The sequence below is a fragment of the Podarcis erhardii genome (genome assembly GCF_964252035.2).
Source record: "Podarcis erhardii genome assembly, chromosome: 9".
In the NCBI taxonomy this organism is placed as follows: Eukaryota; Metazoa; Chordata; class Lepidosauria; order Squamata; family Lacertidae; genus Podarcis; species Podarcis erhardii.
The window spans coordinates 39,706,183-39,843,566 of record NC_138512.1 but is presented as its reverse complement, the minus strand read 5'-3'; the positions used below and the strand labels follow the sequence as shown (position 1 = coordinate 39,843,566).

General features: G+C 41.6%; 5 protein-coding genes and 1 long non-coding RNA gene across 16 annotated transcripts; 3 read left to right on the top strand and 3 right to left on the bottom strand.

Moving 5' to 3' along the window:
- Positions 1-7,862: 7,862 nt before the first annotated feature.
- FGA (fibrinogen alpha chain) lies at positions 7,863-18,492 on the bottom strand. The gene is made up of 6 exons (XM_081875324.1): positions 18,339-18,492; positions 16,449-16,577; positions 15,571-15,754; positions 10,771-10,916; positions 9,111-10,110; positions 7,863-8,714 (listed from the first exon to the last, which is right to left on the bottom strand). Exons 1-6 carry the CDS (start codon positions 18,387-18,389, stop codon positions 8,011-8,013), a joined length of 2,214 nt encoding a protein of 737 aa, XP_081731450.1. The 5' UTR covers positions 18,390-18,492; the 3' UTR covers positions 7,863-8,010.
- A 5,727-nt stretch (positions 18,493-24,219) lies between these two features.
- FGG (fibrinogen gamma chain) lies at positions 24,220-31,974 on the bottom strand. Its single transcript, XM_081875403.1, has 10 exons — positions 31,805-31,974; positions 31,660-31,710; positions 31,165-31,348; positions 30,966-31,059; positions 30,165-30,295; positions 28,672-28,805; positions 28,370-28,554; positions 26,803-27,080; positions 25,611-25,777; positions 24,220-24,646 (listed from the first exon to the last, which is right to left on the bottom strand). The coding sequence occupies exons 1-10, from the start codon at positions 31,865-31,867 to the stop codon at positions 24,632-24,634; spliced, it is 1,302 nt and encodes a 433-aa protein (XP_081731529.1). The 5' UTR covers positions 31,868-31,974; the 3' UTR covers positions 24,220-24,631.
- An 8,044-nt stretch (positions 31,975-40,018) lies between these two features.
- On the top strand, positions 40,019-79,815 carry LOC309349400 (uncharacterized protein). The gene is made up of 20 exons (XM_081875336.1): positions 40,019-40,202; positions 42,281-42,381; positions 42,463-42,532; positions 42,930-43,060; positions 45,541-45,626; positions 47,152-47,251; positions 48,415-48,458; positions 49,476-49,553; positions 51,508-51,704; positions 58,184-58,248; positions 59,344-59,450; positions 61,194-61,305; positions 62,957-63,056; positions 65,714-65,753; positions 66,307-66,358; positions 68,902-69,013; positions 70,165-70,248; positions 71,876-71,999; positions 78,461-78,551; positions 79,437-79,815. Exons 1-20 carry the CDS (start codon positions 40,034-40,036, stop codon positions 79,509-79,511), a joined length of 1,938 nt encoding a protein of 645 aa, XP_081731462.1. The 5' UTR covers positions 40,019-40,033; the 3' UTR covers positions 79,512-79,815.
- A 5,380-nt stretch (positions 79,816-85,195) lies between these two features.
- On the top strand, positions 85,196-95,766 carry LRAT (lecithin retinol acyltransferase). 3 transcript variants are annotated; one of them, XM_081875493.1, is made up of 3 exons: positions 85,196-85,474; positions 90,890-91,579; positions 95,097-95,766. In XM_081875493.1, the coding sequence occupies exons 2-3, from the start codon at positions 90,983-90,985 to the stop codon at positions 95,247-95,249; spliced, it is 750 nt and encodes a 249-aa protein (XP_081731619.1). In that variant the 5' UTR covers positions 85,196-85,474; positions 90,890-90,982; the 3' UTR covers positions 95,250-95,766. The 3 variants fall into 3 exon arrangements, with proteins under 3 accessions (XP_081731619.1, XP_081731618.1, XP_081731620.1); XM_081875492.1 differs by lacking the exon at positions 85,196-85,474 and adding an exon at positions 88,767-89,102; XM_081875494.1 differs by lacking the exon at positions 85,196-85,474 and adding an exon at positions 89,244-89,464.
- Positions 95,767-99,641: 3,875 nt separating this feature from the next.
- LOC309349487 lies at positions 99,642-104,114 on the bottom strand. Of its 2 annotated transcripts, none has more exons than XR_014159955.1 (3): positions 103,982-104,114; positions 100,394-100,542; positions 99,642-99,768 (listed from the first exon to the last, which is right to left on the bottom strand). It is a non-coding gene; the product is annotated as an uncharacterized lncRNA (long non-coding RNA). The 2 variants fall into 2 exon arrangements; XR_014159956.1 differs by having other exon boundaries at positions 103,864-103,998.
- RBM46 (RNA binding motif protein 46) lies at positions 101,285-120,295 on the top strand. 8 transcript variants are annotated; one of them, XM_081875366.1, is made up of 6 exons: positions 101,285-101,871; positions 106,841-107,012; positions 107,527-107,994; positions 108,620-109,402; positions 115,664-115,723; positions 119,636-119,868. In XM_081875366.1, the coding sequence occupies exons 1-5, from the start codon at positions 101,830-101,832 to the stop codon at positions 115,717-115,719; spliced, it is 1,521 nt and encodes a 506-aa protein (XP_081731492.1). In that variant the 5' UTR covers positions 101,285-101,829; the 3' UTR covers positions 115,720-115,723; positions 119,636-119,868. The 8 variants fall into 8 exon arrangements, with proteins under 8 accessions (XP_081731492.1, XP_081731487.1, XP_081731485.1 ...); XM_081875361.1 differs by lacking the exon at positions 115,664-115,723 and having other exon boundaries at positions 101,298-101,847; positions 119,636-120,295; XM_081875359.1 differs by lacking the exon at positions 115,664-115,723 and having other exon boundaries at positions 101,298-101,871; positions 119,636-120,295.
- The last annotated feature ends 17,089 nt before the right edge of the window (positions 120,296-137,384 follow it).

Below are 137,384 nucleotides of genomic sequence, written 5' to 3'. Positions count from 1 at the left end.
TGGCTTGGATTAACCTCATTGAAATAGTTTGCAAACATCATGTGATACATTTGTGAGAGATAGGCAACACAAAAACCTTTTGAATACCTCATACTTCCTCTATAGTATTGACATTTTCTGCTCCAATAACTTCATTTCTTTATTACAGGATTTCTTACACATACCCTTGACCTTAAGGTCCCAGGGCAAGTTGCAAGACCGTCACACGGTTTAAAATAAGATAAAAGAATTTACATGAAAATCTAATACAATTTTAAGTATTATATAATTTAAATCACACCTCACAGCTGTCAAAGGCCAGGGTAATGAGCTGCGAAAAAAGCTGTACTGTAAAGAAGCCAGCTGCATCTTTCTGTGGAGGGAATTCCACAACTTCTCCATTCAAAAGTAGATTCAAAGTAGATTCAAAGTGAGGAAATGAGTTCTTGTCTCAAATTATGTGGGAAAAGCTTCACAACATAAGAGGTCCTGCTGGATTTGTTCAGTGTTCCATTGAGTCCAGCATTCTTTTCCCAGAAGTCAGCCAGAGGCTTCTGGGAAGCAAACTGAGCTGCTGTGTTAATTAAATAAATAAATGGGTGCTTAACTCACCTTAATGCTTCTTCAGCTGGGTCTCCCTGCTTGCAGACATCTGATAGGCACCTGATGGCCACTCTGATAACAGGATAAGGGGCTAGATGGGCCACTGGCCTGATCCAGCAGAGATCCTATTATGTTTCTGTGTTTGGCGACAGAGGTATACTGTCTCTGAATACGGGTGTGTAAACTGCCCTGTGGTTTCTTGATGACGTGCAGTATATAAATTTAATAAATGATAGTAATAAAAATAATTCCAATAAGTGATTTTTCTATAATTTTATTCAAGCTACTTTTTACCCAACTTCCTTTTAATCACCTGAGACCAGAATCGCCCTTGCACAGTTTGCACTAAAAACGTCTAATGCACATCAGGACATTTTGAATGTGACCTCACTGAAGTGTATTGTCACCAAACAGTTAACATTTGTCCGGTTAGACATTTCCCTGTAGAAGTCTGCCTTTCCTGACAAAACAGGGCTGTGACTATAATTATGCAATGCAGCTAACAAGAAACAATTGATACTGGGATATCAATGCTTTCTCTGGTTGACTACAAAACAAGAGTCCTTTTAGTTCACAGCCCCTGTTCAGTATGTCCTTGCCCTCTAGCTATGTGGTGCCCTCCAAATAGCCAATGGTCAGGGATGTTGGGAATTGTTGTCAAACAACACCTGAAGGGCGCCACATTGGCTACCCCAGGCTAAGAACTTGCAGACATGTTTATCCTTGTCACCAGTAGTTGTACTAAGAGAGAGGTCACCAGCTTTTTTGGTCCAGCAGCACATTTTGAATATTGAGCAAGTGCTATGAATGTCAATCACAAAATAACTGCCATGTTGTTGATAAGCAGTAGTCCCGTGCACAGCGGAAGGATGAGGAGTACGTGCTACATACTGTATATTGCTTTATTTACACTTCAAAGCTGGTATGTTACAGAAAAAACATCTTGCCTCTGCCGGAGCAGAGAAAAGCATCCTCTCTCCTCTAAAGCACACACTGAACTGCAAAGGACAGTGAAAAACAGGAAACCAGTGTACGTCACATCCAGTCTCCCTTTCCCATGGGAAAAACCAACAGTAACTCTGACTGTGGAATGTAAACATTGTCTTGTGACAAGCACTTCGCTGCACAGTGAAGAGAGCAGAAACCAACATCCTCCCCCTTTCTGTGAACATCACTGGGCAGCGTGTTCGTACAATATCAGTACAAACCCAACTTCTGCACATAGGTACAGTGTTGATCCCTTGATACAATCTTGGACAATACATCAGCAGGAATTTCATTACCTGGCATATAGGACACCGTTACGAGTCCCTTCTGAATACGTTCCCTAGCATGTTGCAACTTCAATTGCAAGTGCTTCGTGCTTTGCTTACAACCTTCAGAATTCAGCAAAGCCAAACATGCTTTGTTGTCCTGGTAAACCTGGATTGGACATTTGACAGGAATTTTCATGTCTTTGCACAATTGTAACAACCATTCACAATCTTTAAGTGAATAAGACAGTGCATTCAGTTCAGCTTCACAAGTACTTAAGCTAACTGTTGTTTGCTTCTTGCATGACCAATCAAATACACCCTGATTGTACATATAGCAAACTCCAGACGTACTTTTCCTGTCTGTAGTGTCACTTCCAAAACTTGCATCTGCAAATATTTCAAGACCACCAGACTTCTGATTGTTAAATCTCAGTCTGTAATGCATAGTGCCTTTCAAATACCGCGCTATGCGTTTCAGAGCTTTCCAATCCTTAACAGTAGGATTGTTGACTTGTCTGCTTAGCAAATTACAGCTAACAGCAATGTCTGGTCTTGAACATCTGGCAATGAAGTTTAGCTTGCCTAGCACACTTCTGTACAGTGTAGTGTCAGAAAATGCTTCTTCAGTGTCATCTACCTGATAACCTGTTGTCATCGGTGTGTCTACAGGGTTAGCATCCATCAGGTTTAGTTTGCTTAACACATCAGCAATTTTCCGTGACTGGTGTACCAGAATGTTACCATCTTGATCTCTCTCTATTTCCAGAGATAGGTAGTTGTTCACCTCACCAAGATCTTTCATGTCAAAGTGCTCTTTCAGTTGAGCTAGGGCATTATTGTACATTGTGACATCCTTCCAAAAGAATAAAAGATCATCAACATAAAACAAACAATACAGTTTCTTTTGCCCCTCCTCTTTGACAAATACACATGGATCAGCTTTCCCTTGCTTAAAACCTAGAGAAAACAATACTTCAGTGAGTTTTGTGTGCCAACACCGTGCACTTTGTTTGAGACCATAAAGGGACTTCTTCAGAGCACAAACAAATCCCTGTTTTACCTGTACGCCATCAGGTGGAAGCATATAAAGTGATTCATCTAGAGATCCGTACAGAAAAGCTGTATTTACATCATGGTGACTAATGTGTAGATTCTCCTCTGCAGCTAGCTTGAGCATAAGCCTAATGCTCTCATACCTCACTGTGGGTGAGTAGGTCTCGTGATAGTCTTCACCCGGTACCTGAGCAAAACCTCTGGCTACCAATCTGGCTTTGTGTCTGACTATCTTGCCATTTTGATCAGTCTTCGCTTTGAAGACCCATTTGCTTCCAAGCAATTTCATTCCTGGAACTACTGGAACTAGGTCCCATGTTTTGTTCCTTTCCAAGGAATCAAGCTCAGCCTTCATGGCATTTAACCATGGCTCAGCTTCCTTTGAATCCAAATCCTGGATTTCTTGGAAACTTGAAGGTTCAAATACCTTCTTGGAGCTTTTAACAGCTGTTACTGCTATCTTAGCAAATTCATCAGCAAATCTCTTTGGAGGTCTGCCTTTTGTGGCTCTTTGTGACCTGCGAATTAGCCTTAGGTCTTCAACACTTTCCTCTTCCTTCTTAGGAGAAAAGTGGCCTATTGTGAACAATGGTTCCTCTAATTCTTGATCAGAGCTTTCAGAGGGTCGCATAGAGGCTTTCACACTCTCGAAATCCTCTGAATCACCCGATTCAGTTTCAGACTCAGAATCAGAACCTTCATCAGTGGGTGTGGGTTGTTGTGGTTGCTTTTGACTATCCTCAGTCTCATCACTGTCATCAGGATAACATTGGAAAATTCCCACATTCTCCCCCCACTTGGCATTGTACTCAACACTTCTTGTGAGCTTAATTGCCTTTGAGTCAGTCATCATTATTCTGTAAGACCCTTTCTGATAACCTAGAAAGATACCATGCAATCCACGCTTGTCTAACTTGGAGTTTTGTGGTGAGTGAACCCACATGTCAGAACCAAAAATTTTCATGTGTTTGATGTATGGCTTTTTGCCAAACATCTTCTCATACGGGGTACAACCAATCGCTGAAGATAACCTGCGATTATAACTGTAAGTGAAACATGAGAGAGCTTCGGCCCAATAACTCTCTGGAAGATTCGCATCATGCAGCAAGGTTTTTAACCCTTGAAGCAATGTCTGATTTGCTCGTTCCGCAAGTCCATTCTGCCATGGCGAGCGAGGACTAGACAAATCGTGTTGAATTCCTTTCTCAGTCAGAAAAGCTTCAAACTGCTGAGAAGTGAATTCTCCCCCGCGATCACTGAAAAAAATCTTTATCTTCTTACCATGCACATTTTCCAACCAAGCACAGAATTCCTTGAACCTAGGAAAAGCCTCTGATTTCTGCTTGAGATTGTACACATAAATATACCTGGAAAATGCATCAATGAGAACCATGAAGTACCTGTTTCCTCCCAAAGAGGGCGATAGTGGTCCAACCAAATCAGCATGAACAATTTGGTATGGTTCTGTAGCTTGCCTACTAGACACCTTACCTTTTGCAGCCATTTTTACCTTGTTTGCTGCGCATGCCTTGCACTTCATGTGGTACCTGCAGGGTTTAATAGTCATACCTTCAACCAAGGCAGGCATCTTAGATACTGCCTCAAAATGCAAATGACCAAGTTTCCTGTGAAAATCATGAATACATTCTGCATGCAAACTTTTGTTAGAACCTGCAATGCAACAAGTGTCATCCTGCACAACATCATCATAATACAAAACATACAAACGATCAACATATTCAGCATACAATACATAATCATTTTTCTTTGTGATGATGCACCTTTTGTTCTTAAAGGAAACGTCAATATTCCGCTCATTCAGCTGTCCAACGCTGAGCAGATTATGTTTGGCATCCGGCACATAAAGCACATTCTGTATCGATAAGTCCAAACTGTGAAGAACAACAGTTCCGTAGCCTTTACTGGGGATTGTGTGGTCATCCGCTTGGTGAATCGCACCTTCCTGCGGTGTAAAAGACACGAACAGTCGCTTATCGTTGCACATGTGGTGCGTTGCCGCTGAATCAACCACGAAGAAAGATCTAGACGTCTTCTGGACCTCTGCATCTTTTGGAGTGAAGCGTGAGACCATTGCCTTGTGCTGCGTTGTCCTGGACACCGGACCTTTGCCTTTGCTCTGGCCTTTTCCACGCGATGAGCTTCCGCTGCGCTGCTCTGTCTTGGCCCTGGGATATTTGCATTCCCTCTTCATATGGCCTAGACGTCCACACGAGTAGCATTTCACTGCCTTCAAAGCTTTGGCGCCATCTGGTGGTTCCACTGCACTATGGGATGACGTCTGTGAAGTCTCCCACTTGCCCATGCAGCTAACACCCCGCCGATCTGCTTCATTCTGAATCATGGCAGTATCACAGGCTACTGTGAGTTGAGCATTTGGCTGATCAGTGGTATCAAATTCCCCACTTGCCTCATCCAGCCTTCTGCAGCTAGCCATCATAACTCTGGCACTAGCCTTTTGCATCATCTTTGCAGCTTTAAATCATGCTGCTTTATACATGTTGCATCTATGAACAGCTGCTTCAATCCAAAGGCAAGTTCAAAAGCGAAAGTCCTCTCTGCTGTCTTAAATTCATGCTGCGACACTGCTGCAGCTTCAACAGCACTTTACTTTCGATTTCCCCCAGCATAGGAAAAATCTAGCCTCTTAGCCTTTTGCCTGTGGCACGGCAAAACCGGCTATAAAAGTTCAAAGTCCAGCCATAAAGCCATTAATTAGAAGCTGGCAGGCTGCCCGGAGCAGTAGCACATACCTCATCAATCATCTTGACGCGCAGAGCAGATTCCGTTCCGATCTGTCCCCCTGCATTCCGATCCTTTGCCGGCACTCCGATTCGACTTCTGGAGCCCATTCTTAAGATGACTGCGTTTTTCTGGGCCCGGAACCAAATGTTGTTGATAAGCAGTAGTCCCGTGCACAGCGGAAGGATGAGGAGTACGTGCTACATACTGTATATTGCTTTATTTACACTTCAAAGCTGGTATGTTACAGAAAAAACATCTTGCCTCTGCCGGAGCAGAGAAAAGCATCCTCTCTCCTCTAAAGCACACACTGAACTGCAAAGGACAGTGAAAAACAGGAAACCAGTGTACGTCACATCCAGTCTCCCTTTCCCATGGGAAAAACCAACAGTAACTCTGACTGTGGAATGTAAACATTGTCTTGTGACAAGCACTTCGCTGCACAGTGAAGAGAGCAGAAACCAACAGGGGTGTGGCACAACACAAAATGTCTGCCATGGAAGGGGTATGGCAGAATACAAAATGGCTGCCATCGGAGGATGGCATAACACAAAATTAGAGAGAGAGAGTCATCATTGCTGTTCCTATGAGATTGAAAATGGGGTGGTCTGGGTACCCTTCAAGCCCTCTGATTACTCTCTCAAAGTTGTTAGCATGGTGTAGTGGTTAAGAGCAGTAGACTCGTAATCTGGTGAACCAGGTTCGCGTCCCCGCTCCTCCACATGCAGCCGCTGGGTTACCTTGGGCTAGTCACACTTCTCTGAAGTCTCTCAGCCCCACTCACCTCACAGAGTGTTTGTTGTGGGGGAGGAAGGGAAAGGAGATTGTTAGCCACTTTGAGACTCCTTAGGGTAGTGATAAAGCGGGATATCAAATCCAAACTCCTCTTCTTCTTCCCACCACGCCACCCCGGAAACCTCATTCTTAGCCTGAGAAGTCAGCCACATCCTTCTGATGCCAACTATGGGGATCACACAATATTGATTCCACATTCATATATAACCAGATGCTGTTGCCCCAGTACCAGAAAAAATATGCAAGGTGACCACACCACACTTCCTTGCTTACACACACAGTATGCACAAGCACTCGTCACACACAGACCAGTCACCCATTTCACATAAGCATCTTTCCTCGCCCTCTCCTCAAGTGCACCTCTCTCACAGAGATCATACGTACGCAGAGACCTCCCCATTCTCTCTCACACACACTCTGCATATTTCCCCTCACATGTTAACTTTTTAAATACAGAGAGTTTCTGATGTTGGGGAGTATTGAGCTGTTTGATTCTCCCACCTTCATTTTTAACTGATAAGAGATCCCAGAGAAGCTTTTTCTATTTAAGTGTATTGGTAGATCAACATAGCAAGCATGGGATATCACTAATGGGAGCCTTTTTACTAATGCTCTTTGCAGTGCATTGGGTGATTTTTTCAGGCCTATTGCCAGGGAGGGGAGGGTTATGCTTCCCCACAATAAAAACCAGGGGCCTCCATGGCTGGTGGTAAAGAATAAAAACCAGACATGGCTCTCCAGCAACTAAGCTTGAAGAAAGCTTTGTGAGAAAGGGGGAATTTACAGATATGCCTGTGCACACACTGGTTTTGTTGATTGTTGTATTGATGAAGACACTTCGCTGCTTGAGGCAAAGGACAAGATGGTGCCCCTCCACCCCATTCCATTATCTAAAGCCAACCAGACTGGCGTCCTTCAACACTGATGATGGGACAGCATCTTCAACAACACCTGAGGGAAGCAGGCTAGCTAAGTGGGTGCAGGGCACACTCATGAGCATCTGCTGACTGAGACTGCTGCCTCAGTCTCTTGAATAATAGGGTCAGCCCTGATATGTGTGCCTACTTTGTCCTTGCTTGCTTTGACCATGCCCACTTTTGTTTTGGGCCCACCCACCACTGGCATGCTAGGACCTTGGAAAGTTGGCAGTGAGGGAATGAAATCCTCAGGCTGAAAAAAGGTTCTCCATTTCTGACTTAAATACTGTAGATTATCTTTCTTTGCTCAGCCAGCACTGGTTTTTCAAAGGAATGGTTCTGAATTTCATCTCAGTGTGTAATGTGCGTTGTTTAATACTACGTTTGTTATAGAACTTTAAAGATACAAATGGCTTAACTGAGGAAGACATCCCCAACAGACATTTTATAATATTTATTTGTGCTGTTGTTTGTAAATAACTTAAACACACCAGAAATGTATTTTTGAGTGAACCCATTTATTTTATAGGCAGTTGCATTCTGTTGTTTTGGATAATAAAAAAAAAACGCACACACAATCAGACATACACTACATAATGTTGAGGTATATATAATTTTGGAAGTTCTTGTTGTTGCTGCTTTGATATCTAGAGTGTCTCTATAGGCCGAATTTTCAATCTAACAACTTTGAGAGAGTAATCAGAGGGCTTGAAGGGCACCCAGACCACCCCATTTTCAATCTCATAGGGAGCATTGTTCCTTGGGTCATACTGACCTCCTGAGTAGTAAATCCCATTGAGATTAGCAGCTTGGCAATTATTGTACCACCAGCCACCTCCATATATCTCAGCACAGTTCTCCTCCCATTGGTCGTTGTCTCTATCAAAAGTACTAAATTTCATGTTATTGTGAGTGGTGTATTCAACCCCATCTTCCTCTGAACCCCTGATAAGAGCATCGCCTGCTGTCCCCTCATAATCAGAGACACTGAGCCTATAGCCTTCTTCTTCAGAGCTTATGTGTATGTTATATTCTGCATAACCTTTATTGCCCTCCCAGTCCTCTACTTCGACTCGAAGGACAGTGTCCCTCTGGGTCAGGAGATGGAGATTTTCATTGCCCAACCAGAACTCTCCTTTCCCATCCACGCTGCCAAAACCATTCTTGTAGTCTTCCCAGGTCCGGTTAAAATTCAGCGCCCCATCCAATCTCTGTTGGATCAGAAGCCATCCTCCCAAAGTGGTCTCTTGGTCGCAATAAACTGAAAAAACCTTAGTGGTTCCTGCTGGCTTGATTCTGAAAATGCCACTTTGGGCACCAGAAGTGTGTTTCTGGTGGATATCCTCACAGTCTAAAAAAACAAAGTTGATCTGGTTGACAGAAGTTTTCGGTTAAGCTTTATTACAAGGTCACAGGAATCCAAACAGTAATCATGCTCAAGTCAACTGGCTACACTTAATTTGGGGCTACAGTGGAACGATTCCTTGTACTTTTCCCCCACCCCAAACTGATTGCTTACATGCACATTTCCATTACCCATGACGTTAGGTACACAACTGCCTTGTTATCCAATTACTCATGGCGAGAAACCATGTCCCCCACCTTTCCAAAATGGCAACCAACAGACACATTGCTCTTATTATTTAAACGATGGCATGGACTGCACTCGTTTAACCTGTGTGTCAGTTTGGTTGCACACTTCACTGCTGCTCCCTCAATAATTATTTTCCATGCAGTGGGTGGGTACCTGTCCCGGTGTAGCTTTCTCCCTGCTTCACTCCTCCTGCACTCAAGCTGCGTGCATGAAAATCAGGTCTGTCTTCTCCACTCTCGTCATGTTGCAGCTCAACTGATGGGATTTTTATTGACTTGGTTTCGAAAGTGGAGCCCCCTTTGTTGAAGCTGCTAGAACTGCTGCTGCTGCTGCTGGACATAACCGTCCTGGAATGGGATGTGGAGCCACTTGTATGAGAATGGAAGTCGGGGGAGGGCTGGTCAAAGATGGAGAAGTCATCGGTTTCTCCCTCCCCAAGGTCAGAGAAAACGTCGCGTCCTTCAAAGGTCGATGTGTGGGTGCCAGTCCCTGTGCTATGGATTCTGCCACCAGAACCTGAGGTGAAAAACTCTTTTGCATTCAGAGGCAGGGTAGAAAAGTCAGAGGAGCCACTTCCACCGGTGCCAGTGGTCACTCTTGTGTGGGTGGTGCCTCCTGCTTCTCTGGTTAAATCTTTAGAATGGAAACAGTCCAAACCATCAGATGTTTTATACTCTTCAACAACCTCTTCTCTGGGACCTTCAGGACCTCTGATCACTTTTCTAGTGATGGTTTTGACACATGTACGGGAGAGACGAGACTCAGAAGGACCTACTATTTTCAAACTACTAGAGGTATCGCCTCTGCCAGAGGTATCCCCTCCAAAACCAGGAGTGACTAACTTGCTAGTATGTGGTTGTCCAGCAGCCTCTGAATCTTCCAATACGACTTCAACCAGTTTGATACGATTAATGATGCCTGCTTCTTGTTCTGACAGAGGAGCCGTTTTAAAATGGCTAGGGACAGTGGAATCCTTCAGGGGTCTCATTTTCAGTACCCTCAAGGGAGCAGCTTCATATGCCGGCTGCAAGTTGATGGAACTGGCCTGTAAAAGCAGCTTCTGTATCTTGTCATAGCTATCGGTGTCCACATTGTAGCTGACAGCTCGAGAGCAGGACCCTTTGCAGGAACGCACCTTAATATCAATGTCCACCTAGGCAGAGATGGAAAGGTGAAAATACAAATGTGAGAAGAAGAGAAGTGTGTCAGTCTGGTATCTGAAGAAGTGTGCATGCAGGTATCTGAAGAAGTGTGCATGCACACGAAAGCTCATACCAAGAACTGACTTAGTTGGTCTTTAAGGTGCTACTGGAAGGAATTTGTTTTGTTTTGACTATGGCAGACCAACACGGCTACCTATCTGTAGTCTGGCAAGTGTTTACAGTATTATGGTCAACCAACCTATAAGACAAAATGCAATGTATAAAATACAAAACCACAACCTCAGTATAAATGTGCATGCTTTGATTCCTAAGTCTGCCGAAGCTGTTGTATCCTTAAGTATTTATTGGGCTATTTTGTTTGTAAAGGAGGAATGCTGCTGGGCTATTGCTGATAGCAGTTTCATCACTGCTTGAAGTGACCCCAAAAGGTTTTGTTGTAAAATAAAGAAGCCAAACCCTCATCTATAGCAGTAAGGCATTGCTCAACAGAAAATAGTTAGAATTTGTCCAATTCTACCAGAAGTTGAGAAGAATGCCTCTTGTACTGTATTTCCACAGAAGATGGATGCCCTTGAGAAAGGGTGAGTGGGTGGAATTCAGCCCAGAACAAGAATTTATTTTATTTTTTTGAAAAAATGGTTGCAGCCTACCTCTAAACGCTTCATCTCTACAACTTGGTTCCGGATGGTGTTCTGCAGCACTTTAATCCGGCTAACTTGGTCAGCGACTCTCTGCTTCAGCGTCACAAGTCTCCTTCTCAGATCGTCAGATATTTGACCATAGTTATCATCAATCTCTGAAGCAAAAGAAGCCACAATAGCTTAGTCTTTCCCCACAATAGCTATTTGAAGGTACAAACTGAATTACATTGATAATAACAACACATTATACTGTATAAGGACACTAGGTAGGAGGAAATTAGCAAATGGCTCCTGTAGGGCCAAACCTTAATGACCCTTGATGATACTGTCTTTTTCTCCAGATCGGGACAGCAGTATCTGAGAGGGAGGGTTTACCTTCCCTCCTCATGCTGCTTTCCCATTGAAAAACACTCCTGAAGGCACACCTACCCCAGTCACGATCCCAGCATAGATCAAGGTGCCCTGTGGGTGCCATTTGTAGATAAAAGCACTTGGGTACTGTCAACTTTTTTGACAGGCTCAAGGACGCATGCATCCATGTATGCCTGAATTATGCATCCCTATTACTTAATCTTCCAACCTTCAGTTCTGCAATGGAACCCACAAAATTCACCTCTTAGACAGAGGTGCTGAAAAACCTTGCTGCATGAACTGGCACTCTCTTTTGTAGCCATTTGAATCCTAGCTTTTTTTATTTCCCCCTTTCTGTGTATTCCATTCATGTTAGATCTTAATTTGTTAAAGAAATGTTGGAAGAAAGTAATAATGAGCCATGAATTCTGCTCATATCTAGGCCATAAATATTCAGGAAGAATATCAGGGGCCCAACTTACTGGGAGGGCACATCCTTTACATGCAAAAGGCCCCAGTTCAACCCCTGACATCTCCAGTTAAGTTCAGCTTCAACAACACTGAACTAGGTGGACCAATGGTCTGTCTAGGAATGAAGCATTTTTGTTGTTGTTACACTGTAGATACTAAGACAATAAGTGAATATTCATCCTTGAAGAATGAAGCTTTCACTGTTGAAACAGGGTCTCTGATCTGGGGCAGGATAAATCCTCAGAATTATTTTAGAACATTATTTGAAAGTATATCACATGGTCTGCTTTTGGAAGGGAGATCTGGACCAAGCCCACATTTGCCATAATGTTTCAACTTAGAGGACTGGCCATGGGTTCATGTGGTTCTTGACGCCAAAACAGATATCCATGCCTGGTTTAAAGCAAAGTAATTAATGAAGATGATGTGATAATTGTAAATTGGGAGGCTGCTGATTAGGCTTTGGCTAAGGGTGCTTCTCTCCCAATTGTCTCAGACAGTTGTTAAAGGGGAGTAGAATTTTTAAAGAGTGGCAAAGAGCGATTTCAAGATATATCTGGCAGGGCAAAAAGCCAAGAATTCAATTTAAGTTGCTAACAGATATAAAAGAAAGAAGAGGCTTTGCCCTGCCAGATTTGAAACTGTACTATGAGGCATCATGTCTTTGCTGGTTGAAAGAGTGGATTAAACTAGAAAATAACGAATTGTTGGATTTAGAGGGGTTTGATAATAGATTTGGATGGCATGCGTACCTATGGCACGAGAAAAAGAGAGTCCATAAAGGTTTTGAGAACCACATCTTCCGGGGTCCCTTAATTGAGGTATGGGATAGGTATAAAAACCTATTAGAACCTAGAACACCACGTTGGCTATCACCTCTAGAAGTTATGAGTGTAAAGAAAACTAATATGAGAAGTAAGTGGATAACATATGGTCAATTGCTATATAAAGAAGGAGGAAAATGGAAAATAAAACCGTACGAGCAGGTTAAAGAACATGTATATGACTGGTTGCACTACTTCCAAACAAATGAGATGTTTAAGAAAGATGGTAAAGAACGAGGTTTTGCAGACAAGGAATCCAAATTTCAAAGCGAGATTATAGATAACGATGGTAAAAATCTATCCAAAATGTATAAACTTTTGTTAGAATGGAATTTGAAAGATGAAGAAGTTAAATCGGTAATGATTCGTTGGGCCAGGGATGTGGGTCATAATATACAATTTGAGGACTGGGAAAAATTATGGAAGGAGGGTCTAAAATTTACTGCTTGTATGACGTTAAAAGAGAATGTGATGAAAATGTCTTACAGATGGTATATGACACCGGCAAAATTAGCAAAAATGTATAAGACATGCAATAAGTGTTGGAAATGTAAAGATAAAGAAGGTACTTTTTATCACATGTGGTGGGAATGTAAGAAAGTGAAAGACTTCTGGGAAAAGATATACAATGAACTGAAGAAGATTTTAAAATATACATTTACAAAGAAACCAGAAGTCTTTTTGTTAGGAATAGTAGGAAATGAGATAAAAAGGAAAGACTGCAAATTTTTTCAATATGCAATTACAGCCGCAAGAGTGTTACTGGCCCAGAAATGGAAACAACAAGAAATACCGACTGTGGAAGAGTGGAGAATGAAACTGTTAGATTACGCAGAGCTAGATAAATTGACAGGGAAGATTAGATACTTAAGAGACCAAAAGTTCATCGAGGACTGGGGGAAATTTGTGGAATATCTGGAATACTTAAAACAAAACAAATTCCTTCCAGTAGCACCTTAAAGACCAACTAAGTCAGTTCTTGGTATGAGCTTTCGTGTGCATGCACACTTCTTCAGATACACTGAAACAGAAGTTTCCAGACCCTTCTATATAGTGAGAAGGTGGGGAGGGGTATTACTCAGAAGGGTGGTGGGAATGGGTGATTGGCAGATAGCTGTGATGAGCCTGTTGACGACTCTTAACGACTGCAATAGGTCTTACAGGAAAAAGCAAGGGGTGAAAAGGTGAAAAATGGCTTTGTCATGTATAATGAGATAAGAATCCAAGGTCTTTGTTCAGACCAGGTTTCTCCATGGTTTTAAGTTTGGTGATAAGTTGTAATTCAGCAGCTTCTCTTTCCAGTCTATTTCTGAAATTCCTTTGTAGTAAAACAGCTACTTTGAGATCTTGTATAGAATGTCCTGGGAGATTGAAGTGTTCTCCTACTGGTTTCTCTGTCTTGTGATTCCTGATATCCGATTTATGTCCGTTTATTCTTTGGCGTAAGGTCTGGCCTGTTTGTCCAATATAGAGAGCTGAAGGACACTGTTGGCATTTTATGGCATACACAATGTTAGACGATGAGCAATTAAATAGTCCCGAGATGGTATGTGTGATGTTGTTGGGGCCAGTAATGGTGTTGTCCGGGTGTATGTGGCAGCAAAGTTGGCATCTGGGTTTATTGCAGGCTCTGGTGCCAGTGTCCGTGTTAGGTCTGGTTGTAGTATTATTGTGGGTTAGGAGTTGTTTAAGACTGGGTGGCTGTCTGTAGGCAATGAAAGGTCTTCCTCCCAGAGCTTGAGAAAGAGAACTGTCATTGTCCAGGAGAGGTTGCAGATCTCTGATGATGCGTTGTACTGATGATGCGTTGTACTTGGGAGCTGTATGTGATGACTAGAGGTGTTCTGTTATTTTCTTTTTTGGGTCTGTCTTGCAGCAAGTTCTCTCTGGGTATCAGTCTGGCTCTGTTGATCTGTTGTCTAACTTCATCTGTTGGGTATTTTAGTTCTAAAAAGGTTTGCTGTAGATCTCTTAGGTGAGAGTCTCTGTCTGTAGAATTGGAACAGATGCGGCTGTAACGTAGTGCCTGGCTATATACAATGGACTGTTTGGTATGTTTGGGATGGTAGCTAGAGGCATGTAGATATGTTTGTCGGTCAGTTGGTTTACGGTATAAGGTGGTGTCTATGTGCCCATCCTGTATTTTTATAGTAGTGTCCAAAAAATGTATTTCTTGCATAGATTGATTCATTGTTAGGTTGATTGTGGGGTGAAAATCATTGAATTTCTGGTGGAAGGTGTTCAGGGTCTGTTGACCATGTGTCCAGATGATAAAAATATCGTCAATGTATCGCAGGTACAAGAGAGGTTTGAGTGGGTAGGAGTTTAGGAAACGTTGTTCTAAACAACGGAATACTTAAGTGAGGGACAGATGACGCTTAAGGGATTTAAAGAAGCACTGTAGAAAAGTAAGAAGTATTGTCTAAAGGGAATAGGAAAAAAGAGATAAACAATGTCAATATAAATTTGAGAAATGTGTAATTAAAATCATAACTATGGATGATTTACGGAACAGCTGAGGGAAGTCCAAAAGAGAAATAAGTTGTGAAAAATGATGTGAAATTAATGTGTTTTGTTTTGTTTTATTTATTGATGTTAATTAATAAAAATTTATATTTAAAAAAAAATAAAGGCCTTGCTGTAACTGATGTTACACTGGATATGCAGGTTGACACCGTGTGTTCAAGAATCCTATGCGTTCAGCATTTCTGATGCTACAGACCCACTAGGCACATGCACCTAGAAGTGGGTGCCCTTCTACAGAGCTTTGGCTCTGAGTGCAGGGGCCCAGGGGTGCAGCCAGCTGGTGTGATCCTGCTCCCCTCTTTGTATGATTATGCATGGAGGTAGCTTGTGAAAGGAGATTATTTTGACAGTGGAATCATACAAAGCAAGTGTGTTGTGAAAGTTTTTGTTGCTCTTGATGGGCCTTCCTTATGTGTAATTATAACACCTACAATTCTAGTCTGTCATGTATGAGCTAGTTGAGATTCTTGCACTGCAGGGGGCTGGAGAAAATGACCCTCGAGATCCCTTCTATGATACTGTGACTGTTACTTGAGTCCACTTGGTCTTATATAATAAGGATGCAACAAGCAATTGTTTGTATTTGGCAATTGTTAGGGAAGTCAGATGAAAGTTCACTTGCGTGGATGATACTCACGTTGCTCACTGGCCAAATTTCTCTCCAGATAGCCATTGATTTCCTGTTTAATAATGTTTGATGTCTTGTAGCTGTTTTGATTATCCGCAAGCAGTTTCTTAATTTTGTTTATCCTGTCAGCAAAATCCTGGTCTGTTTCATCTATCAGTCCCTGCATCCGGCATCCTGAAGGACATTTAGTGCCCTGAAATGAGGAAATAGCAAATAAAATAAAATTACAGATGAAACATCTGCCATGTCACTTCTTTGGTCCTAAAGGTTCATTATTTTATTATTACTGCTAATAGAGATTTAATTATAATCACATGTAATTTAATTATCACATGAGATTTAATTATAATCACATCCCCAGTTTCAACCATGTTTGCTTGTCATGCCATATTGCTTATGCAGGAATGCTACCCGGTGAAGCTGGTTTAATTTGACTTCCTAGCAATAATAATATTGTTCTGTATTTATAGCAACTTTGTCACATGTGAATATATTTTTAGGAAACGCAGTGCTGTGTATTTTTTCTAAGATTTGTGTGCCCAAAATCTAGCACACAGGGTGCTCAACAGCTAGACTCTGTACATGTTTGCTCCTGCTGTGATGTCTGACTGAATTCAGTGGGTTATATGTGTAGTCTGAATTGACTTTATTAATAATCAATGAAAGCTTTTTAATTACTAAACAATACATGGTTTTCATCCTTGATTTTCAGTCAATCTAGAAATCTGAAGAAACCCTTTGTAGCAATTTCTAAATTGCAGGCGTGTTGCAGTATCATTGTATATCTATGTCATTAGGGTCTATTGTGCCATGACTGTGATGTTGTATGGAGACCGTGGTACACAGCAAAAGTGTGATGAATGTGCTTCAGGCTTGTTCACTCTTACCCATTCGTCATCAGAGCATACTGGCCAACTCTTTTCAGATTTGCAGTCAGACTGGGCTTTATGCTCCACTATTCTTGGGCCACGTACTCCTCCTCCAAGCTCTGTAAAGGAGCCATCACCTTCTGCTGCCTGTCATAGGAGAGGAAAAACATCAAAATAATATTATAACTTATTTAATCTAATTTATTGTAATGTATCTCTTTCTCTTTCCTTCCCAAAGTGGCATACATGGTTCTCACCCTCTCCATATTATCATCACAACAACCCTGAGATAGGTTAGGCTGAGAATTGGCGACTGGCCCAAGGTCACCCTTCATGGCGGAATGGGAATTTGAACCCTGGTCTCCCAGGTCCTAGTCTGACATTCTAACCACTACACCACACTGTCTCTTTAATAATGATTCACTGAGTTACCAAAACAACCCAAAATGTACCCAGATGCCCCTAATAATGAAGTCTCGTAATTAGAAACTCTTGTTTCACTAGCATCACAGCAGAGAAACAATGTCATTTATTTTCAAGCTCTGCCTTTAAAGGTAAATGTTACTATATAGGTGGAGTATAATGCAAGCAAAAGTGCTGTGAGTCATGAGTGAATTTGCTGGACGTGTGTTTCTGGCACAAAGGACAACTTCATGCAATTGATATGCTGTCAAGTACCAAGCAACTGGAAAGTAATAATCCAAGTAAATCACCAAGCAAATATTAGTAAGTAACTGCTGTTACAGTTGAGGTATATGAAAGGTATAGTAACTAAAGAGGAATTTATCACTCATGTAGGCTGCAATCCTCCTCAGTTAAAATCATTATGTTTTGACACAAAGTTTTGTATGTCTCTTTCATCAATACAGCTGGCTAAAATAGCAAATGGATTGGCTCAATCATAACTTAATAGGCTATATATGGGTGTTCCGTTGACTTGGCTTCTTAGCTTAGAAGCTAGAGAGAGGCTTATCTGAATCTGTTCCATAGGAAACGTTTGGTTTTGTTAGGCTCATACATCACAAGAATCTTTGCTTCAAGCATTTTGTTTCAGTTCTGAGAGCTGCCATGCCCTGGTGTGATTCATTCAGTTTTATTGTGACTTAATTGTAGACTCAATCTTAAAAACAGAAACTCAGCAGTATAGATTGTCAGAACGATTTCTGCTTTATACAGTTACAAATTTCATGAAATGCTGAAACGCTGCTAGATTTCATATGAAGGTAATGCATTTATCCTTGGGTTTGCTTTGGTTTGGGGAGTTATCACATCATAATTTAATTAATTTTGGGGTCTTTTTTGTAATATAACTGAGAGCTCAGTTAAGTTTTTTTTGGTGTATGCAATTACAACTTTCATTGACTAGGTTTCATACGAAGAATTCAAAGATAATGCATATCAAAAAGGCTCGTATTATGAACACATGCCTATAAAGTACTCATTTGCCCCAGTCCAGCAAGGAAGATGCATGCACAGAGATAGGCTAACACTTACAGATGACAATGCAGAGACATAGCTGGATGTGCATCCACATCAAAACCCTCATCAGGGTCCCACTGAGATGCAATCTCTGGAGCTGGTTGAGAAAGCATATTCCCTTATCTGGGGCCACTTTTATATGCAACCAGTTATGCGTTACTTTTTTTCTTGTTTATATACATATAGAAACAAGTACAGATTGTATAGATGGAGATGCAGCCAGATGATGCACCCAAGAACCGCCCCTCCCGAATTCAAGCATTTGAAAGGAGAACCCCCCAGATTTCACTTCCATTTCATTGTTCATCTGGAAGTAAGAGGTTTATTTGGGCTGAAATATATTACTTTCTAAGCAAGCAGGTGACCAACAGAACAAAAAGCAACATAGCTGGTAAGCTAACAGGAGAATCAGATAAAATGAACTCATACCCAAGTGATGCTGAAGCACAGCAGGGCACAGAAGACTCTCAACTGCAACATCTTCAGAAAGCTGTGGATCTGACAGAAAGGGATATGTTCCACTTAGGTATTTTTGGTTGAATTTAAACCTTGAATTTAAACTATCCATCTCCCCCCGCAATTAATGATTAGTTTCCCTTTTGTTTGCAGAGTCACAGTGCAACATTTGAGTTTGCTGACCCAGGGGTCTGTTGCACAAATTCCTTGGTTTGTTTGCTAGAAGTCCGTTTGCACAATTCCAGCAAACACGGAACACAGACGTGGGTGGATAATCCAACCCTGTTCCAGGAAAGGAGGACCTAAAGTTTGAAATGAATCATTGATAGATAGAACACATAGGGGAGAACACAGCGCTGACAAATGTCAACGATCTAGACCTGGCATTTCTAACAGTGATGGAGTGTCACTGCTTAGTACATTACAGGAAACACATGGTTACAATGCACATTTTGTGCTGTACTATTATTGTTTGGATCCAGAAGAAAGAGCCAGCAATGGGGTAAATGCATCATTTCCAACACTAGGAATGGAGACATGGATGGATTTAAATAAAGGGCTGCAACTTCCTTTAAACAATTGGCTCCTCCAGATTACCTGTTCATTGATCATTCATCCTCATTTGCTTGTACAAAGCTTACACACACACAAATATATTATATCTGGTCTTTACTGAGCATTTGTTTTGTTTGTGGGGCAGTTATATGATAAGTATAATTTGTGCTGATTTCATCCTGATTTGCTTGTGAGGCTTTTATATGTCTTCTTTTGTTCACCCCACACTTTTCTACGAATTTCCCCATCACTTTCCAAACTGCAAAAAGTCTGATTATTTTTTAAAGTTAATTTTTTGTACTATGGTGACAAAAACTATAACTTGCTTTAATTGTGCAAAACTAAATTTAGAGAATGCACTTAAATTCCTCCCACAAAACAGAGGCTGATGAAACAGTTAATGGAATAACCTAATCTCCCACTTTCCAAAGAGGTCGGGGTGGGGTATTTGCCTCTGAGGCTAGAATGAGGATTCCTCATTCTGCTATCTACCTCCATCAGGTGACTTCACCCTAGGTCAGAGCATTAGCTATCTTTATGGCTGGTGCTGAGGAGGTTGCTGATTTACCATGAGTCCCAAAGCATCAGATTTTAGGATCAGTGAATCTTCAGTTGCCCAAGGTTGGCTCCTCTCCCTGTTTCTTTCAAGTTGGGAAGGTTTGCGGAACTGTCTTGGGTAAATGTCCCTTCACCAGGGTGATGCCTCAGAGTGCTCACCACTGGGAACATGCGCTGTCTTTACCTTCTTTTCCCCATCCACGTTATGCCTGCTGCAAGACAGAGCCAGCCTAACTTGTCATTTCTCAGCTTACCTATGACTCCAAAATGTGGACTGCAGGCCTTGCAGTAGATCCCCCCAAGGACAGATCACGCCCCTTCTGAAAGAGGTGTACCCCACCAATTACACAGTAAGAATTTGCATCAAACTGCTGCTCTTAGTTGTGACTAACATTTGTTCAATTATGCCCAATCTGTGTAGGACCGAGGGTGCATGCTTTTGATATGGGACACATTTTGAAAACACTATCAGTAAATGAATGCTAGGCTCAGTCCAAAGATAAAGCATGCTAATGGGAGAGTTGCAGAGTTACAAGACTATGGACAGATGGCTATTTGAATGAGCCACACATTCAACTATCATGGTGGTCTTAACCATCAGTGGGACTTCAGTCTTTCCCGATGATATTTTTGTCAATGTGCTTGGTGTAAAAAAGAAAAAAGAAAAGGTTACTATGAATCAGGAAGATTATTTTTCAAGGGCTTTGGTATTTTTTGTACAAGATTCCAATTTCTAACTTTTTATTGATAGAAGTTACATGCTTCTGGAAAGTGGCTTGCTTCAAAAGAGTGGCTATGGTCTGTTTCTTTTATTTCATAAAACAATTTTGTCATGCAACTGCCAATCATTGCAGTCCTTTCCACCTGAAAATTGCTGAGGGCCCTCTTATTGTAGCAATTGTAAATCTGTAGAATTCAAATTGTAATACAATAAAATACAGAAGCAATAAACATATAATTAAATGTCATAATGAATATTAAGTGTGATGGATATGCCATCTCCCATGGTCAACCACAAATCCACTGAGACCCTACAGGTCTCTGGAATGAAACTGATGGTCATGGAGCAGTTTGGGAAGCTCTGCTCTATTGGTTCAATCTTCTAGTTTCAATTTATCATGTTAGGAAGGCAATGCATATTTAAATATACATGGTAGACAGGCTATTCAAAATGTTTTAACAGGTTTTGCATGTCCTTGGAAGGTTTGAATAGGATCTTAGGAGCATGATAGAACAGACCAAAAATCCATCTAAAGTAGCATCCTATTTCCCACAGTGGAGTCACCTGATTGCTCCGAGAAGTCTACAAGCAGAAAGAACACGATGGCAATAACCATGTGTGCTGTAAAGAGTCAGTATCAAAGTAAAGGTTTATCAGTCAAATCCTGTTTTTGTTCATGTATAAGTTCAATAAGGCAGCTTTCGGGATCTAGTAATGTGTTGGTGGGTAAAATCTTGCGTATTTCACGAACCACCAGGTCCCGAAATGATTACACTTTTCAGGCACATCCACCACATTTGGCAGTAGTTGCTTCTGTCACCCCATCAACTCCAACAGAATTCTTATGAATATAAGAAAGTTTTACTGCAGTATTTTCAGCATCATTTCTTTAATACCAGCTGAAGAACACTTATAAGGGATTTTCTCTCAGATCTTAAACCAATATTCATCTTCAATTTCTATTTCCAAGTACATTTCCTACATGTGTTTTAAACTTCCTGCTGTGGCCTGTATCCCGTAGTGTTCACAGTTTGTGTATTTGGGAGACACTTTTTCCCATGCTTTCTGTTTCTACAATCATAGCTTCAAACCAGGTAAGCCCCCTAGTAGCCTGCTGTTTAATATGTAGTGATATTATGATAACAGGATCCAGTATTTTTGTATTTCACTTGTGTTTGCTACAAATTCTTCTGCAGGGGTTGGTCAAGACAAGTACCGGTATATAAGAAAAGTCTTGCTGGGCCAGATGAAAGGCCTACCTGATCTAAGATGGCCTGCTATATATTACATACAAAAAGGAAATGCATTACCCAAAAAGTGGATAGAGATTTGCATAACATTTGTGTTGCAATTAATACCTGATATTTCTGTGTAACCTTTCTTGACTATATCCCGTTCATGGGCTATCATCAGTTATCCACTTTTCTACTTCTGTCAAGGATTGAGTTAGATTTGTTCAAATCAGCACAACAGATGTATAAAGTTGTGGGACCTCCAGAATAGTGTGGGAAGTAGCACTGCTAGGAGGAGGAGGAACTGGCAAAATCACCCAACAGCACCTTCTTCCTCCAGCAAGAACCTCTTCTAGATCTCAGTGCTGTCTCTCAACATACCTTCTATTTGCAGAACGGCAGATATGGACCCAACCCATTAATTCCAACTGTCCTTATCTGGAGTGATACCTGATGTATATAGTTAATGCTATATCACAATGACCGCTCCCCACATTAAATGGGGGGCGCCCTTTGCGTGGTCGTGCGCAGCCCCCTGGACCCTATGCAGCACCATTACCACAGGCTTGGCTTCGCCTTCCCCAGGTGGGATACCTGCAGGTCTCTGCCTACCTCAGCCAGTTGCCCAATCCCGCCTGGGGAGGCGTTGCCCAGGTGATCAGGCCAGGTAGGGGGAGGGACCACCAGCCCACACAGTAGGGGGAGGATCTTACCTGGGAATCATCAGTTGGCTCCAGAGCTTCTTCCACCCTACCCACCCTCAGTTAAGACTTCCTTTGCAGGTTAACCTTTTCTCCACAGGAACGCGGTCGCTGCTACATCAAAATCGCTGTTGAAGGGCCGGAAAGGAATTCTCCTGCATTGGCAGGTTTGCCTTTCCCGTAGCAAAACGTCACAACTTTGGCAATGTCAGGCCTTGGGCAGAATCCTTTAGTCTATCTTCCCTAAGTGGGGGAGGGCGTGCAGCGGTGACCCACGCCCCCCTCCTCTTTGCGGCGGCGATACCAGGGTTCTCTGTTAAAGGGGTTGTTTGAGGGGAGGCTTTGGCCGTACGCCTAGAGGTTGTCATTGCTCTCCCCTGCAACAGCGGCGTAATGGGGGTGGCTATCTCTGCTTGAACATGTGTTCTCCAGAGCCAGCCCATCCACCCCACACACTGGATAACCCTGATGTTCCCCAGATCCCTGGTGGGGACTGGGAGGTATAAATGCCCAATGCCTGAGCCAGTGGCGTAGCGTGGGTTGTCAGCACCCGGGGCAAGGCAAGTAATTTGCGCCCCCTAAACCGTGGATTTGTGCCCCCTAACCCTAACCCCCAGATGTTGTGCCCGGTGCACCCCCCACGCTACGCCACTGGCCTGAGCCAAGGTCTACCCACATCTGAAACATAATAAAGTTGTGGCCAATTTTAATCCCATAGCACATTGTCTTGAGACATTATTCGACACGGGGGCTGCCCAGGGTTTGGGGGACTCCACCTGTTCACACTATATTCAGAGCAATGCAAACTCTTTTTATTTTAACACCATATTTCCATATAATAGATTTAGCAGCATATCTGGGAAGGTAGTATGATGTTTGTGCCAAAGCAAACTAGAAGTAACATGGATACAACTGCACAAATCAAGGTATCATAGCTGACTATCTCAATTTAATTTTGCCTTAAACAGTGGCAGCTTGAGTCTTAGCCTTATTATGTTGATGCTTCTTGAAGAATGAGCTTTAGTGAGCCAGTTCTGTGTATCTGTCAGATCTAGGGAAGTTTTTAATATTTAATGCTGTATTGTTTTTAACACTTGATTCGGAGCTGCCCAGAGTGGCTGGGGAAACTCAGCCAGATGGGCGGGGTTTAAATAATAATATGTTGTTGTTGTTGTTGTTGTTGTTGTTGTTGTTGTTGTTGTTGTTGTTTTACTAGTGGTTAATTTCAGCCACAAAGTGTTTGGTGCAAGTATATTTTATTCCTAATTAAAACAGTGTGGTTCATAAAGCACTGTTCCTATTCCCTTAAACTAAACTGAAGTAATTTCTAGAATATGAATAAATAACAAGGGAAGAATAATTTGTTTTAAATGTGAATGGATGGGGTATCATTTACTACACAAACACCTTTACCTAACAATAAGGGATTCAATGAAATGAGTTTGGATATGAAATTGCCAAATCTGGTAATTTGCTCCTTTTATTCGCAAAATCAATTTGCATCAGTGGTCCATCTCAAATAAAACTTGGTGACATTAAATAAATGGCAGTCAACTATATGTAATAGATTGGGCTTTGTATGGTATTGTTTCTTATTGAACAATATAGGGTGCTGATGAAGGGATGCGGGTGGCGCTGTGGGTTAAACCACAGAGCCTAGGGCTTGCCGATCAGGTTGGCGGTTCGAATTCCCATGACGGGGTGAGCTCCCGTTGCTCGGTCCCTGCTCCTGCCAACCTAGCAGTTCAAAAGCATGTCAAAGTGCAATTAGATAAATAGGTACCGCTCCAGCGGGAAGGTAAACGGCGTTTCCAAGCGCTGCTCTGGTTTGCCAGAAGCGGCTTAGTCATGCTGGCCACTTGACCCGGAAGCTGTACACCGGCTCCCTCGGCCAATAAAGCGAGATGAGCGCCGCAACCCCAGAGTCGGTCACGACTGGACCTAATGGTCAGGGGTCCCTTTAGGGCGCTGATGAATAAAGCTAGGAGCGCATTTACAGATTTATAAACAATGTTTTGAAGATGATTCTGAACATTTGCTGAATTCCTTTCAATTATTGTGGCAGTTAAGAAGCAAATAATAGTACATTTTCAGTTATTAATATTTATTCAAATATATACGGAGAAGAAATATTGAACAATAACTACAAATAGTGGTTCTAATCTAGAACAGTTTTTGCCTATGTTGAAGGATATTTTCTTGCATGTGGATTTTGCTATACCATTGTTGCATACAGACACAATCTGGAGAACTTCAGGATCCAGGCTTTTAAACATGTGAGCTATTCAGTTTTCCACAACCTTGTGCAAAATTGTGCAACTGTGAATATGCAGCGAAAAATGTGAGCAATGAATGTCTTTTATTGGAGGGTGGAAAAGAACATTTAATGATTTGCTTCTAGTTCCAGAGACTACATTTTGGATGCTTTGTGAACTTCAGAGCAGCATTTTATAAAAGTTTGTGAATTTGACCAGTTAAATCTTTGTTAAAAATGTTCTTTTAAACATCTCCAACCTACAAGAAAGAAAGAAAAAGGAACAACTGTCATTTTTCTCCTGAGAAAAGACTGAATGATATACATCTATAAAGAGGATTTTGTGAACACAGAAACAAAAGAGCCCTGCAATTTCCAACCAAAGACATTACTAATTAAGAATCTTTGGAAGACCATAACAGACAATAATCTCCGCTCCAGTTTGGGATTAAAAGATACACTTATTTTGAACATGGAGGTTCTGTTATCATGGCTAAATGATAGTTTCAATAGAATGATCTACCAGGAAATTTGTCTAGTCCTATTTTAAAGCCATTCTCTGCTAGAGTTCCAACACCACATCACATGGCATCAGGTATCATGTGTCCGTGATACACATCTATATGCCATTTTGATTTTCATGTGATAACACAGTATTCAGAATGAAATAGCTCTGAGAATATTTTCCATAAGATGCCAGTAAAATGCTCTTAACATTGTTCAGGTGCAATGCTTCCATTAATTCAATTTTCAATTGACTTTGTTGTCTTCCTAAATGTCTCCTCGGCCTCCTAATCCAGCCTCTCCCCAAAGAGTCTATCCCCATATAAACTTAGCTGGACCCTGCAATCATCATCTGAGGCCCTTCTTCATGTGCTTCCTCCACGAGACATCTGGAGGGTGGCAACATGAGAACGGGCCTTTTCTGTGGTGGCTCCCCACTTTTGGAATGCTCTCCCCAGGGAGGCTCCTCTGGCACCTTCATTGCATATTATCTTTAGGTGCCGGGCCATTTTTCTCTATACACAGACCTTTGGCCTTTAACAATGTATGGTTTTTATAAGTGTGTGGGATGTTTGTAAAGTACAACCACACCACCCCCACCACCCCAATTTGAATGTATTTATGTTTGTTTGTTTGTTTGTTTGTTTGTTTGGTGTTTGGTTGAAAGTCACTTTCGGTTGCTTTGGCAAGGCAAAGCAACTAAGTAATAATAATAATAACCTCTTTTACTCCTCCGGCTTGCCCTCCTGTTACTACTGAAAGCCTGGAGAATGGAATGATCTTCATAGTTGTTTTCTTCATGGAATACCACCGACTTCGCCAGGTTGCCCAAATGATGCCATTGTCATAACCACTTGGACCGGCATCTTTCTCTGTGTAAGAACCACCTAAAATACAAGCAGCAACATAATATTATGTAAGTGGATGGTAAGATTATTTTTACAGAATGAGAAGATAAGCTGCACTTAACTTTACCCTTCTCTGTGCCCTCAGCAATTCTGCAGCAAGTTTCTAAACTTGTTTATTCAGAAGTCAGTTCCACTGAGTTGAATGGGACATTTCATAATAAGAACAGTGCTTTTTTTCTGGAGGGACGCAGGGGTATGCATACCCCTAAACATTTTGTGAATCTAAGTTTGGCCTCATTGAGGGGCAGTATTTCAATATAAGTAGGAAAATGAGAGCACTTAGTTATACACACAATAAATATGTGATATATAAAAATGTCAATTGGCAAGCAAATGGTTCCTTCTCAGGCTTACTCAGAGTAAGTATCTGAAGTGAGATGAAGGGGGCATACTTTGTAATTACAATTCTTAATCACTCATGTGTGATATGTAAGGAGTCAATTGACCAGCTAATGGCACCATTTCAGTATTAAAGTTTCCTATTTCAAGATATCTCAGAATCATAAACCACAGGAAAATGCATATACCTGGCCATCCAGATCCACAGCACAGCGGATACTTGATCCTGGAAAATCTGAAGCACCTGCAGACTTGCTGTAGCCAAAGGCTAGCATATCAAAGTTGAATTGATTTCTCTCTCATTGAAATCAATGGGACAGAAAAGTGCTTAAAGGAGCAACCTATGCATGTTAACTCAGAAGTAAGTTGCCCTATATTCAGTGAGCCTGGGATTCACTTTTGTTGGATCCTACCCTGAATGTTTAGGGCTGGAGGGAGAAGAGATCAGTCCTATCAAACACCCCTTGATTGAGTCCATTTTAACTTGGATTGGCTCAGAATAAGTGGAACTATTTCCAGATTATGTGAGGAGGTGTCTATTGTTTGCCCATCTCTTTCTGAAACCTGAGATCAGATGAGTCAGGCCCCTGTTACCTGTCCACCTTCAAAAGTTTGGAGGGGAGGGGAGGGAGGACTTGGAGCATGCAAAAAGCTCATAGCGTTACCTTGATAATATTTGCCATTGAGGTGAGCAGCATGACATCTGTTCATCCACCACCCAGATTTGTCCTGTTCAGCACAGTTGCCATCAAATTTATCATTGTCGTTGTCAGCTGTGCTGAACTGCATTCCGTTGTGGGATGTGAAGAATTTGTCACTTGGATCATCTCCAAAATCAAAGCCTTCAAAGGCATCACCAGCCTCACCGCCAGAAAAGAAGGCGTAAGTCAGGCGATACTTGTCCGCTTCAGTTCCCACTTTGAAGTGGGCGTAATCTGCATAGCTGTAGAAAGGAGAAAGTTAAACGTTCCAAATTTTACTAGCATTAAGTGTCTTTTACTTTTGATTCCTCAGACATGTCTGTTAATTATATTACGTGGTGCAGGCATTTCAAGGATACAAAATGGGGGCATTTGCGCAGAAACTGTCTAAAACAACTGCCTGCCGAGTACTTCATCTTAGCAGGTCTATAAACGTAGAGGACTTGATCGCACTCCTCTGCTCTGGGCACCATAGTAAAGCAGTTTTCTGCTATTACAGTTACTGTGGGAGTAAATTAGAGCTTGTTTGAGAGATGAGGTGCAAACCATCCCTGGGTCATAACATTGTACACTAACTTTACCTGCTTCTATAATTTAAAAATTGCTATTTTAAACAAATATGATCGTGCTTTTTATGCTCTTCAGTGGAATATTGTCAGGTAAAAAAACACTGGGGACAGCCCAGTGGTCTTTCATTAGTGCTGTGGACTAATGGCCAGAACACATATCAATGTCACATTGGCTGCTGGGAAGGAGCCTGGATCACATGTTGCAGGAAGCAGTAGAACCCAGAGAAACCAGCAATAGCCTTAAGACTTATATTGGCTGGTAGCAAACGGGCAGAACGATGATGGCACAGCATAACAGGCTTGCCAGGTGTTGACAAAGCAAGCGCTCTCTTTGCAGACTTTGGCCCACAGACCTGGAGTGGGGGCATGGATGGGTGAAGAGGACAGCAGAATGATCTAGTTTATACCTTAGAATTTGGCAGCTGTACAGTGCAAACTTTGGATAGCCAGAGTTCCAAAGTCTAAGAGCAATGATGTCCTGCGACAAAGAACCAGGTAGAACATAGTCCTTTCTGCTGCATTTAACAGCCCCCAACATGTCACAATACCCCAAGCCTTTGCTGTTACAGTTCCTCTACCCCAGCAATGCTCATACACAGATCCTGTATCTACCTCTTCTTCCTTCCCCTGCTTCCACTGGCATCATTGTACCTCTCTCCAGACAACCATTGCTTCACTTTCCCCTTCTGGCCTCTGGTCAGACCCCACACACTCATCTTTTACTCCCTGGGAAGCCCTTTTGTGGGGAGGCCTCATGTGTGTTCCTGCTTTTATTGCACTATTTCCTCTTAACCTTCTGAGCCAAATGCAGTGTTACCAGCAGGTACAAAGTTCTCATGGGAAGAAAATGTGAAGTTTGGGAAGGGGAAATCCCCATTGTCCCTCCTGGTTAATAAGCCAATGTTTGACCACCAGGAGCATAAGAGTCATGAACTACTGAAGAAATCTTCCTGGAGGAATACCTTTTTTGGCCACTCCAGTCCTCCAGCTCTATTCGCAAGGCATATGGAATAGCAGACTGAGTGGTTATCAGATGAATCTTCTCATTTCCTAGCCAGAATTCTGTCTGGTCGTTTGGTGACAGGTGTCCAAAGCCTTCTTTGTACTGAATCCAGTTTTTATTAAAATCTTCACTCCCATCAAGCCTCTGATAAGGAATTGGAAAGGTAGGAAAGGGAAATGAACAGGATTAGTATTCATTTTATACGACGGATCTTCTCTTATATGTTATGCATGCCACGCATTCGCTTTGCAGATCACATACCCTCTGGAAAACCGTCCACCCGTTTCCTAGTGTATCCATTTCACAATAGACCAGGAACTGCTCCTTGGCTTTGAGAGGTTTGATGAAGTAGAGACCACTCTGCCTGGCACCTTTGTTTGCAATGTCTTGACAATCTATAATGAAGAAACAGGAGCAACATACATTAGTGAAACTGCTGTCTATGGTATTCACATTTTAACTAAACAAGACTAAATACACCACATACCTCAATCGTTATAATTTGCATTCTTCTCCAGTGCTTTACCCAAAGAACTCAGGGCAATATACACAGTTTAATCTCTCAAGAATCACATGAAGTAACTTAGGCTGAACAGAGATTTGAACCCAAGTCTCCCTGGCCTAAGACTAACCCCACACCCCTCAAACCACTGGTTCTGCTCTACGTGGAAACTGTTCTGGAGTACATAATTTAAAGACTGTTAACAAAACGCTTTGGACACTGAGATGTACCTACATTATTCATCGCAAGTCTGCAGAAGTTAACGTGATACATTCCTATTTGTCTGCACCAAAATGTGGTTTTCTTGGAACTGTATTAACCTACAACTGAGCTATGGGCCTCCTCCTCTTTACTTATATAGATAGAGATTTTGATAATTTTATAGGTCAAGCAAAGCTTTTGAAACTTCAGAAAATACCACAAGTTGTCTCTCTCCACTCATTGGTCCAGCTGGGACGTCCACTAATGGGAAGGAGATGAGGCCTCTTGCAACTGCTCCAAATGTTATGTTGGGGTGAGGGTGTGCATTTTGGAACAGTTTGGTAGGTGAAGTGGGGAACTTCAGGTGAAAATGAAGTTTTGCAAAAACTACCTTAAGCTGATGGAAGCCTATGCTGCATTCAAAAAGGATTCCATCAGTGGAAGGACACAAGTAGATATAATGCAGTAAACATGTAGACCTCAAGGCTCCACTTTTAAATATACTTATTTGTGAGCATATGCCGCAGACATCAGTGGAAACTATGAATAATTGTGCTTAGACTTGAGGTGAGAACAGAATGACAGCCCATAGATGTTAGCCTGGACTTATGCCCATCTGGATCTTTAGAACTAAGTCACTAGAACTAAGTTGTTTGTTTCCATGCTTTAGTGATGAAACCATTTTATAGTGATAACTGTCAAATGAAGAGTTATTTCTATTGATCTCAATCCCACAGTCTTTGTACCCACATCCAGTTCTTTCAGATTTAAAAATGTGCTTTCAAATGGCTGGGCTTCATGCTCAAGAATGAAATAAGTTTATAAAATGGCCAATTAGCCAAATGCATTGCCTTTCCATAAAATGTTAGTACGCAATAAACTGGCATTATCCTGTCACTGCGACTTCCCATTAATTTCTGTATATATTTGAATTGAGTGGACTTCATGATCAGAAACAGATTAATTTTTTTAAAAGAGCTATTAGCCACCTCAATAAGATGGGAGTGATGGCACACAATTCATCAAACAGGTACTAGGCTCTCACTCTTACCTCTTCCAGTTAATTCTTGTATCTGGACGGTGTCTTTGCACGGCTGTTGGCATTGTGCCTCAAGCTGAGCAGTCTTCTGCTTCAAATGTTGAATATTGTTATTGTTCGAAATCAGCAAGTCTGTCAGTTGCCTAGCAATTGAAAAACCCAATACAGGACAGGTTTATTGGAACAATAGTTGAAGCTGAATCCATTTAGACTGTGAGGAGGTGGCGGGGGGCAGAGAATCATGTCTTATCTCAAGTTACCTCACTCTCTGCATGTCCAGCAAACTGTCCACTGAAGGCACAGAGCTTGGTGCAGGTCCATTGAGGGACCCCACTCTCCCCTCGATGCAGTCAGTATACTAGGAGCAAGTGCTTGTTTTTCTGCACTAATATGACCTAAAAGAATAATTGTACTGCATGCCTCCATGTCTGCTGCCTTGAGCTCATTGGAGGAATAATAGATGGCTGTATCTGTGTTCTTTAGATGTGTAAGAAGCATCTGCTGTAGTCTGATTAAACGGGTTTATTCAGAAGTTAGCCCCAATGTAGTAAGTGAGGCTTGCTCCCAAGTAAACAGGTATTGGAGCTGCAGCTACACAGATAGCTTAATTCTCTTGGTTGGGTTATAACTTTAGACAAGTAAATAGCTTGATTAGGTGATAAACCTTAACTAAGCAAACAACTTGTCCATTTACACAGATTAAGCTATAAGAACACACACATTTTCTTTAACACATCAGCAGAACTTCACTGAGGAAGCGAAGCAGTGAGATTAAGTAAAGTCCTCAAAGCTGCAGTAACATAAGATACATACTGTATTGTATTTTCATGGGCCACAACGATGTTTTCATATCTGATGATTTCATCAATGATTTCTCTGGACTTTTGAGTATAACTTGGAATCACATCTGCAGAACAGGAACAAAAGCATGAAAAATGTTAGCGATGTGCTGCTAAATGAACTGGGAAATAAAATAATGTTTCCACTACTGTAGTGGCCTTTGCATTCTCACTTGGCTGAGTTTGAGGGGATCCTATGTACCCCTGACGAATCTGAGCTATCAGTTGGTCCGTTAAACCTGAAGAGTTAGAGATCTGTTCCAGGATTTGTTCAAGTATCCGGAGATCTCGATCCACTGTAGGCTGATATGTATTCAAGAAATCTGCAATGCCACATGTGGTGGGGCAAAAGCTACCCTAAAGGAAAAGAGAACTTTTAAATCACACTGCAGAAGAATAAATGTTTAACAGCCTGACTCTATAACTTTTCATCCCCTACACATGCAGCACCTGATGAATATTAATCACCCCCTTGTAGGCTAGACAAGAGGAGAGCTTAAAACACAATGATAAATGAGCTTATTTTAAAATATTGCATGCAGTCTGTAACCAACGTTAAAAGCAGCCACACATTTTAACAACTGCTTCACAAAGGAATACACATACCAACATGCCAGTAGTAACCATATTAGTAAGAAGCGCAAGAATAACAAGAGATATTGACTTACAAATCGATCATCCAAGATGCAGCAATTATCACGGGTCACAGGAACATCATACTATGTGAAAGAATAAATTAAATAAAATGAGTTACTATGGCAGCTATTTCAGCCATTTCTTTAAGAGGTTGCTACCCTGCCCTGCTACACTTACTGTGCTGCAAGTTGAAAAAAGGAAGGACAGGAGAGGCAGCCAAATGTTGAACCTTGGTTTCATTGTGCCTGTGGCTCTGTGACTTCCCAAGCACTGAAGAGGCAGTGCTTAATCAGTGCAGCTTTGCAAGTGTCAGGGACCTGATATTGCTCTCCGGACTGCACAGCAGCAGCTTAAGGGATCAGGTGGGACACAGTGGGTGGACACAGTATTGTAAATAGGCGGGGACAGAGTGGGGAGGGAGGGCAGCCTCTTCCTGACCTTGCGGGGGTGTTTCCGGGATCCGTTGCCTGTTCTTCCCATTTTTAGCACCAGTGCATTTCTCACTCAGCACCCACGTCCACAAGTCCTCCTTTGCAGGGAACAACAACAACAAAAAGAAAAAAGGTTGTAGAAGATGGACAAGTTGCCCTATGGAGCAATCGCTTCCAGGAACCACTTGCACTAAGCCTGACCTGTATATCTGAAGGGTCTGATGATCAGAGATAGCAAAGATCGCAAGAAGAGTCTACGTCCGCCACCACAAAGTTCAAACAGCTCCAAGTGAATGTTATTTTGTAAAATGGCTTATGCCGTGCTCTTGGACCCCCGTGTGGCCTTGAAAAATTACAGTGGTACCTCGGGTTACAGACGCTTCAGGTTACAGAAGCTTCAGGTTACAGACTCCGCTAACCCAGAAATAGTACCTCGGATTAAGAACTTTGCTTCAGGATGAGAACAGAAATTGTGCGGCGGCAGCGGGAGGCCCCATTAGCTAAAGTGGTACCTCAGGCTAAGAACAGTTTCAGGTTAAGAGCAAACCTCCAGAACGAATTAAGTTCTTAACCTGAGGTACCACTATATTGGTATAAACTTTAAAGGTTTGGGAAAATTTGGAAAGTATGAGTGTTGGGGATGTAGCAGCATGGAAAGTGTTTCTGTGCGGCCAAGGCTCAAAAAAAGAAATAGCTTGTGTGTGGTTCCCCTGAGCTGGAGCTCCTGCGCATGAACCCCTCTAGGTTATTTGCTGTGGGTGGAAAGCTCCCATTAACATCAATGTGATCTGATTCTAAGCAAGAAAGGTCCCCTCTCCCTACGCCACAGACCCGATATTACTTGGGCTCCCCTGCGCTGACTATTTGTTTCTTTAAAAGTCCACCACACAAGGCCAAACCACCTGATGAATGTCATCTGGGCCTGTGGAGGCTCCAGGCAGGGTTTGCAGAGTGCCACATTCTTTCTGAGTGGTATCCCTTCAAGAAGATCCCACACCTGGGAAGAATGAGCTACTCTACAGAGCTGGAGATATCTGAGGTGGGGAACCTGAGGCTTTGGGGCCTCTCTCTGTTTGTACCAAGGCTGCACACCCGCATCTAGCAACATCCCTACTTGCCCTGCTCTGTACCCTCAAGTGCTTTTGCCTGTGCTTGGACTGAAATAATGCATCTTGATGTACGTGGATGCAGAAACCTCTGGCATTTTCATGGTTAGCATGTAGCCTAGTGTACAAAGGGAAGAGTCCCATCTTTGCTTCACACTTTTGCCCGTGGACCTGTCAGCCACTGCCATGCAGCGCCACAGAAAGTTGCCTATGAGGGAATGAAGCCTTTTGGCTGAAAAAAGCTCAAGTTAGTTATCCTGCAAAAAGAATTCTGGAACCACTAAATTTTGTAAACCGCTTAGAGGGTTGTTTGCTTTTCTTTTCTTAACAATTAAGTAAGTAAGTAAGTAAGTAAGTAAGTAAGTAAGTACAGTGTTGTTGCTAAGGGCAATAAACCTGTGAAATAATGCTGATCCTTAAAATCTCTTGATAATATTTTGGCACAAACCAAGATGCTCCTTACGCTTTTTCATAGAATTGTTGTGTTGATCCAAAAGAAACACATGAGTGAGAAGAGAGGTAATTTGCTACATTTAATCAAGACCCTGGCAGCATTTACTTTGCCATTCTAAGTGCTTTTGGTTTTGCTAAGGTGTCCTTATAGAGACAAATCTTTAGAAAATGAATAGAAGAATGGGCAATTCATTTTTAGAGGCCAAAGTAAAGCCCTTTGTGTACTGAATTGAGCAATTTTCAGCCTTTTGTGGTTTAGTGACGGATTTCTCAAGCAGCTCCTGAATGATTAATGCAAATGGAGATGGAAGGCAGATTTCTTAAGCCTAGATACTCATGTACCTTTCTCAAACTGATAAGAAAGGTAAAAATGGTATTTGGTTAGTTTTTAGGTCAGACTTTATAAATCCCATTGGTTGTGTACATAGTGGTTTGAGCTGATCTTTGTTAGCCTTTTCTTTCAAAGGGACATTGGAAAGTTATCCTGAACATTCCTGTTAAGATTAACTTTTGGGTTTGTTTTTTTAAAAAGCAAAATGGGAATTCCATGGAATGGAAATATCTGTTTATAAGGCAGTTCAGAAACTTGGGCAATAGGTTAGGACACAGCAAGAACATACATAGCAACTTTGTTTACATTTGTGTACCACAGAAATGATGGGATGGAAGTTGTACTTTGTGTTAACGTGAAGATTGAAGTTTAGAGCTCCTGCTTTAGAATGGAATCAGAACTTGTACAGGCAACCAACCACCCCCACCTCCATTATGCGCATCACTGTGAAATAAATAAATACATGATTTGAACCATGTATAGGCAGCCCTGTATAGGGAAGTTTTTAATGTTTGATGCTTTATAATTTGTTGGAAGCTGCTCAGAGTGGCTGGGCCAATGCAGTCAGATGGGCAACATATAAATGAATAATAAGCAAGAAACAGTGCCAAAACAACGCAAAAAGAGCATGATGGAGCCGGGGGGGGGGGGGGAGCTTGCATGGCTGCTTGCAGTGTTTTGCCACCCTCACTTACTCACCCTCTTTGGCTTTCTTCCTGGCCAGCAGAGCCATTGTTTGGGGTGTGCTCTGCGTCTCAGCCCACCTGCCAGTCTCTTGCTTCCACATAACACAGAAAATATTCATTACCAATTTTATTTTGAAAATACTCATTTTGCTACTACTGTATATGCTTCTCCTGGCAATACAGACAACAAAATATTGCTTGACTACACATACAGTAGTGCAACATTCAAACCAAATTCAGAGGAGGGAAAATTACATCCCTTTTATAACAATCACATGAGTTTTATTCAACATGTCTGATTGAAGATTAAACTGCATCTTAGATTATAAAGGAGACAATTTGATAATAGCATTAGAAATACAATAGTATTTTTTTCTGCTGTTGTTTCTATGTCTTCCAGAGTTTGTAAGGTGTGGTTGCATTCATAGAATCATAGAATTGTATAGTTGGTAGGGACCATGAGGGCCATCTAGTCTAACCCTCAATAATGCAGTTTTCTTTTGCCCAACATGGGGCTTGAGCCTAAAACCATGACATTAAGAGTCTCACGCTCTACCTACTGAGCACTCATACAATGAACAAGATTTGGAAGCATTTGTCAACATCAGATTTTAATATTCTTTGGTTAGTTCATGCCCCAGCTTCCGGAACACAACATTGCCCGATTTCATTTGACTGATCTACAGATATTTGAAGGACTTCGGCTCATTTATAAAAGTTTAGCTTTAAGTTCTTTATTCAAAGATTGCAGTGTATGCTTTACCTTGAGCAGAAGACAGTGAACTCCATTTGCTCAACAAAGGTCTAATGCGCTAATGTGCAAGGGGGAGATAAATAATCAGCTCAAATATTTGCAGAATACTCTGCAAGTAGGTGAGGACAGAGTCTACAACAAACTCAGCTGTTTGTGAGTAATGCTGTTTGATGAAGTAGTCTCAGGAAAAGACTGACAAATCAAACAAATTTTCTGGATGGGATACAGGTTTATGTGTTTGCAGAACATCGTATACAATAAGCAATGTTACTGGCAACCGGAAATGTAACATTAATTGTGAAATGGCCAAAAGGTGCATCATCATTTGTCCTCAGTAAAATAAAATGCCCTTCATGAGTTCTTTAGCAAATGGGACACTGTGTCAGGTTGTTTCCCCAACCCCCAGATATAACTGAGGCTGAAATCTAGGGGTGCCAACCAGATTTCCTGCGACTGGTACAGCGTATGTGAATTGGGCCATCTGAATTCTGCTCCCCTCCCCAAACAATCTGTTGACAATACATGTCTAGCCTACCTCACAAAGCTGTTGTAAAAATAAAAAGAGGGGAGGGGAAGACAGCCTTTAGCTCCTGGGAGCAAAAGCAAGATACAGTTACAGCCAACAACCAATTTATGCATGTGCGAGTGTGCACACATGGTGCCGAACCAGGAAGTGACCCAAAACCATCACTAAAAGGGCGGAACAGGGGTGGGGCAGGAGTGAGATGGGGCAGAATGCTTTAAGTGGGCTCTGTCGAAGCACGCATGGGTCCAGACTGTAACTTCTGCACAAAATGTGGATTGCCTGTATACAAAAAGAAGCAGCATACACTCTAAGCATGTGTAGTTTCACAACTCTTAGCAAAACACACACACCTTTTGACAACCATGATAAACAAAAGTATCTTTGGATTACGGTCTACATGAATTTCAACTTGCTGCAGCTGTGATTTTATGGTTGTATTCGTTGCTTCACTTTGCATTTTATATTTTAGTTTGATGGTTACTGTATAGTAATAAAAAATACACAAGTGATGACAAACTGTACTGGTTGTTGGGAGACATGATAAACGGGCCCACCCTCTGCAATATCACAATTTTTTCCTTACTAGGAAGGAAACCTCATTTATTTCATGAGTTACATCCATGTAGAACATACCAAAGCTAGCCAGTTGTGTTTTACACTGTAAAGGCAATGCACTTGGGGAGTGTATGAATGAATGTGGTCATGGAAGAAAGTGCTTAAACAAACATATCCCAGTACTGTACACAGGCAGACTTTCCTCCTTCATCCATCATCAGGCTAGCAGCACAGACATGCTTCTCTCTTTTTCTCCCTCCTGCAACCGATTCCCATGTGGTCAGCATTCCTTCCTGATTTGCTTAGCAAAAGTAATGAAGGAACCTTAGCAAAAACAGTTGTATCTGCAGCCTTAGAACATTGTCTCCACGTTTTGCTTTCCAAACCTCTTTATAGACGTCTGATTGACTTCACTTTTTAAAAAATGAAAATGAATCTGGGCTCCTTGCTGGCTTGGGGCCAGGAGATGTGTGTCCCACCCACCCTCACCCCCTGGCTGGCGGCCCTGCTTGTTTCTTTATTGTGCTCCTATCCTTGGCTGCAGCACTAAATATAGTTACATATCTGATTAGTTGTTGTATAACCTCACTTGTCTCAATACAGAAAGTGAAATCACTTCCCAAAGCTAATGAGTTTCATCCAGAGATAGATTTGCATCTGAACAATGCAACTCTGGCCCAAGACATTTTGGCAGCTGAGGCAAAGCACAAAATGGCCTCCTCCTCCTCTCCACTAGGGAAGAAGGGGTGAATGGAGATCTACATTGAAAACAAGGTGGGGGTGGGGGATGAGATCAACCTTACCCAATGACACAACGATGAAAGATTGCTTTTCTACTCCAAAAGCTGTTTCAAGTTTACACTAGCCCCATATGGCTCCATAAAGTCAATAGGGACTAGAGCAGGCTGCACAGACAACAGCACTGCCAACTTCTTTTTAGTTAGATCAATAGGCTAGTAAATAGTTTTGAAACACCAATCCTTTTGTGAACATGTACTAAACAATGATAGACTATTAAGTATCTATGTATTACTATAGACTGCCACCTGCTGTCTTTTTATGGTAGCATTAGAGTTCCTTAGCGTTTGTGTACTGACTGAAAAAGGGAAAAAAATGCAAAACTATAGTATGCATCAGAAATGCCTTTTCACTGAGAAAAGCACAAGAAATCCAAATTAATGTTTTTTATAACCAAAAGGCATGTTAATATGGCTGCCGTACAGTGTTATTTTTAGCTATACTATGGCTATTCTATCTGAATTTGATTGCGACTAAGTCCCATGGACTGCAAGAAGATCAAACCTCTCCATTCTTAAGGAAATCAGCCCTGAGTGCTCACTGGAAGGACAGATCCTGAAGCTGAGGCTCCAATACTTTGGCCACCTCATGAGAACAGAAGACTCACCGGAAAAGTCCCTGATGTTGGGAAAGATGGAGGGCACAAGAAGAAGGGGACGACAGAGGACGAGATGGTTGGACAGTGTTCTCAAAGCTACAAACATGAGTCTGACCAAACTGCAGGAGGCAGTGGAAGACAGGAATGCCTGGCGTGCTCTGGTCCATGGGGTCACGAAGAGTCGGACACGACTAAACGACTAAACAACAACAACAACTCTTCCTAAAGTACGGTAGTGAGTTGCATCATGCAAAACCAGCCTCTGCTTATAAACTTTTCAGTGACTGATAGTTGGCACATTGTATGATAAACTAAAAATAGCATTGCTTAAATTGATTCCTGCTCTTTTTATACCAGTATCATTATTGTCAAGATTTGGCCACTGTTGATGGTGGTGCAACACAGCCTCCTGCTGGTCAGAGTATAATCCTAAGGAATTTTTAAGTTAAGCATCTCACAATGGCCAAGTTTTCTGATGGTGCTTTCAATTAAGGTTGTTAAAATATTGCAAATGTGTGTGTATGTTTGAAGTTGTTGGATTTTGGCCAGAAAAGGTTTAAAAATGCTTGGCACACCAACATTTCATGTTGACCCAAGTATGGTGTTTCTTCCCCAACTATTAATAAGCGTAGTTTAAAGCACTACAGTGGTACCTTGGGTTACATACACTTCAGGTTACATACGCTTCAGGTTACAGACTCCGCTAACCCAGGATGAGAACAGAAATAGTGCTCTGGCGGCGCGGCGGCAGCAGGAGGCCCAATTAGCTAAAGTGGTGCTTCAGGTTAAGAACAGTTTCAGGTTAAGAACAGACCTCCAGAACGAATTAAGTTCTTAACCTGAGGTACCACTGTATTTAGTCAAGTAAAATGTAGGAACAGGGAAGAAGTACTCTTTGCACATGCTATGGATGATAACGTTCAAGCCTATCTTCTGTTTTTAAATTGATTTTATTGAGGACAGAATTCTGACAGATTTTTTTGTCCGAGAATTGAAAAACGGGGGGCAGTGACTGGAACCCTAAATAAAAACTCCCAAAATGTGTGTGCGTTATTGTTTTTCGCTTTTTCTCTCAGATGGAACTTTTGCTTCCTTTGACATACTGTATAGCAATTTTAATTTCTTTTTATTTGCTGTTATATTCTGCTCCATTAGCTAGTGAAACAACCATCCCTGGAAGCAGATGCTGGGGAAGAAGCAGGGTAGTTTAAGGTAAGAGTGTATGGACCCCGTGGTTTGCGGTCCCTAAGCTAGCCTGCTGCCTTCAGGTGCAAAGGAGGATCCTGTTTCCAGACCAGTGTGAATTCAATATTCTGCTGGTGGTCCATTCAGCTTCTGTATATGAAACAGGATGAGGCATTTGATCTTTTGTTTCTGACAGCAAAATATATTGGGGAAAATGACAACCATGTAAGGCTAGTATTGGAAAGGGTGTTTTCATCACTGGTACACCTTTTCCTTCTATATTTCTTTCACTCAACGAGCAGCAAAGGTATGCATTTGGGGAAGGAAGTCAGTGGAGGAGCACATGTCTTGAATGTGGCTGATCCTGGGTTCGAGTTTCAGAATATTCGTTAGGTGGAAGCTGTTGAGGTCCTTGACTGCTGTTGTGGACAATATCGGTCTAAATGACCTGGTATAAGGCAGCTTCTGATGTAAAGCAGCAAACACTCCTATAGTGAAAGGCTTTGGCTCCTCTTGGCCCAATGAAGAGTTGTTAAATCCTGGTCAGGGTCATTTTGCCCGAGAGCTCCTGCACCTTCGTCAGCTGCCTGACGCCTTTGTTTCTTAAAGATTCCTGGGTTTTTAACAACTCCAGGAGGTTAGCATTTCCAAAAAGGTGCAGCAGCTTCTACGGTCGGAAACTTGGAAGAACTACAACCGCAACTCTGGAGAGGGAATGGCGGCGGGCCGCTTCACCAGCCGGATTTCTGCCTGCCACCCACAGGCAACACCCCATGGAGAACGGCGGAGGCCGCCTTGAAGAACCGGGAAAGCTGCGGGAACGCGGAACGACACGGCGGCGGCGGCGGCGGCAGAGCCGAGGGCGCCAGAGTCCGGGCGAGGATCCCGGGCGCTGACTGGCGGCGCCCGGCGGCCCTCCTTCTCCGCGCCACTTCCTCGGCCGAGCCCGCCCAGGCCTCGCCTCTCGCCCAGGAAGAAGCACCATGAGCGGCGCCGCGCTGCTGCTGAGGCTCCCGGCGGCCGCCGCCGCCCCGCGCCTCTCGCGGTGGACCAGCCGCCGCCGCTGTTGGAGCAGCGAGCCGTGCGCCCCTCAGGCGAGCCCGGTGCGGATCGGCTGCGCCTCGGGCTTCTGGGGAGACACGGCGGCCTCAGGTAGGACGCAGGGAGCCGCGGCCTTGCGCGCCTGCACCGGGCGGCAGCTCCTCCTGCTGGTTGCCCGCCGGGAAACCCCCCGGACGTGGAGGCGGGAAAAAGAAAAACTCCCTCCGCGCCTTCCCCGGGTATCTGCTCCGCTCCACTCCGCGGAGTTCCCTTCTGAGCCGATCGCGCTGTTCGGCTGCACTCCTTTTGCCACGCTTATCTGGGAGTGTGGGCACCGTTGAATGCAATGGCGCGAGATGCTTTGCATGCCTCGAATATGCCCAGAGTCACGATCTCCATTATTAAGTTCCTCACTCGCTTCTCGCCCCGTTAGCCTTCGCTGCAGTTTTTGCGCGCTTCCTCGCAGACTCTCTCGCCCGGCCTGCTGTCCCGATCATGCCATCTGAAGGCACCTTTGCATTCACTTGCCCTTACAGTGTTCAGTTGCTTAGGTTTAGGTTCCGCACAGGCTCACCTTGCAAAAGCAGCCCCGTTCCTTCCTGGCTTGATTCATTGGAAGTTTGGGGGTGAAATCGGGCCAAAAGATAAAACAGCAGATGGCGCTGAAGTTGCTGCAAGCTTGCGTTGTTTGTTTACTCGCTGCAACCTCTCAGATTGCATGCAACGATGCAATCGAACCTCAGGACTAAGGTGCATCTGTTTTAGTGGGATTTACAGGTCAGCGTGCATAGGACTGCAGCCTAGGAGTATCCAAAACTTCTGATCGCCTAGCAACTGTGTAATCACAGTTTGGCGTGATGGAAATGATGTAAAAGGAGTATATAGTTTCGTCTGTAAATGCATGCTGTGAACATGACTCTGAGGCTGCAGTCCTAAACACTTGGGAGTAAATCCTGTAAAAAAGGTTAAAAAAAAGGTAAAGGACCCCTGGACGGTTAAGTCCAGTCAAAGGCGACTATGGGGTTGCGACGCTCATCTTGCTTTAAGGCCGAGGAAGCCAGCGTTTGTCCACAGACAGCTTCCAGGTCATATGGCCAACATGACTAAACTGCTGCCGGTGCAACAGAACACCATGATGGAATAGAAAAGGAATAAAAAGCGGTCCTTATTTATCTACTTGCACCGGCGTGCTTTCGAACTGCTAGGTTGGCAGAAGCTGGGACACAGCAACGGGAGCTCACCCCGTCGCGGGGATTCAAACTGTCGACCTTCTGATTGGCAATCCCAAGAGGCTCAGTGGGACTTAACTTCTCAGTAACTTTGCAAAGGATTTGGTTTTCAATGTGACTGGAGGGCGGGACTAGGGAGGAGCTATTCTGGATAAATGAGTCCAAAGTGAAAAGGCATAGTCCAATATAATAAATGTCATGTGGGAACTGATTTGGAGAGCTGCAACATATGTATCTATGAATGGTGTACTATTAAAATAATTTCCTTATGGCATTCTTCAGTTTTGACAACCAACTTGGTGGTCACCTTTTACTTATTGTAGACACTTTTTAGTTAGAACATTATTACTCTCAGTATTTGACACTTGAACTTCCTTTTAGTTGATCTTAGCTTTTTACCCATTTCACTTCCTTTGATATTTTGCCACAACAATTTTATACCTTTCTCTGTGACTGGATAGTGTGATCCTAAACTTTTTAGTGTAAAAAGGAGTTGTCATTTCTGGGCAGTTTGCATAGGTACTTTCCCTGTAAAACACTTTTATTACAGAGTAATCTCAGCTTAATTCCCTCAGATTTAATGTGAATAAAAATACATAGGGCTGGGTTATAAACTAGTTTCAGTTCAGTTCAGTTCCATTCCAATGTAAACGTCCACCAAAATGTCCCTTTTGAGCCAAAATCTGTTGTTAGTGTAATATGCTATCATAGCCGTCCTTGGAATTAAAGGCCAAATTTTACAGGTTAGGCATGAACTGTGGTCTTGGGATTTGACTTTAAGACATTAGCCATTGCATATATGTAGCTCATTGGCCTTGAATTATATTTTAAAAAATTATTATTAACCCATAAGTCTGTTTGCTGCAAAGCCCATATTCCTGAACTATTTTGCATTAGATGTTTTTGCAATGTGAGTGTGTGTGTGTTCTTACTAAAGACAGTTTTATTTCTTTGTATTAGTTCCTCAACTACTCTATGGAGGAAAACTGGATTTCCTGGTTTTTGATTACCTTTCTGAAATTACAATGTCTCTACTAGCTACTGCCAAAGCTAGATCTCCAGTGAGTAATTCTTCTGAAGCAAAAATTTTAAAAAAATTATTCTAATAAAAACATTCGCAATTTAATTTTCATTTCTTTTAGGATTTAGGATATACTCCTGATTTTGTATTAACTGCTATGGCTCCATATATAAAGGACATACACAGGAAAGGTATGATTTTGTATTTTATATTGCTGTAATAATTTTAAATTATTTGCAATGTGTGTGTGGGGGGGGGGAGAGGGTACTTGACCCATGTGCTTGTTTTAAACCTTGGCTTGTAAAACCTTGATTGATTAGAACTGAGCCAAATTCTCCTCCAGTTTACAAAAACTCTACTTGCCTGTAGCAATTCCTTACTGACTCCCAAGTGTCTGTTTAAAGGTCTGTTTTATTCCATTCAGAGGTATGGATTAGAGCAGCCAGCTGTAATTTGTAGCTAACTTTTAGTAACCATCTGAGTAGAAACAAACAACAGAGAAATCAATTTATATGTGTGCGTACATACATGAACAGTGTATATACATTGTTCATAATCCTATATATTATTATTTTTTGCCTTTCTTAGGTGTTCGTGTTGTAAGCAATGCTGGTGGAATGAATCCTCTTGTCTGTGCTTCTGCACTCCAAGAAGTGGCCAAAAAAGCTGGCGTCGACTTGAAGATTGCTGCTATTACTGGTGATGATTTAATGGGAGAGGTATTTGGATATTTTATTTCCTTAAAAAAAATTAATAGGAAGGTTGGTACTTTTCATACAGTTTTAAAACCGCATATATGTTTGTCGTAGAAGCCTGAAGTCTGGTCAGGTCCTTAGTGTGTCCATTAAACAAATGTCACCAACGTTACACAAATGCAGTAGATAATCCATGGAGTTAGGAGACAGTGAGGTCTCCTTTGTCCTTATTCTTCCTCCCTACCTGTGAGGATTCGGGGAATCAGATCCCTCTTCGATGGCAGCAAAGAATCAGATAAAAGAAGAGTTCTTATCAATTAGTTTATTCAATAATCACAGCAAGAGACAAAGGAATGTGGTCTCTCTCTAGAAATGGCATTGCTCCAAGTAAAGTCCCACCTCCTCCATCTCTACTATTCTACGTCACCCCGACGTTGGCTAATCTGAGCTTTCTGCCGCTGAGCTTTCTGTTCTGTTACCATCAATGCCTGCCTAGTCTTAGGAGAGGGGAGGTCAGGAATGCTTTCCAAAGACACTGAGTCTGTCAGCTGTCTCTACCTTGGTGTTTCCTCTTCCTGCTGTTCCTCTTCCAGTATCTCCCAGCTTCTCCCCACTGCAGCCTCTCAACTATGCCCTTCTGCAAACCACTGTTCTAAATCTATGCTGTCCTCCTGTCCCTGGGGGGTTCAGGAGAAGGGAGGGCGGTTCCCACCATTCCTCCTCAGTTCAGTCCCTGACACCACCAGTGTTCAAAACTCCCATTGTGTTTCTAGGTGCATTTCGGGACAAGAGAATTTTATTAGCTCAAGCAGTTTCTGAGCTCTGGGCGCAATACTGCGCCTAAGATTTCAGATTAAAAGAGCAGAGTGGAAGGAAAGGAGGACCTTTTCCTGCCTCCCCTCTTCCAGCTACTCTCTGAAGACTGGAGAAGGGACCCTCTTAAGAATATTAGAGGGGTGGGCAGGGGAAGGACTAGACTATGGGAAAAATGAACATAATATTTTAGTCAAAATAGATAAAAAAATAAAAAAATTGTCTGGTAGTACCAAAGACCAACTAAGTTTGTTCTTGGTATAAGCTTTTGTGTGCATGCACACTTCAGAGGCTTATACCAAGAACAAACTTGGTTGGTTTCTAAGGTGCTACTGGACAATTTTTTATATATATTTCAACTGAGTCAGACCAACACGGCTACCTACCTGAATCTGTAATATTTTAGCTGCAGTTCATTCATTTTCATCTTTGTATTTTTGTTATAAAAAAGCACACCTAGACATTCTGTTGTTGCGCCCATAACCTAGGTTTAAGGAGCCATTTAGCTCCTAGTTTTCATATCTCAGTTTCTAACACTGCTCCCCACACCCCAATTTCTGGCATCCCTGTTGAGATGAACAAAAGTTATTGGTAGCCTGTTGACTACTACCTCACTTCAGCAGTTATTATGATACAAATTTTGTATGGGCTATGCTAGCATGTAATGATTTTACTATTTGATAAAGTGATGGCTGCTATTTATGAAAAAAATTCCTTGGGCTAATATTGGTAAACTGCATAACAATGTGAATATTCAAAACAATAGCTCATATTCATTAAAATCATGGGAATCTTGCCCTTACAGTGGTACCTCGGGTTACATACGCTTCAGGTTACATATGCTTCAGGTTACAGAATCCACTAACCTAGAAATATTACCTTAGGTTAAGAACTTTGCTTCAGGATGAGAACAGAACAGAAATCGTGCTCTGGCGGCGCGGCGGCAGCAGGAGGCCCCATTAGCTAAAGTGGTGCTTCAGGTTAAGAACAGTTTCAGGTTAAGTACAGAATGAATTAAGTTCTTAATCCGAGGTACCACTGTAGTTCTGTTTTAATAAACACTGTACTCATTGTACTGTACACTGTACACAACCCTAAGCAAACATATATATATTTGTTTAATATTTGTTAATTATTTCCTATCAGATATTTTTGGATAAGGATAAGAGAGCCTTACACAATGATGTGATCTGTTAGCACTTAATTGCAAGCAAGATCAAGTGAAAATAATGGGGCTTGCTTTCAGCCATAGGTTCCTGGTATAAAAGCAGTGGGTGGCGTTCAGATGTCAGAATTCTAGTCTTCTAAATGTGCTTGAGTGCTTCCCCTCCCCCAGGCTCTGCAGTGCTGGTTTGTAGAGATTGTTTGTTAATTTGGTCATGGCAAATTATTGTTTGAGAAAATCAGGAAGTCTTTAATTAAGTTTTGAAAGAAAACGAGGAGAGGGGAAGCTCTTGACCCTGTTATTTGTTTCCAATTCCCCAAATCATTTAGCCACAATTTCTTGATTAAATGTTGAACACTCTTCTGAAAACAAACCTGTTTAGTATCCCCTAACTTAATTTACCTCTTGCAATTGATAAATTTTATCTAGCATTATAACAGAAACATTACTTATTTTTTTGTCCTAGAAATTAGAATTGTAATGTAAATATTTTCATATCACATACATAAGTTTGGGTATTTTACAGTTAAACAGCATCAAAGAATATGCCTCAAAAGAGGAGAATGGGAAGCCGTTTCCAGAAAACATTCACAGCATGAATGTATATCTTGGGTAAGATCTTTAAGAAATTCATCTTGTTAAAAAAATATATTATACGGGGAGCTGCTTTTCAGAGCATGCCAGTAGCAGTAGCAGTCTGTGGGTTGGGGACAGCATTGATCACCACCTACCTTCTGAACACCTGAGTATCACTGCTGGTTCCTGAGAAGGGGAGGGGTGAGGCATGGTATGAGTACAGCAGCACAAGTGTTGAATTGGCTCTGCCACCCTGCCTTGTTCTCCACACCTTGCCCCTCCCACCACTAGTGTCAATTTGCAGGGACAGGAAGTGTGATGCCTTAGCTCAGGTATAGGCAAACTCGGCCCTCCAGATGTTTTGGGACTACAACTCCCATCATCCCTGATCACTGGTCCTGTTAGCTAGGGATGATGGGCATTGTAGTCCCTAAACACCTGGAGGGCTGAGTTTTCCTATCCCTGCCTTAGCTGAAGAGTTAAGGCTTCTTTCTATAGTACAGTCGTACCTTCGATCCCAAACGCCTTGTGAATCAAACGTTTTGGCTCCTGAAAGTCGCAACCCGGAAGTGAGTATCCTTTATTATATACAGTCGTACCTTGGGTCCCAAACGCCTTGTGAGTTGGACGTTTTGGCTCCCGAACCCTGAGTGTTCCGGTTTGCAAATGTTCTTTGGAACCCGAATGTCCAACATGGCCTGCAGCCAATCAGAAACCGCACCTTGATTTCCGAACATTTTGGAAGTCGAACAGACTTCTGGAACGGATTCCGTTCGACTTCTGGGGTACCAGAAAGTAGTTTGAGAAAGGCATTTCAGATATGTGCATACTGTTGCACAACATAGCCAATGGGAAGGAAGTTATATGCCTGATCTTGGGGTTTCCTGTGGGAATGAAGGGGATTCGCCCCACCTGTATCTCATCCCTGGAATGCTTCATCACCTGGCCTAATGTTAGCTACTAAAGATAGTGGAAACATTGCCTGTGACAGATCTATTCCTGGAGAGTTTTCTGCAGGTATAGCAGAGGATTCTGCGGTAGAAATAGCCACCCTGCTGGTGGAGCTCCTCTCCTATCCATTTTCAACTTGTAGATCGAGGGGTTAGGATTGCGTTCTTAAGGTTCAAATTACAGATAGGTAAGGTTCAAAGTTAGCAGTATTTTATCAACCCAGCCAAACCTATCCTAACCTTTTAAGGCATTTTTGTATCATTTTATTTTTTTACAGACGGGAATCTGAACCTGAGAGGTGGTGGCTTGTGTAAGGCTGCCTACTGAGTGTGTGTCTGGGACATTATAAACTCTGGGGCACAAGATCCCTCGTTCATCATGTTGTTGCTCTCTGCCCATTAATATTTTGTTGTGTGTAATATTGAGAATTTAATCAATGATTCTGGCTGCAAGATCTTTTCTCTCACGAGCTCAATTGAATTGAGGGGTTGTTCATTCATGAACTGTGTGCTGGATTTAATTTTAAATCTTTAAGATCGAATGTTCAATTATTTTGAAAGGTGAATGAGTAAATCTAGTGTTTTAATGATCAATACTTCTGTTTCTTCAGTGCAAGGCCAGTAAGCAGAGCTCTTGACTTAGGAGCAGACATTGTGGTGACAGGAAGATGTGTTGACAGTAGCCTTGTATTGGGACCACTAATTCATTCCGTAAGTGTGAATCAATGCTTCTGAAACAGTTTCTTCCTCTAGGAGTCATCTGTATGAATATTGAACAGGTTTCCAGTTTTTGTTATTTTAATTACAGGCCCTTGAAGTAAAGTCCAAATGTATTTTCATTAGTTTTGTTTATTTCGGAACCATCCAACTTGATGAAATATGCTTATTTAGAAAGTAGTTAGACAGTGATCAAGAGATCAAGAACTAACTTAGCTTTGCAACCCCCTCCCTGTCTTTTTCAAACTCTTGTTATCATAAATTGATGAAATCTGTATATTTCTCTCTAAAACCTAGGTTGGGGGTTCTAGTAGTTCGTTGTAGTTCTAAAAGAAATATGGAGACAAGCAAATCCTCATATTAGCAAGCCAACCTAGTTACTTTTTAGGAAAAAAAATGTCATCCATGTTAATAAACTTCCTCTGATAAATCTATCATCATTATTTAACTACCTTTCTCTCATTTATAGTTTTTACAGAACAAAAATATTTACAACATGAAAATGATTTTGCTTGCCACAAGGTGGCATAAAAGGTCAACTTTAAACATGTAAATTTTTTTTCATGAGTTAGCAATTTTTATCTAAATGTCTGGTTAGGCTAAAACAAATTTCTGCAAGTATGTAGCTGAGCTGATGCACAGCATCTTTAACATAATCAGTGTATAAAAAGTCAGAGATGTCAGTTTTTGATTTTGTTTGTAAATCATGTCCTCTGCATCGAAAACCTTTTTGCTATTCATGCTGCAGATCCTTATCTATATAAGTTTGGTATTTACCAAATGAATTTTGAAAGCCGGCTACATTGTGTCCTGGTTTGCAGATATTGCGAATACTCCTCTTTAAAATACTCCTCTGTAAAATATAAAATGTTCTTCCATTGTTTATTGATGTCTATTTAATTTTCAGGGCACAATTCAGTTCACTACAGGCTCTTTCCCTTGCCATGCATCCATGCAAGTTATCTGCCCCAAGGGTTATCTGCCAGAAGCGGCTTAGTCATGTTTGCCACATGACCCGGAAGCTGTCTGTGGACAAACGCTGGCTCCCTTGGCCTATAGAGCGAGATGAGCGCACAATCCCAGAGTTGTCTGCGACCGGACTTAATGGTCAGGGGTCCTTTACCTTTAACACTTTAAACCTTTTGTTTCTTTTATAGTTTGGCTGGAAGAGAGATGAGTTCGGCCTTTTAGCATCTGGAAGGTAAATGATTTGACTTTAAAAAATGATAAATGCTGTTAAAATGTAATGCTGTATGAACGTCAATTATGTTCTGCATAATTCTAATGGAAGCATTACTTTGAAAAACATGAGTGCAATGTTTGCTTTCACATTTAATTATGAATACCGTATATCAAATTATTTTGAGTTCCAACGCAGAAGTGTCATGGTTTCAGGAAGCATATCTGGATCCAATGAAGTTGATGCAGGCTTCTGCATAGAAATCCCCTGCTAAATTGGAAAATACGTACAAAGAAAGTATGTTGCATGCATAGTTTTTGGTGCTGGATCTGCTGTATTTGTGGTTCTTGACAGTGGAGTAGGAACTCTGGATTAATAGACTGTAACATTTGCGAGCTTCTGCAGTGCTAAATTTATTTTTGGACTCTGTGTGTGTCAGACTAGATTTTGTTTTCCTCTTTCACTCTTTTCCTATTGAGGGAGAAAGAGAAGAGGGGGGTTGAAGGACTATCTCCATCCAAAAAAGGCAATTGATGCAATTAGGCCTTTTAGTAATTAGCATCAACTATCTCTTCAGAGCTATATGAATACTGATGTCACTAAGATTCACTGATTTCATTTGGACTTACTAGGAAAATGGCCTCAGGTCAAAGTCTCTGAAGTTAATGAACCAGAATTATAAATTAGTTGCTGATATTCCATAGTCGATTTAAGCAGGAGGACTAATTACATAGTAGTAATGTGTTCCCTGACTATCTAACAGATGGAAGAGGCCAAAGAAGCACTCTGTTCCAAGATACGCTAATGATTATAGAAACTGCCAGTGGATCCATTACGTTTTGAAACTTTTATCTATTATGTGGGATCCCTTAAGGTCAATTTGACCATTATAGATGCATCTAACCATGCGTCATATGAACAGGATATTTTTAGGTTAGCTTTCTTTGCCTTCTGAAAGATTAAAGTTGAATCTGAATGACTGTATACTAAGGTATCTGCCACTGAACTAAAATGTATATTACGACTCTCGGTTTTCAGTCTTGCAGGCCATCTGATTGAATGTGGTGCTCAATGTACAGGCGGAATATTTACTGATTGGCATAAGGTACCAGACTGGTATGTTGATTCTATTTTGATAGTTTGATTTGATTTATGTGGTGAAAATGAAACAGGGACACCTTAAGGGGATTTATCACTTTTCTTTATGCTTATTTTGTCAGTTTTCTCTCTCAAACTTTTTAGGACAGTATGTATCAATATTAGATACATGTATATGCGGGCAGTCTAAATTATTTCATTTAATTTATTTCATCAAATTTATATACAGCTTGTGTGTGAAAACAAAACCCCAAACCCTCAAAATATATGAATCCCATTTTAGAAATTGCTATGCCCCTTTGCTTTTCTCTGTGTTTTTGGAGGCCTAGCCAGGCCAGGCTTAAACATTTGAATGCAATTTTACCTTAATTTCAGCCGTTTTAATTATACCGTGCATTCTTTGCCTCACTGTAACCTAGTTAGCTCCAACCTACCTCAGATTCTTTAGAACCATTGAATACAGAGTGTTCTGTTCTCCACACTGTCATCCCATTTTTTAGCTTGCCTTCTTTTTTCTTTTTTTCCATCGACATCTTTATTGGTTTTTCAGTTAGTTTATAGCCATCCTTTTCATACACGTCAATATTCACAATAAACAATTGGACACAATGAACATTCCAACGTTTAACCTGTATGCATAAACTAAATAGAAATTAAATATTATGTTACTTATCTACTTATTTTGTTGTTACTTTGTTTGCACCGGACTTCTTTCCACCTCTTACTTGGGTCCATGGAATGCTATGTTATATGCCTTTCCAATTGTATCTAATATTCTATTTACCATCTTTTCCACTATTTCTACTGGTTGTCTGTACAAGAGTCATTCTAGCCCAGTCAAAAAATTTTAATCACCACAGTAATCTCTCAGATATTTTTTTAATTTACTACAATTGTTGTTGAATTTTTGGTACTCTTAACTTCCCTGTCAGCTTATCCATCTCTGCGTGTTCCATCAACTTTACTTACCAGTTCTCTTCATTGGAATTTGGTCTTCTTTCCAGTTTTGTGCTAACAATACTCTTGCTGTGGTGGCGTGCATGAACAACTTCAGATCTTTAGGGATCTCATTCCCAATGATTCCTAAAAAGAAAGTTGCTGGCTTTTTGGGAAATGATAATTTAAACATCTTTTTTAACTCACTATAAATTATATCCCAGAATTATCCCTTTTTTTTACATCTCCACCATGCATGATATATTGTTCCTACTGCTTTATTACACTTCCAACACAGATTTGACTTATTTTTATACATCATCGCCAATTTATTGGGTATTAAATACAAACGGTAAAAAATCTTCATATAATTTTCTTTAAGAGTGTAGCATGCCATGAATTTGAGATTTTTCCCATGCTGAAAGTTGGATGTTATGACCTATATCCATAGCCCATTTTATCATGACTCACTTAACCTCCTCTTCCTTTACCAACCAATCTAGCAGAATTTTGTACATTTTTGAAAGCGTTTTCTCCTCATTGTGGATCACCTCCTTTTCAAATCTCGAAAATTCTGTTGCAAAGCCTTTCTTTTTATCTCGCTTAAAAACCTCATGCAGTTGATAGTATTGTAGCCAGCCTGTCAATCTACCTTTAATTTTCTCAAAGTTCTTAAGTTTAATTTTTTTAGCTTGCCTTCTGTTTATTTGTCCCCATCTCTGATTTTGGGGCAAAAACATTTCATCCCCCAGTTATTTTTCCTTATTTGCCACAATGCAACTGGTCAGGGGGTTGGACTCGATGGCCCTTGTGGTCTCTTCCAACTCTATGATTCTATGATTCTATGATTCTATGATTTGATTCTTCAAGAGCTTTGAAAACTCTGTGTGTGTTCTATATCCTTTAAAGTTCTGGGTATATGTTTTGGAAGTAGATATGTTTTTGTCCCCCCTAACCAATGCCATGTATTGCTTGTTATTTGGTTGCTTATATATTTTCCAAATCAATAAAGTATTCAATGTTTTCAACCCTTTAGGCATAACATCGGTTTTCCCATAGTAGAATGTTCTTCTGATGGAAGTTTTATTGTATCCAAACCACCTAACACAGGAGGCCTCTTGTCTTTTGGCACGGTGGCAGAACAGTTGGTATATGAAATTGGTAATCCTAAGGAATATCTCCTGCCAGATGTCACATGTGACTTCTCTCAAGTTTCCCTTGCTGAAATCCCAGGTTAGTGTCTGCAGAGGGTGTGTACAGACATGCATAAACACAGGATTATGAGTTGAAGAAACAGGTAGAGAGGATAAGGAATCATAGCAAGAAGAGTGTGACCCAGGGGTAGTCAACCTTTTTACCCCTACTGCCCACTAATGCATCTTTCTTGATGGTAAAATTTCCTTAGCGCCCACCAGTGCTCAATGGAAGGAGGATTCAGCTTGTGCTGTTGTACCCCCTACCGCCCACCTAGAATCCTGAAACACCCACTAGTGGGCAGTAGTGACCAGGTTGACAACCCTTGGTGTGACGAAAGATGGAGCTGTGTGCCATGAAGCCGAGGAACCAAGAAGTGCTAGGGGGAGCTGATCCCTATCAAAGACCAGAGTTAAGCTTGTATGTGGCTACTTGCACATGGCTATGTGGAGAAATGTACCACCTTCCTAGGTTCTAAATTCCAGGCTCATGGAAATCTAAATCTAATTTAAGTACAGGGCTGGTAGGAGGGGAGTACATTTGCACTGGGCCATGGATCCTAGACTTAGTTTTCAATTTTAAGTGAGTCAATTGGATATTTCTATACAAAGTTAGAAAGCAAACTGTGGAGGTACAGTACTGTAAGGCTTCAGCACTGGGCAAGCAGCACGTTTGCTAAGGAATTTAATCACTGTTGATAAGTAACCAAAGGAAGAAATGCTGACCACTCCCACTCAGGAAAGGGGTATTCTCAGAGTGGAGGATAAAGCAAGAAAACTCATTGTTGCTGTTAGCCTGTGCTGGACAGAGGGTGATACTGGGGTTTATTTGTTTAAGCACTTTCTTCCATGTCCATATTATTTCTTTCCTTCCAGTGTGCTGCCTTTAAAGAATAAATCAAAATTGGCTGGCTTTGATAGGTTTTACTCAAACTTAGTTCCTTCAAAATAAATGAGACCTCCTTCCTACTTAGAAAAATGGTACTGTTGCAACCCCTGTGCCCGTTTTCCACTTCCCCCTTCCAGCCACTATTGGTCTGCTTCTTATCACTATGCTGTTATTTCTTCATAACACAGCAACTATAAGGAAAAATATGAACTACCTTACAGCTGTAGCAAGTTAGAAGTCCTGTAGGCTGTATTTTTAGTGCAAGGATATTTGTTTTTCAAGGTTGACAAAATGTTTTGTGTGTATGTGTTGTGAAAGTGCACATTTGTTGCTCATTGCTGTATATTTGTATTACATTTCCTCCCAGGAGCTCAATGCTGTGTATGTTGTCTTCCCATATCTCCTTTTATCTGTACAACAGCCCTGTGGGGTAGGCTAGGCTGAAAGTTGGCAGTTCAGACACCAAAGCTACAAAACTTCACATACTTGGCATATTTTTGGCTTGTTGTTTATTAGGCTTGGCAAACCTTTTGGGCAGTGGTGGTGATATTTTGCTATAAATATCAGGACTTTTTGTATCTTTCTTTTCCACTCAAGATACTTTATTATTGTTGTTGTTATTATTATTATGATTATAGGCCCACCCTATTTCTGTAACAGTAATTCATTTAAAAACTAATTTAAATAATGAATGTTATATTGTTGTAACCTACCCTGTGACCTTACGGTGTAGAGTAGGTTAGAAATTGAATAAATAATAATAGCAACAGCCTTGTGAGATAGGCTAGACTAAGTTAATATATGTATCCAAGCAGCATTTCTTGCCCACAGATTGCTAGTGAAAGATTGGAGAGATGTGGTGCTGCAACTCACATACAGGAAATCCTGTTGGCATCCTTGGTTAAGAGGTCAAGGATTTGTGACTGTGGAGAATAGGAAAATAGATCATTAATTTTGTATCCTCAATCATCTTTGCTCTTTGTTTTAGACTACAGTAAGATCCATGCGGGTGGTGCTGTGGTCTAAACCACTGAGCCTCTTGGGCTTGCCAATCAGAAAGGCGGCAGTTTGAAGCACTGCAACAGGGTGAGCTCCCGTTGCTCTGTCCCTGCTCCTGCCAACCTAGCAGTTCGAAAGCACGTCAAAGTGCAAGTAGATAAATAGGTACCGCTCCAGCGGGAAGGTAAATGGTGTTTCTGTGGCTGCTCTGGTTTTGCCAGAAACGGCTTAGTCATGCTGGCCACATGACCCGTACAAACTGTCTGTGGACAAACATCGACTCCCTCGGCCAGTAAAGCAAGATGAGCGCCGCAACCCCAGAGTTGTTTGCGACTGGACTTAACTGTTAGGGGTCCTTTACCCTTACAGTGGTGCCTCGCAAGACGAAAAGAATCCGTTCCGCGAATCTCTTCGTCTTGCGGTTTCTTCGTCTTGCGAAGCACAGCTATTAGCGGCTTAGCAGCTTAGCGCTATTAGCGGCTTAGCGGCTTAGCGGCTTAGAAAAAGGGGGGGAAAGGGGAAAAACTCGCAAGAACTCGCAAGACGTTTCGTCTTGCGAAGCAAGCCCATAGGGAAATTCGTCTTGCGAAGCACCTCAAAAGACGGAAAACTCTTTCGTTTAGCGAGCTTTTCGTCTTGCGAGGCATTCGTCTTGCGGGGCACCACTGTACCTTTAAGATCCATGAACTCAATAGGGCTTACTGCCAAACAAGTAAAAATGTATAGTGTCATGCCGTTAGGACTAAGGAATTTTTAATGAAATTATACAATGAAAATACAAATGCAATATTAATCCAGAAAGATTGTGCACACACATATATATTTGATAAACAAAAAAACCCTAAAACAGATACATGAAGCTTCACAAACATTGGAATCAAAAATTCAATAGCTCTAAGCTTAAAGGAACCCTTTTTAATAATAATTAAATATACACCTAACCTTCAAATGAACTTTTAGTTTGTAAATGGCCCAACATGACACATTTGAACTCCAAATGAACTTTCACATGAACTTTCAGTTATTCTAGTAGAAATATAACAGATGGGAAATAGGCAGATTTCTCAAATATCTTTAGATATAATTGTTTTGACACGTACACCAGAAAAAGGACTCCAGGCCTATCTACTTTAATTGTTTACTTTACTAAATATTTTGTATGGCAGGATTAGATAAACTAGTTGGTTGAACTAGAGATGCTCTTTTTATTATTTCAGTGGGGAATATGAAGGGTTTTAAAAAACATAATTGGTGTAAGAGCTCTGCTAATTTTGTGATTTTAAAATGTATTTTTCTTATTATAAAAGTTCTAACAGAACTCATGAGCTATAATGAATCAAGCTGCAGGAAGTTATGTTTGTGTAGATTTAAAAACATTGAGGAGTAAAGCCATTTCAAAAGTAATGATAAATTGCATTGTCCTGGTACCATTTGGCTTATGATGTTCTTTTAGTGATGGGTTATTTATGAAGAAAAATATTTAATATTATTGCATAGATCTGTTCCTTCATGTACGAATCACATGCTCAGTGGATAAGAGTGTGTGTGGTCTGATAACGCCAAGGTTACAGGTTCAATCTCCGTACGGGACAGCTGCATATTCCTATATTGCAGGGGGTTGGACTGGGCAACCTTTGGAGTCCCTTCCAACTCGACAATTCCATGATTCTATGAATTAGTTTGAAGTCCTGCACCACTCAAATCAACAGAGTAGTCTGCCATTTAGCTCTGCTGAAATGGAGGAGAAAACCATGACCTCCTCTGTGTACAAGTCAAGCCTATCGACTTTGGTGATTCTCCAGCTGAAGCCTCTTTTAAGAAAAGACGGACTTGGCCTCAGTTAAGACAAAATGGTCTTGGCTCTAGTTATTTCAGAGCTAAAGTATTCCAGTGCTTTCTGTGTGGAGCTGCCTTCACAGCTTGGAAACTTCATCCGTATGACTGAAAATTCAGAACTTGAGTCTGATAACTGGGACTCATTATTCCAGTTACTTTGGCTACCTGTGTGTTTCCAGGTTCAATTTAGCATGCTCATCTTGAATTTCCTAAATTGCTCAAGGCCTAGTTGCTTCGGGGGACTGTCTACTCCCATATTATCCTGCCCAGAGTTTAAAATCGTCCTGTGTGCCATCAACAATCGTTGATATACTTGCAAGCATCAAGGGCTGACATGTCTGACATGGAAACCCAGAGTCAGTTAGATACATGACTAGGTGGGCCAACGATTCAGTCAGATAAGATTTCTTTGCTGAGCTGTTTTCAAAGACGTTGTTTATACTCATTATTACTAAGGAGTGCATCATACATTCTAGACTGCTGTTGGACATAACACTAAGCCGTGGTTTGTTTTCAGCACAGGGTGTTCCACAAACTGTAAATCATTTCACAGACAGGCAAACAAACTATGGCTTGTTTCTCCAGAGCTTGTTTTGTTTTAGCTGTGGAATAATTTACAGAGTTATTGCCGTAACTATCATCTCTCTTTATCAGTTTAGACCTCCCTGGTTAGTACCTGGGATAGCTCAGTTAGCAGAGCATGAAAATCTTCATCTCGGGGTTGTGGGTTTGAGCCCCAAGTTGGGCAAAAAGATTCCTGAATTGCAGGGGGTTGGACTAGATGATCATTGGCATCAGTTCAAATTCTACAATTATGTGATTTTGTGAAGGGGAACTGGAGCAAATAAAATGGGAGGATCATGTACTAGAACACCAGTGGTAATTCTTTTGAATCAGATTTTAGTGTAACAATATCTACACCGTGGCATACATTTGTTCTTATCTTTTATTTAGGTTTTATATAATTTTATTCAGATTTGTTTAGATTTTCTTAATTTTGATCTGTGTTAAAAGAGAGGTGTTTTTTTTTTTAAAGGGGGGGACTGCTGTGATTTGTCCTGGAGGTTCAGAACTTTTCATTTTATATTGTATATAGTTTTATTTAGGTCTGCATCTATTTATTTATGTTAATGCATGTGACTTTTATACAAATATGGAATTACGTTTGCTAAACGCTTGCATTGTGATGGTCTGATGGCTAGATATAAATAAACCAATCTGATATACTGTGATGGCGACAATAGGGTTGAAATCAGTGGTGGGGGACCTGTTGTACCATTCCAGATGTTGCTGGACTCCCCGGTCACATCATCCCTGACCCCATTGGCCCTGCTGGCTGTGACTGTTAGGAGCTGGAGTCTAACAACATCTGGAAGAGCACAGGTTTCCCACCGCTGGTTAAAATTCCTCCTCAGCACCTGGAAACAGTTGTCCAGAAGAATTGTCCTGAGTACACAATGTCAGCATGATCCTGGCTGATCCTGCTTGCAGGCTGAGCCATCTTTGGGTAGCTGTGATAATATAATGATTAACCATTTTGTAGGCAAAAAATGCCTGTCTTTTACTAGATAGTGAGTTAGTTTAAATTAAATGGCTGTAGCTGGCTTGCCTGCTCCTGCCTCCAAGCCCCTCAGAAAGGCTCTATTGAAGGTTGGAAGATGCTGCTGAATTGGGTAGACTGTTGTCCAGGGCAAGTGGGGATCCCTGTTGATTGGGCACGAATGTATTATTCAAACTGAAGCTCTACTAGTGCAAGGTACCAACACTCTCACAGCCTAATTCATTCAGCAGGGTCTGCTGCCTTGAGGTTGTATTCAACAGTACTGCTCAGCTGACAGTAGGGTCTCTGCCTGCAGGATGGAGAGGGAAGCCATTTCCAGCAATTCCCTTTCCCCTTTGCTACCTTTCCCTCTCCAAAGTCTGCTTCAGAGCATTTGGGGGAACCATCAGAGCAGCTGGACCATAAAGAAGGCTGATAAAGAAGGCTGATAAAGAAGAATTGATGCTTTTGAATTATGGTGCTGGAGGAGACTCTTGAGAGTCCCATGGACTGCAAGAAGATCAAACCTATCCATTTTTAAGGAAATCAGCCCTGAGTGCTCACTGGAAGGACAGATCCTGAAGCTGAGACTCCAATACTTTGGCCACCTGATGAGAAGAGAAGACTCCCTGGAAAAGACCCTGATGTTGGGAAAGATGGAGGGCACAAGGAGAAGGGGACGACAGAGGACGAGATGGTTGGACAGTGTTCTTGAAGATACAAACATGAGTTTGACCAAACTGCGGGAGGCAGTGGAAGACAGGAGTGCCTGGCGTGCTCTGGTCCATGGGGTCACGAAGAGTCGGACACGACTAAATGACTAAACAACAATCAGAGCAGATTTAGAGGTGGCGCAGGGGACTGGAAAACATGAGAATTTATTTCCTGTTCTGTTGCCAGAAATCTTTCTGCCACCTGGGTGACACCACTGAATGCAGCCTGAACACAACCCTGTCCCCACCCCACCCCAGCAACAGATGTTCAGAGGAATTCCACTTCTGAACTGCACAGTTCCATTTATCTGTTGTGGCTAAAATTCACTGAAATACTTCTCTGCCACACACTGGTCTAATTTCATTTTGGAGCCATTGCTTTTACATGTATCCAGGGAAACATATCTTGACAGTTCTGATTTTGTCTTCATTTAATAGTGTTGTTGTCAGTCCTATACACTTTGGAGTGCAGTAGCTCATAAATGCTTATTAATAATGGTTTGGTTATAAGTAATTCCAATCTTTTAAATATCCCTTTTCAGGCATTGAAGGTGGTGCAGTGAAAGTTCAGGGAGCAAAAGGATTGCCTCCATCAGCATTTTACAAGGTTCTAATGATTGTTTCAATAATGATAATGGTAGTATAAGCCTGAAGAAAAGATAGTATTGCCATGGTGTGAAACATGTGCTTTCCTATGCCTAATGAAAAGAATATAGACACTTTGCAAACATCATTGAACTGAAGTGATGAGTCTTTCAAGAAATTTTTGGCAAGTCTGTTTTGCAAAGCATTTATTTATGTATTTAGTTTTAGAAGGTTTTGCAGTCCTTTCTGTGGTAAACAGTCTGAAATTAAACCATCCAAACTGTTTGAACAGGCTGTGCAGAAAAGGGAGTCTGAAAGACCATACAAACTGAAATTTTGTTTTAAAACTTTTGGATAATGCAGATGCAAATTTGTGTAGTATTCTGTGCATTGAATCTGGGGATTTCAAGAGGGTGATTTGTCTGCTGGCATCTCACATAACCATTTCTAGGCTGAGGTTTGAATTTACTTTATCTTGCATTGGTTCAGTGGGGCTTTTTGTACTATACCACTGTCTCTTTCTGTATCTAACAGAAATTTGCACATTTAAATGTATACATATTAAAACATTTTCTTGCTAGTCTTTTAACACAGATATACTATTTAGCAAGTATAAAGATGTGTATTCCAACTTCTGACAGCATTTGAAAATCACAATCATCCTATCTTATCTTAATTTAGTTATAAAATGAGACAGAACTTTAATCCATCCCTCTCTAATTATCTGAATATGATTAAATAAGAGTAAAGGATTCTTTTAAATAGATGGTTAAACATTAGTCTGCATAGCTAATGAAACTGAAGAGTGGTCACAGACGAACAAAGCCACAGGCACTGTCAAAGGGTTTATTTGAATAAAAATTGCCCTGAGTGTTTTGAGCGCAGATCTTAATTGCAAATATAATCAATCCAATCCAGTTTTCTAATGCCACTTGCTTCAGCTATCAGCTATGAGCGCTCTTCATTCAGTAAACCCTTTGCATAAAATATACAGCTTTCTTCTTTTGTGATACTCCTTGTTGCTGCAAGGATAGCTCTTCCACTTTAAACAAAATATGAGAATGAATAATGAGAATGAACCATTAATAATTTATTCACATCTTTTCTGTTTTTCCAGGTAAATGCTACGTACCTTGATGGATTCAGAGCTACAGCTTGCTGCCCAGTAGGAGGACCAAAGGCAATAGAAAAAGCAAGAAGAACTGCTGAAAGTATTTTGAAAAGGTTGGAATTTACTGTAGAACAGCTCCCCTAATTGTATAATCATCTCACGGTGCCCCATTGGTAAAAAGTAGCCATGTCATTTGGTCCACAACTTAAAATGTCACTATCTTAAATTAAGAGCAATGTAATATACACTTAATATTTCCAATAGCATATTATCAGGCGTTCATTATGTATAAGAACCTAAGAAGAAGCTGCTGGATTAGGCCAATGGCCTATCCAGTCCAGCATCCTGTTCTAACAATGCCCACCCAGATGCCTGCAGGAAACCTTCAGGAAGGACCGAAGCATAAGATGGATCTCCCCTCCTGCAGTTTCAAGCAGCTGACATTTAGAAGCATTACTGCCTGTGGCCATATTTGCAAATTAAGCCTGGAGTTGCCTATTTCAATATATGAATCCTGTCAAATGAGAAAGTGTGTTTCCAGAAGAGGGATGCAGGTGGTGCTGTGGTCTAAACCACTGAGCCTCTTAGCCTTGCCAATCAGAAAGTCGGTGGTTCGGATCCCCGCGACAGGGTGGTTGCTTGGTCCCTGCTCCTGCCAACCTAGCAGTTCGAAAGCACACCTGTGCAAGTAGATAAACAGGTACCGCCCTGGCGGGAAGGTAAATGGCATTTCCCTTGAAAAAAAGATTGGTTGGGGCAAGAGATGATTTGATTTCCACACTCATTCTTATCCCCCACCCTTTTTTTTAAAACAACAACAACAACAACAGTTAAGAGTATACCAGGAATGAGTAGAATAGCTTGGGGGGAAATTCAAATACATTCTTTGAAAAATGTTTCAGACTTACTTCATTTATGAGGATTTAGGATTTTCTTGATTCTTTTACATTTTCTTATTATGAGAGCTATGATAATAAGAGGGCGGAAGTTTTTTTTGGGGGGGGGGGAGAGGCTCCTATCTTTCACCAGTTTCTGAGCTTATAGCTATGCTAACACTTGCCCAATAGGAAGCTTTGCTCTCTGACCCAAACTCCGTGTGAAGGTGGTAGACTTGCATCTTTAAACACTGTTGTGACCTGCTGGTATAAAGTGGGGACGAGGATACAATTTAAAGGGCACATGAATAGGGTGGGTGGGTGAGCCAAAACATCCCAAGAGCTTTTCTCCCAGCTAGCTGGTGCCAGAGCTCAGTTGAAGAGAAAAGCACTGGCTCCTGCAAACCTAGCAGTTCGAAAGCACGTCAAAGTGCAAGTAGATAAATAGGTACTGCTCTGGCGGGAAGGTAAACGGCGTTTCCGTGCGCTGCTCTGGTTCGCCAGAAGCGGCTTAGTCATGCTGGCCACATGACCTGGAAGCTGTACGCCGGCTCCCTCGGCCAATAAAGCGATATGAGCGCCGCAACCCCAGAGTCGGCCACGACTGGACCTAATGGTCAGGGGTCCCTGTACCCTTTACCTTTAAGCCAGAGGTAAGCCACAAGTGGGCAGGAGTGGAAAAATAGATGTATATGTCACCTGCGTATAACACACTCACATCTGCATCCACTTCACACACAAAGGCAGAAAACCCATTAGAAGACTTTGTCTGCTGTTGCCCCATGTAGAGTTTGAATCTCAGAATGGGGACCATAAGTAAATCCCTGCTAGATCATGCCAAAGGTATACCTAGTAAATCACACTGGCCAACCACATGTCTGGGGGGAGCCTGCAAACGGGACTTGAGTTCTACAAACAAACCTTGGGTGTTGCAAAAGTTTCTTTAGCAGCAGCCTAGTGAATATATTTGACCTGTTTCAGGACACGCCTGATGTTTGATCAGCTGGGATATGAGGACTACAGCAAAATTAACCTACAGATTTTAGGTTCTGAGGAAACGTACGGACCTCACGCCAAAAGGAGTACAGACGATGTAAGTAAGAAGGTGGACTCACAAACACTTTTCTTGATTGTGTAGCCAAGAGAAGTATTCATTTCCCTTTGCAATTCCATTTACTCTTCATTTTCACCGTCTTATCGTTTACTTAGCCCTGAAGGAAAGGAGAATGAAATGGAGTGTATGACATTATTTGCAGAGGATATTTTTGTTTTTGTGTTCTGGTTTCGGTGCCTAGGTGGGAAGATGAATAGAAACAGAAAACACCAGATTGAGAAGAAGATCGTTCCTCTCATGCATTTTACCAGCTTTATCACTTTCTTCCTGTTTATATTCTTCCACCGACTGGGAAGGAATGGAGGCTAAGAATTAAAATACATATTACATTTATTGCTTAGTGAGCAGCTATGTCTCTTATTTTCTTTAAATTAATTGCAGCTGTGGGATTGGAGGGGGGCATTATTGTAAGGGGGACATTGCCAATGCTTCCCCCCAAATATTGCTTCACTGTGCAGTTGTGATTTTTTTTGTAAAAGTTACCATTTGTGTTAAGGAGAAGTTCCTAGTTGCCATGAATATATATATTTTATTAATTTGAAAATAACGGAGGTAGTTTTCATAAGTACCATTATTCAGCTATTGCTCAAAATGGCATTATTTAGAATGATCAGGCTGAAAATGAGAAGGAGCTGGGTTTTCTCTTTATAAAACTGAGTCTCTGTTACAGGACAAGGCAGGTCATTAATGCCCCTTTACAGTGATTTAGGAAGCATTCTGAAGCCAGGCCTTTGGTGGGCAAGGATGCTGTAGTGCTACTGGGTTTAGTTACTGGATTTATTTGGTGGTATTATTACTGATAATTTACGGTTGCTATTTATATTTTATATATTTTGTATGTATGTCTTGTTGTGGTAGGAGCGGGATAAAAATGTTTAAAATAACTTATCTCAGTAGGATCCTCTTCCAAGTAAGTATGAAGCTTCATGCAACCTTTAAACTGTCAATACTTGTCCCTGTAGTCCAGGCTGTTTTCAGTATCTAAATCTGTACACATGGCTGGAATTATTCCAATTTATTTAATATTTAATTTAAAAAGTCATGTATGAAATATCTCTTTTTTTAGAAATACAACATTCTGTTCCTGCAAGAAAATATGTCTCTTGATATTGTGCTTTCTGTTGCAAAATATAATGTTCTCACGATCAAATTTGCTTCTGTACAGAACATATCATCCAGACTCTGAACTGTGCCATTTGAAAGTTAGCATACTGACCCTGTTACTGACAACAGCAGCAGTTTTTTACTAGGGAAGTTTATACTATGGAAATGTTCTAAACTTTGGACTATTCTTAGAAGGCTTGCTTGCAAGTTAAAGTGTGTCAGTCACATTTTTAATGCTCAGCATTCTACAATTATTTGCTATATATGCTATATATGTTTTGTCTGCTGAAAACTAAAACTATTGTCTTAATTTCACGTGCACGTTTAGTAATTTTAATAAATTATGGAAATAAACAGATACTTCAAAGTTAAATTTGAAACCATTTGCAGTAGGAGTTGTGTCTTTTGATTTACGCTTCCGCTTCTAAATTCTGTGGAGTTTGTTTTTTGTTTTTACCATAGAATTGTTAGTCTTTCAATGTGGTTTATAATTGTTACCTTTCTCTTTTCTAATATCTGAAAACAGGGTCCACGGGAAGTTGTTATTTGGCTTGCCGTACTTCATAAGCAGAAAAAGGCAGTGGAAATCTTTTCCAGAGAGATTGCTCCAGCTGGAACAGGAATGGGTAAATTTTGAATCTTTTCTCTCTCAGTCTCTGGTTGTTTTTCTGCTGTTGTGGTTTATAACCAAACTTGGTTATTAAACTGTATAAAATTGGTTGTCAATTGACCAAAACTGAGCACTTCTTTGGTTTTTAGTTAGTCTAGAACAGGAGTGGGGAACCATTTTGACTTCCCCAGACAGCCTTTAAGGCCAAATTTGGTTGGTGGGCAGGGTTGCCCACATCAGTCATGTGATGCCACAGTGATATCATGTGCAAGGTACTCTGAATGGCTGAGCAAGGTCCTTCCTCAATACAGACCAGCTTTTAAGGTATTCATTTGCACTAAATTCCCTTTGTAGTTAAGTAATTGCGTTGCTTGGGATGTTAGGAGTACATTAACCATGTGGTCCATGTGAATAAGCTGTTCATTTATTGCTTGTGCAGTGGCCTGGAGACAGAATAAATACACTGTTGATTTAAACCTCTGTTTACAGAAGCAGGGTCAGTGTATGGTCACAGTCTGTAACTGGCAGTAAATTTATGTTCTACCAAACAGAGCAAAGTAAAGTAGCACTTATCTATATGATATTAAATATTGCTAAGATAAGATACATGTAACCATCTTGACACTTGTTATTGATCAGATTTGCTTTCAGGAATAAATTTTTTTACCTTTAAAATGTATTTCCTTTTACAGCGTATTTGCAAAAACAACAACAACATTGTGTAGTAAAAGCCCATTCCTCAGAACATTTGTGAATGTCAATAAAAACAGTCTTTAATTAATAGTGAAAGTCAAAAGCTCTGATGGATGGCACCCCAATTTCTGAGCGGTTCGAAAATTCAGGGGTTCTAGGTGCTTACCCAGGGTTTGTGTTTGCTTTTAAATATGAAGCACAGTAGGGACTGTGGTGTCTTTATGATATGTGGTTTATTTACACATACATACAACCTCTCCTCAGGAATCCTTGCCCACTAGCTTGCTTACTCAGCTCTTGGCAACCAGCACCTGCTGGCTGGCCCCAGAGCCACTATTCATTTGCCTGGGGAGCTTGTAGCCAGGGCCGCTGCAACAAACAGCTGCACAGGCCTCTGGAGGTGGAGATGTGAGAGGGCATCAGAGGATGGAGAGAAGGAAGGATGGAGGCCAGTGCCACCCACGGCACACCTGACCACTATTCCAGGGTGTCATGGCATGCTGGTTGAAAACCACTAAGCTAGACCATTTGATAGCATGGCATTGCCCCTGTTTCTTATGGGCTTAAGTCTTAACTTTCATAAGTCCCTGCCACACATGAAATTGCATTGACTGTTCAGAACTAAGACAATAAAACCTGTCATATGCTCTGAAAACATGCCATTACGATCAGTGCAATTTCCGAACACTTCTCAAGGGCAGACCCATATGGAGTGTACAGCTGTAATCTAATCTAAGGCAGGGGTGGGGAAGTGGATCCAGATTTGAAACGTGTATTAAAGTCACCCAAATTCCCATACTGGCCCCTCATTCTTATTGAGATAACTACAACAAAACTGATGTTCGGAGTTTTCAACAGCGTCAGCAAGGAACGTTCACATTTTTAATCTTCTGAAGCAGTTTCCCAACTACAAAACTAATGTGCTGACCCTTATTTCACATCTTAAGTGACCGGAGCTTGACACCACGATGACAGCTGCTTAATGCAGCTTGAGATTTTAAAGTGCCTGGGTATATGTAAATATTATGACTGATGACAAGTGTGTTGGAAGTTGCTTCTAGGTTTAACAGATTAACTTGGCCAGTCCTCATTTATGTTTGAATACATAATCCTGAAAGATACCTTATCTCTTTGGGTTGAGAGGAAATGGATATAGCAATTTTAATTGGCCTCTGTAAGCAAAGTTATTTGTATATGGTGTGCAATATTATAATGACTATAGGACACTTGATTTCAGATGCTTGTTGTTTTAGAGTTTGAAAAGTTCAAGTTTGTAATAAGTGCTGTGGCTGGACGCTAGAGAAGCGAAAATAATATTCTTTCTAAAATCTTGAAACTGATTTAGTTTCAGGCTCTAGCTCATCCTAATACTTGTGGATATTACAATAGAAAAAAAAGAAGGGCCTATAAAAGCTGAAAATGTATTCTGCTTTCTAACTTGCGTTGGTGTTACAGTTGAACTGCATTTTTTTAAAAAAAGTATTTTGTGTTGTGTCAGATTAGACCCATATTAGTTCAGAACCCTGAGTAATGTTATTTGGACCCATCAGCTAAAGCTCTTGTAAAGGGGACAGCTGTATAGTTATTTGAAACAGGCATCCTAAATACTTTATCAGTGGAAAACTCACTCATTCAGATTCCTAGATTTAGTTGCAACCTCCCACCATCTTCTTAGCTTCTGTTGCACGTCTTCTAGTAGAAGGATAATCATTTTATTTCCTTCAGATTTTCCTGACCTCCTGCTATTGAAACTCCATTTATCCTACTGTTCCTGCCCTTTAATTCTGCAGGGTCTAATTAGGAATTGGAGTGATTTTAAGTATCTCATGCTTAGGCAAAAGTCCTCACCATCCTAAAACTTTTATCTCATTGTCTGAGGGGGCTTTGGAGAAAAACCAAATCTCGATAAATAAAATGGTTCAACCCTGATTTTCTGTTAATCATCTTTAGAATCTTAACTTTAAAATATTTCATTTTTAGCACCTGGTCTCACTGGAATAGTTGGAGGACGTCCAAAAGTGTAAGTTTTTAAGAGGGGGTTATAAGAATATATACTTTTATTTTTAACCGTTAGGGAATTCGTGCATTTCTTAACTGTCAGTTACTTAGCATATTGATTAGCTAACTTTATGTTTTATAGACAGCCAAATTATATACTCCCTTAGCTGAGAATCCTAAAATATTCTAGTCAGTCTCAGGAATGTGCTGACTGCTGTGTTTTGGAGGGCTTTGCCTACAGTGAAAATATTTATTGGTCATTATATTTCTAGAAAATTTCCAGTCGTAACAAAGTGGCTCAGAAGCAGATTATCAGCGATACTGCACTGCATGGTTTTAAATTATCCTGTGTTGCTGATAATTAAAAGACAGGTCTTGCACCCCAACTGCCATCAGCCCTAGCCATCATGGCCATGGCCATGAAGGACCACCCTTGAATTAAATAGATGTACTGAATGTCTAAACACCATAGTTGATGTTGAGATGTATTCAGGAACCATTTAAAAACCTACTGAAAGGTGTTCTTTTGGCATCTGTACTTAATTTGCCTTTTTTGTGTGTGGCTTCTTTTCCAGATCGCCAGTTCTGAAACCATTTTTCTTTCTTTATCCAAAAAAGAATGTCAAGGTAGGAGCTGCTTTCTAAGTACCAGTCCCAAATACACTTTGTAGCTGCTGCAGAAAATCACAAAATTCATATTGGTTTTATATTTTGAAGGGTGTGTGTTCTTACTTGTACATTCTTCTTAGTCATTAGATTCATGGTGGCTGATTTAGCTTGTTTGTGTTGGGAAGAGACATCCTATAATATGCACCACTGCACAAGGCGATACTGTTCTTAATGTTGTCTGTGGAGTGTTGAAAAGCTCCAAATGTCTCGTCCCCCCCACAAGCATAGGTATGGATGATTTTTTAAAAAGTGAAATCTTTTTTAAAAAGAATCCATTATGCTTTACCAGAAAGAAGAAGAAAACAATTCAGAGCTCTTTAGTGCTCTGCAAGCAGCATTTAGGCAGTCACACCTCTTGCAAAATATGTTGACTTAAAAGTAGAGAAAGATAGAGGAATAGAAAACAGAGAGAACGGAAAGGAAGAGAGCACAGAAAAACAGCATGACATGAAACTTTGTGAGGGCCCATCTTTGACTTGAGGTGGTTTGTTTACATTGTGGTTGGACTCAGTGGCAGAGGAACCCTCTCCGGCCCCCGGGGCAGGATGCCGAGGGGTGGGGAGAACCACCCAGTGACACACACGTGGCGTCTGTACGGACTGTGCACGGCGGCATCCCGTACGGAGTGTGCACGTGTGGTATCCTGTATGGAGTGCACATGCGTGGCAGCCCATACGGTCGTCGTGTGAGAGGCAGCTCTTATGGATGGCGCTCGAGAGTGGCAGCCTGTACAGTCGCCGTGCGAGCGGCGCCCATACTGACTGTGCACGCCCTCTGCCACTCTACAGCTGTGGGGAGGCAGGGGCCATCTTGTCACACACACACCCTCCGCCCCCCACTTCATACGCCCCTGGTTGGACTCAGCGAAGAGTAAAATCACCCCAATTTGCTTCATTATGGCTGCAGAACAGAGCAGCTGCATACCCCTAAATAAAATAACCCGTGCGAGGTCAGAGTAGCAAAGCTTGAACAATCCTCCCTATTTGTCTACAATGTAATGAGAAATCACATTGCCATATACTCTCATCCATGCAAGGAGTTGGGGCTAAATGTCTTCTGAGGACCAAAGACTGAGAAACACAAGGCTTCTTCTGACTCTGCTGCACTTTCGTCCCTCCCTCCTCTGTTTCCAAGTAACTCCTTCTATGTTTCTCTAGCCTGGTTAGGGAAGAACAGTAATGTCCTTATAGTGTAGCAGTTCCAGCAACTGTGGGAACCTCCAGCCCATTGGCCTAACCACTCGGCCCATGAGGCTGTTATTGGCCAAGCCATGCCACCTGTTCTGCACCTGATGTGGCCAAGTCCTATTGTAGCAACACTAACATTTTTCTGATCATTGGTGCTTCCATGCAAGTATTGACAATCAGCTGATTTGGGAGGCTAGCATAGTGCTGTGCAGAAACAGGTCACCTGAGGTCATTGTGACTGACAGGTGGGAGTCCGCACTCATGTGTCAAACTTGGCCCATGCAGGGTGGGAGAGACTGTACCATTTCCTGTGCTTAAAGTCTGACCTGGATTTCAGTAGTTGCATAAATGCGTCCTGTTTTAAATATTGTTTTAAAGTCTGACCTAGAGTAAAACCTATTGCATAAGGTTCCCCCCCCCCCATCTCCAAAGGCTTGCATTGATACAAAGATTCTATTATTTGGTTTGCAACAGAGCTTTGTTCTGTTCTTGTGAAGAATGAGGATCAGTGGAGCTTTTCCTTCAGCTTTTATGTAATTGTACTTAACTTCAAAACAGTGTTTGTGCAGTTTCGTATCTTTACAAGTTAGAAACCTTTTGATTTCAAAATATACAATTGTATGGGTAATATACAACTAATTTATACTTAGAGCAGGCCCAATAAAATTAATGGGTCTAAGTTAAGTCATGTCTGTTCATTTCAATTTGTGTACTGGGGGTATGGCTAACGTTGGGATAAAACCTTGCATTTTTTTTTTAATTGAGGAGCAGCTGAAATTTTTTTCAGTAAGTCTTCCTCTGTCCTCCAAGTCCCCCCAAATTAAATATCTGTTAAAAGTAAGAATGGTGCCTATTGTCCTGAGTTCCACTTAGTCTTCAATTTCTGCTGACCACTGCTGGATGTACATGAGGAAGGCTTGCTTGCTTGCTTCTCATTCCACTTTGTTTTGAATCTTTTGCAAAACTTGTACTTGCACATACTGTAAATGGTTGCAGACCACCACATAAGTTTTTAAAAATCAAAAGCTGGAGAAAGGCCATTGACATGACTGGCTGGCTGCGTCTATAGGTTGCAGTAGACACTTCTGATTTGTGAGATATCTGTAAGCAGGAGCTATTATAGTCCAGTCAGCTGATGCCTTGGTGTGATAGGTTGTGTCAACACAGATTCCATTGAAAGCACAAGCTAGATGTTGCATGGGAGCACTAACACAAACAGTTTTACCCATTTTACATCTAACTTGTTGCCTACATGGCTTTTAGTCTTGTATATGTGGCAGCCTATTTAACAGTTTAAATAATATCCTCCCCCAGATTGACATATTTATCAATGGGCTACATGTTGAAACATATGAGGAGGATCTTTCATTCACTTCAGATGCAGCAATTTCACATGATGAGCCCATGACTCAGGAAGAGTTAAAAGGTACTATTGTTTACCACTAAAATTACTCCATACCTAGATTTTTTATTTTTATTTTTGCATATAGACTTTTCTTTATACAGGGTATGCTTTTCAGTAGTCTTCTTCTATTTGGACACAGTCATCTCCTCTTGAAAATAAATGTTATTGTAGTTTCTCAAATCTGGAGAAATCTTCTCTGTCAAATGTGCAAAGTATATTTCTTGTAGCAGATCCTAAAATTAGCAGATTATAAAATATAATAGGCCTTGGGCATAATCTTTTAATGCTGAAAATTGGTAGAATTACTGTTTTTAACAGAATAAACAATTATTTAAAGACATATTAGACCACATGCCATAATTTTGCTTTGCAGTTTATTCAAAAGTTTTGGATTATTTAATTACTAAAACAGATTAAGGATATTGCACAAAGGACAGATTTGTAATAGTGCTGTAGCAATATCATAAGTGGTTGGATCTGGGGGCTTGTTTTGGACATTTCTCAATCCTAGTAGTAATTTCAAAATTTACTGGTAAATGATGGAAATTAGAGTTCCAGACTAAGACTGAGAAGACTGAGGTTCAGATTCCTACTCTGTTATAAACCACCTGGGAGGACATTGGGCCTGTTTTTCTCTCTCCCAGCCTATATCACAGGTTGGTTGTGAGGATAAAGTGGGTGGGTGAGCAAACTTGACCTCATTTGGTTTATGTTGATATATACTGTACACAATTTGGCTTATTAAGGATTTATTATTATAATATTTGCTATTGGAGTGTTTGTATATGTGGTGAATATTTTATTGTAATAAAGAATTCAATATTTAAAAAAATACATTTCTCCTTAACTTTGTTTTTGGTTGCTGAGGGTTACGGATCATTCGTACCTTAGCTTGATTTAAGAATATATACATGAAGATTGAGTCAAGTCCAGGCTTCCTCAACCTTGGCCCTCCAGATGTTTTGAGACTACAATTCCCATCATCCCTGACAACTGGTCCTGCTAGCTAGGGATCATGGGAGTTGTAGGCCAAAAACATCTGGAGGGCCGAGTTTGAGGAAGCCTGGTCAAGTCTGCAAGCAGCAATACACTAGAGAGTATAAACAGACAAAACAACAGCTTTCCTGTTGCAGGTGAAAAAGCAGTAATTTTATTTCATTCCATATGTATAGATCTACCAAGTGGTCCACATATATATCGTCTGGAAGAACTTGCCTATACCAGAAGTGGGGACAAAGGCAATTCTGCAAACATAGGTATTCTTCAATTCTTATGGTTACATATGTGGGCTGCTTTTTAAATGAATAGAACTTTCACACCACATTGAGAATATGCTTAACCTTCATACATTTTTGCAAGGATAACTGATGCTGAAGCGGTAGAACAAAATTTTAAACATTTCATGTATTCAAAATAATGCTTTGACAGTGTTCCATCCCTTTGTCCCACTTTGTATATGTGCGTTTCAAACTTGAAGAGCTTATTAAAATCACTGTCAATACAACCAAGTTCCCATCTGTCAAAGAGAAATACAATCAATGAATTTTTGTTAAGCTTTGAGGATTTTATGCTTGTATATGTTGTTCATTTATCACAAGTCAGTGGAAAGAGATGCAGGAAGCAATATACAGTAACTTAAGACTGACTTTATTTCATATAAAAGTAGACCTCAAATATATTTAAATCTAGATCTTCCCCCAATAAGCTATATGGATTTATCATCTACATCCTTAACTTGGAATTTTTTCTCACTTCCTACTGATGCTTTGTTTGGCTGTCTTGTTTATCTTGGTGGGTTTTTTTAAATAGTTTGTAGTTGTTTTATCACATCTTTGTACTTCTATTGTAAGCTGTCCTGGGACTGTTTTGGAAAAGGTGAGATATAAATATTTGAATTTATTTTAAAAATGTGTCACCAGATGCAAAAATTATACAGCAGAAAACAACCACACTTTTACCTTACTTTTTATCATTATTATACCAGCAAGGACAGCTCATCAAACATGAAACAACAGCTGAGAGGAAGAAAGATCTCCCGTAGAAAATGCATTTATTTTTAGCCCTGCAAGGCTGTTGGTTTGAGAAAAATGTGGAGTGGAATGGTTTCTTTTTTTCTTATAGTTTTGCTATAAAACAGTACGTGGCTGGTGTTGTTTTCTGGCTCAATACACTCATACCTTGGTTGTCGAACGCCTTGTAACTCGAACGATCAAAACCTGGAAGTGAGTGTTCCAGTTTTTGAATGTTCTTTTGGAAGCTGAATGTCTGATGTGGCTTCCGCTATTGTTTCCGGCATGCCTGCATAATTGTGAGCCACCTGGAAGCCGCACCTTGGTTTCCGAACATTTGGGAAGTCAAATGGACTTCTGGAACACATTCTGTTTGAAAATGAAGGTATGACTGTACTGGATCTCATGGAGAAGGCAGGTCAAAGGTTACAGAACCATGGATAGCATCAAGTGAGCCACTTGCTCTCACAAAGATTGAGAACAGACCAAGCCTTTTAAAGCAAGCACACCCCTTGTAGATAACTTCAGGACCATAAAGGGCCAACCCTCTGGCCTGAATATGTGCACTTCCTGTTCCATAGCCTCCATCTTGGTGTCTCCCTGTGCCGCTTGACTAGCGAGGGAGGCATTGGATGGCTCTGGGGAAAGTTACTTTTGAGAGTCCCAGCTCTGGACATTGAGATATGGGAGATGATTCTTGGGGGGGGGGGGGTTATGTTCTGCAGGCTCAATTGTCTCCTGCTGTGCAACAGCACCTGGACCTGGACCTGGTCTGTCTCCTTAGCTGAAGAGACTGCAGCCTCTGACTCCTAGTCTTGCTGGAGGCTAGACTCTGAGGTTATAACAGTTGTGTTTTTCTTGTGTGCAACAACAGGTGTAGTAGCCCGACATCCACTGTACTATCCATACCTCAAGAAAGCACTAACTGCTCAGACTATAGAAGGGTATTTCCAACATCTTTTAGAGAAGGAACAGTCTGAAGAGAGCTCGGTCACAAGGTATGTGCTTTTTCAGATTAAAACATTCATGCAATGTGGCTTGAAGAAACTGTTTTGTCATATTCTTAGATTACTAGAAAATATTCAAATTTGAAATAGGCTTCAAATGTTATTCTAGGCAAAAGTCCAGTGTAGAACATTGGACACACATAAATGTTCCCACTGAAGGGTTGATTCAATGTCACAAGTAGAAAAGTGGATTTGGGGGCTCCACTGAGCTGCTTCATTTGAACAGGGAAAGTATGGAAGAGGTTGAGATATTAAGGCACGCCTGAAGTTGACTTAATAGCTTGGCTCACTCCAAAGCAGTGAAATAAAGTTTCCTGGTTCAGATGAAATGGAAACCTATAGTTAATGGAGAACTTCCTGGTTTGTTTACTCTGGTTGAGAAGAGGCTGTGGGAATGGCCAAAAGGTTTGTTTACATCTTGGCTTAATAAACCAAGATAGGATCAAGTGTATGTCTGACAACAATTTGAGATAGAGTATTTGTGTCATTTAAAAGCAAACACCATCCTTAAAAAAAGGAAAGGAAAGGAAGATGGGAGGCAGAGGAAAAAGTGTGAATTGGGCCACTCAAGCCTTTGACAGCTCATTGTAAGTATCCCAAAAGAGGGATAGGAATTGAAGTTGAGGAGATGCCTCTGCCATCCCCTGCCTCCAGCTATATGGTACTCAGGTTTTGGGCCAACAGTCCTCTAGTGCTGTTTAGCAGAATGGGGAAAATCTTCTGCATGGGTATGGGAGGTGTAATGGTTCTAGGGGTTGCTTGTGCATAAGTTGCCGCCACTCTTGGCTTCGTTACCTGGTTGAACCCTTTCTGTCTGGACAGCCCTTCACTTCATGGCTGTCTCAGTCACTAGCAGAATCAGTCAGTGGGCATTTTTTGAATGTATTCCAGCAAAGAAGTTCTTTGACGCCAAGTCTCCTCCTACTCTCCCTGCACGGAAGTCTTCTGCGCAGGGAGGGAGTGGGCAGTGGAGTACCCGTGCTCTCCCCACTGGTTTCTGGCGAAGAGTCTTGGAGCCTCCTCTCCGAATCCCCCATCTGCCCCCCTTCTCCACTGGTGTTACGCTGATTTCCTTCCCCAGCAGATGGGCTGCCTCTCTCCCTACTGGGACCCTCTCCGGCATCCCTCTGGAGCCTTCCCTCCGCCTCTAGCTCTGATGGCAGTTCCCTGACAGGAGGAAACAGACCAGAGAGGGGACTTGACAGCCATGAACAGGAGCACTGCAACATTGGTATATAATGTATCTGGAGGACAGTGACAAGAATGATAGGGAGGAGATACATGATCAAACCAGTGAGCAAGATCATTCATCTAAACCCTGGTCTTTCTCTTTACCTTTCCATCTTAATTAAATTATAAGATTTCTTGTCACAGCACATAGCACACTATGACACCTAACAAATGTTTCATCGTCATAGTAATAGGACTAGTCGTACTGGTAGTTCAGTCTTGCAGTGTCTACTCTGTTAATACTACTGGCATAAATGATGCATCTGTCCCTTGCCTTGGGCTCATTTTTGTGTTGAACCAAATCCTGTACGTATGCAGAATGTGACTTCTTACTTGAGTTCAGAGAGGAATTGATAACAATCTCTGTTCCTTTGGCTCGTCATAAATCAGATAATTTATGATGTTAAATATAAAACCACCCAGCCTCTTACTAGGAATAGAAACAACAATAATTCACAGCGAGTAAATTGCCATAAGGTAACAGAAATTCTACCAAAGTATTCCATTGTGATGCCTCAAGATCCTATAGGAATAAGTTATTATTTACTGATATTTAAATTAGATGCTAAGGACCTGGATTAAACTAAATTGTACTAACAGAAGACAAGTTGCAGTAGCACAATGGGACTTCACCTTTCTCCCGCTGTGCACCCCTGCACCCTCCCCAAAGGTGTTTAGGGGGTGGTCGAGAGAATCCCCAGAACAGCTGGCAGGATGAGAAGAGGGGAGGTCATTCTGTCTGGCAGACATATATGCTTGTACTGATGGAATAATCGCATTGGAATTCCACCCTAAATATTTTTGTTTCCAAACTCCCAAGTCATTGTCCTTCAAATGGTTGTTACAATTCTGTTTACAGTGGAAGCAAGGTGAGAAACAACTCTGATCTTAACTTAAAGGTAAAGGACCCCTGACAGTTAAGTCCAGTCGCGAAAGACTCTGGGGTTGCGGCGCTCATCTCGCTCTATAGGCTGAGAGAGCTGACGTTTGTCCTCAGTTTTTCCGGGTCATGTGGTCAGCATGACTAAGCCGCTTCTGGCGAAACCAGAGCAGTGCATGGAAATGCAGTTTACTTTCCCGCCGGAGTGGTTCCTATTTATCTACTTGCACTTTGACGTGCTTTCGAACTGCTAGGAAACTTAGGAAGGCTTTTAATTAAGGGCTTCCAGCTTGTGACATTTGCTGTGGGATTTCCAACAAATTATTTGATTGTTCTGTCACAATTTTTTTTCTTTTTGGAGGCAAACCGAAGAACAACACGCAGGTCAGGTGGCATCAACCTTAAAATCTTCATGATTATGCGGCCTTCTGCAAAGTTTAAGTTCATAACACTTGTGTTCTCTGAAGGCTGGAGAATAGTTATCTTATTCATTGAGCAATGCTATGGACCATGAGCTAGCCTTGCCATTTTTACATTGTGAACAGATATTTGCTTCGTGAAAACGTGTGCTCAGGCCACTATTGAAGTTTTTGGCTTAATCAAATTTCTTAGATTAATCAAATCATAGGCATTTAGTTTGCTGTGTATTTTTAAGGATGTGATAACAGAATAATGTGAACACAGGGTGAAAAGCGACCAGTGAGAAGAAAGAAAACTTTTGTGTTGTCCTTGAGGAGGATTAGAAGGAATTATACTCACATGCTTTTAAGATCTGAAGGCTTCTTACTGGACTGGCAAAATTTGTTTGCCTATGGGAACAAAAGCAAACAAGCTTTCCATTGAAAAGAAAACGACACATAATTCTGAATTGCAGTTTGAGGAAAACCATATTCTTGCATTTTAATAGCACTATTTCTCTTTTGTATACTATCTGCCAAATGAGCACAATTGTTATGATACCATTTCTGTAGAAATTACTACAAAATGTAACTTCCTGTTTCTGTGCCAGTGAGGACTTCAGATGAGTACAATTGTTTAGTACTATTTCTGTAGAAATTATTACAAAATTTAACTTTCTTTTTTTGTGCCAGTGAGGACTTCAGACAGAAAGATTTAACGCTGCAATCCTGTACTCACTTCCCTGGGAGTAAGCACAATGAACTTCAATGGCCCATACTTCTGAGCAGAGATTGCCTAGAATTGCCCAGTTAAAATAGAACTTAAATGAGCGTTAACTTGATAATACTCGTTATTTTTTCTTTTACGTTAAAAATTATATATAGCTTATTTTTATTTAACACCCCCCAACAGATCCTGTTCCCCCATTTGGTATATTTTTTAGTGGGGGAACACTAAAGCCACTCTGGATTCTCAAATCCCTGTGTGTTTCCAGCTCCAACAGAAGACTGCCATGCTCTTGCTCCCTTTCATGGACACATGCCTTCCTGACATCACCTCCAACAATGGGGGGGGGGGCTGAGCCCTGATTCCAAAAACTTCTCCCCTTCCATTCAGAGACACCTCTGGGCAAAAGCAGGTGTGTATCAACCCCTCTGCCGGAGCCATCAAGGTAATGGGATCTAGCAGGGTTGCTAAAGCATAGCTTTCTGCTTACCAGATGTCAGCCTCACAACCTGGGGATCCTTCAGGTGGCATCCAGACTAACCTCCCAGATTTACAGCAACACATTGTCATCTTCCCTGAACTCCCAGAAAACCGTACAATACACATATTCTGCATGTATTTTGATGATTACCGAATTGTTTGTGGAAGCTCATTGCAGCCCCTCATACAGAGTCAGTGTCGTTCCACCTGCCCCAGGCAGCTTAATCACACCCTAACTGAGACTGTTAGTGAAGCTCTACCTCTCTTTTAAATCAGAACCAGTGAGGGAAGTGAAGGTCCTGTGTGAGTGCCTGGAGGCGGTTGGAGGATGGATGGTGGCTAATGGATTGAAGCTGAATCCTGACGGGGTGGGCTGGTGTGGCAGACTCTCTGGTCCTGAATGGGGTAACTGTGCTCCTGAAGGACCAGGTGCACAGCCTGGGAGTCATTTTGGACTCACAGCTGTCCATGGAGGTCAATTCTGTGTCCAGGGCAGCTGTTTATCAGCTCCATCTGGTACGCAGGCTGAGACCCTACCTGCCCGCAGAGTGTCTCGCCAGAGTGGTGCATGTTCTAGTTATCTCCCGCTTGGACTACTGCAATGCGCTCTACGTGGGGCTACCTTTGAAGGTGACTCAGAAACTGCAATTAATCCAGAATGCAGCACCTAGGCTGACCTTTAAAGCCCTGAACAGCCTCGGCCCAGTATACCTGATGGAGTGTCTTCACCCCCATCGTCCAGCCCGGACACTGAGGTCCAGCACTGAGGGCCTTCTGGCGGTTCCCTTGCTGCGAGAAGCCAAGTTACAGGGAACCAGGCAGAGGGCCTTCTCGGTAGTGGCGCCCGCCCTGTGGAATGCCCTCCCATCAGATGTCAAGGAAATAAACATCTATCTGACTTTTAAAAGACATCTGAAGGCAGCTCCCTATTTAGGGAAGTTTTTAATGTTTAATGTTTAATTATGTTTTTAATATTCGGTTGGGAGCTGCCCAGAGTGGTGGGGAAACCCAGCCAGATGAGCGGGGTATCAATAATAAATTATTATTATATAAGTGGCACCAAGTCTGAAAGCACATTTAAATGAGAGGAGCCCCATTTCAGTCATGACTTGCATCCCATCTTAGTCAAGCTTAGGAGCAGCCTGCTAGCTAGAGTGGAACTGCTCTTTGGAGGGAAGACTTCTCTAAACTTTGCTTCATGCATGGAGCTGATCCTCAGCATTGTTTTTAGGTGGTTCAGGGGGCTGTACCAAGCAAGATGGGGAAGGTAGGAAAGTTGCATTCTACAGGCAAAACTCCACTCACATTTCATCTTAACATATATTTGGAATTGATATTTTCACCCAGATTATAACAGTTCATTATATATAGGGGGGGACATGTAGAAAAACAAAGTTTGCTCCATTAAAAAACTTACAGAATTGTATTGGTACCAATGAAGATGTCACAAAATAGTGACAAGGGGAGAGGAACAACAACAACAACAACAACAACAGTATGCTGGGTGTTGGCCAGACAGGCCAAATATCGCCATCAGGGCTCTCCCCAAGCCACACACCCCACCAGCCCTGCTTTGTGTGCTACTTGATTGGTTTTGCCTAGCCTTGAATTCTGGTAATGCTTCTTCCTTGCTTGATGGAGGATAGAGAGGTATTTGTAAAGAAGCTAACCTACTATACAAGGTAAAATTCACACTAGTTTCTTTGCTCGCTTTTGCCTCAGTTTCACGATGGAGATTACAGAGTGTCTCTGATCAGTTACAGATAGGTAGCCGTGTTGGTCTGCCATAGTCAAAACAAAACAAATTCCTTCCAGTAGCACCTTAAAGACCAACTAAGTCAGTTCTTGGTATGAGCTTTCGTGTGCATGCACACTGTGTGTATCTGAAGAAGTGTGCATGCACACGAAAGCTCATACCAAGAACTGACTTAGTTGGTCTTTAAGGTGCTACTGGAAGGAATTTGTTTTGTTTTGTCTCTGATCAGTCTCTGTTAGGAGCTACAGGTATTAAATAATATTATTTATTATTCATGCTGGGATAAAAAAAAATGCCTGAAATCCATTTTTAAAAATTATAACGTCCAACAGTAACCCAGATCTGCCCCATGCCTTCAGTGGCTTAACCCTGGGTTCCTGATTAGTCAGAGAGCTGAAATAAAGAAAAGCATGGCATTCTGTATGTTAGCAAATCTGGAGATCAGTTATACCAAATTGTGTGGTAAACCTAGTGGTAGGACAGGATGTAATCTTCAAAATGTGAAGTTCCTCTTCAGGTGGTAGGAATGTAGCTTCTTATGGATGCTTCTGCCATGAATGGCTTGCTTCTAGATTCCCTAAGGCAGCTAAAAAAGCACAGTCATGTTGGTCCATGAGAAGTCCATGAGAAGAAGGAAGAAACCCTCCAGAATTGGGGTGTGACTAGCAAACAATCATCACTTGCCAAAGAATTTCAGGAAGTTTGGATACTAAACATTGGAAATAAACTTTTTAGACTGTTGTAGTCTGCTACTTTTATAAACATAGCAATAAAAGGAAATGGTCTGCCTTATGCACACACTTGTTAAAATAGGTTAGCTCCTTGAAGTCATCTTCATTAAATGTGCATCATTTCACTTACTCATGTGTTTAATTTCTAAATCCAAGTTTTGTAATCCATGATCAGTCCCAGTGTGATTTCTTAAGAACTGTGATTAAATTGCAAGCAGGTGAATCAAACAGCTATATTTTATTTTTCCAGATATGAAATGCCAGGAATACATGGATTGAACTTTGTCCTGAAAAATGCCCTGGGTGGTGGTGGCACTGCATCTCTGAGAAGTGACCCACAAGTAGGTGTCTTATTCCAAAGGGGTTACTGAGTTGGTCTGTTGCAGCAAATCAAAAGGGTCTTTTGCCGCTTACAAGATTGATAGATGTATTGTGGCATAAACATTCCTGGATTAGAGCCCTCTTTATTGTAAATGGGATGGGGAGGCAGGGTTCATTAAATGTATACCACAATACGTCTGTTACAGTGCAAACCTATATATGTCTACTAAGAAGTAAACCCTTTAATGTGGCTTACTACCAAGTTATATAGGATTGCAGCCTTAGGCTTTAAGGGGGCACAAGACACAGAACTCAAGCAATTTGTTTTCTCCTCCTTACATTCCTTTTAACAAACTGTGATAGATTAACCAACCATTACCTGCTGAGATGTTAATGTCCTGAAGTTAATTCTAGCTCTAAGATGGTATTCAACTAAGTTTTACTCACAGTAGAGCTGCTGAAATTAATGAGCTGTAATAAGCTAGGGCTGTTGATTTCAGTGGGTCTATTCTGAGGAATACTCACCGTAGTTGAATTCCACCCCTGGACTTCAGAGAGTTACCCTGTGACTTGTCATGTTCTACTCCATTTCTGTGTTGACCTCTGCAAATAACTTCTGGGGACAACCTCATTCTTTCTTGTATCTTGGCTTCCCTTTCTATAGAGACTCATATGGTGCAATCCTGCACATACATTCTCAGGCAGAAATCACACAGGTTTGGGGCCATGAGGTAATTGAATGGAAAGTGCCAAACTGAAATAGTCTGCAGCATGAGGAATGGAGTTGTTATTCCAAAGGGGGAGAGTCACCAGGGAGACATATTTGGGGTCCCCCCCTTGTGTGAATAAGAAATTACCTTTGTTGCTGCATAAAGTGATATTTATTTATTTATTTGCTTTCACAGGGCAAGGCGTATGGGCAGATGCTGTTGGATTTCCAGATTAAAAATGTTCCAGATTTAAAATCTTTGATAGAATAACAAATCTTTGGCCTCATTCAGTTTTCAAACAACGTCAAACACATATCAACCCAAGAAGCACATGATTCATTCAGAAATCAAGAAACCACCAAAATGTTTTGGTGGCAATTATCAGTTAAAACGTTCAGCTAACGCCTATGCACAGATAAGGAAATGTTCTGAGTAATGCCAGATTTGTTGCTTTGAAAGTGACTGGTATTTCCTGTCTAGTGCATTGGATGAAGAGCCTATTTATTTCCTGTTAATATAATTAAGCAATAAATTTTGGAATATCTTTCTAGGAGATAACCACTGTTCCCCTCCCCCCCAAAATGCATGTCCTTCACTGCTTTCTGGTACAGCAATAGCTCTAGCAGCACTGTAATACAGAGTTTGCTACCATTAAATCATTGCTATTTGTTTGCAGATAGATGCTACTTTATGGGATCCAGGAATTGTTATTGCCTCAGTCTGCAGGAGGTCTAATTATATTAGCAACTCAGAAACACATGATTTTTAATGCTTGCTCAGTCTTGTTTGCTTCTTTCATCTTTCATGGTTACTGAGACTTAGCTTCTAGATTAGCACTGCTTTCATTGGAGGCTTCCAAATTCCTATTTCGATTTAAAAACAAAACTGTTGTGTCCTAGCCTTCCCCAACCTGGTTCCCTCCAGATGTTTTGAACTACGGCTCTCATCGGCCTTAGCCAGCATAGTTCCACGGTAAATGGATCAGGGAGAATGGGTTGTTTTAATCCAAAACATCTGGAAAGAACCAGGTTGGAAAAGGCTTGGCTTCAAAATGTTGCATCAGTGGTTCAAAGTGTGTTCAGTGTGCAACCAGTTGGGTATGTATATTCAGTACAGTGGTACCTCAGGTTAAGTACTTAATTCGTTCCGGCGGTCCGTTCCCAACCTGAAACTGTTCTTAACCTGAAGCACCACTTTAGCTAACGGGGCCTCCTGCTGCTACTGTGCCGCTGGAGCCCGATTTCTGTTCTCATCCTGAAACAAAGTTCTTAACCTGAAGCACTATTTCTGGGTTAGCCGAGTCTGTAACCTGAAGCGTATGTAACCTGAAGCATATGTAACCCGAGGTACCACTGTAAATGGTGTAGTATGTATTTTAAGTCAACATGCAGCAAGATAAATGATACGTTATACAACTAATGAAAAATCACTCTGGATTTCTCCAGATGCTGTTGAGCTATTCCATACTCTTGAATTGGTTTCCCAATTGGTCAGGAAGAGGCAATTGAAAGGAAGGTAATCAGACAAGACGAGCAATTTGAAATTCCATTGATTGCACATCCAATGGAAGTTAGAACTTCATGAGGCAAGGTAGAAGCTGGAGTCTCCCCCTGAATGCACTTTAATGTAAGTTTTATTAACAATGCCAAAGATCCAAAGAACTAATTTAGATCAGCTTAAAGATGGGGGGCAAGCCGGGTGATATTTTGTATCCCACCCCCTTTGATAGAATCGTAAAATCATAGTGTTGGAAGGGACCCCAAGAGTCATCTTCCAATCCTTTGCAATGCAGGAATCTCAAGTAGATCATACATGACCACTGGCCATCCAACCTCCAAGGAAGGATAGTCCACCACCTCTCATAGAGGTCTGCTCCACTGTCAAACAGCTCTTACTGTCACAGAGTTCTTCCTGATGTATAATCAGAATCTCCTTCTTGTAACGTGAAGCCATTACAGTGGTACCTCAGGTCAAGTACTTAATTCGTTCCGGAGGTCCGTTCTTAACCTGAAACTGTTCTTAACCTGAAGCACCACTTTAGCTAATGGGGCCTCCTGCTGCTGCCGCTGCGCCGCCAGAGCATGATTTCTGTTCTCATCCTGAAGCAAAGTTCTTAACCCAAGGTACTATTTCTGGGTTAGCAGAGTCTGTAACCTGAAGCGTATGTAACCTGAGGTACCACTGTAGTTTAGATCCTAGCCTGCATCTTTCGTGTGACAGCCCTTTGGATATTTAAAACAGCTCACCACCACACCATGTCACAAGCTGCTTTTGAAACTCCTTCCTTGCTTTGTCATGGCAAGGTTGGGTGGGTGGACAAAATTGAAGACCCATAAATACAAGCAAGCCCTTGGACTCCTTGGGCATGTTGAACTAGTAGCTTGGTTCTTTGGATGTTGGCTAATGAACTTGAAGGTTGCATTTGATGGCTGGTACAATGTGTTAGAAAGATACTACCTCCAGATAAGTCCACATGGGGACAGACCCTGAATACTGGCAAGTGGTTGCTTATCCTACTTGTACAAACTATTGCCTTTAGCTAGGGATGGGGAACCTGGGGGCCTCCTGGTGTTGCTGAACGGCATATCCCATTATGCCTAGCTATTGGCCATGCTGGCTGAGGCTGATGATGTCCAGTAATGTCTGGAAGGCCACAGGTTTCCCATTCCTGCCTTAACCTTTATTTGGAATTGACCAAATATTAGCTTAGAGTAGTCTGTGCTAACCTGGTGCAGTGTAGGTGTTTTGGACTACAACTCCCATCAGCAACAGGTGTCAGAAATCCTAATCAGTTCATTCTGTAGTACAGTGAAGAATGGTATACAAGTGCATGCTTCACTGAAAATGGCAGTACAATTTTTTATTCTGGAATTTTTTATTTTATTTTTAGAACTATTATTTGTAGCCTTTATGTGTTTGAATATATATATATATATATAAATATATATATAAACACTAGTTTGGACTATGTTAACTTTTCCAGAATCTTGTAGGCACATATTAAATTCAAGACCTGTACACAGATTTTGCACATTCGTTCCTCCAGAACAGCATACAAGCCACTGTTTATCAAGATTACATTTGAATATGTTGATCGGACTTTGGACTTGACATTGAAGCTTCTGTACAGAACTAATAAGAGTAAGGAGTACACCCGGGTGTAGTCCCATCTTCATTACTGAAAAGTGGTACACATAATTTTAGTGTTAAATAAATGTCAAATGGAGTAAGCAGTTTTGTTGTGTCTCCCTTTCTATCTTTTTTCTCATCTGTTGACTTTCTCTAGGCTCATCATAATATAATGATGCCCCAAGAAGCAGCAATCTAATGTATTTCAACTTCATCTCATTATATAGTCACAGTAAGGTAAAGGTAACAGGACCCCTGACCATTAGGTCCAATAGCGGACAACTCTGGGGTTGCGGCGCTCATCTCGCTTTATTGGCCGAGGGAGCCAGCGTACAGCTTCCGGGTCATGTGGCCAGCATGACTAAGCCGCTTCTGGCGAACCAGAGCAGCACACAGAAACGCTGTTTACCTTCCCGCTGGAGCGGTACCTATTTATCTACTTGCACTTTGATGTGCTTTCGAACTGCTAGGTTTGCAGGAGCAGGGACCGAGCAATGGGAACTCACTCAGTGGTGGGTATTCGAACCGCCAACTTGATCGGCAAGCGCTAGGCTCTGTGATTTAACCCACAGCGCCGCCCGCGTCCCTATCACAGAAAGGTAGTGCCTTGAATGATGAGGCAGACTTTTGTGATATTTTCTGTTGCAAAGAGACTCAGCTTGCTACATGATTTAAATTTTGTTTTCACTTTCTTATCTGGATAAAGGTTGATAGTTAAATCAGCAGGAGCAGGCAACTTTATTCAGTAGGCATTGATCCACCTGGCAAGTTGGATGCTTCTGAAAAAGGAAAAAACAACTGCTAGAGGTTGGTATGGAGAACCAGTAGGTGTGGCACAGCTTAACTTCACCCTGCCAGTTGTTTTCTCCTTGAAATCACATTCTACCCAGCTGATTTCCCTCTTCAAGTAGAAGTGCTAGCATCTTTTTTTCCCTGCAAAAGGAAAAGCCATGCTGGGTTTGGTGCACTTTTGAGTGGAAAAACAACTATCTTAGAAGGAGTTATGTATCTCCTGCCTATTTACTGCCTCTCCACTCATAATTGCAGCCTCTATAAGTTTCTTTTCATTTTTTAAAAAATAGAGGAAAGCTACACAAAACTATACATGATTAATAGTTTAACCCTAAGACTTCCGCAAAACATCATATCTCATGTCCCCCACCACACACACACCAAAAAGCAGATAAACAGTTAATACTGTATAATATTTCTGTTTGTGACCCATCTTAACAAGGACTGGACCTCTGGGAAATTCATTTTGTGCAGAGAATGGGAAGTGGCTAGTGCGATCCTATATGTCTTTCCAGGAGTGGTTTCAGTTCAGTTTGATTTCCAAGTGAGTTTAGGATTGCAGCTTTAGCATAGTTAGTAAGGACAGTCAGTTCTCAATCAGATTTTCAAAAAAGTTACAGAGCGGTGATACAAAAGGTGATGATTAGACAGGAAGCTGGCAGAAAATTCACACATGGTTAAGTGAAAAGAGTGCAGAAGAGGGAATTTCAGCAAGCGTAGTTTGCAAGTCAAGTGCAGGTACCCTGCTCTCCTTTCCATCTGGACACCCTGAAGAGAATTCCAAAGTATTTTTAATAATCCCCCACTCCCTGAAAATAGAAAATTATTTTTGCAAATAAAACTATGGGGGAGGAAGAAAGGCATGTAACCAGCCTCATATAACCAGCATGCTTTAGTCTAATTAATGCATGAAGGGGTTAAGACCATAGCATAAGCTGTCCTGCCAGGCTTAGCTCACCTTAGTAGGCTCTAGGTCAGTGTTTCCCAATTAGCTAAGTACTGCAGACCCCCTGTTTTTCAAAAGCCAAGCCATGGATCCCCTACTTTTGAAAATGCTAATATTTCTGTGGTAGTTTTTGTTATGTGAATGGTACTACCATACCATCCAACATGTCCCAGTGCAAAACTGGGATTCATGGCTTCTGGGCCATGTTCCTGCATGAATTGCATGACCCATGCAAGAGCACAGTACCCCAAAATGTGCATTTTTGGGTGCCACAATCTTAGGCATTTTTTGGGTGCTGTGCTCTCGTGTCTATACTTTCTATAGCACATTTTAATGGAGAAAGTGTATTTAAAGTGTGATTCTGATGCACTTTTCCAGCAAAATTTTGCAATGGATGGTATTGAGACTATGTGGATATAACTCATACAACCCTATGTTTACTCAAAAGTAAGACCACTTTAGTGTGTGCCTACTTGCAGGTAAGTGCACATTGCATCCTTACAGTGCTATCCTAAACATGACTACTCAGCAGTAAATCGCAGTGAGGTCAATGGGGCTTACCATTAGGTGGGTGGATTGCAGCCTTTGTGAGTCACTGGTTGAGCTGTGATGTTAATCCCTAGAATGAGTATTGCAGATTTACATACTGTAGAACAGTAATGCAAATTTAGACTGTATTTTAGTTCTGACAGATTTGTGTCCATATGACACTTTTCTTTTCAAAAATAATGTGTAGCAACATATTTGTTGTAGCAACATATTTGTTGCTACAGCTGAAATACCTACACACACACACAATCTCCTATTTTGTTATACTGATTCTAGTTACTGAATATGGAGCAATGTCATTCTTAAATTGTTCAGTCTCAAAACGCCTTTGTTCATGGCATCGAAGGGTACCACAGAAAATAGTTATTTAAAGTTTACTCAACTTGTTTCAAAGGTATTTAGTTTTGTCTTTCCTTTAATAGGAATTTAGTTGTATGTGAATGATAGCCATCTAAGTAATTGGTTAGACCCATGGAAATCACTGAAATTTAAACTCTGTAATTTCAGTGGGTCTACTCTATGACTTACGTCCTTGATAAAGGGTGATGTGTATAGTATGCCCTCTATAACATCCGTGAATGTTCTCTGCTTGTTTCCACACACCCACACCCTGTTTTGAAATATATATTTAAACTAATTACTGTTGCTTTCTGCATCTGAAGCTCCCAACAGCACAAGGACAGTGAAGCGTTAATTTCAGAGAGTGGCTGAGTATATAGCTGAATTTTCTGGAGCTGCAGTCAGTATGGGATCAATGCACAGCTTTTCAAGAAAATGCAACACACTCCCTCCCCCATCCCTGCTAATGAGCAGCCAGGTAAGGTGAAACTGTTGTTTCCCCAGCTTGTTAGTGGAAGTAGTAAGAAAAGGGAACTAGTTTTTTTCATACATTCCTTTTGAGATTCACCCAAGCAATCAAGGCTTTTGGCCAGAAACCTAAATAGCATCTCTGGTTTCATGGGCTATTTCCTCTCTGGATTTATCTGTAATGTACCCCTTCATTTGGGGGGATTAAGATTAAATGGCACTGGAAAATAAAACAAAGGCTGCCTCTGTCTAAACAAGGAGTGAAACATCCTGGAAACATCTTTTTGCACACTAAGAACCAACACTTAGCTCTCTCTCCACCTGACTTCCAGCTCAAGTTCCCACTGGCAATACTACAGTGAGTTGCATCTGAGGGGTGTGTGTGTGTGTGTGTGTGTGTGTGTGAGAGAGAGAGAGAGAGAGAGAGAGAGAGAGTAGCTATGCAGCCAAGACTAAAAGGCAACAAGTTCTCAAAACCATACATCTAAAAGAAAGAGAAGCAGAAGATTCACTTAAGATAAGTGTCATGTAAGGGTTCCTAGTTGTGGAACAGAGTGGAGATCTGGGCCATTTCCTTCTTAATTCCACATGGATCATCTGAAATAGATTTCTACAGTAGCCCTTCAGGGCCTGAGGCTCACATTACAGCATTTGTTAAATTACAAAATCCACATTAGGGCAACATCCTTATTAGGTCGACCAACATGTTACAAAATAGTGCACAAGTTTGTGAATTCCCGAGATCTCTACATAAGGGTAGATGCTGCAGCCACAGATGGAGTCTGCATTTAGGCACAACTTTAAGATGGTATGTCGGAGGCAGCTGGCATTCAGATGAAAGGAGTCTGTTAGGTGCTTTGCAGTTTCCAGATTGCACCCAGGAAGAAAAACTGACACACGCCCCCCCCCCTCTTTTTAGTAAACATAAAACAATCTTGCTCTTCAGCTGTTGCATTGGCAATCCTAAAATGCAACCTGGGAACATCTCGGAAGGGCTACAGCCTATCTGCTTTAAATGTTTGTTGTGGTGGTGTGACCAAGGACAGGTAAGCCAAGCGCCTATCAAGGTCAAAACAAAATAAAAAAATTCCTTCCAGTAGCACCTTAAAGACCAACTGAGTTAGTTCTAGGTATGAGCTTTCGTGTGCATGCACACTTCTTCAGATACACTGAAACAGAAGTCACCAGACCTTTCTATATAGTGAGAAGGTGGGGAGGGGTATTACTCAGAAGGGTGGTGGGAATGGGTGATTGGCAGATAGCTGCGATGAGCCTGTTGATACAAAACAAAATAAAAAAATTCCTTCCAGTAGCACCTTAAAGACCAACTGAGTTAGTTCTAGGTATGAGCTTTCGTGTGCATGCACACTTCTTCAGATACGTGTGCATGCACACGAAAGCTCATACCTAGAACTAACTCAGTTGGTCTTTAAGGTGCTACTGGAAGGAATTTTTTTATTTTGTTTTGACCATGGCAGACCAACACGGCTACCTATCTGTAACTGGAGCCTGTTGATGACTCTTAACGACTGCAATAGGTCTAACAGGAAAAAGCAAGGGGTGAGAAGGTGAAAAATGGCTTTGTCATGTATAATGAGATAAGAATCCAATGTCTTTGTTCAAACCAGGTCTCTCCATAGTTTTAAGTTTGGTGATAAGTTGCAATTCAGCAGCTTCTCTTTCCAGTCTACTTCTGAAATTCCTTTGTAATAGAACAGCTACTTTGAGATCTTGTATAGAATGTCCTGGGAGATTGAAGTGTTCTCCTACTGGTTTTTCTGTCTTGTGGTTCCTGATGTCGGATTTATGTCCGTTTATTCTTTGGCGTAAGGTCTGGCCTGTTTGTCCAATATAGAGAGCTGAAGGACACTGTTGGCATTTTATGGCATACACAATGTTAGACGATGAGCAATTAAATAGTCCCGAGATGGTATGTGTGATGTTGTTGGGGCCAGTAATGGTGTTGTCCGGGTGTATGTGGCAGCAAAGTTGGCATCTGGGTTTATTGCAGGCTCTGGTGCCAGTGTCCGTGTTAAGTCTGGTTATAGTATTATTGTGGGTTAGGAGTTGTTTAAGATTGGGGGGCTGTCTGGAGGCAATGAAAGGTCTTCCTCCCAGAGCTTGAGAAAGACAACTGTCATTGTCCAGGAGAGGTTGTAGATCTCTGATGATGCGTTGTACTGTTTTAACTTGGGAGCTGTATGTGATGACTAGAGGTGTTCTGTTATTTTCTTTTTTGGGTCTGTCTTGCAGCAAGTTCTCTCTGGGTATCAGTCTGGCTCTGTTGATCTGTTGTCTAACTTCATCTGCTGGGTATTTTAGTTCTAAAAAGGTTTGCTGTAGATCTCTTAGGTGAGAGTCTCTGTCTGTAGAATTGGAGCAGATGCGGCTGTAACGTAGTGCCTGGCTATATACAATGGACTGTTTGGTATGTTTGGGATGGTAGCTAGAGGCATGTAGATATGTTTGTCGGTCAGTTGGTTTACGGTATAAGGTATAAGGTGGTGTCTATGCGCCCATCCTGTATTTAAGGGGAGCCTATCAAGGGGAGAAGTTCATAACCAGGACAGGAATGTAAGAGCAGCCCTTCTGTTGCTTATCTCCACTATCAATGAAAACCAGCTGAAACAATTGCGCGGGAGAATTCTCATTTTGCAAGCATTGATGCTGAATATAGCATGCCGTCACTGCTTGGCTCTATTCCCCCACCGCACCCCTTTCCCCCATTGTTTTCCCTTTACAACTGATGCCCCCGGCATTCTCCGCCCCCGGAATTTGAATGGGTGGGGATGGAGGGAGAAGTCTTGCTCATTTTCTTTGTTAGTTTAATATGCTTCCTCAATTAAAAGATTAACAATAGCAGGCAAGCTTCTGCCACCGCTGTCAGATCTCTTGCAACATACAGCCCGGAGGAGAGTGCCAGGTGTGTAGCGCTCTTCCATCCAAGAAACGCATCCCAGGTGCTCTTGGGGGTGTTCCAAGCGTGTGTCCCATTCGGTCGGTAGAGCGTGAGACTCTTAATCTCAGGGTCGTGGGTTCGAATCCCACGTTGGGCAAAAGATTCCTGCATTGCAGGGGGTTGGGCAAGATGACCCTCATGGCCCCTTCCAAATACGATTCTGTGACACTGGCTGCGAGTTTCTTCCTGGTAACTCTGGTTAGGGAAGCCAGAGGTCCTGAGGTGCGCCTCCCTGCCTCCCTCCTCCCTCCCCGCCCCCGCCGATCCTGCTGCGCCACCAGGGAGGTCCTTAGGCAGCGCTGCCTGCCCGGGCGGGGAAGGAAACTCGTCCTGTCAGGGCCCATCGGGATCCGTTGCACCGTTTCGGCAAAGGGGCTAAAAGAGAAACAGCTCCACGCCTCTCTCCCGTTTGGTCCCAGCGGCGCTTTGAGAGACAAGGGGAAAGGGGGAGCTCTCGCTTCTTCTAAGCGCGAGGCGAGAGAGACCCGCCCCCTTTGCCCGGGGCCCCGCCCTCTCCCCCTTCCAGCGGCCGCTTTTCTGCTTCTCCGGATCCGGAGTGCCGGGGGGCGAAACACACACACAAAAGTGAGTCTGGCAGGGGCCGCTAGAAAGAGAATGGCGGGTTGCGCGGGGGAGTAGCCTCCCCCGCTCCGGCTGTCAAGCCCTTGTCGCCTTCCAGGTAAGATGAATGGCCCCCCATCAATCATGCTTCGCAGATTCCGCTGGGCTACCAAGCACAGTCGCCTCCGACGGGGGCCGAGGAGAAGGAGGGGGGTAGGGGAGAAGCAGTCTGATGGGCTTGGGGTGGGTGTTGAGTTGAGGCTTTTGTTCGCTGGGCTTGACCCCTCCGCATAATGGATTAGCAGAGAATCAATCTTAGCCGCGAGGCACGGCTGGCTCCTTCGGCGCGTCTCTCAGCCCAGCTAGCCTGCCGCAGGTAGACAAGCCGCCGAAGAGTCTCGTGGCACCTCGAGGCTGGCGCAGTTGTGCCAGATGCTTTCGTGGAACGAAGCCCACGTCATCAGTTATCCTCACTTGCAGGTACGCGCGCGCGCGCGCGCACACACACACACACACGGTGGGGGAGAGCAGTGTAAACAGTGGCGTCAGAGGGAAAGGAAATGCAGAAAGTTAAAACGGGGATATCCATACATGAATAGATGTGTGAAGTGCAAGATTAATACCCCCCCCTTCCCCAAAGCCAGCCAACGGTTATTTTATTTTTTCGTTTGAGCAGAAATACAGGCCCATTCTGAAAGGGGGGAAATGACTTTTAAAGGATTGCTTGCTTTTCTCCCATCACTCTGCTTCTCCATCACTACAGTTTCTTTAGCACCTTCCTTCTGAGAACCCTGCAAGTACCTCCATGGTGCATGAAAAGATTAGCTGGGCATGGGGTGGTGGAAAGGGTTTGCCCATGCTTTTGCTTTTTGTCATAACAGAAATGTATACCTTCCCCAATTCTGTACAGATCTGTTCCCTCTCTAAAAGTTAAAATAAAATAAGGATACATTACAATTCTGGGGGAAACCAAACCACTTCCCAAACTTCTGCCAAACAGAAACCACACTTGACAAAAGCTCTATATATGTTGCATTGGAACTTGATGCTATCTTACCTGGAAACTATGTGGAAAGGTATGCTTTGAACACTCACATAGGAAATGCAAATATGGTAAATGAACTTCTATCATGGCATTTGATCTCTCACCATCTTGCAAATTCAGATATATATTTTTAAATGTTAAGTGCCAAGCTGAGTTCATGTATATGTAAAAAATGAATCATTTTCATCAGTAAGCAGATCTCTGTATCTTTAAATCAGTACATGTATAAATTCAGATCCAATTTGCATGGCACACAACAAAAAAACCTTTCACTTAGATGTACCTATCAACATTTTCCTAACACTGAATACATGGCAAGGTTTGAAAACCTATTGGTTGCAGTGGCAATTACTTGAAAATAAGGCTGCAAACATATGTGCAAGGAAATAAGGCCCATTGAGAACAGTGGGGCTCACTTTCATGTAAGCATCTAATCCTATACAATTAAAAGTCTGCAATTCTAATATTTACTTGGAAATAATTTCAGGGTGCCATATGTATGCAGCCTTGTAACCCAAACCCCTGCATATTTACTTGGAAGAAAGTCTTACTGAGTTCAGTGACAATTTACTCCAAAATAAGTGTATGTTGCAGATTTTGTGTCTCAAATAGTCTCCCAGGATAGTCATAATCTATCACAATCTGAATCAAATGCCTAATGATTGCATTGGTACTTACATCATTCTAGGCTTTCAAGCTGTTCAGTCACTAAGTGCTTGCATTTCGATAAGCACATGGTCTAGACTAGGTGATTTTGTATGTGTGCCTGCTCATTCTATATACTGAATGCATAATTGGGACTCTTGTAAAATGTTTCTGAAAGAGTCACTTTCTGAGTAGAGGTCTATTTCACCCCACAGTAACCACCCACTTGCCTATCTGCCAATCCAAACTGATGCTGGTTGTGGGACAGCCCCTCTTGCCATGATAAAAAGGCAAGATGCTGAAGCTGAATGAATCAGGAGCAGCTGCAGCCGCAGAATAAGAATAAGATCAGCACCATGAAAAACCCCATGTATGAAATAGCATCCCTGCTACTGGAAAAGTTTCTGCTGCTTGCCAACTTCAAACTTCTCGGTGTGGGCTCCGGTGCAGAGGAAGAAGAGAAGAAGAAACGATGCTGTTATTATGATACCACCTATTTCAAGCCAGGGGATTTGCTGGAGGTGCCCCGAACACTCTTCATTCATTTTGGCATCTACCTGGGGGATAACCGGGTGGCTCACCTTATGCCAGATATCCTGCCTGCTCTCACCAACGACCAGAAACAGATCCAGAAGGTGGTGACTAACAAGAGACTCATCTTTGGTGTCATCACTAAAATGGCCAGGATCCGTGTGGACACAGTGGAAGACTTTGCCTATGGAGGCTCTATTCTGGTAAACCACATGGACAAACTCTTCAAGAACAACGTCCTGCGTGATGAAGAGGTGGTCTGCAGAGCAGAAAAGCTGGTGGGTGCCACTGAATACAGCTTGCTGTGGAACAACTGTGAACATTTTGTGACCTTCTGCAGATATGGTTCTCCGGTCAGCTTCCAGACTGAGAAGGTAAACTACCACTGTACAAATCTAGCCAAGCAACCTGGCAAAAGGATTCTGAGTCCTTGCTTTGAGAGCACAAAGGGACAATTGCACAGTGGCTTATCTGTATGGGACTCCGTGTTGTGCATTTATAACCTACTTCTATAAGCATTTCTCACTTGCATTTCCCTTCCCCCAGAACATAAAGTAAGCTGCATGAGTTGAGGGTGTTTCATTTTTGGTTCAGTCTTGTGCTTTTAACTATTAGTAACCAACCGTGTTCCAAAATCTCTAATAATCCATAAAAAGCTATATAGTGCCTTTTATGTTAGTGGTAAGATTCAAGTGCAAGCTTTCCTTGCATGTCCCAACAAGACTGCTATCCAAACACTTAATGTATCTCTGAGCCAGAATAAACAAAAACACAAAAACAAAACTGTCCACCCATTCCATCGTCTGGGAACAGGGCAGTGTGAGCTGATGCTGCCAAGGAAGTATAGGGATCCTGCTGTAGCACCGGCTATCCAGTTTTCCTATCTGAAAGCAAACCTGGGCAGAGAACTATTCAATTCCCAAAAGACTTTAACTAGAGCCTTCTCTGTTGAAGAGAAATGCTCATCTTCCCATTGCTCTTAAGGAATGGAATCTTCTATTATTATTATTATTATTATTATTATTATTATTATTATTATTATTCAGCTCAGGATTTGACTATACTTACAGTCCTTTTAAATTTTGTTTCTTGCAAATCAAAAGTGGGCAAGTCATTGTTTTAACATTCCACCTGTCTCTCTTAAATCCAAGCCCAGACCTCTAGCAAGGGCCCACTAATCTAAGTAGAATTTGGCCTTAGACTGCTGACAGAATGCTAGATTTGGTATTTTGAGTACTTTCAACCTAGTGACAATGGTGCTGGTTGCAGGAATTGCTATATAGTGTATATATTTCCCCCTGCTTTCCCCCCTAATGAAATGGTGATTCCCTGAAAGGCATACAGTTCAAGGCTGTTGTAGATTCTGGCTTTTTAATACTCATGCAGAAATGGATAGGGCTAAGGGGTGCCACTGGCCTCTGTCCCTCTTTCCTTCCCTCCTTTCTCTTATGCCCTCTTGTGTCTCGGCCTCCCAAAGGCTTGCACAGCTGTTCGTTCCAGCAGCCCTGGCTACAAGCTCCCCAGGTGAATGGTGCCTCTGTGGCTGGCCAGGGGGTACTTCCCACACCCCCATGGGACAGTGTGATGAGGCACCTCTCTTTGGGGTGGGGGGGGGGCAGCTCAGAGACCAGGAGCAGCAGCTGCCCAGAGGACTCCCAAGGAGAGGAGAGGGGAGAGGAGGTTAAAGGAACACTCCACAAAGGAGGGTGTTTGAAAAAGGGTGAGAGGCTGCCAGTTCTGCAGGCAAGGGGTGACATAACTGGGCTCCTGAGCCCCAATGGGGTGCCGCAGAAAGAATGTAGTTGGTCAAGCAAGCCATGGACTCAAAAGGGTTGAAAACGTGTGGGCTAAGGTATGTCCTTTCCTTTTCCACTCTCATCTTTACTGTGTGAAAACTTCTGATTCATTGGATTGGCTGCTATCTAAAAGCAGAGCATGCAAAACAGCCATCTGAAGCACAGCACATCCTCTGCAGAACTTGAGTTCAGTCCCATTTTGCTGAATGTATGTTTTAGTCAGCATTTATTTCATATTGTTGAGGGTGGCCCTATGTGAACCTTCCATCTCAAGCTTAACAGTGTTAAGGAAATAGGTCTCTCTTCATATGGGACAGCTGGGTACAGGGAGTGAAAATGAACACTGGTTTAGGTTGTACACTGTGTACTGTTCCAACAGGCAGGGGTTTGGCATTGCAAAAGTAAAAAAAAAAGTTCATCTTTCCATCAGAGGGTAAACACAGGATATTTTTGGTGTGGTTTAGCAAACATCTAAATGCGATGCCCTGAAATTCAAGGTTATGATTCTCCTTTGTAGCTGGGGATGGTGGTACTAAGAGCAGAGCTGATCTCTTCTCCGCCATTCAAGAGAAATAAAGGTACATTGTGCAGAGACTAGGAGCAGTATTACCAGCAGCCCCAGGTTAGCTCAGAGGCGTGCTTTTACAAGCTGAACTTGATGAAGTCTGCAAAAGGAAGTACGTCAGATTTATTTAGGTACCAAGCAAATAATTTCTTGTAGTAGAGGCAGTGTTTCTGGGTGGCTAATTAGAATGGAACACATATTGCCTCTCTGTGCCCAATGCAGGCAGGAACAGAGCAAGGGCTATTTTGCCTTAATTTCTCTCTCTCTCTTAAAAATATTGAATCTGTGTGAAATGCCAATGAAGTCATTTAGGTTTGCCAGGTTTCTGACAGACAAAACCAGATTTTAATTGGTGTCACTGTTCAGCACTGTTAATCTAACAGAGTTTTTGTATAGTGCTTTATTAGTCTAATAAATGGCTTGGCTGGAGAAAACTTGCAACTTTTAAACCCTTAAGGCTGCCTGGTTTGGTTTAAAATTTTTTTTTTTGTATGCTTCCTTAAGAAGTAGGACAGCTAGTTCTGAAGCCTTCATTTGTTCATTTTAAATACACTTTAAAAACAACAGCCAACCCCAACTATTCACTACTCTACGCCTCACTTGGATGTCACTGGTGGATTGGCACATTTTGAAGACTCTTCTTTCCCCCTTTCTGTTCATTTCACTCCTGCCATCTCATCCCAATGCAATACTCTAGTAAATAGTAAATGTGCAGGTACCACAGTTCTGCTGACGTTTTGTCCTGAAACCACAGGAATGATGGGGTAGTTGAGATGGGGGTGGCTAGAGAGTAAGCAGTCAAGGCATTATATACTTTCAGTCCATCAAAACCAACTTGCTAGAAAGCACTGAAATACCATCATGTAAAAGTTAGCAGAGAACTGAAACCAAATTCTAGCCAATGTCATCATGTAGACATAACATAATTATCCAAATGGTTTTAGAAACACACACAGCAACTGAAGAATTAGAAATTCAGATGGATGGGAAGTGGGTTCCTGACCACTGGGGTGCCTACTCTTAACCTGTAGTGTCTCTCTGTGGTCTCAGGTAGAGCTGTTTCCCTGCCCTGCTGCCTTGAGATCTTGGAAGTTTTGAATGTGGCATTTTGCATGCAAATGGTGTGCTCTTCCACAAAGCTATGAGTCCTCCCAAATAAACAACGGTGCTTCAATATCCTTTGTATTATCACTGAGGATGTTGGGGTGCATCTCTTAGATCATGTGGCACAGTTGCTTGTAACAGCAAAACATTTTGGACTAGCCCTGCTAAATTTCAATTTAAAAAATTAAACACTACGTAAGTCAGTTTGCTATATAACCTGGAAGGTGGTAGACTCTCCTTTGTTCAACCAGGACTAGCTGGTCTTTTTTTGGTGTGTTGTAGTAGCAATTCCCTGCATCAGCAGGAGGTTGAACTACATGAGCTTTAAGGTTATTGCCAAATCTATGATTCCATGCATGTGTTTATTTCTCAACTGGAAGCAGCCCTTAATTTGCATTCTAAAAATTTCTGCTCTGATTTTTGCAGTTCTGTGAAACGGTGAAGATGATTATTCGGGACCAGAGGAGTGTTCTTGCTTCAGCACTGCTGGGACTGGTTTCTATACTCTGCCTGGGTCTGGCACCTTCTACTACCCTCCCTACCATCATTATTCCATTCATTTTGTGGATGGCGGGTTAAAGGCACCCACAGAGCTTGTTAGAAGTTGTAAATAGAATGTACAATGTATTTATGAAAGATCAAACACCTTTCCAACATTGTGTACAGAAGAAAAATGTGGCATCCAGTTGTGTAATGATTTAAAAGCATCATTGGCCAGAATATGTAATAGCTTACTGTGTAAGCCACTGGATTTTGTGAAAATCTTTCTAGAAGGCAAATTTAGCAATGGGTTCATGGGATTTACTCCCAAGCAAGCATTCCTAAACTGCATTCCTAAGCTCAAAAGTGACTTCTAATGAAATTTATAGGTCTAACTCCCAAGTAAATGTGCATAGGTTTGGACAATAAGGGTAATATGGGAAGAGGTGTCTTTCAGAATATCAGTGAAACAGAGTATTAGAGTCCTTAGCTAGTTGAGAGGGGACAAATAGGGAATGAAAACAAGCTACTAGCATTCAGCATCTCTTCCAGTTGTACTTTGAAGTCTGTTGTTTCTAAACCAAATGCAGTGGGAATAAAATAAGTCCAGATGTGTGTTTTTATTGTTGCATATTTAACAACTTCTGACTGGTTCACCTCTGTTTTTTTACATTTCTAATTTTAGACTCTAGACTTTACAGGGGCCACCTCTTTAGATAGTAATGTGTATTACTTCACTTACTTCAAAGCCAGCCCTGCTGCGTTTGGGGGACCTCCTGCTCATTCTACTGAGAGGGGCCCTGGACCTCTGTCCCAAAGTCCTGCCAGTGAGTTTTATAAAGTGGGAAGTTAATTCACAAAGAGCCTCTCCATTTAAATTACAAAACTGCCTCCCACCATCCTGCCTGGATTTAAGGGCTGTGAAAAAACTGCACCTTCCTAGAGCTGTCCCTGTTATTAAATGTTATAAATCATGCCAGAAGTTTCTGAAGTGTAGAGACTAAAACAGTTTGGCTGGTACAAGTGGCTAACAAGCAAGCAAAAAAAGAGAGAAAGGCTGTGTTTTGAGGGAAGATGAAAGGAGACTGCCTTGCTCTTTAATCTTTTCTTGACAATGAGACCAATTGGGTTGGAAATCATGAAGCTGCTTTATGACAGCTAATGCACTGGGAAGTGGGAAGCATGAGTCATCATTGTGTCCAGGGCCAGACCTGCCATTAGAAAGGGTGAAACAACCTGCGCCAGGCAGCAGATTTCAGGGTGCTGTAAAAAGTGTGGCAAATTGTCAGTTACTTAGACCGCAGTGCTGAGTACACTTACGTAGGAGCTACCGCAGAGCGAGTAAGAACAAAAAAGATCGCTTGCGGGGTCAGAGCACCCCCCCCAGCAGGGCAGGAGGCACAAGAGGCCTCTGCCCTTGTTGATTCCTAGCAAGCTAGAGGCTGCTATTGATAGATGTCTGAGGAAACATGAATACTGTACAATTGGGTGGCATATTTGTTATATTTTCAGCAACACTGGAGTGTGTGTGTATGTGTGTGCTGGAATTTCTACTAACCTGTCTTAAGTCATTTCTGATTGTTCCATGTGGGACGGAAGAAGCCTCAGAATTCAATATCTGCTTTTTAAAACAGAAGTGCTTCTTAACATAGTCATGTTCCTCCTCACCAGTACCAAAACCCACATCTTGACATCACAACCATGCATCCCTTTATTGATGCATGGTTGATACCTATGCTTTCTGCAATGAAAGTCCTCCCTTGTGTTTAGTCTATGATGTATTAGAGTTTTTTAAATCTCTGATAAAACAGTGGGATAACTCACCCCCCCCTTTAAAACTCAACTGGCTTGCATACACACACACACACACACACACACACACACAGTGGTACCTCAGGTTACATACGCTTCAGGTTACATACACTTCAGGTTACAGACTCCGCTAACCCAGAAATAGTGCTTCAGGTTAAGAACTTTGCTTCAGGATGAGAACAGAAATCGTGCTCCGACGGCACAGCAGCAGCAGGAGGCCCCATTAGCTAAAGTGGTGCTTCAGGGTAAGAACAGTTTCAGGTTAAGTATGGACCTCCGGAATGAATTAAGTACTTAACCCGAGATATCACTGTATATGTATATCTGCTTTACACAGTTCCTATAATCTTCTCGGCAGAGGCTTGTAATTGCTCAAATAACTATAAATCACTCGGTTTGCAGATGTTGAAGAAAACAGAATAGCAGGTGGCCAACAATGCCTTTATAAAAGAGAGAAGATACATTGAAAAAATGGGTTCTGCTTATCTTCTGTCCTAGACCTAACTTACTAACTGTGGTTAGTTGCTTGTGTAAATAGACACTCAATGTTGGAGCCAATTATGACTATACCAGGGAAAGCCATCAAAATTAAATGTTTCCTGGGCGTTGTTGGAATGGTCCACATGGGGGCATATTCATACCGGCTGCTAATGGCTCACAGAGTTACCCATTGTTTTCTGGTGGTGATGTCACTGCACTGTACCTTACGTTTAGGTAACTTCTATCTGGGCACCTGTTCCCAAGTAGATAATGTACATTTTGCCAGGCCAATTCAAACTGCCTCAAAATAGCTGGACTCAGTAATGCAGGGGTAGGCAAACTGGTGACCTCCATGTTTCGGACTATCAACTCCCACAATCCCTGGCCACCATGCTGGCTGGGGCTGAAGAGAGTTGTAAAACAAAACATTTGGATGACACCACATTGACTATCTTTGTAGCAGGCTGCCTGAGTGTAAGATGAAGACAGTTTTAAAAAGTGAGATAGCTTAATGGTGGGGGCTTGTAAATGGAAAACTAGTTGAAGAAGTCTAGGGCTGTGATTCATAGCTCCAATAGAACTATCTGGAGTAGAGCACCCAGCCAACGCATAATGACTGGTGTGATTCCAACTCTACTGCTAGCACACATGAACCCAAACAATGTGAATGTGGGGCCCTTCCAACCATGCCATTCCCTCTTTTTGAGATGCAAATTTGAAAAACTTCCTGCTGTGGTCAGTTTCATTTGCATGGGAGCCTTTTTTCCTTCTGCAAAGGGGGTGGGTAGGAGGGAATAAAACACTGACTCTTCATCCCTGATACCCACAAGCCATGCAGCAACTCTGCTGATCTCTGGTAGTCCAGATCTTAGAGTGAGGAGTGGTTGGGGGCACAGTCTAAACAGGCAACTGCTGCAGTAAAACACCATGGCAATTGGTACTTCTTGCACGTGATCATCCCTTTCTCTTTAGCATTACAACACCAAACCAACTGGGGGAGAAGCTGCAACTTTGGATGAGCTGAAAGTCATAGCAATGGGAGGCACAGACATGCTCTCACAAGGAGACAAAGCTTGACCCTCTCCCAGTGAAACAAAACTTTCGATTCAGAAGGGTTTGTGAAATGAACAGAAGTTGCTGGCAGGAGCAGGGGGCAAGTGCAATGAGGACAGAAGCAGGGAGAAAGAAGGCAGTCCTCAGAATAAAGAGGAGCTTGGCCCTCCCTTCTCTTCCAGATTGTATAGTCCTGTCATCTTCTAGATAAGATAAATGGCCTCCATCAATCATCCCCTGCAGCCCTCACAGAAGCTGGCTATCTGCTTGACTCCTGAAACATACTGGCCTCCAACTTGGGGGGGGGAGTATTGCTGATCTGACAAGGTGCTCTTTTCTGAAAGCAGCCCCTAGGGTTTGATCATTTGCATAATGGTTTATTGTCTCCACAAAACTCAGCCATGCTTCCTACATTTTCCCAGATGATGGAATTGAGACCAGTTATTTGGGACAAGCAGGTAATTGTCAACCAAATGGAAATCAAAATGAATTTGTCAAGGAAACAAGGATAGTGCCACCAACCTTATAATTTACTCCCCCCCCCCAGCATGTGGTAGAATCAATGCACGCCACTTCATACTCTCAATGAAAAGAAAGAGCTGTAGGAAACAAACATCCATTATTTGCAGACTTATTTTAAATCGGAAAGCACTCAGGGTAAGACATTTTGCTGCCCGTGGCGAGAACAAGATGGTATCTCTTCCCATTTCATATACAGAAAGCAGCTGAAATGGCAGTTGAATCTTGCTTTAACACTGGTACAGTATCCTTCACTGCATCTGAAGACAGCAGGCTAGCTTAGGGTATATCTGACAGGACATATGACACTCCCTGCCCTCCTGCCTCACTCTACCTAATGGTAGGGCTGGTCCTGGTTATATCCACCATAGAACAATTACGGTACTTATCCATATATACTTTCTAAGAATCTGAAGAGTTTTGTATTGGTGTTTTAATGGGGAAGCCCATGACTCTTCAGAAGGTTTCTGAATATTAACTGTTGGTACAACCAAAAAAACTAACTGTTGCTCAATCCTGGCTCAAATTCCAGTGCAACATAACCCACTGATATCTTTCTTCTATGGCACAGCTTTTCAGTACAGTAGTTGGTCATGAGCAAAAATGGAGGACAGCATTAATGCCAGGTTCCTTTTAAAATTTATTTATTGTGTGTGAGACTAATTAGATCATATCTGCTTCTCTTTGGTGATGAATCACAGTTCACCTGGGCTGCACTGCCTGTGTCTTGGTCAGCATTCTGTGAGTTGTTCGTCTACAATGGAACAACAGGAACAACTGGTACAATTCTGTAGTGATGTTCTCTGTCCCACTTGTTCAGTAGCAGAAGTTTCAAAGCTGCAAAGTACTGTTTGTACCACAGCAGCTGAAGCCAAGTCTGAGGTTTTGCACAGACAAGATTAATGGGGAAGGGGAAATAATTTATCTTGCTTTTTTCTGTGCATGAGAATCAAGATTCCAGTTCTTTTAATCATTTGCATTGACTTAAGGGATGTTTGCTGGAATGCAGGGATGGGGGACCCATGACTCTTCAGATGCTGTTGTATGACATTCCCTTATCATTGGCCGTGCTGGTTAAGGCTTATGGGAACAGAGATCCAACAACATCTGGAGATCCTCAGGCTCCCCATCCCTGCTGTAATGAGAAACCCTGCCCAAAATTGTAATATTTAAGGCAAATGATTATTCAAAGAACTGAGGCCACCCATGCCACACTTCAGCCCTTGCTTAGCGGCATCCTCCTGTTGAACTGAACACTGATACAGCATTATTATTCCTTGGTATTAATTCTAACAAAATATATAGTCAATCTTAAATTGTCTGAAGTTTCAGTCTGATAGCTGACAATGATCTGCCATTATTAAGGTAAAATGATCTACCTGTGTCAAGTGACAGGTGCACATGGGAGATGTATTCATCGAAGTGAAGCTTGAAAGCAAGACACAAAAGCACATACGATTCTGTCAGCCTCGTGTTCTTCTGCACTTTCTGCTGTGAACCTTATCCTCATTTTGCAGGCCATAATGCACTTTATAACAACAACAACAACAACAACTTATTACAGCAAAAGTCTGTACAAATGCTGAACTCCCTTAAGTAGATGAGACTGCAAATTAGAGTGGCACTTCTACTGTATGTAGTAAGAGTGCTTGAGCTAATCAATGAAATGTTCCAATGATCTAATTAAAAACCATCCCATAAGAAAAGCAAATTCCAATTGTATACATCCGTGCAAGATCCAGAATATTTTTTACAAAAACATGTCAAAGTAATAAAAATCAAAATCCAAACTATAATGCAAGATATGGATTTAAACAGAAATAATTAGGTTAACTGTATTTTTAAGAACCCCCCAAGAGAATTTTCAGAAGTTGGGACTCAGCAATTTACTAGAACATAAATGTAGGACTTAGAGATGGATCACATGCCACTGTGAAAACAATGGGGGCTGAAAGTTAAACTGTAATTACAGTGTATGAAAACGGTATTTAAAATTCTGCAAATAACATTTAAGATATTGAGTTTTTAATATCTCTGTATTTATTATATATAATGTGTGTGTAAATGTTGTTTTAAAAAGAGAGAATGTAAAGTACCCGATAAAGCTAAGTGGGAGCAACAAAAAAACCACAATAACAACTTAGTTTTTCTGGATTAATACTTATTGCTGATTGCATTGTACTGGTGGCAGTGAAGCCCTGCTGCCTACAGCTGTACCCTTTTAACCTTGGAAGAAACAGAAAAGAGTTTGAAACAAGGTGCTGAATGCAAGTGAGATTCGATGATGGGAGAGAGAAACAGTGGAACACACAAACTGAAGTTGGGGCACTTATCTGGAAAAGCAGAGATAGGTGGTGTGTGTGTGCTATCAAAAGTGGTAGATTGCAAGGGCAGGCTAGCCTAGCAGAGCCAGACATACCCTTAGACTAAATGCCATGACCACCTCAGGTGGTAGCAGTCATCTGTTGCTCCTGAGTTTCTGGCCATTGCCCTCTGTTGAAGGACAGAGCTATTTATGCCACACAACCTGACCTGGGACCCTAACTTAGCCCCAAGTGCGGTGGAGGGTGCTATTCCATTCCCTTCTTCCTCAGGCTGAAAAATATCCTGGGCAGGTCCTGAGGTCAGATCATTCTCACAGACAGGAGACACAGTGAGAGAGAAGAGGTGCAATTGTGTGGTGTGTAAAGAGACAATGACCCAACTGCCACGGCAACGAGATCATAGTCCTGCTTTGCAACATCTGGCAAGACAGGAAGGAGCAGCCTGGTGATCACAATGGCGTCTCACAATACTGTGAGACTTGGAACTTCTCATGGGAATTCAGAAGGAGGTGGGCACTGGTAGAAGACAGGGGGTAGGCGGAACAAATAATTATAGTTTTGTCCCCATTCTCCTCCCTGCCGAGTTGTACATGGTCAACATTGAGACCTAAAGATGAAGTGGATAGGTTGCGCTAACCCCTGAAGTGTTTGTAAGCAAGATGTCAGGCAGGTGGGGTCTGTCTGAGAGCAGAATGGAGTAGATGGTGCAAAGCCCCATTCATTTTTATAGACCAGTCTCCACTGGGCAGCATGCATAAGGCTGGCATTAGAACTGTATGTAAGGACAAGATGGCAACAAGCCAAGAAAGGCAGACACTGCAGGCTACAAGCCCAGGGAAGAAGAGAAGGAAAACAAAGGTGATGATTGCCAGCACCTTTCTGCTGAAGCTCGGAAAATGGCCACATTCCTTCTACGGTCTGTGCAGAATAGGGGAGAGCACAAGGTCAGCTGGTGTAAAGTGTGGACAGCAGAGAAGGGGGAAGAAAGAGACAACTGACAGAAACCCACAAGGCAGGGGTGGGGGGATCCTTTTTCATCCTGAGGGCCGCATACACTTTTGGGAGCCTCATGGTAATATCAGGCCAGAGGCAAAAGTGGGCAGAGCAAAGAATATACCGTATTTTTCGCTCTATAAGACCACAAGATGCACCTAGTTTTTGAAGGAGGAAAACAAGAAAAAAAATATTCTGAATCTCAGAAGCCAGAATAGCAAGAGGGATTGCTGCACAGTGAAAGCAACAATCCCTCTTGCTGTTCTGGCTTCTGGGATAGCTGCGCAACCTGCATTTGCTCCATAAGGCGCACACACATTTCCCCTTACTTTTTAGGAGGGAAAAAGTGAGTCTTATAGAGCAAAAAATACGGTACATTTCACTTTGGTACAGCAGGCTGGTTTCTTCACAAAAAAGGCATTATCCGAGTTCAACATCACATTCCAGCCAGGCAAAAATGCTCAAGGAAGGGGGTGAGGTAAGACTGGTGAGGGCTTTGGCCTGGGGATAGTGTGTGTGGCCAAGGAAGAGTCCCAAAAGAAACCTGGAGGACTGCATTTGGCCCACAGGCCTCAAGTTCCACATCCCTGATGCATGAGGTGAGGCCAGAGACACAGCCAAAGGTAAGGCATTGAGGATTTTGAGCAGGGAACTCTGTCTCAGTAGCTTCCATGCAGAGAAAACTGCTAATCTCTGCTGCACCACCACCACACAGGGCTAGATAAGGTACTGCAACTTTCAACACCAGCAAAACTTAGTGATGTGAGGACCCCACCTGGCTTTTGATAGCTGCTTTCTATGGGCTTGGCTGCTCAAACAAATTTCCTGCTCAGTACAGGCTGAGCTGTTATGGAGTACCTGAGAACTGTGCTGAACAGCTGGCCTGCCTCTTGGCTAACAACCATCCCATCCCAGTTCTGGTGATGTGAGTGTCCCACTGCCTCTGGAAAGAAGCTGTGGGGATGGCTTTTTGCACCATATTTTACCAGCCAAATTGTTGGCTGCAGGCCTGCAATTGAGATTCATTTCAGTAGAATCACACTTAGGCATCATTAACTTCCCTGGGGTGGAGCTATTAAAATTTATTGCAACTGTTTGATTGTTATCTGGAAGGAAAATATATTCTTTAATATCTTTTCAGCTGTAATGTGGGGAATAATGCTAAGCTGTAAAATGCCTGTTTTTGAATTGCTTCGTGGATCATAGGAATGCCTGGAGGCCAAACGGTAGCCTGGTGCCACACTGACTGCAGTTCAGTTAGTGAGGCGAGAGTTTAACCACCAGCCAAATCTGGGCTTAGCCAAGTGGTGTGGGAGGAAAAAAGTGGCAATGTAAGCCAGAGTGAGGGAACATTTGGCCTTTGAGACTACATTTCCCATCATCCCTGGCTATTGGTCATGCTGGCTGATGGGAGTCGGAGTCCTATATGTACCTTTCCTTGCTTATTTGTTTGTTTTGTGTCACAAAAAACCCTAATTGCATACAGAGCACCAATGGTTCCCTATTCCTCTGTCAGCCACAGTTTGGCTTACCGTGTTGTGGGAACCAGGCCAGGGTGTGTAGCTATGTTGCATCTTTCCCGTTTCCTTTCAACCCTGCTCACACTTACTTGGGAGTAAGTGGAACCTACTTACTTACCATGGAACCTACTTGCGAGTTAACGTGCCTTATTCAGCCTATGAGCTGGCAGCTCCTTTCCCATTGGCTGCTTCTGACCATCGACGAGAATTGTTAGACGGGGGAGGCGCGTCCGTTGGGATTTGCAACCGTCTCCCCTCCTGCGGGAAACCGCGCGCGACGCACGCCCCTCCACCTCTTTAAAGAAAGCGAACCCTCCCACCTGTCCTCGTGCTGCTCCGCCGGGGTTCAAGGGTTCCCATTGGCAGGCGGCCGCCGTCAATCTTTGTGAGGCGTCACGCGAAAAAAGCAGCCGGCGCAAACTCAGACGGGCGAGTGCGGCAGATGCGCGTGTGCCACACGGGTGAGAAGGCGTGGCGCGGCATCGTGTTCTCGCCCCTCTGTACAAGAGAAGGAAGCCTTCTTTCCCCCCACCCACCTCCGTCCCAGGCGGTAGGAACCTGCCTGGGCGACAAGGTTGGCAGTGGTAATGTGAGGGGGTTCAAGTAATTCCTGCCCTGCCGCCGTCGGCGCTGAGCTCCTTTCCCTTCTGCCTCCTCGCTCCCTGTCTCGGTTTCTCAAGGGAAGGGGAAGCGGTCGTTCGTGAGGGCTTGGGAAAAGGGCCCACGGAAGGGCGGGACGGGCGAGGGCCAGCGGAGACGTTCACACGAGCTGGGCGAAGCGACGGGCACAATTCGAACAGTAGAAACGGCCTTTCTCCATTTCCTCGCCTTTCCGGAAACAGAACCGAGGGAGCCCCGGGGTTTAAGGCAAACCACCCTGAGAAAGAGCCGAGGAGAAAATGGAAAGGCGGGGTAGAAACGGGAACGGCAGGCGAGCCGGCCTTGCCGTCCTCTCCTCCCTCCCACCCGCGGATGCGGCCTGTAGGCCCTGCGTCTGATCCATCGCACCCCTGTTCCGGGTTAAGATTGGTCCCCCTGCCTATAAGGTATTAGGAAGGGGGTAGGGGGAGCCGGCCGGTAGGTCGAAGTTTTGCCGCTCCACGTTGGCAGACTTAGACTTGCGCAGCCCAGAAGTCTCGATTTGGCCATATCACCGGCCCGTGGGCCGCTTTAGGATCTTGCCCCAGAAATGCCTGGTTTTTGAGTTTCTATTGGGGTTGATGCCGGCATTAGCTCCTGTTCGCGGGAGCATCAGGGACCTGGTGCTCTTGGAGAAACCACCACATCCACATCTTGAAAATACTGTGTCCAAAAGAGGAGGCTTCGGGCGCACTCCTAGTAAAAGAAAACCACGCCGCCTCTATAGAAAAGTCACAAGGTGGTCTTCAGTTTCATATTAGAAGCCATGGGGTTAGCGCTCCCTCCCTAATCAAGTAATTAAGTAAATAAAAGTAACTGAAGACCTGACCCAAATGCCCATGTTAGAAGCACTACTAAAATTGCGAATGTGTGCACCAGGAGTCTAGAAATCTTTGGTACCATGTTCTTTGTTAAAATCCGGCAATTGGGCTGGGGGGGGGGAGGAGTAGAAAAATTTCTAGTGCAGTATATTTCTCGTGGAAATGCTTCACTTTCTGTGCTTGGCACAAGGGGCTCACCAGTATCTCTAGGAAGACTGTGAGGTTTGGATCTCTGAGAGCACCAATAAAATGCACTGTTTCATAAAATGAATTGTTCAGTGCCTTCAAACAGAGTAAGGAAAGTGCATGCTACTGAGTTGTCATGTTTTAAAATATTTACAGGTATTTCAACAAAATCAATTTTCAAGTAAACATTTGAATCAGTTTGAATATATTTTTTTTAATTGCATTGTGCATTTCCCCCCTTTGTAATAAGAGACATTAATTGACTTGCTTTGGGAGAAAGGTTTTTATATAGCATGCAGAATTAAGCGATATTATGTATAATAAATGTAAGTCAAACATGCTAAATTGGATCCTAGTTGAAAACCTTCATATTAAATCTATGTTTTAATATGGAACAGACTTTCTTGGGAGGTGGTGGACTCACCTTCATTAGAGGTTTTTGGCACAGGTCAGATGGCCATCTGTTATGGATGCTTTAGTAGAGATTCCTACATTGCAGGGGGTTGGACTAGGTGACCTTCAAGGTACCTTCTAACTCTACAATTTCAGAGAATCTATACTCAGCAATATGTATGCACTGGGAATCCTGGCTTATAATAACAACAACAAAAAAAAGGTTAGTTGCAAACAAGCCAACTTCAAAGCTGGTTAGTTTGAGCAGAGATCTTTTGAAATAAAAAGTAAGCTCAGCAAGTACTCCTTGCTGCATGAGAAGGGAAGGGGACTACTTAACCCAACACTTTGTCTTACCAGAAAATATGGTTATTTGCATTAACAACAGAAATTGATTGCTAATCAAATAGTTCTTAGCACCTGTAAATGGTTAACTGTGTTTCAGTTCTGTTTTGTTATTTTAGCTTCTTCCCATTACAGATAATAGCTTCTAGATGAAAGAGGGAGGATCACATTTGAAATAACAAGAATTACTGAGAACATTTAGCAGTTTATAAAAGCATTTTCAGAAGCTTGCAGTTCATTGCACATGCACATTTATCTAAAGTAATTTGCACTAATAAAGCTAAAACACTATAAACTCTTTAAACATTTTGTTTCACTTTGCTAGTTTATATTATATTCATATATTGTTTTGGGGTTCAGGAATAGACTGCATAATAAAACTATACAGCATGTACTAAAATCTACATTAAAATTTGATACGTAATTTAAAACATGATCCTGGAAATTAGCAAGCATATATAGCTATGTCATGAATTTTCTTTGAAATATATCAGACTACTTAAACATATAACTACTTTTCAATAAAGGTTTTTCAATAATAGGATCTTAACATGAAATAAGAAATTGTGCTTTCTGTTTAAGCAACACTATGAACATTCTATCAGTTTGCAGAAGACGTTACAGCAATGAATGAAGAACACACAGATGTAACGAACGGGTGCAGTAAAGTCAGAACTGGTACTCAGAATGAGGCTGCCTTATTGGCTCTTATGGAAAAGACTGGCTACAACATGGTTCAAGAAAATGGACAACGAAAATTTGGTGGACCTCCACCGGGTAAGAAAGCAAACCTGTGTGTTTTGAGAATGTTAAGCTTTGGAGTGGGAGTGAGGGAACAGATTTTGAATTAATACGTGTAATGTAGGTCAATTTAACATTGACTGAGAACTCTGTAGTTAGTTTTTCAAATAGCGCAGATCCTTTTTGTGCTTAATGTTACAGGAAACTACACTTTCCATAATTTGACCTATCCTAGCTTATGATAAAGTAACTGGATTCAAATTGATTTATTCCTGCTTGTTAAACTAGGCTATAATTCTGACCATATTTTGCAGTAAATTCAGTTGAAATCACTAACAAGCAGGATGGGGTAGGGGAATAGGGGAATAGAGCTATTAAACTATTTTCGAACTCCATTAATAAAACAGATATTTTACCCCATCTATTTATCATACAGGAAACAACAAATTAGAAATTTCCTAATGTGTTAAGACATGTATGTTAAAGTTCTTATTGGGAATGTATCTTGTCTCATAGCATTTGTAATAATGTGCTGAACCATTTTTTTAAGGTTGGGAAGGTCCACCACCACCTCGAGGCTGTGAAGTTTTTGTAGGGAAAATTCCCCGTGATATGTATGAAGATGAACTAGTTCCTGTTTTTGAAAGAGCTGGGAAGATCTATGAATTTAGACTGATGATGGAATTTAGTGGTGAGAATCGTGGATATGCATTTGTAATGTATACAACCAAAGAAGAAGCTCAGCTTGCCATTAGGATCCTTAATAATTATGAGATCCGTCCTGGAAAATTTATTGGTGTTTGTGTAAGTTTGGATAACTGCAGACTATTTATTGGAGCTATCCCAAAAGAAAAGAAGAAAGAGGAGATCTTAGATGAAATGAAGAAAGTTACAGAAGGTGTAGTAGATGTTATTGTTTATCCAAGTGCAACTGACAAGACAAAGAATCGTGGTTTTGCATTCGTAGAATATGAATCCCACAGAGCTGCAGCTATGGCACGAAGAAAATTGATTCCTGGTAAATCTTTGTTTTTCATATAAAGTGTAAACACATTCTTTTCAAGCCACTTCATTCCTAGATATGGACTTCACTAAGAGCTAACCTTGATGAGATAGTGGCAGGTTCTTGTTCCCTAGCCATGTAGAAAGCAGGGAGAGGTGAATCTGATTAAGAACAAAATGGGCAGCACATAGGTGAGGAATGCTAAATTATGCCCCGGCTACAGTTTACTTTGAAGCCTGTGTTCAAGTCCTTTTCTCTCACACACTTGTTCTTAAAATTGGACCACCATTTCATACCTGATAGAGTCAATTTGGGTTTTTATTATACTGATCTGCTGCCATCACAGCTAGTTCAGCCCTAACATACTGAAGTGAGAAATGAAGAAATGACAATGAGCCTTCTTACATAAAGCAAATTTGTGTTTTTCCTGTGTAGCTGAGAGTTGATTTTTGGCGCTCTTCTGATTTGGTTCCCTGCAAATCAACCATGATGCCCCATCCCACATTGCTTATGACAGCCATCAACCATTTGGAAAGGCTTTTGGGGGTTGTGGGGTGAAGGGAGAAGTAGATGAACATTCTTAGGTAACTATGGAAAATGTTAAAAATTGATGCATTTTCATTTCATTTTTCTTTCATAGGAACATTCCAGTTGTGGGGCCATACTATTCAGGTTGATTGGGCAGACCCAGAAAAAGAGGTTGATGAAGAAACCATGCAGAGAGTCAAAGTATTATATGTTAGAAACTTGATGATCTCGACTACGGAAGAAACAATTAAGGCTGAATTTAACAAATTTAAACCAGGAGCTGTTGAGCGTGTAAAGAAACTTCGAGATTATGCTTTTGTTCATTTTTTCAACCGAGATGATGCAGTTGCTGCTATGTCAGTAATGAATGGGAAATGCATTGATGGAGCTAGCATTGAGGTAACACTGGCCAAGCCAGTAAACAAAGAGAGTACCTGGAGACAACATCTGAATGGACAAATTAGTCCCAGTTCTGAAAACCTTCTTGTCTTTGCAAACAAAGAAGATGGTCACCAAAAATCACTACCGAAGCCAGCCAGTCTCCCAATTCGACTTAATGGACAGCACAGTCCAAGTCCTCCTGAAATTGAAAGGTGTACTTACCCATTTTTTCCTGGAACAAAGCTTACTCCAATTAGCATGTACTCGTTAAAATCTAGTCATTTTAGTTCTGCAGCAATGCAGTTAGATTATTACTGCAACAAAAATAACTGGGCTCCTCCAGAATATTACTTGTATTCAACTACAAGTCAAGATGGAAAGGTTCTACTAGTGTACAAGATTGTTATTCCTACTGTTGCAAATGGATCCCAAAGTTATTTTATGCCAGACAAACTCTGCACAACAGTAGAAGATGCAAAAGAATTAGCAGCACAGTTTGCGCTGCTACACTTGGGTAAGTTCTTAAAACTTTTATTAGTGTTGTTGTGGTTCTTGGTGTTCATTATTTTAGGAGAATGAATAATTAATCTAAAGCAAATAAGACTTCATAGTGGCCCCTGGTGATTAGTAAGCAAGCTCTATGGAAAAGCCTGCATTTTATACTCCAGAGATACTTTAGAATCTTTTACATACACCAAGGGATGTAGAGACTTTGTACTTTTTGCCTCAGAACGCACCTGTCAGATACTCAGTTTCATCTTTTTAACTGTCAAGCAGCAGCATGCTAGAGAGCAAGAATACATTTAATCTTCAGTGTAAATCTGATTTTCTTTGTTGTTTTGGACCATGTTCATCTGGGATCTTTGCCTTTAAGATTGAGGCTTCTTCTAGTTTTATTGAAAAGGCAGTGGCAGTTAATTTTCATTTCAATCACATACTTGCGTTGAGGGGGATTGCAGAAAAAAAAATGATACAGTAAAGTTGTTTGGGGATGGAGTTACGCAAATGCGTTAACTTTTCTCAGGGCTTTGGGAGGCATTTACTGTCCTTAGAGATGTGTTTGTCAAGCACCAGCATGTGGCCCTCAGAAGGCGATACAGCTCTTGCACTTGAAAAAGTTTCCCACCTCTGGTTTTTTAAGCTATGAGTGGTAAAATATTTCCCCAAACCTTCCTAAGCTCTTTTTACAAGCAAATAGTCACTGTTTGCAAAAGCTACCCACTTCCTTTGTGAAAAGGTCTAATTTATAGTTGATAAGGCCTTAGAGGTTGTAAAATAAAGGGTTTGTGAAAACTCAACCAGGAGATAAAGCATGATTGAGGTCACATCTGCAGGAGAAAGTGCTATCCAGCTACATGATTAATGTTACAAATCAGAAGACATGTCGGGCGGGTTATGAATTAAATTATTATTGCCAAGGCCTGTGTGTATATGCAGTTGCGCATGAGTTGATTGCATGTAAGTGGGAGGATGCCTGTACAGCATTTATAATCTGAGGGAAGTCTCAGGCTCAGTCAGCTGCCAGTTTGGATTTTTTTCAGTTGATTATACTACCTTACTTGTTTCTTAAGTACCGTACTTATTACTGCTCTGAGTTACCTTTCCTCCCAAACCCATTCCTTTTGTATTATTCTTGGATCCAATCTTGCATAGCAGTAGCCTCCTAATTGACTTGCCTGGTGTGACTTTTACATGACTGAAGTATTGTACTGTACAATATGGTCTGGTTGGTGAGGTTTGGTACTTCTGTCTCTGCTGACTTCTCGTAACCAGCAGTTTACCTGGAGTGCGCACCGACCCCTCTCGCTCTCCAGGCTTCAGGCAGCTATCCGCAAGCCTTCGGAGTGCGGTGGGAGTTCCTGCAGGGCTCCGAAGGCTTGCGGATAGCAGCCTGCAGCCCGGGGAGCGCAGCGCCAACTCCCGCTGCGCTCCCCGGGCTTCAGGCAGCTATGCGCAAACCTTTGAAGCGCGCCCCCAGCCCCGCAAGCTCCAGGAGCAGTGGCAAGGCTGCACGCAACCTTGCCGCCGCTCCCGGACCTGTTCTGGGGGCTTGGGTCGGGGGAAGCTCGGGCTTCCCCCGCCCCAGCCCCGCGGCTAAAAATGAAGCCAAGACAGCGAGCGGGATCCATCCCGTACGCTGTCTTGGCTTCTGCTAAAGCTGCGTGCAGCCTCTCCCAGCTGGAGAGGTTGCGCGTGGCTAAAGAGGAAGCCCAGACAGCAAGCGGGATAGATCCCGCTCACTGTCTTGGCTTCTTTGCTCTTTGGGGCGGGGGGGGGGGGATAAAAATGTTTTCCTTTATTCCCCCCAAAAAAAACTAGGTGTGCCCTATGGTCCGGTGCGCCCTATGGAGCGAAAAATACAGTATTCAAAGTGCTTCATGTGCATTATCTAGTTGTAATCTCTACAACCTTGCAAGGCAAGTAATTATTTTCCTCCATTTTTGGAGATATGTGGGGACTGAGAGAGGGAGAGAGGGTCTTGGTTAAGGCTACCTAGTCAGCTCATGGCTGAGGTTAGATTTGAACTAAATTGTACCTCTATTTTCATCACTACTCTCTATTACTTTTCATATTCACATATAAGTCATAGTTATATGTGAGACTTGAATGATCTCCAGTAAGAATGGGTGAATCAGTCAATTATGGGTTCTTCCAAGTTTCTCATTTTCAGTTTTCCACATCTCCACATCAGTTTGCAATTAAAATAACAATCCACATGAAAATTCATCAGAATTTAGTGTGTATTTTTCATAATATACACTGGTCCTGTTTGCTATGGATGATAGTTGTAGTCCCAAAACAGCTGGAGGGCCGAGTTTGGGGATGCCTGATACACACATTTGGTAGAACAGTTCCCCCTAATAGTATGCATTGTACATTGTTTCCACTAATATATGCATTTTTATGCATACTTTACTCCAGTACATGCATTTATTTACACGTTACTTGGCTGGAAAACTGAATTGAAAAATTAGAAGAATTTTTGAGGTTGTTTTGATTCTTGTATTGGTTTGGGAAGCGTGAATCAAATGCAAACTGAATGGAAATCTGTGACTAAACTTGTGTCAGTTTACAGTAAACATTTCATTATCCTTCCATTTTCCTATCTGTATTAACAATTTTCAAACATGGCAGTACAAGAGAGGCTTAAAAGTACATTTATTTAGTTAGAAGGCTGGCCACTTTTCAGACCAATAGTGTCACAAAGTGCTTCACAATAACTAAAACACTTCAGTAACAATAATTAAAATACAACAATAAGACAAACATAGAATAAAATAGGCGAAAGCCAGCATTGGAAACAAGTCCCAACTATTCTAGCTCAATTGTCAACCTCACCCCGTTTTAAAACAATATTTCTTTAGAGCTTGTTTAAAAGAGAGAAGAAATGGGGCTTTCCTGACTACTACTGGAGTTGAGTTCCATAAATGGGGGACCACATCAGAAGAGTCCTGGTTCTTTGTGTCTTATTAGCCAAATAGATTTTACAGGCAGAAATCTTAGGATTTGAGTTGACTGGAATAAGTACAGGAGATAACATAAAGTAATATGAACTCAAACTGTTCAGGGCTTTAAATGTTATCAACAACTTGGGCATGATTGACTTAATCTCTTGGTCCCAGGCAGAAGCGAGGCAGCCAAACTTTGTACCAACTGTAGTTTCCAGTATATCTTCAAAGGCTATTTGGAGTACATTGCAGTAGTCTAGTCTGGAAATCACAAATGCGTGAATTACTATGGCAGGGTCAAATTTCTGAAGATTGAGTGGTACAATAGCTACAAACTTAAGTTGATAAAATGCACCCCAGTACTTTCTCTCACTCCTAGTCCTTTGAGGCCTAGTCAAGAGAATAGAAACAGATCTACAAAGTATGCCAACAGAAGGAAGGCCACAAACAAAAGAATACATTGAATCCTTCCTTGTCTTGTGACAATGGCAGTGCCGTCCAAGAGGCAGAAATGCATCTTACTGTTGCATTTGAGAGTTGTACTCAGGACTTGCATGTCCTCAAGTTTACAGGAATTATAATGATGGGACACAGTTTTAGAAATCATTTTGGGGGAGTAAATATATGAACACTTTGTCTTAAACATTTTGTTCATCATTTTAAAGAAAATGTTTCATCATCCATATTTTTCCAATTTTTCAGAAAAAAAGCTTCTGAGGGGAAAAGGGGCCTTTAAAAAACATACTACCCTCCCTCCCCGGGGCCTTCACATTTCTGATTGTTTATTAGAGAAAGGAACCAGCCTGCCACTTCACACAACAGGATAACAACAACAAAAAATCTAACATAGCTAGAGGTTGAGAGATTTTTCAAACAGTATAAAGTTGTACTTACCATTCGGCTTTTGCAGTTAAGTACTAATAACATTAGATTACTGAAAAATGTCCATGTTTGGAAACACAATTTAAAACGTTATTATTAGATGCTGAGAAGGGAGCTATCACAGAATTGTCAGTTATTGGTAGATATGGAAACCAACTTTAAATTATCTGTATTAAAATGTAAGAAGATCATGGGTTATACTGCCTCAATGGACATGTGAAAGTTTATAGGAGAGAGAAATAGTAAACATTTTTCCTGTGCCAATATACCTGAAAATAAATACAAAGTAACAGATAGGTTTCCTTGTATAAAAGGGATTTTTTGTTTGTTTGGCAACTATGTCCTTTACTAAAACCAATGGGAGTCTGATCAAGTTCATAACACTGGGCAACAATTTTTTACTTTTTGAATGTTGTCTAGATTTCTACAACTGATTTAGGGTATTTTTGCACTGCTGAATCAGGAAATGGCATCCGTTTCTCTCCATCAGGTCAGGTTTACTGTAAACTGAATGGTGGGCATTGATAAAGGTAAGTACACGTAAATTGCATGTTGCTTCACCATTTTTCAAACTTCAGGGCTTGAACTTCCGTTTCTTGGAACTCCAGGAATGCTCAGCAGCAGGGAGGTCTCTCTTCAGAGTCCAACAGTAGTCAGCCATCATTGACTGCGTCCCAGTGACCCTGATACCTGGTCTCCATCTCTTTCATGTCCTGATGGAATCTCTCCCCCTGCTCATCAATAATTGAACCCAGGTTCTCAGGAAACCGGTCCATATGTGAAAATAGGTAGTGCATCTTGACTCTCATGTTGCAGCCCAGGTTTCTGAAAGCAGTCAGCATGTTTTTGACAAGTTCTGTGTAGTTTCTGGCCCTATTGTTGCCAAGAAAGTTCTTCACTACCAGAACAAATGCCTTCCACACTTCCAGTTCCACTTCGTTCATTGAGTTTCCGAACTCTGGATCTCTGATGAGCTGACGGATCTGAGGACCATCAAAGATGCCAGCTTTCAACTTCTCCATGGTCAATCCTGGAAAAGCCTAGCACAAGTAAGTGAAGCAGTCACCATCCTTGTCCAGAGCCTTGGTGAACTGCTTGATTAAGCCGAGCTTGATGTGCAGCGGTGGGAAGAGTATTCTGTCTCTGTCCACCAGAGGGTCGTTGATGACGTTCCTTTTTCTGCAAGGCACCAATTCCTCCCGCACAGGCCAGTCCTTCTTCGTGTAATGCTGAGCACGGTCCCTACTATCCCACATGCACAGAAAACATGGGTAATTGGTGAAGCCAGACTGTTGTCCCAACAAAAAGTTCACCATCTTCAGGTCAACAGAAATAAACCACTTATGCTGATCATAACCAATTTTCTCCAGCACATACTTCACCGCTTCGTAGTTCTCCTTCAGTGTACTCGAGTGAGCCAGGGGTATAGAGGCAAACTGGTTGCCGTTGTGCAGCAGAACACATTTCAGTGATCGCTTGCTGCTGTCAATGAACAGTCTCCAATCTTTGGGTTCGTACTGTGGCATGCGCGGGTGGAGTTTCCTATACACTTCGTGGGGCGGCTGCCCCATTAACTTAGTTTTGATCCCCCAACTTTATGCTTTGCAGCACCAATTTATGGAAGATTTCGAGGTTTTATGACTTCAAACTGATCACTTTTCGACATAATTACCCAGAACTATCGGACCTGAATACTTCTTGTCATTAAAATCATTTTCAATCAAAACAATTATTCGACATGGCATTTTACCCCCACCAACTTCTTCTAAAATGCTCCACACAAGCGTACATGTGAACAAAAATGTAAAAAAACGACATGTGGCCATAACTCAAAAACTTGTCCTGATTGAGCAAAACCAATGTGATTTTTGGATTCAGCGCATCAGCTTCGTCCTAAATCAACTGAAAAAACGCAATTTGTTGTTGACCAGTGTAATCGGCAAGACCCCTGTATTTAGATCTTATTTTAGTATATGTTATGCAAATCTATACCCTGTGACTTCAATGTACTAAGGAAACCTCTAGATTGCTTTTAGTTAGAAATGAAGAGCTCAGTACTTCTGAAACTTATGCCTTGAGATCAGCACTGCAACAGCATACTGTTCTTGCATTCTTAGCTGGCATATTTGTGAAGGTGTATTTTGCAATGCCAACACAACTTAACAGTATTGTACTGCATAATGAATTTTGTGGCGGTTTTTGATGAAGGACTTGGTGCCCTTTTTCTTAAGGTGTGTGCTAGTACAGGAGGATTGGGGGTTGTTAATCATAACTTCAGTGTGCGGAAGATCAGTGCCCTAAAGTGAGTTGAGAACTAAAAAGTTACACATACATAACAAACTGAAAATGCATAGTCCAGTTAATTAAGTTCCAGAATTCCATACACTTTTGTTAGGGTTAACATCACCTTGAAGATTGTTACATTCTGTCTCCACTGCTTGCAGAAAGGGTACATAACCTCCCCAGTCTGGACCTGTGTAGGAAAATTTGGAGAAAGTAAGCAGGTAAGTCACTTGATTGAAGAAAAAAAAATGGGCCAAATCCATGCTTGGTTAAACGCTTGGAATTCCCCCCGGAATGAAATTGCCATTTGCAGAGAAATAACTTGTGCTTTGATTATTGCACTTCTGTTTTGAATGTTGCATGTAACTTTAGTAATTAATCCCCAATAGTAAAAAGTCACAAATTCTCCTCCATTGTAAAGAGTGATCAGGGTATATATTTAACTATTGGCAGAAATAATATGAAAATATGTAAATACAATATTTTTTTTCTTTCATATTATTTTTAATGGCACAAGGAATTTCTGTGTGACAAGAATCATGCTTAAATGAGCCTTTCTCTGAGAATTATGACCTCCTTAAGCTGCATATAAACTAATTGATGTTTTAATACTATTTTTTCTGTTCCCCCACACCATCCACTGATATTAAAATGTCTTCTACCATTCATAAAGTTTTATTTATTGTTACTCCTTTTGCTTCTTTTTTGTCTCACCCCCAAATGCTGATTTTACTGTCACACTAAATTCTTTCCCTTTTCATTTCACATTTTTATCTAGATTATGGCAGAAGCTTATACATATTATTCATGTTTAGCACCTAGTATATTGTTAGCATGCCTATAAATAACGTTGATGACGTAGTGCCTGTGTTTTGGTTCATTGAGCTTTAAAATATGTTGAAAAATAAATGGCAAGTCTAAGGAATGAAGTTGGTCTGAACCTGTGTACTCTACTTTAACTGGAGGGCTGCAAATTAAATCATTTCTAATCCCCCCATGCCTCCCCCCCCCCAAAAATCCTGCCTAGTTCAGGAGAGTAGATATGCTAGTCTACTGTAGCAAAACAAGCCATGATATTTATGGCACTTTAAAAGACTTAAAACAAAGTTATTGTCCATGCAGGTTTTAAGAACTATAGTATAGCATTTACATTTTCCTAATAATACAGCTATGTACTTGTTTTTATTTTGAACCAATATGTAACTCTGCCAAGTCATCTAGAACAGTGGTCACAACCTTTTTGGTACAGCAACCCACAAGTTCACATTTCCTTGCTGTGGTGATCTATAGCTTCATTGTCATGTGAATTTTGTATCTTAGGTCTTTGACAGCCATCAGCTTTGTGCATTTTAATGGCAAGTTTGCCTATTTTATAACCAACAACCTGAGGCACCCAAAGACAAATTTACTTAACACTCCTATTAATGTGCAGTTTGTTGAAATATTTATAGTATAGTATGGATTCCATTCAACTTCCAAGGTACGACTGTACTTACAAAGTGATTCTCAGTTTTGTTTATGGGAATGTCAGAACACCCACCATTTGGATTGCAGGATTTTGCTTCAAAAGCTACAAAAGTTATTCTATAAACATATGTTTACATAAACAGTGTAGTTTACATAAACATCTGTACTATATGTTTAAAGCAGTATTATATCACTTGGCTTCCCCCAAGTAATCCAGGAAACTGTTTGTTATGCGTGCTGTGAATTGTTAGAAATCCCTGTTTCCCTATAGAGCTACAATTCCCCAAAACAACCCAGGGATCTCTGGGCATTGTAGTTCTGTGCAGGGGAATGGGTTTTCCTAACAACTCACAGCACCCTTAACAAACAACAGTTCTTGGGGGGAACTGAACTTTGGGGGAAGCCATGAGTGTGAAAGGACGTGGGTTGCACTGTGGTCTAAACCACTGAGCCTCTTGGGTTTGCCGATCAGAAGGTTGGTGGTTCGAATCCCCACAACGGGGTGAGCTCCCGTTGCTCGGTCCCAGCTCCTGCCAACCTAGCAGTTCAAAAGCACACCAAAAAAGTGCAAGTAGATAAATAGGTACCGCTCTGGTGGGAAGGTAAACAGCGTTTCCGTGTGCTGCTCTGGCTTCCAGAAGTGGCTTAGTCATGCTGGCCACATGACCCATAAAAACTGTCTGCGGACAAACATGGGCTCCCTCAGCCTGTAAAGTGAGATGAGCGCTGCAACCCCAGAGTCGTCTGCAACTGGACCTAACTGTCAGGGGTCCTTTACCTTTACCTTTACCTTTAAATGAGTGTGAAAGTGATGTACGTAATACTACTTTAAATATATAGTGTAGTTATAATGAACTATAAATATTTTTTATTGTTCTATTCATGATAAAGTCCATTTTAGCAAGTACAGTAATACTGGCAGTGTATGCGTACATTGTAGCCAACTGTCACCTGATCTGCCAGCATCTGCCAGGGAGCAGTTTCCAAGCATTAAAATGTAAGACTTGAGCCTTTCTCTTTGTCAACATAGCATTCCAATATGCCAATGAAGCAAAAAGTTGTAAGAGGTGTTCATTGTTTCAGTTAAGGATTAAAAGTAAAAAATTATTATTTGGGGTTTACTTATAAACTCCACTTGCACAGGCATTGCAAGTTGCAACCATAGGCTGGGAAACACTGTTTTAGAATATAATCTGTTGGCTAAAACCAAGAGTAGCTTCATCTGTTCCTTTTATGGTGTTGAGAAAATAATGTGGCTTATTTCGGCTTGTATTATTTTAGAAGGCATAACTGAGTGGGGAAATTAAGAATTTTTGTTGGTCAGCCATAAAATAGAAATTTAATTTGTTACTAAACAGTATTGAATTTTAAGATGCACATGCTGGGAAATTATTTATAGATGTGTTTTTAGCTGTTTTCCTTTGAAAGGCTTGTTGCAGTTCTGCAAGTTATTATTAATGTATTTGTGCTGCAGCAATAATACTTAAATTGTTAAGAGATGTAGGTGTATACTAAGATGCATGGTAGTTAAATATTGGCTAATTGATGTGATAAAAAGTACTGCCACTTTCTTTTTCTCTGGAACTGATTTATTTCTAACTTGTAGATTGAGTCTTAAAGGCAAAGATTTAAAACTTGCTAAGGTTGGACTCTTGGAAACCCATTATTTAAAACACTTCAGTGTGGCAGCATGATAACTCTGTTTCTGCAAAATTAAAGATGCAACTGATATCTATAAATGAATTTTCTGTTAGGCAGGGGCTAATTAGACATTATATGCAACTATGTGAATAAAGCACTGAAGGCTTTCTTACTAGTAAAATACCCTTTTGAAAGGAGGCATCTCTGTTCCAAATCTGATTCCATGTGTGTTTAATCTTCAGAATGAGTTTCTGATCCTTCAGGAGGAAAGATGCTGATAATTGGGAGTGGAGAAGGGCAGAGGGAGGACTAAATCTTTTCCACTCCATGTCCCCACCCAGTCCCAACAAACAGCTTAAAGATTTTATTCTAAAAGGCATTTGCATATAATGTTTAATTAGACCCTAAGTGCCCAGTATTTGTAGCTACTAGGAGCCATCTCTTAGTGTAACAAGATTCGCAGTTCAGTATCATCCATCTTCATTGCTTTTGACCTTTTTGAGGCTTGAAATGTATAGACAGTTGTTTAGCTGAAGGACAAAGCATGTAAGCTCCTGTCTCCATGTGACAGTCATGTAAATTGCTTTTACCTCCGCCGTGCCATGGGTTATGCGCTGGACAAGTTGTAATGCTGTACCAGGCTACTAGATGGCACCACAAAGTCTTCATTGGGGACATCCAGGGAGGTAGCCAGAGTTCCACCTGATCGTTCATTTTGTACAAGCAAGACAAGTAAGCTCTCTCTCTGTATGGCCCTGTCATACTTTGTTTTAGAGAGCTTTGGCTCAAAGTAGCCCATGTGTATAGGTAGTCTTCAGTGCTGTTGGTGAGCAGCAAGGTTTTGAGTGAGGAATGTGTAGGTTGCATGGAAATCTTTAGTAAAAGGCGAAAGATACCTGTTTACATAGTCTAGATTTGCAGAAAACTAAAACAGTGACCATTGTTTTATTTCTTAACTTTTGTTGCTTAGTTAAACCTCTGTTGTACATTCAAACTTAACTCAGATTATTATTGTTTTTTTACAGACTACAATTTCCGTCGAAGTTCAGTAAATAACATTTCTCCAGTTAGCGCTACTCTCTCTTCTGGAACAACCAGCATGTTACCATATGCATCCAGACCATATTCTTATCCAAGCTACCCTTTGTCACCAACAATTCCACTTGCTAATAGCAACCATGTTGGACAGCGTCTGTATATCTCCAATCAGGCCTCATTCTTTTGAAAAAGAAAAAGAAAAAGCTGGATGAAAATGGAATACGTTTTATTTTATTTTAAATCTAGAGTGTAGTTTTAGTTTTAATCGGGTCCACGCAATTAGTTTGGGTGAGTTAACTTTATCTATTTTACAGATTGCTTATAAATTTACTGAATTTGTGTGAAGATAAAGTTTCAAACGTGTTTTTGTTTGGCAAGAATGGGGTTCTTTCAAACATGACATAGTATTTCATGCCTTGTCTAATTGTAGGTAAGGGAATCCAAGTAATATTTTTTTTAAGTAATTACTTTGCTGAATGGTAGCATTAACATATTTTAAGTGCCTACAAATGTTGGTTATAATCTTGTTACCAAGGATCACACTTCTTTTCTTTTCTCTTTTGGAGATGGGAAACATTATTTAGTTAAAAAGCAAAGTATTATGTAAGAAGGAAATGATACATATGAGAGATTTATTTTTGTAGAAAAACAAAAACAAACAACTCCAAGTGAATGCCTCCAAATTTGACTTCACACAAATAACTTATATACTATTGTGGTCCTTGTAAATCACTTTGCATTTTAGTTGCATCCTAAATATTTGTTTTATTAATGAAACAAATTATTTTGTGTTAATTTATACAGTGTTTACATTGTTAAGCATTATTTGTTAAAGGTCCTGTTCTATTTGCATGTTGTCATGTTTTTAATGTTTATATCATGTGTTTAATTCCAGACTTGAATGCAGACATTTTGACATTAAATTCTTGCTGTATAAAATACTAATGAGATTTGTCTTTAATACATAAAGTAGTTGTCAGTAAATTTCAAATCAGTTTATTACCATGATTCTGGTGGTGTTGAATCATAGAATCATAGAAGCATAGAATCATAGAGTTGGAAGAGACCACAAGGGCCATCGAGTCCAACCCCCTGCCAAGCAGGAAACACCATCAGAGCACTCCTGACATATGGTTGTCAAGCCTCTGCTTAAAGACCTCCAAAGAAGGAGACTCCACCACACTCCTTGGCAGCAAATTCCACTGTAGAACAGCTCTTACTGTCAGGAAGTTCTTCCTAATGTTTAGGTGGAATCTTTTTTCTTTAGTTTGGAACCATTGCTCCGTGTCCGCTTCTCTGGAGCAGCAGAAAACAACCTTTTCCCCTCCTCTATGTGACATCCTTTTATATATTTGAACATGGCTATCATATCACCCCTTAACCTCCTCTTCTCCAGGCTAAACATGCCCAGCTCCCTTAGCCGTTCTTCATAAGGCATCGTTTCCAGGCCTTTGACCATTTTGGTTGCCCTCCTCTGGACACGTTCCAGTTTGTCAGTGTCCTTCTTGAACTGTGGTGCCCAGAACTGGACACAGTACTCCAGGTGAGGCCTGACCAGAGCAGAATACAGTGGCACTATTACTTCCAATAAGTTATCTGATTAAAATGCACATATTGCAAACCACCGTATGAAACTGCAAATAAGGTCCAGTTTATAAGTTATTAGAGTGGATTCTCTGTCGTCCATTCAGTTGCATTCTGTATCACTAACATATAGATACAGAAATGTGGATGGAATAAAGGGCATTGTTCTTTCACCTCCCATCTTGATTTCCAAATTTAGGCACTGGAAGGGTTAAGGCACCTCCTGTCTACCACTGCTCCTCTTCTCCCTATTACCCCCTGCTCTGAACCTGGTTTTCTTTAAAGATCTTCTGCATATAAATAGCAACATATGTTGTGGAATATTAATAATAGTTGCTTCTCAATGAAGACAGCATACTTATTTTGGACTGTAGGTGGCAGCAATGTGCTGCATGAATGGTTTCTAGAGTTTATTTATATCCTGCCTTTGGAATTGAAAATATCAATGCAGCTAGCAAAGGAAATAAAAACAAATGGGTCTAATGAGCTATGGAAGTTTAGTTTACTTTCTCTTACTTAACTCTTAGTTAGATAACTAATTCCAAAGATTCATTAGTTATCAAACACTACTTTAAAATTACAGTGTTGTGTTGAACAACTGAAACATTTGCTGCTACGAAAGGAAGCAGTTAATCAAATTCTGAATGTGAAAAGAAATTGTCAGTTGCAGCATGAAGAAAGTTATATGGTTGCGTTGTAGCAGACTTGCCTGCTCCCCGTTAATAATGGAGAGCATTAATTTGCCACAGTGCTATATGTCTTCCAGACCTTTCCCAAACTTTGAGGAAAAATGCACCTAGGCAGATGTGCCACAAAGCCAAGAAAAGCTGCTGCTACCTGGTATATGTTTTAATATTAATTTGTATCCATTTTCAGATCATGGGCATAATCCAGGCAGAGCCCTCCCCCTGCCTCATTCCTAATTGCAAATGACCTAAAGTTAAGAAATTTTAGTAAATTGGATTATTTTTTCCTACTAAACTGAGTGGAACTTGATAATGATTTATCTTGGTTGGCCAAAGCTCTATAGCTCCAAACTGGGGCTTTTTTTTAGTCTGCAACTTGAATTTGATATTTGTGAAGATGCATATTGTTTAGAAGTAGAATTTCTTTCCCACTAGAAGCAATCTGGTTTCCTTGTCAGCACAATGTATATCCAATGTATTTCTCTTCTGGGGAAAACCAAATGTATGTTTGTTTGTTTTTTTCATCTGAAGAGAATTCAAAATAGTTTTCCGGTTTCAGGCTGGCATTGGCTACAAATCAAAAGCAGATGTTTTACTGGTGAGATGGACAGGTTCTCTTTGTTAATGCTTACCCACCAGTTCAGCGCTACTTCAACTAATCCCCAGACTGATATAAGTAAATGTGGATTGCATTTTGATAGCACTAACTTGACCCTGCTGAACTTGGTACTCTGTACTAAGGAAACCCAGGAAACAGTGCTTAAGTCTAATGCTAGAAAAGGGTCTAATACCTGTGTCAACACAGAAGAAATGGAGTAAGCTTCCTTCACCTAATGGCATAAAGGTTTTTATCCACTGATATGTAGAGAGCCATGGGATAGTGCTAAGATGAAAATGATACTGAAATCAAGAAAATAACCTGTAGTAAAGCCTTATAAATACAACTATAAAACTTACTGGAGCTTCTGGTTTGAAAAGAAACCTCATAATATTTCAGTAATGTTACATTTGGAAAGAAAAAAACCTTACAGTATTTGAAAACCAGGGTTGAGATTTAGTTTGATTTGTGTTAATTTAGCATTACTCATCACAGCCCACATTGACAACTTCAGACTCCTTGTTTTGTAATGCAGTACCGAAAAAAATTAAGAAGTTTGTTTCATGTTGTTCATATCTGGAACTTTTCTATAGTGTTACCAAAATGAAACATTCAAATCCCACTGGATGATATCCAGCTGCAGCTGCCTGTCATTTTCACAGTGGCACAGTGGGATTTCCTTTGCCCCCTGCACACAACACTCCAAATCTGTTCTTGAGCTTTAGAGAGCCTTCAAGTAGATTTCAGGAGGATGGGGGCAGAAAGGAAGGGGAAGGCCTTTGTGCAGGTTGAAGTCCATTTGCACAAGGTTGGATATTTATGTATTTGTTTGGACAGTTTACATACTGCTTAATTACAATTGTCTCTTAAGTGGTTTACAGAAAACACATTAAACATAAAAAAGGGTTAAAACTAAGATCAGAATTCAGTCAAAATGCCTGCTGGAATAAAAAAGTATTCAGTAGGAAACCTGTTTGACTTCAGCTGGAAGGGAGTTCCATAAAAGGGCCTAAAGTGGTAACCATTTCCTCATTGCAAACAGACTTTGCAGACTTTGCAGCTTCTGTTGCTGCTGTAGCTTTTCTGACATGATAAAGTCTTTTCATAAGATGGTCCCCTCCACAAAATGCCTGAGATGTGGTTCAGCTTTCTTACAAGCTGGCTGACAATGATTACACATATCTGAAGAATATTCACATCATATATAAAAGATGGATGAGTTCTGTCAACTGCCACTTCCAAATGGCAACATTTGTCTTAATTCTGTATGAGCTTCATAGTTGGCAAAGGCAGAAATTGTTATTTCACATTACAGATGGTAAACTTCTGTTCAGCTGTGGTTTAAAGCCTGACATGTCTGGGAAGTTTGCAAAGGGATATTAGTCTGTTGCAACAAAAAACAGTCATGGCATTTTAAAGTTTATTGGCTGTAATGAAAGCTGCCATTGCCCTTGTACAACAGACTTCCACTTGTGCAATGGATCTTCTCTCCCACGCAGCTGCTTGTCTCAAAATTTGTTCCAGAGGTTTGGGGAACCCTTTGTAGCAGATTTTGGAGATGGACAGAGAGAGGAAGGGGAAGGGGAACAGTGTTTCCACCGTGTTTGCAATGCCCCAACACATTTATTATGGCATAGACTTATGGATTATGGTCCACTTCATCAGATGCATGAAGTGTTATCCTGAGTTGCAGATACATATACATATAGTTAACAGTGAGTTCAGAAGAAAAATAAATGAAGCAAAGTTCTGATGGTAATTGTTATGTTATTACCCATGGTAGCTCACAAAATGCCGATTGTTGATAACAGACATCCCCAATGACGTGGTCTCCAGATATATTGGACCATGACTCCCATCACCCCTAGCCAGCAAGGTTGTGGAACGCTGTGATAGTGATAAAGCTGTAGAAGAATGAAACTGAAGTAATGACGAAGGCTGCAATCCTAGTCATGTTTACTCAGAAGGGAATTCCATTGAATTCAGCAGGGGTTTATGCCCAGGGAAGCGCTGTTAAGGATTGCAGCCTAAATTATATCCAGATACTGTAAATGAAACTGGGTGCCCAAACATCATTTAATGCTCACTGCTAAACCTAACAATAGGTACATAACAGAATAATCTTAATAATTTTGATGATTCATCACTTATATTTTTACATAATAGTATTTAATCTCTACTTAAAAGAATAAGGTAGCATTAAGACATTAGCTGTTCTTCATGTTACAAAGGTTTGGGGATTTTGGACAGAATTTTCAAAGTAATGTATACAGAACTCCCCTTTCTTCAATAATTGTGCACAGCACTGAACATTTTCCTAATTCCATATATATTGGGTTTTCATTATGTTTTATCTCTAATTCTTTTATCATCATCTGAATAGTGGATATCTTCACACAAGAGATAAGAATCACAGAAGAGATTATGCAAATGTTGGTAAGGGAATCTCGGTAGAACATATAGTAGTTGCACCTACAATTACAGTCAAACATTCCAAATACTGTTAAAGAAAATTGGACTGTTGTAAAAATTACTTTTATGCATTGTGTCAAAATGATAGTTCTGGCTTCCCACTCAGTAATTTAAAAAAGTGACTGTATATGTATTTCTCATTTCCCCAAAAAGCAAGTATTTAGGAGACTTCTCTCCTAGACAGATTTCTAGATCACATTTAAATAAATATTCTTTTGGTGCATTAACATTGTATTAAATGGCATGGAATTATCTCCTAAAAATATAAAACATAATTGTGGCCTGAGTGCATACAACAATAATCTGGGCACAGTGTTCATGCACGGGTTACCGTAGGACTTCATCAGCACCTACACACTGCAAAACTGATCCTTTAGCAACAACTCTGCCCAGAACATACTGAACATGACCTCCCTAATCAGACAAATCACTTACTAATAGACACTCTACCTTATCTCAACTTCAGTTTATTGGCCCTCATCCAGGTCATCATTGATCCCACACACTGATTCAGCACCACCACTGCCTTATTTGCCATTCTTCACACAGAGAATGATCTGGGGCATGGAGTGGAGGAGGACTGAGAAAATCTAAGCATTTGTGATTTAAACAAAGGGGTAATGTAGAATTATTTGTCAACTTCCAATGGCATTCTGGATGAGAAGGATCTTTGATTCAGCAAAGGACTTACCTTAACCTATGTAATAATAGCAAACACATCTTCTGAGTGTGGATCCTTATTTAGCCAAAATGACACCATCTACACACACAAGGAATGTATCAATCAGCTTGGAGTAACCAAGGTTTGCAGAATAATGTTGGGAAGGGAAAGTGGGAAACCAAGGGGAAATGGAATGGAGAAACCTGGAAAAGGCTGGAACTCTTAAAAAGCATTCCACACTGCAATATTTTGTTGCAGGTCCTTCTTTGGCTCTTATTTATCTACAGAATTTTGTCTACCAGAGTCAAAAAACAGAATTTGGTTTAATGGCCTGGAACCTCCTTGATAAACCCTTGAGCTTTTATTGTCCACACTACAGCCACATGTCAAATCATTTGTAGGTTGCAACCACCATGAGTGAATGCCCAATTTAACAGTTGCATATGTAACATAGTTGTAGACAATTTAGTTTTCAAATTTGTCCAGCTGATAGAGGTGATCGGTATTTATTATGCACGCGGTACAGCACAATTACTTGCATCCTTTATTTTCTGTGGATTTCAGTCAGACGTGATATATATCTGAACAGCTGCTCTAACAACTACACAATACATATGCTCAGATATCATAAATCAGCAGAAAGTTATAGGCATGCTAAATCCTTTTCGTTTGATTAGCAAGTAGGTTAATTTAAATCCTGACAGGAGCAAAGAAAGAAGAGCAAGGCACTCCCTGATAACAGTCTGCTTCCTTAGAAAAACTTGCCTTTGTGCTTTGTGTTGCAGATCGACTTGGCCAAGTGTCTGCACTGGCTCCTTTTCAGACAGAGGATGTTTCCAGCCCTGTCTGCTGATGCCTGGGATGAACCTGGAAATCTTCAAAACAGATGCTTTTCCACCAGGGGTGGGGTCCCTCTGGTGTGGGTGCCAAATGCAGCCTTCCAGGCCTGTCCGGCCAGCCCTCAAAGCTCTTCCCAGGCCACACTCTTCACTGCCCCTGCTTCACACCCTGAGGGGTTTGGCCTGGCAGCAAGATGTCCTTGAACTTTGACCTCTTGGCCGTGTGGACAGAGGACAGAGAGAGCTTCATGTGTGTGGAAGCTAGCCCACTGTGCATGCATTGCTCCACCTACTTTTGTCTCTGGCTCTGCTCACCACTGACATGTGGCCATCAGAAGTCTGTCCAGAAGGGAAGTTGGCCTTCAAACTGAAAATGGTCTACCACTGAGCTTACAACCCTTCCCCAGTGGCTGGTCTACCTGTAGCACACTAAGAAGAAGAAGAGTTCGGATTTGATATCCCGCTTTATCACTACCCGAAGGAGTCTCAAAGTGGCTAACATTCTCCTTTCCCTTCCTCCCCCACAACAAACACTCTGTGAGGTGAGTGGGGCTGAGAGACTTCAGAGAAGTGTGACTGGCCCAAGGTCACCCAGCAGCTGCATGTGGAGGAGCGGAGATGCGAACCCGGTTCACCAGATTACGAGTCTACCTCTCTTAACCACTACACCACACTGGCTCTCTAAGATGTCTTGGGCAGGTGTGGGAAGACAAGAGGATAGGCCTGCCCTGCAGCAGAGGCTGGAACCAAGGTGACCTTTTAGTGTCTTCCAATTCTGATTATTTTGGAATCAAAACAGTTCTAGCATCATGGAATCCCTATGCTGAAACTGTGCTCAAGAGGCCCTCTAGTCCACATGATTTTCTTGCCCATCTTATTCCCACGTCATTCTAACACATGTCAAGCAGAGCAGCTGAAAGAGAAGTATGCAGAGACTAGAGAAAGAGTCCTTTGGACTCCCCCCAGAAAACTTGCCCAACTAAATCTGCTGTATCCTGGCTTTGGGTGTGTGCAGTGCAGCTCACTGAGTGCCGAATGGGACACAGCCGTGGGCAACCTGATGAAGTTCCAGTAACCATGGTGCCTGTTCATAAAAACAAGCCTAGAGTGAAGGACTAAGGTGATGCCAGCGGGTCCCAGGAACAATCTTGTGAGATTTTGGGGGGAGATTTGTGAGAGCCAGGCTGGATGGGTGGAGCCTTTGGTGAGAGCCTGGGGGCTGAGAGGTGTTAAGTGGGGAGGTCTGTCAGAAGGAGAAGGAATTTGATATTATTATTATTATTATTATTATCAGTATATATATATTTAGCAAATTGCACTAATGGTTTTATTGTGTATTTTCGGAATCAGTGTGTTTCAGTTTTCTGTACACTGCTTAGAGATATTTGTATATATTAAGTGGTATAGAAACAGTCTAAATAAATAAAACAAATAAATATACCGTATATACCAGTCAAGAGAAAGCAAGAGAGTGGAAAACAAGAAAACTGTGTCCTTCAGAGAGCTGCTCCAATGCTGAACCCCCCTCCCTCATAAGAAGAGAAAAGGGATGGGACACAATTCTAGATGAGGCTCAGCTGGCGACTCTCATTATACTTCTAATTTCTTAAACTCCTCGGCCATAAGTCTCTTGTTAACGATGACTAATGTCAGAATCAAACTGCCACTTCTCATGAGAAAGAGCTTAGTCACTAGGGTGAAATGGACCACGAAAAATAGCCCATTAAATGGCAAGCTTATTAAGTACTGATATGTGTTGGGAGGAAAGCAGAAGGTGGATGAATCTGCCAGCGTTACAAAGTCGGCTGGCTATTATGGAACTTGTAAATAAATGTTTCTGTTTGGCTAATTGCTGTTTATCCACAGGAAGATTGAGAGAGCATAATTGCTTTGAAACATAAATCCCTCTGTAAACTATAATTACTATTAAATCGTTCCCAGCGTACAAAATACTTTACCCTTCCAAACTGATTTAGGCACCAATCCTGTACATTTACCTGGGACTAAGTCCTATTGAGCTTACTGGAGTGAACTTATTGGATTGCAATGCACATCTCATAACACTCCGATCTCAAGCAGAGAGGTATCGCCACATAGGGCTTGATTTGAGCTGCAGTATAATGAGGAAACTGCCTGTTATCAAGTCAGACCACGTATCTCAGGTTAGTCACTGGCTAGCTGTGACTCTTCAGGTTTCTTTCAGACAGGTGTCATATAGCCTTACTAGAGGATTGTGGGGGACATGGGTGTCCACAGGTGGGCAAAGGAGGGAAACTTCGCCCCCTCCCAAAAAATCATAATACCCAGATTCCCTGCTTTCATTTTTAAATAAGTGTTAAATTGCCAACATTTGCCAGAGTTATGAGGCAAAATGTGCAGGCATCATTTGTTTGATGGACCTGTCCTCTGATGCTTATTATGCATATGTTTTTATTTGGAGTATTTACTATCCCCACTCCTGGGGGGAAATTCTGCAAAAATGCTTCTGGGCAGGGATTGAAACTTGAAATGTGAAACATGTGCTCTGTCACTGACCAGCTCTTTACTTGGCAAACTGCCATTTTCTGCTCACAGATATGATCGTAGTGGTGATCATTTGAATTTATTAGTTGCTTCCTATACAAAAAAAGGTCTCAAAGTGACTTTTTTTTTAATGAGCATAAAGCAGAAATACAAAAAAATTCATAGTAAGAAAAACATAGAATAGTTAATTAAAAAAAATCAACAGAAACCTCCCAGCCCCATAACTGCAGTAAATGCTTCAGCAGCATCAATAATAGCCAACAACCATTGGCTTTAAATGCTGGGGGAAAGAGGCATAGTTTTAACTGGAGCAGAGAAGATGTTAGTGATGGCACCAGGCACCTCTCACTGTGGAGAGCATTCCACAAACGGAGCCACAACTGAAAAGGCCCTCTCTTCAAGCATCTGTCAGAGGGGAACCCAGATCAGGGCCTCAGGAAAGGCATACTACAGTCAGCAGGAGGAAGAATTTTTCCAGGTAGTCTTCTTTTATCCCACATGGAGGGGCATATTTCTTGTCTCCCTTCCAAATGTCACTTAGCAGCTCATCAAGACCTCCCCAGCACATTGCTGCTGTCTGTTGCACTTATTTACCCTACAGGAGGAGCCAATCTTAACATGGGCATAGCCAAGGGAGGGAAGGGGGGTCAGCTGCCCCCCTAGATAAAGTAAAACAATAGAAATACTTAACTAACTGACTAATCAAGTCCTGCTCCCCCAACAAAGTCCTGCCACCCCAACAAAAATTCTGGCTACACCCATGTGTCTTACAATGACTTAATCTTTTTTTAAAAAAAATTATTTTTCATTGAATTATTACAGAAATAGAACGAACAAAAGAAAAAGAAAAAAAACAATCTTTACACCCATACCATACAGAAAGTGAATAAAATTATTACAAAACCAAATGAAAAACACAAATGACTTCCCGTCTACTCCTTAATTCAAATACACAAAACTTGTTGCCGATACAAACTGTTATCATGATTAAACTGCTTCTTAATTAGTCATGGGTCTCACATTATTCTTAAAACTACTACTGAAATTAATTAAATGTTGCAACAGAATTTAAACTGCTATAATTATTTTTCAAAAACATTTTGAAGACTTCCCATTTTGATACAAATACCTGTTTTGGTTTGTTCTTTATTTTTTTGGACAAACTATCCAATTCCGCGTATTCTGTTGGTTTTTTAATCCATTCCTACATTGAGTTAATCAACGCAACCAAATGTGATGTTCTTTCTCTGAGTTTAGGATATCAGATGCTGACCAGACCCAAACCTCCTTAGCTTCAACAACCTTTCTCTGCCTTGTGTCTTGAGTACCCATTTTTACAAAATAGAAACATGCCTTATAGTGAGTCCAGTTCTAGCTCAGTTTTGTCTACACACTGACTGGCTTTCCAGAGTTTCAGACAATGATATTTTCCAGTCGTATCTGGAGGCTGAACTCAGGATTTTCTGCATGCAGCACAGATGCTTGAAAACTGAGTTATGGCCCTTCCCTAAACAACTTTTCAATCCAGTAAGTTGGATAATTCACAAAGGGTTTATTTATTTAGTAGCAAAGGTTGCATTTGTTGGGCTTCTCTACCTATCCTCCTCAAGACAGTATTTGAGCTGCTAGGGCACCACACAAAACCAGTTTTACAAAAGCCAAAGTCTTGTGTTCGAAAAGGGCGCTTTCATTATGTCCTTAACATGAAAATATGATCTGTGCAAATCCCAAGGGCAGCAAAATTTTCTAGCGTTCCCATTTAGCTAGTAGCAGGAAACCAGTCTTTTGCTTATGAGGAAGAGGTACAGTGGCTTGGATTCTGGTTTCTTTGGACCTTCTGACTATGTAGTAGGGATTTGTGAGAGATTCATCAGCCAATCCAGGTAAATTCTCACTGTGGCAACAAAGGCCCTAATGTATGTGACGATTAAATGGCTCTTGCTATAGTTTTGAGAGCACATATTGATTATATATCAAGCCTTCAGGCTAGGCACAGACCTTCATCTTATAAACTCATTGGGAAGGGATGACATTTTGTCAGTAAAAAAAACCAACCAGACACATTTTTGAGTTGACAAGTCTCTTTCACATCCATCAGATAGTTGAGATGAATTAGTTCAGCAGCTGTCTGATTTCACTTAGAATTGATTGTGCCTTGGTTGATATATCATTTGATTGAAGTTTTCTCATTCCAACGATGGCAGTTTTTCATGTGTCTTTTTACCTGCCTAGTGGTGCAGATGGTGCTTCTGAGCTGCCTGATGAGCATTGAAGCCTTGTGTCAGAGACAGGGCTCCCCAGAGGGACGATGAGGATGAGGATGGGGACAGAGAGCCAGAGAATGTCAGAGCTCTCCAGAGAGACAGAGAGCTAGAGGAGGAAGGAGTAGATCTCTTTCCTTCTCAGCCCCCCGCAACCCCCCTTCTCCTCTGCTGGAGAAGAGGAGATAAATTCTCAGGGAAGTGAGAGAGGGCGGGAGGGAGGCCAAGGCACTGATAAGCACTCTCTAACAACAGCACAAGGGGGGAATGATTTGTCAGAGGAAGAGGTGGGACGACAGCCAGAATATGCCCGTGCTCGTAGGTTAACAAGGGTCAAGGAAATACGTCAATCAAAGAAACGAAAGGGGGGCTTCTGGAAGACATCCTGTTGGCGGAGGGATCTGAGCTCAGATTAAGGTTACGAGACATTCCCATTTCCCAGGGACAGTCCCCGGATTTACAAATCAGTCCCCATACAAAATCCATTGAAGTTGAAAAGTGTCCCCAGATTCATTGAAAAAAATCTGGTAACCTTAGCTCAGATGCCTCAATGTCTTGAAAGGGGTGAGTAGCCATTGGAGCGGCTCTGAGTGTAATTACTGTATATAATAAAACTGCTTGAAAACTGACAGAGTCTGCTTGCTGCCTGATTAAGCTGAAGAGCCAACTGGATCGTGACACCTTGTTTCTTTGAATGGAGGGTGGCCTTTTACAAATGCAGGCTGATATCATCAGTGCTAAAAAGTTATCAAGAATCCATTTTGAATAAAGGAAGGGGTTGCCAAACTGCACAGCCTAGGCCCAGTTAATATCATTAGACCATCTGGACTGGCACAAGACAGTGTGCCATTGCCACCACTTCTGCTCTGAAGAAGGGCAGAGTAAGGTATTCGGGATGAAGCAGCCCAGGAAAGTGCCTGCCTGTGGCGTTTGCCCTCCTAGGTGACATCATGCTGGGTCATAAGGAAAGGGTTAAATGAGTGTGAAGTGATTGGCAAGTGGGAACCCAAGGGGAGGAGTTAGAGTTAGAGTTAGTGTTAGTGTTGTTAAGGAGTCAGTCGGGTGTTAGAGAAGAAAGAGGGAGGATAAGTCTGTGGGTTGGGATAGTTTGATGTGAGAGAGTGAGAGAATCTGTTAAGAGGAGTCAGATAGACAGTTGGGATAATCAGTTACCGGTAGAAGTTATTAGGAAGGTATAGGCCGGTAAAGAAACTAAGATTAAGAAACTGACAAGAAAAATTATCTGAAACCATAAACTTGTTAATGCTTATAAAATAAACTTGTTTATTTGGTTTAATGTTAACAACTGTCTGGACTCCGTGTGTACCTGAGAGAAACAGGTTGGTGGCAGCGGGGAAGCAATCACAGTGGTGGCACAGGGATCAATAGACCGTCAAACATCCGGGGACCCTGTGTGATCGCCACACTGCCCCACAGTGACAGGCAATAAAGCAGAACAAGAGACACTCATTTCCCTCTCCCGGGGACTTATCTTGTGAATCACCCTGAGATCTTTTGATGAAGGGCAGTATATAAATAACAACAACCACATCTCCTTTCCATAGCTAGACCTGTAGTCAGACTGAGATGGATCTAAATAATTGGCATCACCCAAGACTTTCTGGAGTTCTGATGCTACAGGCTACTTCAATACCTTGCCACCAAATGGCAAATTGGACAATTGCCACAGGATCTAAATTTGGCTTTTTAAGGGGTGGCTTCACTACCTCCATCTTAAGGCTGCCGGGGATTTCTCCTTCCCTCAAGGAGGCATTAACCACTGTTGAGGTGCAGATGCTCAGCCCTAATCTCTCTGATTTAATCAGCTAGGATGGGTAAGGATCAAGCCAACAGATGGTAGGCTTCATCACTCCAAGTGACTTGCTGCCATCTTCAAATAAGAGAAGCTGAAAAATTTGCAATTCTTTAGGTTGTAAAAAATAAAATAAAAATCACCTGCTATTATGCCTTTTCAGCTTTCTTGGGCATTATATTGTATCAGTGGGTTTAGTGTAGGATGGCAACATTACAATAAAATATCCAAATCATCAAAATAGACACTTGAAACCTAGCAGCTGCATAGGAGAACCTTATTGAATCTAATTTCCATTTCCCTGGCTGAGGTTTCCTAGGACTGCAGCCATTACGGGAGTGTTCAAACATCAAGCACTTCATTCCTCGTGACATTTTAAAATAAGTAACTCCTTAACCACTCAGGTCCCTACATTCTAAGTGAGTTTTCACTTAATGGAGTTCCTTTGCTGGTGTGCAGCACATTCTAATCAAGGGTATTGCAGTTTTAGTAAGATAAATCCTTTCCCTTGGAACCTATTTCTGCAGTAGTCCTCAGAAAGGAAAAGTTATTGTTTGAAAGGAAGGCACCAGTCTATTTGCTTTCTTCCTAAGGGTGCTTCCGATGTCTACTTCTTCCACTGTAGCGATGAACAGAAAGAGATAATGGAAGAAGTGTCCCAGTAGGACAGGAGTGGTGAATCTCAGGGCTCTATTTCACCAATGGGGTTTTCCTCAATCCACACCTCTTCCTATCCCTCTTCTGTGCTTTCTTCAAGTCTTATTTGCCTGGCTCAAATGTAGCCTTGAACTATGGTGCCTCTTGCTTGTTAGGATGGCATCATAGCTGTCAACTTTCAGATGTGAAAATAAGGGACCAGCAGCCTCACCTGTCCCGGGGACAGTCTACAGGATATCTAACAATCCGGCATAGCAGCGGAAAGCAGCGAGAAATGGTGCTGGAATAAGGGAATTTCTCACAAAAAAAAAAGGGAAGGTTGACAGCTATGGATGGCATCAATACAAAAATAATTATAAAACCTAGTCTTTGAAAGAGGGATGTGGGTGGTGCTGTGGGTTAAACCACAGAGCCTAGGACTTGCCAATCAGAAGGTAGGTGGTTCAAATCCCCACGACGGGGTGAGCTCCCGTTGCTCGGACCCAGCTCCTGCCAACCTAGCAGTTCGAAAGCACGTCAAAGTGCAAGTAGATAAATAGGTACCACTCTGGCGGGAAGGTAAACGGTGTTTCCGTGCACTGTTCTGGTTCGCCAGAAGCGGCTTAGTTGTGCTGGCCACATAACCCAGAAGCTATATAAACCCAGAAGCCAATAAAGCGAGATGAGCGCCGTAACTCCAGAGTCGGCCATGACTGCACCTAATGGTCAGGGGTCCCCTTTACCTTTACCTTTACCTAGTCTTTGAAAGAAGCACACAATTGTTGTATGAGGATAATGCAGGCAACCCTTAGAGTCAACTAGCATGAAGCCATGCACTCAAAGAGGTGCATGGATATAACAACATAACTTATGAAAGGACAATTCTTTACAAAAAAAATTTGCTTAAAAAGTAATGCATACCTTGCATACTGCACTGATTTTAGTCCATTTCTTTGGTGGGAAATCATAGGAGCTCAAGTAGCAAAGTTAGGTTATGAAGCTATAAAATTGAAAAAGAGTTTGATGGATTTGAAAAGATAAAGCCTCTTCTGTAGTTTGTGGAGCAGGAAGCTTTTGTTCAGTGTATGTCAGTTTCAATTTGATGCTGCTGCAGAGAAGTTATTCGGTGAGCGGCTAATCTGATTGAAATGTTATAGGGATATCAGAAAAAAATTTGTTCCAGTGGCTTTGGGCACAGCATTACCTAGTAAACAAAATGCAGATGTATGAAAATGGGCCCAAACCATAAATCTGTATGCCACTAGATTATTTTAAAATAAGAGAAATGAGTTCACATCCTGGGGTTTAATTTTTCCTAAAAATACCACAAAGTCTGCACTCCAGAGATTGCATGCTTAGGCGCACTAGGTTTTTGGTAAGTTTCTCCAGCCATCAGATCAATCATTTTATTGGTAGAGATGAAGTCATAATCTCATAGATCAGCTGAAGTGGGGCCTGTGTCTGATGTGTGTGTATTTTTATGTTGAGAACTATCTTGTGATCTTCAGATGAAGGACAGCATACAGATTTAATGAACAACAACAACAACAGTGGCAGGTTGCATCAAATGGTGGGAGGTGACTTGGGGCATCCAGTTTTCTCTGACCCCCCTGTTTTTGCTGTCTTCTTGTATATAGTATATTCTAATCTTAAAAAGCAGAGACATCACCTTGCCGACAAAGGTCCGTATAGTTAAAGCTATGGTTTTCCCAGTAGTGATGTATGGAAGTGAGAGCTGGACCATAAAGAAGGCTGATCGCCGAAGAATTGATGCTTTTGAATTATGGTGCTGGAGGAGACTCTTGAGAGTCCCATGGACTGCAAGAAGATCAAACCTATCCATTCTTAAGGAAATTAGCCCTGAGTGCTCACTGGAAGGACAGATCCTGAAGCTGAGGCTCCAATACTTTGGCCACCTCATGAGAAGGGAAGACTCCCTGGAAAAGACCCTGATGTTGGGAAAGATGGAGGGCACAAGGAGAAGGGGACGACAGACGGCGAGATGGTGGGACAGTGTTCTCGAAGTGACCAGCATGAGTTTGACCAAACTGCGGGAGGCAGTGGAAGACAGGAGTGCCTGGCGTGCTCTGGTCCATGGGGTCACAAAGAGTCAGACACGACTAAACGACTAAACAACAACAACAACAACAAATCTATTCTGGAGGATCCCCATTCCTCAGGTACATCTTTTTGAGGGCTGAAGCAACAGGGAGGGCGCTTCAGCAAAAATAATGTATCTTGATGTGTGGATGCAAGCTTTTTCCACTAAAGCAAAGCCATTGGACATAACTCAGAGTTCATTAACTCTTTGGAAGCAACTGCAGAGTACAATTTGGAGAAGATTGAACTTGGAGCAACCGTAAATTTCAGTTCAACCTTGTCCTGACAAGGCTGTTGGAAATAAGATATTTATCTCTCCCAGCTTCACGCCCACAGAACTGCAAGGGTGTTACGAGAAAGCCATGAATTTTATTCAAGCAATCAATTTCATTGATTGTATCATGCCGTGTTCATTAAAAGGGTGTTCACTGTGTTCATATATATTATATATGTGAGGAAATTTCTGTCATCAAAAGCAACATTGAGCTCTGATGTACTTTGTGCAAGCATACTGTGCCCCACTCATTCTTTCAGCTTGCTCTGTGTTTTCCTAGCATGCCTCCCGCTCATTGTCCGTGTGGAAAGATGTAAAGGACATTCTCAGACTGTTATGAACAGAATGGAGCAGCTTCAGTTTCTTCCCATGCAGAAATCTCCTGTGCACATGGACTGGAGTACTTGCATTATATTGAGAACCATAGGCGACTGATTGTCAATTGCTTCATTCTTTCAAGTGGACAGTGGTACCTCGGGTTACATACGCTTCAGGTTACAGACTCCACTAACCCAGAAATATTACCTCGGGTTAAGAAATTTGCTTCATGATGAGAACAGAAATCGTGCAGTGGCGGCACAGTGGCAGCAGGAGGCCCCATTAGCTAAAGTGGTGCTTCAGGTTAAGAACAGTTTCAGGTTAAGAACAGACCTCCAGAAAGAATTAAGTTCTTAACCCGAGGTACCACTGTATTTCCTTTTCTTTTGGAAGCTGCTTGTAGCTCCCTTTGGGCGCTATGCGATTTGTAGCTGCAGTAGATCATGTGTACATATAAGGCTAGTCATGATGGCTGGTATCAGAAGTAGTGTGCCAGTTGCTGGGGAACATGAGCAAAAGAGTACTATTGCGTGATGTCCTGGTTTGGGGCTCTTGTAGGCATCTGGTTGGCCACTGTGGGAACAGAATGATGGACTAGTTAGGCCATATATTAGGCAGACCCAGACCATAGAAATGTAATTGGTAGAGGGCTCTTTGTGATGTCATCCCCCCCGTCTCCTTTATCCATATTGTGCCTAATTTTATATGTGCCTATCAGCAATACAGCTCTGTGGTCTTAACCCATTCACTTGCTTACTAGCAAGAATATGCATTGTTAGATATGGCTGCTATTCTCCCATACTTTGGACCTTCTGGGAAACTCAACAAACTTGCTTCACTTGGAAGTGGGTGCAGAGTGTGCAGCTGAATGGGATGCACCAGTAGACAGCCTGAGGAAGTGTCATCTACCTTTGGTTGGCTCATAAAAAGCAAGTCTTGAGTGATGTTCACTGTTTCCAGGAACTCTTCTC

Coding starts and splice junctions, on each gene's coding strand:
- FGA (XM_081875324.1), bottom strand. CDS start 18,389: ATGTTGCAGTTGAGAGTCTTCTGTGCCCTGCTGTGCTTCAGCATCACT. Junction 16,578..18,338: donor TGTGCTTCAGCATCACTTGG/GTATGAGTTCAT, acceptor CTCCTATGACAG/GCAGCAGAAGGTGATGGCTC. Junction 10,111..10,770: donor TAGAGATGAAGCGTTTAGAG/GTAGGCTGCAAC, acceptor ATCTCTGCCTAG/GTGGACATTGATATTAAGGT.
- LOC309349400 (XM_081875336.1), top strand. CDS start 40,034: ATGAGCGGCGCCGCGCTGCTGCTGAGGCTCCCGGCGGCCGCCGCCGCC. Junction 40,203..42,280: donor GGGAGACACGGCGGCCTCAG/GTAGGACGCAGG, acceptor TCTTTGTATTAG/TTCCTCAACTACTCTATGGA. Junction 61,306..62,956: donor CCAAAAGGAGTACAGACGAT/GTAAGTAAGAAG, acceptor ATCTGAAAACAG/GGTCCACGGGAAGTTGTTAT.
- FGG (XM_081875403.1), bottom strand. CDS start 31,867: ATGAAACCAAGGTTCAACATTTGGCTGCCTCTCCTGTCCTTCCTTTTT. Junction 31,349..31,659: donor GCATCTTGGATGATCGATTT/GTAAGTCAATAT, acceptor CTTTTCCTTTAG/GGTAGCTTTTGCCCCACCAC. Junction 27,081..28,369: donor GACTGGAGTGGCCAAAAAAG/GTATTCCTCCAG, acceptor TCCTTTCTACAG/CTATGCAGATTACGCCCACT.
- RBM46 (XM_081875359.1), top strand. CDS start 101,830: ATGGGAATTCAGAAGGAGGTGGGCACTGGTAGAAGACAGGGG. Junction 107,013..107,526: donor ATTTGGTGGACCTCCACCGG/GTAAGAAAGCAA, acceptor CATTTTTTTAAG/GTTGGGAAGGTCCACCACCA. Junction 107,995..108,619: donor ACGAAGAAAATTGATTCCTG/GTAAATCTTTGT, acceptor TTTCTTTCATAG/GAACATTCCAGTTGTGGGGC.
- LRAT (XM_081875493.1), top strand. CDS start 90,983: ATGAATCAGGAGCAGCTGCAGCCGCAGAATAAGAATAAGATCAGCACC. Junction 91,580..95,096: donor TCAGCTTCCAGACTGAGAAG/GTAAACTACCAC, acceptor TGATTTTTGCAG/TTCTGTGAAACGGTGAAGAT.